General features: G+C 33.7%; 2 long non-coding RNA genes across 3 annotated transcripts; both read right to left on the bottom strand.

Moving 5' to 3' along the window:
- Positions 1 to 35,169: 35,169 nt before the first annotated feature.
- On the bottom strand, positions 35,170 to 59,326 carry LOC124993080 (uncharacterized). Its single transcript, XR_007110244.1, has 4 exons — positions 58,556 to 59,326; positions 55,128 to 55,195; positions 48,900 to 49,019; positions 35,170 to 36,454 (listed from the first exon to the last, which is right to left on the bottom strand). It is a non-coding gene; the product is annotated as an uncharacterized LOC124993080 (long non-coding RNA).
- Positions 59,327 to 60,586: 1,260 nt separating this feature from the next.
- On the bottom strand, positions 60,587 to 133,706 carry LOC124993074 (uncharacterized). 2 transcript variants are annotated; one of them, XR_007110240.1, is made up of 6 exons: positions 133,564 to 133,706; positions 101,901 to 102,031; positions 73,446 to 73,568; positions 70,576 to 70,721; positions 62,954 to 63,016; positions 60,587 to 61,003 (listed from the first exon to the last, which is right to left on the bottom strand). It is a non-coding gene; the product is annotated as an uncharacterized LOC124993074 (long non-coding RNA). The 2 variants fall into 2 exon arrangements; XR_007110241.1 differs by lacking the exon at positions 70,576 to 70,721.
- Between the last annotated feature and the right edge of the window lie 10,473 nt (positions 133,707 to 144,179).

Raw genomic sequence — 144,179 nt, 5'->3', positions numbered from 1 at the left:
AAAGATACTCAAAGGGAATTGCAAAGTTCAAATATATAGGGATTTAATAAAGACCTGACAGTAAGAAAATTCTTTTGAAAAGGGGGTACTGTGTAAGCAGTCCCATGAAATACTGAACATAATTAGTACAATACCAATGGAGGAGAGTTCAATATTATATATAAAAATAAAAGATTCATATGTCCTTTGCCTCTGTAATTCCATTTCTGGAAATATATACTTCAATCATCATAATACTTACATAACATTATGAATGTTGAAGTTTAAAATATATTCATTACATCTCTCTGTAATAACAAAGTATGGACAACATTTTAAATCAATGTTAATAGACAGCTGGGTTAGCTAAGTTACCTAGAAGTAAGAAAAGAATGAGGAAGATCCTTGTATGTAAAAACTTCCAAGGAAATTATTAAGTAGGCAAAACAGTTGCAAAATAGACTTTGTAGCATGCAATTATTTGTGTTAAGAAAGCAGAGAAAAAAATTTGAATTTTCTCACATATATGTTTTTATAACTTTAGAAGAATGCACAGGATATCCAAAAGCTCCTTGTGATTAAGAGGTGATAAAATTGATTGATGGAGCAAAGGTGTAGGGACGATGTGTCTCTAGCTACTCAATTTTTGGACTGCATAAATCTTAACTCCTTGATTATATGAATTTTTCTACTTAAAATCATAGAAGATAAACACAAAATACAGAGCAGTTGTTCTAGTCATATCAAACTGTATGGTATCTCTTAACATTAACTTTTAGCTCTTACTGTATGTCCAAGTAGTTCTAGGATATTCTAGGAATAGTAGCTCAAAAAGATGTTACTCAGAGGTTCTTATGGAAGTATTATCAATTCTCATTTGTATATTTAAAAAGCTCAAATAATTAAAATTTAAATCTCAGAAACCAAGAAAAACTGAAAATAAAATGTCAAAATTGTATGAAAATGTCCAGTAACTTCATTAAAATGGAAGTATATGGAAAAGTATACTCATACTCCACCCAAAAAACCTTATAGATAAGCATTAATAACCTATTTATAACATTATAAAAATTAAAACTTAACATTCCAGAAGAAAAAGAGATACGATGTAGCTCCTTCAGTAACAAAATAGCAGGTTTATGTATGTCGATGGAATTGAGAAAGCTATTAGCACACAGGAGGTATTCAGTTTGCTCACAATGTGAAAACATATCTCCCTTATACATTGCTATGGACAAAATAATAAACGACTTCTCATTTGAACAGCTTTTATCAAAGAATTGTTATGTATTTCAAAAATAAAGTTTTTTTTGTATTTTAGCAAGATCAAACACTATTTTCTAGGTTGTTTAATGTTGATTTGTACAGAAGTACATGTCTTTTAAAACTCTTCATTTCATTTTGTAACATGCTAAAACATTTACATCGTGTGTCATTGGTAAGGAAAAAAATGAAAAGAAACAATTGGACTCATGATGAAGAATGTTGCTTTGGGTAGGAACTTCACAAGGTAGAACAGTTAAATACTGAGTTTATTTAATTAAATTTGAAATCTTTTACAGCTGTCCTCTTGAAAAAGCCCCAAAAAGAAAATTTTAATCAGATGACTCTAAAGCAATTTGAAAGCATAGGAATAAATTTGATATCTATATTACTCAGATATGTTTAAATTAAGGGTAAAATTGAATGACACTTTTTGTGTTGAATTGTAGAAATATCTTTCATTTGAAAATATTTCCAGACATTTAACAATTCAAAAATGTGACAAAATTTGTCTTTTCCCAATTTAGATGTCTGATTTGACTAATGAGGCAGGGCTTTTAATTTGAAAGTGGTTCCATTTTGGATTTGTTTTGGCTTCATCTTCCTTCAGATCAAAGAAAGAACATAAAGCAGCAATCTTGGCAACTGTCTCTTTCTTCCTGTCTGTACTCAGAATTTTGATTTTGACTTTTTTTTTTTTTTTTTTTTTTTTTTTTGCTGGTTAGGGGTACACTAAGACAACAGAAAGTATTCATCATTTACTGAAATGTCTATGTAATTTATTTATTGGATTTATTTATACTCTTGGATTCTTGATATTCAGTCAGCACCAAGAAGTGACACCATGATTCCCCTTTTCCTTTCATTCTCATAAAGAAAGAAATTTTCAGGGATAAAGTCCAAAAGAAACCAGGGAAATAAAAACACAGACTTCAAGTAGTAGACACATTGCTCTGTTATTTGATATAAATTGTATCTCCCCTGAAAGTCCATGTTTAAACTTTCCTGTCTCTGTGTGTGTGTATATGTGCCCATGTGTGTGTGTGTGTGTGTGTGTTATGTGTGTGTAATTTTTTGTTAGAACCAATAAACCATAATGATAGCACAATCTGTTAATAATTCCACTACTCTGATAATCTCAATTTGACACTGCCTGGAGTTGTATTACTTCAACCAACGTAACTTTTGCATGGTGCTACCTCAGGTATAAGTAAATGATTAGAAACAACAGTTCCAGGGTTAGAAGAAGGAGTAATAGAGAAATGCTCACAGCAGGACCTGGAGGGTGAGCAATCAAATCAAGGTCTTCATCAGTCACTTCATAATGTATACAGACACTTCTACTAAACAAAAGAAGGAAAAGGGCCTAAATGTAAATCTTTAGAAAAAAATAAGCAAATTTAAAAGTAGGATACAGAAAGCAGGCATATTCACAAAGGAATTATTATAGGGCCTTTGGTGATTGACTTGCAGTACACAAAGCTAAGTGACCCTACCCAAAATTCTGGTTCCAGGCTTATGCATTTTCTCCAGCATTTTCTCTTTGTCAGTGAGCTGATAGGCAGAAACACTTGGTTCTCAGTTCATTGACAATCTTTCATTAAAACAGACATGAGAAACAACAGCCTACAAGAAAAATTCCCCATAATGTAAGGTAATGATAGGAATGGAGAGAAGTCATTCATGTTGACATTGAAAAGAGGAGGTTATGTACAGAACATGCAAAAGATGCATTAGTGAGTTACAAACACTATTACAAAATCAAGAAATTCCAATATCAATCATCAAGTATGACACTGGAGTATTTAACAACTCTACACCTCTGGAAGTGAGCAGGAGAAAAAAAAGATCAGGTGGTTTTCTTGTAAAATATGTCTCTCTGCCATTATTTAAAATATGTCTGATTATTAGCTTTTCATTGAAAAGTATATAATTCGAAGATAAGACAGTACTCTGACATTCTCTGTTCTGGGATACCTTCCAGCTGCCCTCTTTTTAATTGTCTACTGGTTCATCACATAGCCCAGTGAGGCAGCATGATAAACAGAAAATTCATAAATAGCATGTTATTTAGTGGCAAACAGACACAAAAATCATATATCATAATATTTGTAAAATTAGATCTGTTTTTCAAACAGGAGTCACCTCTAGAATGTTCCTTTGGTGGTACAGTAAAAATAAGAAATGGACTCACTATCACAACTGGGACCCAAGTCTTCACTGTATCTTAAAAACAGCATTGTTATCTTTGCTTAAATTTCATTCTCTTTCCTTATCTATAAGGTAAAGGCATACTTAGGTTTCATTTCAGTGCTAGTATCTAGCAATGTTATGTGACAAATCTACATGTAAATCACATGATGTGATTTATGAAGAAGGTGGTTCTGTAAAGAGGATAAAGGAAAAGGAATGTGTGATTATAATGGCAAGTGACCTTGTGTCTAGTTTTGTCAAAACCTTGAGACTCTAAGCAGAGAACCAAGTGTCTTAAACTCCATAGTCATTAATTTTCTCAATTGTAAAATATGAAATTACTCTGAATAAACGATGGTCTATAGTTCTCAGGAACCCAACAACTTTGCCACTTGTCAGTGAAAGAAAGGAGTGATCTTCCTTCATTCCTGTCTTCCATTCTATTTCCAGTTCCATGAAGCTCTGTAGATAAAGAATTACTATAATTTTACTTATCTCTCACCCTCAAAACCTTCCTAATAGGTCCTCTTAAATCTCAATTGATATGTTGTTCTACCTACCATACACAGTAATTTAGAAAGTATTATCCACATGTCAAACTTTTATCTAAAGTTACATAGGTTGAGAGCAAACCTAGAATCAGCACCCAGTTCGCGTATCATTTGTCCAATATGAGTTGGTAAGGAGGTATGAATAACTACCACATCAATGTCTTAACTATACAGAAAGGAGGGCATGACACATGGCACAATAACACTACACCCTTAAGAAATCTAGAAATATATGTATTCTTAAATTTCTATAATCATAGGAAGTTACTGAACTTGTAGAATTTTAAAGGGAGTTGATGCCATATGGTTTATACATGTTATATAAATATTCTATACAATCTTTAATAAAACATTGTTATGTTTTGGATATGGAATATCTTACCAAAGCTCATGCACTGAAGGCATGGTCCCCAATGCAGCAGCATCCAGAGGTGGAGCTTTTAGGATATGATTGAATCATCAGTGTATTAATCGACTGATGACTGAATGGACTACTGAGCAGTGGTAGAAACTGTAAGCAGATGGGGAATGATTAAAGGAAGTCAGTCACAGGGTATATATGCTTGGGGACTAAAAACCTTAGTGTCTCTCTCACATTTTCCCTCTCACTATCTCTCCCTCTCTTTCCTTCCTAACTTCCATCAGCTGGGCCAATTTTCTGTGCCATGCCCTTTTGCCATGATAGTCCATTCTACCTCCCCTCAGGCCCAGAGAAATGGAGGCAGCCAACAATGAACTGAAACTTTGAAATTGTGAGCCAAAATAAATCTTTCCTCCTCCAAGTTGTTTGTGTCAGGTATTTTGGTCACAGTAATGAAAAGCTGACTACTATAATCATCATCTTCATTTATAATTTGAAAAAAAAATTATCTCCAAATACAAGTTCAGGAGATTTTCAGGATTCCTGCTAAGGAGCTTGGGAAATATGATGACGAACAACAAATGTTTTTTAAGTGTCTATGTTAATTCTTAGGAGACAATGAATCTCAAAAGTTCATCACAAAGACTTCAGATGTGATCAGATCTTTTCTCTATCATTCAAGAGCTACAGATTCTGGGTCAAATTTCTTAACGTTTCTGAACGTTGATATGCCATATGTAAAATGGAATGAAAATGGAGTACCCCTCATAGGATTGTTGTCAGGATCAAATGAGGTAATTGACCTATGACAGTCAGAACGATGCCTGGGAAGCAGTAAGAACTGAATAAATGCTAGCTACTGGTTTATACAATAGCTATGCACCATTCTCTCCATCCTCCATTTAATTTTGTTTGACAAACTTTCCCTGGGCTCAAGCTATCTGGCTCTAGGTTCATGTTGACATCAGTCACCTGAAAAGAATGGTTTACTTATATAATTTGTTATTGTACTAGTTGTACAATAACAATTGTAGTAGTTTCTTTATAAGGCTTTATTGTCCTAGAAACAAAACTGCATTATGAATTCATTCCAAGGGCATAGCAACCACAGCTGTGTGGCAACTGCTGAATTAGCCCCACATTGTTCACAAACACTAAAATCAAATTAAGAGCCTGCACTATTAATAGCAATACTTATTCAGCTCCTTTCCTCTTTAAAACACTTTATAAACATTAACTAATTAGTCCTCACACTCTTTTGAGGTAGGTAAATAATTGTTAGCTCCCAGTTTGAAGAAACCAAGGTTGAGGTTAAGTGGTTTGCTTGCTCAGGGCAATAGAGTAAGGCAATATTTAATTCCCAAATTAGGGCATTTAAATTTATATTAATTTATTTTGGATACTGTATTGAATTTAAATGGTAATTTATGATATTGTATTACCTTACACCACTTGTATCATATAAGAGATGAAAAATTTTAATTCATGGATGAGCAAATGAAAATAGGTAGAAAAAACTCCAGAACTGCTGATCCCAAAAGCTTCTTATGACAACAAGCACTTACAGACCATGTAGCTAAGTAGCAAACAATTGTTAGTCATTTCATTTAATATCCATTTTTCTCTTTCTCTCTCTACACACACACACACACACACACACGGACACACACACACACAAACACCCTGTCTTATTTCCAATAATAGAATAGAGATTCCTTAATGTTGGGAACCAAACTTACCTTGGTGTCTTTCAGAATTATATGGTAGTCAGGTATTATCTTGGGGTGTGCAAAATGTTTAAGAATGAAATCTTTTCTTCCCTAGTGCCACCCAATCCTATTCTGAATTAGGATCCGCTATCAGAAAACACTCAACCTTTGGTTTTTTTGGATTTGGCTTATTTTGTTTAGCATGATATTCTCCAACTCCATCCATTTACCAGCAAATGCCATAATTTCATTCTTCTTTAAAGCTGAGTAATATCCATCATATATAGATATACCACATATATATATATATATTTATATACCACATATATTTCCATATATATATACCACATTTTCTTTATCCATTCATTTGTCAAAGGACATCTAGGTTGGTTCCATATTTTAGCTATTGTGAGTTGAGCTGCTATAAACACTGATGTGGCTGCGTTACTGTAGTATGCTGATTTTAAGGGTTATGGGGGTAGGAAGGAAAACAGAGTGAAACAGACATTATTACCTTATATACATATATAACTACATGACCAATGTGATCCTACAATATGTATAATCAGAAAAATGAGAAATTCTACTCCATTTATGTATGCTTTATCAAAATGCATAAATGCATTCTACAGCCATGTGTAACTAATAAGAACAAATAAAAAATTAAATAAAAATAGAAATAAATATTTGCAGTAACATTCCAATGTTGCTTCTTGTTCTCTCAACCCGCTTCTTATTTATCCTATCACTGTGCAAATTACATGTAATAGACCGTGAAACACTTGATCACATGTCTCCCTCATTCAAAGTAACAAATACCTGCATGCTTTTGCTTTCAATTTCAAGCCATTCTCTGCCATCTCCTAGCAACTGTAATGTGGAATTCATTGACACATACTTTAACCATAGTATTTAAAACCTTATAACAATACTACCATTATGTTTTCTAACTGCTGTGGTAGGACAGTGAAGTATATTGGAAACCAAAGGTTGTCTTTCAGTGCATGACACAACAATAAGTGTCCAGTCAATGTTTGGTAGTAAAGAAACAGGAATAGAAGTAATGATGTTCTGCTGCCTCTTTCCAAGATAATTTTGTCACTTCCTTATTATGAATATAATTGCACATGTTTATTTAGTGTCTACCAAACCAAACCTTTGTTCCTTGTTTATACTTAGACTTTATAATCTTCTTATCATTTATTTTCTATAATCCTTTTATTGTCAGAATCTCAGTGCCCTCCTTTATCTTACTTTAGGCAAACTTCTGAGAGAATGGATACATAGTTGGTCAAGAGTTTAGTAAAAAGATCTGTAGATATAAAAGAATTCTTTTAGTGGAAATTTCAGATGCAGAATCCAGGTGATTAACATCTTACACAACTTCCATATAAAGCCAAATGGGTTTTTACTTATTTTATCCGGTTGCTTTAAAACAATACAACATAAATGATGTAAAATATTTTTAAAGTCATAATCCAAGTGATGGGACACTTTCTTCTGCTCTAGAAATAGATACTTGAATTCAAAGCTGGAAGGAAACTGTTCTCAGTCTTGTCAGGATGTGTTACACCAACTATCACCTCAAACCCTAACTAGCCCATAGACTCCAGCCTGAAGAACAAAATCAGAGGAAATTTTCTGAGCCATTAGTTTCCATTCTCACCAGGACTAACAAACCAAGTAAAGGGAACTCTAAGGGAATTACAGAGACCTGTTGATATGGAGAAGGCAAGACTGGTTACATCACTTTCTAAATTAGGTGTGAGATTATTTAGCATTTTCTCTGATCTTCTTTTTATGCTAATGTAAATAGCATAGAGAATGGAGAATATACTGGTACAGAAAGCCTGGAGTATAACCGTATGTACTCTTAGTCATGCAGGAAATGAATACATGAGTTTTGCATATGACATGTAGACAACAGGCAAGGTAATCAGATTTTACCCATCAGATTTTAGGAGAATATTTAATATCTACTCCTCCTCAAAAAAAAGACACTAAAAGCAAGAATGTAGAATAGACTTAACAAAAGGGAGTTCTCAAAGAATTTGGAAGAATTGAGACATTCTACAATGACGAGGCTCATTATATGCATTCTGAAGAACTCAGATGAATCCTATAAGATTTGGATGCATACTATAGGGAAGCTCAGAGATGTTAGGGCAGTGGCGGGCTTCAATTAATTAAATTGATTAAACTCCAAATTATCGGCAAGGAAAAGAATGAAGAAAAAAGGAGGGGAGAAAGGACAAAATAATAGCCTATGCCCCATCCTCACTGAAGAGAGCAGTACCAGTCCCACCAATTACTATGGTTCAGTGTTCCACAAGGAACTAGTCCAGGTGTTCTTCATGGTAAGGCAGATTCACTCTTGCTAGGGTCCCTGCAAATTTTCTTCACTGAGGCCTTACTAACTGATTTACTATATCCAGTCTCATTCTGAGACCTGAGCAGGGCTGGCACTGGGAAAAGGTAACCACTATGTTGGAAACAATATTGAAGTGTGTGACCAGAGCAGACAGGACTGAAAAAGACTGGAAAGCTATGAGATATGCCAGAGATATCATTAATGGGCTACAACGACAGGTTTGATAGAGCATGGCTCAGAGCAGTAATTGGAGGAAAATAAAACTATTTCACACTTATATCCCCAGTGAATTCAGATTGTTCAATAAAGAGACAGAATGGCATCCAGTAACAACTCAATAAAATTGTCAACTATTTTTAATATTGAATTCTTCTAACATTTTAGATGATAGTAAGTCACCTATAATGTTCTCAAAAATAGCAATACATTTTAGGTTCTTGATTTATAACTGGCATAATACTTTTCCTTATGACTCCTTATCATGAGTGTTTTTGAAAATGTCTGCTGTTTTATTAAGTGTTCTGTTAATAATAAATATCTGAAAATATAATAATAAAAATAAATAAGTAAATAAATAATTTGATAGTTATACACTATAATATTTTAATGGAACACATAATTATTTAGTAAATTTTAAAGCACCTGTTTTGTGGAATCAATAAAAGGGTGTTGTTCCATCACTCAAATCCAACAATATTGCTTTATAACCCTTCCATAATATCCCTATCTGTGAACTTTCAATCTACTGTCCTAAGAATTTCAAGGGCACAATAAAATAAAATCTAATACTAGGTCACATAGAGTGCTCCAAGTTAATGGGTCTGAAAGACAATCTGTGCTTGGTCCCTGTTATACCCACAGATAGGATTATGGTTTTCTAATGCTTCTGACCCTATAATCAGTTCTGTAGTTCCCCTACTAAGCCAAAAATCTGTTTAAAATATCTGCAAGCTATTTTTGTTTGTTGAACATTTTGAAATGACCTTTATGTTTATCAGATACTTGTTACTCAGTGAAAAGGGAGGGTCCAGGTAAGGTAGCCATTTCTCAGGGAAATCCTGTTCTCTCCACAATCAGTGTCCCACTGTGTTAACCTTACAGTGTTGGGACTACCAGAGGGGGTGGGTTTTGATGAAAATAGCAATAATGACTCTTGAATAACTTAAAAACTGTGAGACATGAACAAGAACAGACTTTCTAGTAAGCAAGTACATGCCTTATTATCTCTTAACCTCAGAGTGATACAAGTTTAATGTGTTCAATTTTAGAAATCTAAGTGCAGCAAATTCAAGAAGATACATATTTTTCTTAGCAATAAATATTTTTATTTATTTATCTATTTTTTTGCCTTCTCTGAAGGATAAAAGGATCATGCTAGAAAACAGCTGCAACTCTAAAAGATAGGCTCAGTGTCTCCGAATACAGGGTTTGGGCTTTTCTAAGTGGTCTAAATGAATAGCCAGTTCCATTTCTCTGCCCCCAGGAAAAGGATGTGAATGAAGGGTCTTTTCAGACAGCTGCGAATATGAATGATTAAAGTGGCTCAGACAATGGAAGAATGAAACCTGCATTTGCAGATGTCACCTTTAAAATAAGTGTGGAGTTGACAGCTTTGTTTTTATCTGCTCCACCACCTAAGAACAAGCAAATTGATTTTAAAATGAGGAACCAATATGTTCATTTCCATGCAAAATGCCAGCCAAGTCTGGACTCTGTTTTTGTTGTTTATCCAGGGGCTGATGCACTATAACAGTATTTTTTTTCATAACCATGGAGTTCATTGTATCTTTAGCAGTCAATTGAATGCAGATACGTAAACAAAGAGAGTTCTTAGTAATTTTGATTCACTTTTAACTTCATAGTTTTAGTATCTAAGATTATTATTTTAGGTTCATTTTTTTTTAACCTTCCATTTGATTTGGTATCTTTCTCTTTTTAGACTGCCCTGTGTCATCTAGGCAAACATAGCAGTTATCATCAATGAGTGCAAAGGGATGCTCTGTTTTTTTGAAGCTTTAATTCTTACTTTGTACCACAAAGGCATTTTGTGGGGTGGAAAATAGGATGGCAAAGCAGAGCGTGCTTTAACTCTGCTTCTTAAGGCATTGGTAAGATTGTCTGGAAGTAAGATTTTTATAAATGTCTAGTGTCTCACTATTTTCCCTACCTTTCATTTCTGAATCCTATGAAATTCTTAGTTTCTGTTTTATACCTTACAGCTGTTTTCCTTATCTCCATGCCATACTCCATCAAAACAGTATACAATGCAGGCAGCTGTATGTAATACAATTTTAATGGAAACTAAGGTACAATGGATATATGGCAGCAAATAGAAAAGAAAGTTAAAAATTAAACATTAAATCTCCCAGTTTCTGTAAAGACTCCATATTTGTTTTCATCAACTTGCTCCCCAACATTCCAAAATGCCTCTTGGTTCTACTTCCTCCTCCTTTTTCTGTTTTTCTGCATTATTCTCCCAAATTCATGTTTATTCCATACATAGAAATGTTCAGCTGTTTCTTCTTTACATTTCTCCAAAACATACTCTTAAATTATCACTTTATTCTGTAAAATATAATCTCAGTTTTTCACTAAGGAAACTGATGGACTGGTGGCAAGAAAAAGAGTTCGTCTTTCTTTAGGAGCAATTCTGACTACAGCTATTAATACAGTAATTTCCCCCACAGCACACAACATATAAACCTCATCCCACACCATTCTGATTCACTCTTGCTGTGTTTTGGCCATTTTTCCTTTCCCTGGATCATGCCAATCACATTTCCTTCTTAGGTTCTTTGCATTTATCATGTCTTCCACTGATCCATGTGGCTTAAATTATACTCACAGTTTATATCATGTTGCAATTCAGATTGCACCTCAGAGGCATTCTTTGACCCATTCCATCTAAATCACTGCCATAACACACCCATATTGGCTTTTTATCATTTCATGTTGTGCTCACTGCACTTATTCTTACGTAAACTTATTTTGCATCTATATTTTCTCATTTATTTTCTGAAAGCATGGCAGCTGAAACAATGCCCCTGCCACACCTACTGTATACCAGTCTCTGCTGTAGCAAAGTGCCTCTGGCAGGCCTCTATCACAACACTCGTCCACAGAAGATCCCAACCAGTCCTCACCCACTTCAATTACTCCAGACCCAACCCTGTGCAGAACCTGCAGATTGTCTTAACTCTAGGCTGTGGGCCTTCTCCTTAGCTACACAGGCAGTGGGATTGTTTAGAGTTCTAACCAAGTATGTCTCCCTGCTTCAATTTTATTAGAAGGAAATGATACCGCCATTTACCGGTGACAAGTTCTGCTCCCTCTAATGTTGAAGTTTGAGCACTAGAGAAGCACGCCAAGGCAAGCATATTAAGCAGGTTTTATTTAAAAGTAATAATAATACAGACTTCTCCCGGGAGGGGGAAGGGGGCTATGGCTGATGTTCTAAAGTCCCAAGAAGTGAGCACACCCTACTTCTTTTATAGGTTAAGATCTCTTGTTCTCCAGTTCTCTACCCCCTTATCTTTCCTTCTGCCTACTTGACTAGGCCTGGATTTGCAGGTGATATGTAAAAAGTGAGAAGCGGATGGGTCAGGGGGAGGGCCAAAGTGATTCAGTCAGGCAAGGGCCCAGGGGGTATTAATTAGCAGCTCCTTGCTTGCAGTACTTGATAAAGGGCAGGTAAACTTGGTAATCAATGAGCTCCAGAGATCCTTAACATTCCATTCTCCCAGGGGCAGTCTCCAACTTCCAGAGGCAGATGGCTTTCATGGCCTCCATTTCCTCAATTTGCTCTGATCTCCTATTTCTACACTAACTGCCTGTCCCCAGTTCTGGCTTCAGAAACAGAGTACTAAGTCCCTTAACAAGAAACTTCCCCACAAAATAGCTGTGATAGTTTGATGTTGGAAAGTAAGGAAAAGCAAAAGTATAAATATCAACAAGAGGGGTGCCATGATTCTATAGAAAATATAAAATATTGGGCCCCAAACTCAAATAATCAATATATATGTGAAATAGACTGATTTGTCTCTAGAATTTACCTCTAGAATTTTCTCTGGAATTAGAAAAGTTAACATAGCAAATTTTGTTTTATCTTTACACTTTAAAGAAAATTATTTTTTCTAACCTTAAATTATTTTTAGTTAAAAATTTGCCTGTCATAAATCAAAAGACAAGTTTATTATATTTTTGTGGCTGGGGCAAAATACGTAGTTAGATACTAGTTACTTTTCTGCTAAGAAATATTTACATGATCTCTACCCTCATAGCAGTGCCACATTTAAGCATAAGATTAATTTTCTCACATATGAAATTAAAAAGTAGAGGGTATTTTTCATTTAACAATTTTATTCTGAAGACTCAAAAAAGAAAAAAATGAAAAAAGTCATGTACTTTAGGACTTCAACACAGTTTTTAGGTGAAATTAGGCAAAAACTGTTTCAAAAATCTAAATTACAAAATCCACCAATTCTTATGCATTTTGCACTGATGGAATTGGAGGATTGTAGCTATGCAAAAGTGTTTAGCTCATGATAAGATCTTGAAGGTACCTATTATTGAAATTCCACCTGAATAGTTCATTTGTATTCATAGAAGTTATGGAAGGGAAAGGGATACACAATTACTAGGTCATTTAATCTATCCCCTGAGCAAGAGGAGGCTATTCCATGCACTGCATTTTCTAGAAGTTTATGATCAGTATGTGATTGGGCCTAATTCTTGCCATTTTTTTCACAAATCCCTGAAGTTGTCTCTCCTAAACTTTGGAAAGGTAAAAGCAATGCTTTGGCATGCACAAAAGAAATGATTCTCATTTGAGTTATCTAGCTTTGTGATTTAATGTATCTAGGCTGTCCAAAAGACACCTGCTGTTTCATTATCACTCCTAGTTAGAGTAAACTTTCTCTGCCTTTAGTAGAGGAAACACTTCCTTATTAAAAGTCCCTGTTTATGTATCCTGTAACTACAGTTCTTTATTGAGCCATTTTCTGTGGAACATACTTTTGTGATAGTTGATATTTATAGTTTATTTAATCCTCAAAATAAACCTAAGAGGTTGGTCTTTTTCTTCCCAACATAACACTGATTCCAGAGTGCATGTTAATAGTAGTCTATTTAATTGATTTGTTTTTCAATAATATAATAAACTTCTGGTCTGTTTGGAGTTTCCATTCATTTGATGCCAAACCTTCAAGTCTGTCATTAAAAATATTCAATTCATCATAAGATCGCTGGATTTATCAGACATTAGAGAAATCATAAAGGTAATCAAATATAGGCAGCTCCTTGTTTTTGTACTAAACGTTCTCTAAATCACCAATGTTTTCCTGATGATCCTAATTAGTGTTCCTGCAGTACAGCCTCTGATAGCTGCTTCAAACCAGACAGAAGGTAAAGCAAGGGACCCTATACCACATGTTGTTCAAATTCCAATCATTTTACAAGTAGACTCCACCTTACCAACCAGAAAAGGAAGTCTTCTTAGATAATCCATTATATTAAGCAAAATGATCATTTCTGAACCATCAGTGTCTTAAGAATTAAGGAAAACAACAAAGGAGAAATAGGGAATAAGTGGAACAGTTTCAAAAACATCTCTGCCAAAAATCCACAGCAAAATTATTTAATGATGACTTCAGGAACTTAGATGTTACAAGAGGATTACCTAAGTAGATACTTAGATTTCAATCAGACATACAATAAAACTAACATATCCAAAAATCCCTGATGATGCTCCTCTGCCTCCACATTTCCATTCTTGACCTTCTTCTGTTTCATCAGATGATCACTCCATCCTGCTCATTACGCTGACCAAAACCTTGGGCTCACCCAGGACTACCCACTTTTCTCCCATCCTTACATCCTTACATCCAGTTCATCTTAGCCCTAAATCTTTGTCTTCAAAATAGACTTCCTTCAAAATAACCCAGAAACTGGGGAACAGATGGTAGATTAGAAGGGGATAGACACAAAAGTTCATCTATGAGCTGATAATTGGGCTAAGTGATAGCTACCTATCACTATATATTTATTGTCTTGGAAATTTTTTTAATAGTGCGCATGTATGTATAATTCTCTCTCTCAAAGAAACAGAAACCAAAAAGTTAGAGAGTTTAATCTACTTTCAGTCATAAATGGTAATTTATTTATTTGCAACAGCCCTTTAGATAGTCTCCTTGTTCCCTAGGGTTAATATTTAATGAAATATTCAGATTATATTTTTAAGACAACATTTTGCTTAAAATTCTGCAATTGTTCTCCTTTTTATTCAAAGTCCATCTTTAGTCCATTCTTCTTATTCTCACACATTCCTCTGCCTTTCCGTATTTCCATCTACGTGGAACTCCTTACTCTTGCTTCATCACACCAGGTCCCTAACTTAGAGCCTCTGATTGACAGTTCTTAGCACCAGGGAAGTTTAACCTGTGTACCTTTATGACTCACTCTCTCACTTCCTCCAGTGAGATCTCCCCTGATCACTGTATTACATGGCATCCTGTGTTAGTCAGTTTTCCATCATTGTGACAAAATATCTGCAATGCTTATAAAGAGGAAAATTCATTTTGGCTCATGGTTTTACAGGTTTTAATCCTTGGCTGGTAGGTCTTGAGCCTTTAGACCTGTGTTGGCACATAATGCTGGGAGCACATGGTGTAGGAACTTCTTACCTCATGGAAGCAGTCATCTCCACACCAGACTTGGCACCTTTGACTGTACTTAAGATGAAAAAAATTTATATTGGAGAATAAAGTATTAGAAACCTATGCTTCTAATGATCATTTTCATTTATTTTTAAACTTTTCTTGGTATACCTTTCTAATGTAAATCATACATTAGGAAATGTAAGTAGCTTATAATAAATTATAATATATTAAAAAATATAAAATATAAATATTACTTAGAAAAAATAGTATGAGTAGAGAAATGCAGACATTTTGATCATGATGGACTATTTTGACTGCATAAGACCTCTGGTTTGGGGCTGGGGATATAGCTCAGTTGGTAGAGTGCTTGCCTTGCCTGTACAAGATCAGGGTTCAATACCTATCACTACAAAAAAAAAAAAAGACTTCTGGTTTAAAACACTTCAGACTGTATCAGAAACTGAGGTTCCTTGTATCTGCCATGAAGTAGCAAATCAATACAGAACTGAGCAACTTAAAACCATTTATCTCTCACAGTCTGGGCTCATCTGTGTGGTTCTTGTTTGGGTCTCTTAAAGGACTGTAGTTGGATTGAAGCTGGACAGGACTGAATTCATCTAGAGGGCATGACTAAAAAGGACTCCAGGTTGACCCTCTCCTTACCCGTGTGGTTCCACACTGCCCCTGTTGTGACAGCAAAGTAGCCTACAGCCTACACTTACTTTGGGTGTCCTAGAGACAGGTCACAGAAACTTACAGGTCATGGAAGTTATACTCAGAACTGGCCTTGCATTCACAGGTCAAGGTTTGGGAGTTACTCAACATGATGGCAATCCTCAATGTAAATAAAATTTGTAAATACCTTACACAATGTATGCTTTAAAAATTTGCCATTTTCCTAATTCTGTTTTCTCATTTGTAGAATGGTAATAACAATAATGCCTAATTACTAAGAGGACTGACTGTGGTAACACATGTAAAATTCCTAGCACTTTGCCTGGCATATATGATCTAAGAAAATTTTAGCTAATATTAACTTATGCCTATTGTCCTGGGCCTTCCTTAAAGACAGATACTGTGTGTTTTCATCTATATATCTTAGCATAGTATAGACCCTGAAAAATTGCAACCACTAATATCAACTTACTTAATTAGCATATGAATAAATAAAAGTTCTCCTAAGTATTTTTGTACTTAGAATTCTACCAAGTCTGCCTAATGGGATCAAGTAGAGAATCCTTAGGCAACCTGTTCTCAAAAATTGTATGTTTGGTATGGTCTTTCCTGAATTAATCAATCTTTATTAGAACTGGTTTACTCTTGTTGCCTTGTTTCATATAGACACAGCCTCAGGGTGAAAGGTAAACAGTGTCTTCCCTGCACAGTGGAAAACATCTAAAAATGGAAAACAAATATGGGCAAGTCCTAGACTCACTAACATTAACTGTATTAAAACTAGTTGTCTTTCTTGGTAAGCTTGGTAAAAGAGGAGTTCTGTGGTGAATAATTCTTTCATGTAAGTGAAAACAAGCTGTGTAGTGATTGGGGAGAACAGAGGAAGAGAATAACAGAAGCAGCAAGCAAGAAAATCTTATTATTTACTTCTTATTAACTGATGAAATATGAATAATATACCACAGCCAGTGAACAACAGCATCTAAGATAGACATAGACAAACTCACTTTAACAATATCAGCTTACAAATGAGAGGAACACACTGAGAGGAACTTACAACACCATCTTCTCTGCCCATAGAATGTCCTCCCACCTGAAAGAGCAAACTTGAGTGTCTCACTATAATCATCTGGTTTCCATGCTATCTGGCACCTGCAACACTTGCTAGACATTCAGCCCCTTATTAGTTCAACTTTTCTTTTCCAAAATACATTAAATGTTTTGAAACTTGGGACAGGGTCGCTCTGCTCCAGCTAAGATCTAGTAGTCATTGTTGAAAAAATACCATTATATATGTAAACTGGGAATTATTTTACATTCTTTAGTTTTTTGTCTGTATTTATATATCTATAACAAATGCATTTTTATTAATTTGTACAACATATGCATACAAAAATCACATTAGAATAAATATATTTTAATAAGTTGTCAAAATGTATCTAAGTAGAGATTTAATTAAATGAGAGTGTAGTAGATACTAAATTCAAGGGAGTAGAAGTGTAGTTGGATCAGGTCACAATTTTTAGAAACTTAATCTTTTCAAATGGACAGTTATAATTCTCTCAAAATTTCAGTTAAAGTGCAAAATAACCTTAAAAAATATGTATATGTAGTTTTTATCTGTTAAGTAATGATAATGAAAATATTTTCCCCCTAAATAAAAAGACTTTAATTAAAGTTCAGAGGCACTGCATCCTGGGGAATTTCCAGCTCTGGAATGTTTGTACTTAGTGTAGCAGAGTCTCACAGAATAAAAAAGAAGTATGTGAAAGGCCAAGTATATGATGGAAGTATTATTTAGAAGCTCAAGTCATTATACCCACAAACCTATGAACCAATACTATTTTGAGTATATTGACAGTCTATACTTCATTTAAAAATTATGTTCTTTCACTTCATTTAATTTTTGAAGCTTTGAATGTTATGCTTTTCTATAATAAAATGGGCTGTCAAGGGAACCTTCATATCTCCTGTCTTAATGAGCAACTCTTCTCATTTATACTTGTCATTAAGGGTCAGAGAATCTTCTCAACATAGACTAACCCACCAGGACACATAATTAGAGCCATAACATGGTTTGTGTCAAAATTAATCATAGTTTGTGTTTAAAACAATCTTTCCTGAAGCAGTAGATTATATCTGCTTATTTTGTGATAATTTTGATGGTGCACTGTATGAATACTAATAACTTCCTCTTCAGGGAAAGATCTAAACACAATTGCACTTGACCAAAGAAGGTCTGAGATATGCATGCCAAAAAGCTGGCCTAACCTTAAAGAACAATGAATTATAGCCATCGTGGTTAGCTTTGAGCAAATGTCCAGTTCAAAACGATTTTTTTTTTCCTACTAAGAACAGATTTTTTTCTGTAGGAAGTAACAGTTTCTAGAAATATTATGAATAATTCTGTTGTATAATCTTAGGAGTTGAAAATGTTTTTATCGTAGGAAAACCACATTGCCAGTCCCACCAAACACTAAGCAATTATAACTGTAATTGAATGAAGATGACTGTGATAAGTGAAGTATAAACTCGTTGTTTAAATACAGACACAGACACACACACACAGACATTTCATTTTCCATTTGAAATGATTGTGATTTTTCTTGTAGTCTAAAGGAGTAGCTTGTCCCAGATTTGGTTTCCAGTAGAGTCAATAAAGCACTCTTTTTTTTTTAATTCATTTTTATTGTAAACAAATGGGATACATCTTGTTTGTACATGAAGTAGAGGCATACCATTTGTGTAATCATACATTTACCTAGGGTAATAGTTTTTGATTCATTCTGTTATATATTTTTCCTCCCCCCCACCCACCCACCACTCTTATCCCTCTATGGAGTCCCTCCTTCCTCCATTCTTGCCCCCTTCCCACCCCGTATATGTGTCATCATTTGCTTATCAGTGAGATCATTTGTCCTTTGGTTTTTTGAGATTGGTTTATCTCACTTAGCATGATATTCTCCAACTGCATCCATTTGCCTGCAAATGCCATGATTTTATCATTCTTTATGGCTGAGTAATATTTCATGTATATATATACCACAGTTTCTTTATCCATTCATCAATTGAGAGGCATTTAGGTTGGTTCCACAATCTGGATATTGTGAATTGAGCAGCTATGAACATTGATGTGGCTGTATCTCTGTAGTATGCTGATTTTAAGTCCTTTGGGTATCGTCCGAGGAGTGGGATAACTGGGTCAAATGGTGGTGCCATTCCAAGTTTTCCAAGGAATCTCCACACTGCTTTCCAGAGTGGCTGCCCTAATTTGCAACCCCACCAGCAATGTATGAGTGTACCTTTTTCCCCACATCCTCGCCAACACTTATTGTTACTTGTATTCTTGATAATCACCATTCTAATTGGGGTGAGATGGAATCTTAGGGTAGTTTTGATTTGCATTTCTCTTATTACTAGAGATGTTGAACATTTTTTCATATATCTGTTGATTGCTTGTACATCTTCTTCTGTGAAGTGTCTGATCATATCCTTAGCCCATTTGTTGATTGGGTTATTTGTAGTCTTCGTGTAGAGTTTTTTGAGTTCTTTATATATTCTGGAAATTAGTGCTCTATCTGAAGTATGAATGGCAAAAATTTTCTCCCATTCTGTAGGCTCTCTCTTCGCATTGCTGATAGTTTCCTTTGCTGAGAGAAAGCTATTTAGTTTGAATCTGTCCCAGTCATTGATTCTTGCTTTCATTTCTTGAGCTATTGGAGTCCTGTTAAGGAAGTCTGATCCTAAGCCAACAAGTTGAAGATTTGGACCTACTTTTTCTTCTATAAGATGCAGGGTCTCTGGTCTGATTTCAAGGTCCTTGATCCATTGTGAATTGATTTTTGTGCAGGGTGAGAGATAGGGGTTTAGTTTCATTCTGTTGCATATGGATTTCCAATTTTCCCAGCACCATTTGTTGAAGAGGCTATCTTTTCTCCATTGCATATTTTTGGTACCTTTGTCTAGTACGAGAAAATTGTATTTATTTGGGTTTGTGTCCGTGTCCTCTATTCTGTACCATTGATCTACCTGTTTATTTTGGTGCCAATACCATGCTGTTTTTGTTACTATTGCTTTGTAGGATAGTTGAAAGTCTGGTATTGGGATACCCCCTGCTTCACTCTTCCTGCTAAAGATTGCTTTAGCTATTCTAGGTCTCTTATTTTTCCAAATGAATTTCATGATTGCTTGCTCTATTTCTCTGAGGTATGTCATTGGGATTTTAATTGGAATTGCATTGAATCTGTATAGCACTTTTGGTAGTATGGCCATTTTGACAATATTAGTTCTGCCTATCCAAGAATATGGGAGATCTTTCCACCTTCTAAGGTTTTCTTTAACTTCTTTCTTTAGTGTTCTGTAGGTCTCATTGTAGAGGTCTTTCACCTCTTTTGTTAGATTGATTCCCAAGTATTTTATTTTATTTTTTTGAGGCTATTGTGAATGGGGTAGTTTTCCTAACTTCTCTTTCTGAAGATTCATCACTTATATATAACAATGCATTGGATTTATGAATATTAATCTTACATCCTGCTACTTTACTGAATTCACTTATGAGTTCTAAAAGTTTTCTGGTGGAATTCCGGGTTCCTCTAAATATATAACCATGTCATCAGCGAGCAGGGATAGTTTGAGTTCTTCTTTTCCTATTCATATCCCTTTGATTTCCTTGGTCTGTCTAATTGCACTGGCTAGAGTTTCAAGAACAATGTTGAATAGAAGTGGTGAAAGAGGGCATCCCTGCCTTGTTCCAGTTTTTAGGGGCAATGCTTTCAGTTTTTCACCATTTAGAATGATATTGGTCATGGGCTTAGCATAGATGGCCTTTACAATGTTAAGGAATGTTCCCACTATCCCTATTTTTTCTAGTGTTTTGAGCATGAAGGGATGCTGTATTTTATCAAATGCTTTTTCTGCATTATTGAAATAATCATGTGATTCTTGACTTTAAGTCTATTGATATGGTGAATGACATTTATTGATTTCCAGACATTGAACCAATCTTGCATCTCTGGGATAAAACCCACTTGATCATGGTGCACTATCTTTTTAATATATTTTTGTATGCGATTTGCTAAAATTTTGTTGAGAATTTTTGCTTCGATGTTCATTAAGGATATTGGTCTGAAATTTTCTTTCTTCAATGTGTCTCTGTCTGGTTTAGGTATCAGGGTAATATTGGCTTCATAGAAAGAGTTTGGGAGGGTTCCTTCCTCTTCTATTTCATGAAATATTTTGAGAAGTATTGGAATGAGCTCTTCTTTAAAGGTTTTGTAGAACTTGACTGAGAACCGATCTGGTCCTGGACTTTTCTTTGTTGGTAGGCTTTTGATGACTTCTATTTCATTACTTGAAATTGATCTATTTAAATTGTGTATGTCCTCCTTGTTCAATTTAGGTAATTCATAACACTCTTATTTCACTAAATATACAAAGGGGAAAAGGCACAATTCACAGCCACAAAGTTCAGAGCATCTTTGTTGAGGAGTTCACACCAAGTATTGCAAACCTCAACTCTGTTTATACTTCTGTAGTTCAAACTTAGATAAATGACTCCATATAGCTTCAAGAGAGACTAGGAGAGAGAGTCTGTGTACACTATGTGGGTGGTGAACACTCAAAGGGTTCTTTACCAAAGGAGAGAAGGGATTTGGATACTGGGACACTGAGTGTAGTTTATTCCTCATAGGGGATTGAATGTTTTGGTTGCAGGCCTCCATCTTTTCTGCAGTTTCCAGAATTCCCCATGTGAATTCACCCCACTCATACTTTCTCTGTAGAAGATACATTTTGGTTTCCATTTCCCAACTCCAGAATTGAGGCATTTCACCCAGGTCACATTCAATTTAGAATAATTTTTTCTTGTTGCCCATGATTGTTTCTGGGTAGGGGTTAAGCTTAATGAGGTTCAAATAAATAATTTTTGGTCCTGGACAGGACCTGTATTCTTTTTTATTTAATTTGAATATGAAATAATTTCATCACTGACGTGGAACCTGAGAATAAAGTCAATACAGAAGAAAGCCAAATCAAAGAATGGAGAGAATTTTAATGACCATCCATGAGCCCTGTACCCAGCCCTTTTTAAATTCACATTTATATCCAGAATTTTTAGTTCTGTAAGCCAGTACATATCCTTAAGACTTAATTGGCATAAAAAGAAAAAAAAAAAAATATATATATATATATATATATGGAAGCACATCAGTGAGAAAATATAATTTTGGGTAATTTTTAGATGATAATACTAAAATAGAAAATACTGAACATTTAGGCTATAAGTATTTATTTCAAATATGCAGAAATTTTGAAAATATTTTCATGAGTTATTCAGTTCATTTAGGCTCGCTTTAACAAAATATCATTAGTAACATAAATGACATAGATTAAGTTTCTCACAGTTCTAGAATCTGGGGTTCTTAAGATCCAGAATCAGCAGATTCAGTATATTTGGTGAAGGTCTATTTTGTGTTCCATAGATGATGCTTTCTCCCTATGCCACACATGGCAGAAGGGGCAAGGGAACACTCTGGGGCCTCTTTAAGGGCACCAATTCCATTAATGAGAGCTCTACTATCTTGACTTAGTCATCTAGCAAAGTCCTCACCACTTAATACCACCACCCTGGAAGTTAGAATTTCAACATACGATTTTTGGGGACACAGACCATAACCTAGGATATTTAAAAAAAAAAAAGAAAAAAAAAACTACTTATATAATTATTTTGTAGTCCATCTCATATAAATTTGCCATGTTGAAATAAAATTTTTGCTGATGTATTAAAGTGTTTCAAATTTTTAAAATATTGATCACAATTCTATACTATTTTGAACATATAACATTATAATGTAATATTTTAAGACTACTCAAGCAGAAAGCAAGATTTCTTCCAGTAAGTTTTCTCTGACATTTTTTCTTGCGTGTGTATCTTTTTCCTGTGCTCTACATAGAGCACTATCTTATCATTTATTTATATTAAAATTATTTGTCTAATTGTCTATCTCTGTCACTACCACGTATTTAAACCATCTTTATATCCTCAAGACCAGTAAAGGTGCTTGGCACATAGCAGGAGTTCAATTGCTTTTTAACACAGACTTTATTTTTTGAGGAGTTTTAGTTTCACATCAAAATTAAGCAAAATATAGAGAGAGTTTCTATATACTCTACTTTCTTACATCCAACACCTCACACACTGTCAATTCCTTGACATTTCCAGAGGGAGACATGTGTTACAATTAATGCACCTACATTAAAACCTCATTATCACTCTAGCAAAAAACTATATATTAATTACAGTTCAATCTTGGTTTTTTGCATTCTATGGTTTTGGCAAATGTATAGTGGTGTACTTGTATCTAACATTATAATATTACGTATAACAGTCTCACTGCTCTGCTTAATCTTCCTTCTCTCCCAACACATGGTAATTGCTGATGTTTCAGTGTTTCCCTAGTTTTCCCTTTTTCTGAATGCCATATAATTACACTCATACAATAGGGAACTATTTCAGATTGACTTCTGATATGATTTGAACATGATTTGAATGTGTTCCCTAAAGGTTCATGTGCTAGAAACTTGGTCCTTAGTGTGGTGATTGAGGTGGTGGAACCTTTAAGACATTGGGCTTAGTGTAAGATAATTAGGTCATGGGGTACCACCCTTGGAAGGATTAGCCCTGGTCTTTCAGAATGAGTTAGTTACTGCAAGACCAGATGATTATAAAGCAAGGCCACTTCATGTGCTTGACATCTTCTGCACAATGAAAGTACCCTTTCCATTTCTTTGCCATGTTATGACTCAGTCAATGTGTTCCTTATCATATTTTGAACAGATAGGGCCACTGGATTGTACTCTCAGTCTCCAAGTTATATTTATAATATATATATATTTATGTAATATATATTTAATTATATATATATATTTAACTTTTTTCCTGATGAGTTACCCATCTATAGGTATTTTACTATAGTAACAGAAAGCAGAATATGATAGTTCTTTAACTAAGTAATATGATTTAATGTTCCTCTGTGTCTTCTTAAGTTCTGATAGTTCATTTTTAAAATTGTTGATTAATATTCTATTGTCTAAATGTAACTACAGTTTGTTTTCTCTTTTACTATCCTACTAAAGGATATCTTGATTTCTCAAATTTTTTGACAATTAATAATAAAACTGCTATAAACATTGATGTGCCAGTGTTGGTGAAGTTATAAATTTTTAACTCTTTTTGGTAAATATCAAGGAGTGTGATTGCTGGATCATATGGAAAGAATATATTTTATTTTGTAAAAATTGTAAAACTGCCTTCCAGAGTGACTATTTCAATCTCCACTAACAGTAGGAAGGAGTTCCTATTGTTCCACATCCTCACCAGCATTTAGTATTGTTAGTATTTTGAATTTTGGTCATTTTAATGGATACTGATTTATCTCATTTTAATTTGCACTTTCCTAATAACATGATATTGAGCATTTTTTCATGTTTATTTGTTATCTGTTCATGTTTCTTGGTGATCTGCCTATCACATCTATTGTCTTATTTTTATTCAGCATGTTTTTCTTGTTGTTTTAAGTGTCCTTTATACATTTTGGATAACAGTCCTTTGTCAGGTACATCTTTTACATATCTGACATTCTTATGACTCCATCTTCCCATTCTTCTGATATTTACTTTCATGGAGCAGGAATTTTTAATTTTAGTGAAGTTCAGATTTTCTCTCATGGACTGTGCTTTTGGTGTTGCATCTAAAAAGTCATCAGTATGCACAGGTCACCTAATCTTCCTCAAACTGTATCTCCTAGGAGTTTTATGGTTTTGTAATAGGTAATGCATGTGTGATTGCTCCTCAGGTACAGAATGCTGTACAGAAGCAGTAAATTCTCAACTGACTGTCAGCATAGTGGGACTCCTCAGACCTCTTTGTTTTTAAGTAGCACTGCTTCCCTGATGGGATAATTTACCTCCTCCATCAACAATAAACTCCGATGCCACATGTTCACAACTCTTCCATGTATATGAGGGATGGTGAGAGAAGATATCTTAAAACACTGATGGTTTTCTGTTTCTACCGTAGTTCAGAACACTAAATTCTTGAAGAAACCAAAATGTATACAATAAGTTTCAGCAACATTTTGAAATAAGCTATTCTGCTCTAGAGAATTTAACTTTGAACCTCTTGAGGAATTTTTTAAAATGGTTTTTATATGTTTTTAATAGGCTTTGTACAGTTTTTTGATGTAAGATATTAAGAATTACATGTATAAAAATAATGGATTTTGCACCTTGCCTTTATCTTATTGTATTATTTAATCATTAATTATTTGAAGTCATATGTTGTTTATATTAGGTGTCATTTTATTTAGTGGCATGAACACTATGAGACAGAGATAAAAAAATAAATCAAAAATTGAGGATTGTTGACTACTGTGTCAATTTGAGAATTGACAATGCAAGCTTTCTCTGAAATTAATATGAAATGATAAATTTTTAAGTTTTACTCATGGAAAGAGAAGTCATGAATTAAACTTTAACTCAGAATAAAAGGTAGAGGAAATACTTTCTTTTTCCACACTGTTATTATATGTTTAATGCTTTGATATATTTTATTATTTAGAAAATTTCTCCCATTCTTCTTACTCAAACAGAAGGTCAGAATATGAGAATATTATTCTGAAATAATATGAAAATAATTATATGAAAAAATAATGATTTTTTTAGAATATGAGAATAGTGATTTGGAAATAATCTTCCAACAGTAGATACTTATTCATTAAAAATTTAAAAATATGGAAGTTTTTACACTCATAAAATTTCAGATGCTGTTCCGAACAGTCCATAGTTGAATCTTCAAAAAAAAAATTAGATCTAAAAGTATGAAAAAGTGTCTTCGCCTGGGAAATAAAATAATAATAATTAAAATTTTAAAATAAAAATAAAAATAAAAATAAAAAATTTTGGAGGAAAATTTTTATCTGACCAGTGACAAGAAACAGGAAATTCAAGTGTAATAGAGAAAATATATAGGCGCCCATGAAAAGCAGAGGGTTAGGGATTCAAATTAAATCTTAAATGAAACAGAGAAAGTGCAACTTTGCACATGTGTGCATACAGTCAAATGTGGATTTGAGCACTTGCAACTTACTGTGTTGCAACAAGGCAGGTATGCAGTACCCTGTACCTGAACCGAAACACCAACCCTAATAAATCGAATCACAGGATATATTTTTAAAATCTTCAAAGTAGAAGTAAAAAAATTTGGTGACAGAATGGTTGTGAATGATAAGGTAAGGTAAAATGAGACCACTTTGGGGATCTTAATTTGTCAGACCAGAATTTGTTGCTATTGAAAAAGCATTTAAATCAAATATTTTGACAACACAACACAATTTCTTTTGAGGCTTAAAACCTCCCAAATGTTAGTGGTTTTTTTTGTTTTTGTTTTTGTTTTTTTAAGACTAGATCAAAGCCAGAAGTAAATAGCAATGTCAGAAAAGCATAAATTCTTCCTCTGATACCTTTTTCAATTCATATACTAGTTCTCAGAATATAACTTTATTCCTAACTACAAAATGAGATTGTGAGAATATGTTGATAGAGATTTGTAAAAAACCGCATGATGAAGTTTTTCAAAAAGTACATATGCCAAGTCATGCACAAATTCTGTTATACCCTCAGGGGTCCAGGAATGGGAAAGAATGAATGGTGAAATTTACCTGTATTTTTCTCCTTTTCCCAGTTGGGAATCATTGAGTTATAGTCATAGTAAACAAAACAGGAAGGATATGTATTCATCATGCCAAGTGCAGACTTGAAAGTGTGTTTTAATAATCTAGTTAACTTCTCAATTAAAAACATAAAGATTGAAAAGATCATGGATTTGCAGACTACAAATATATTACTATTACAAATATATTGCTTTGAGATATAAGATAAATACTAATCCTGAACCCTTGAGAAATGTATGTTTAAAAATAAAATAACCTGTTATTTAAAAATGCTCCTTTACCATATTATTTGGTCATAGAACATTCATAATTATAATTGCAAGTAAATTTAATAGTGAGAGGAAAATGAAGTATTGAAAAGATCATAAGCTTGAATTCTGATAGTTCTGAATTCCGGTCCTGATTCTTTCATCAGAATTATGCAACCCTGAAAAATAAGTACTAAAAGTCATTTTCTTCATGAAAATTGTTATAATAACACTACACAACTAAATAGCTTGTTAGAAAAATTTAAGTAGATGACACAGTTGAAAAGAGAAAAAAATCTGGACCTAATAAGTACTCTTTAAATGTCTCCTCCATTATCCTTCAAATTAAAACAAAACATTATAAAAACATAGCTCAGAATTAACTTGTCAATAATGTAGCCATGGATACTGAATATCCATATTTTCTATTAACAATCTATTAACATAACAAGAATAATTGCATGGTTTTAAGACAAATATGGACATGCCAAGCAAAAGCAAAACAAACTGAAACAAAAAGATGCACCAAAAATCACCTCAGTTAACAACCTCAAAAGGATATTTTTATGATTTTATAACTTTAATAACCTCAAAAGAATATTTTTTTATGATTTTATAATAAACCTACAAATAACATTAGAATTTGTTATGTATTATGTCCAAAATGCCAGTCATAATCATGGTTTTCTTGCTCTTTTTCAAAGTTTGAAATTATGTTGCATTGTTTGAAAAGTTGTAAACATAGTACAGAGATTTTCTCTACATCATGGGTCCAGATTCACCAATTTTTTTGTACCACATTTGCTTTATAATTTACAAATACATACACATAGCTCACAAACACACACATACACATCTGTGTATGACAATTTCATGTAATTGGACTTAAGTATATTTAATTTTAATTATTTTTTCTTAACCACTTGAGGGTAGACTACACACCCTATGCAATATTGACTATTCATATTCTACATTTTCAAGGAAGAAAGTTATTGTTGTTGTTTTGGTACTGGGATTTGAACTCAGGAGCTCTTGACCACTGAACCACATTCCCAGCCCTATTTTGTATTTTATTTAGAGACAGAGTCTCACTGAGTTGCTTAGCACCTTGCTTTTGCTGAGGCTGACTTTGAACTCACAATCTTCCTGCCTTAGCCTCTGAGCCACTGGGGTTACAGGCATGTGCCACTGCATCTGGCAAAGAAGATCTTTTTCACATATCAAAATTTAAAAATCTAATGTTCACAAATTTATCTTATCTGCAACTTAAATTCCAAATTTATCAATGATTTTCTTATATCAATATCAATTAAATATATATGTCACTTGTATTCTTATTGAACACCTGCCTAGCCATCAAAAGACTGAAAACTGCACTGGGTATAAATACTTAAACCAATGATTGGTTTAAATATTGTTATATTATTTTTTATAATTATTGCTATTTATACTGTTATAAATATTGTTTTAGCAATATTTATATATTGGTTATTTAAGTACCATGTGATAACAGATAAATGAATACATAACTAATTAATTTAGTAAAACTAATTTAGTAAATTAATTATGAGGAAAAAAAGAATGAAAAAATTGTGACGTTAAAAAAGCAACTTTTTGCAACTAATATACTAAATGTTGGTTTGGGTGAGATTCATCAGTGTACACTAAATCTGTAGGGAAACTTGATTATATTGGGAAGCAGTCAAGCCAACTTTTTCACCTGACGATCACAAGTAAAATTCCTAGCCGTGGACCTCCATAAATGGTGCCCTAAAAAAAAAAAAGAAAGAAAGAAAGAAAAAAGAAAAAAACAGCAAAACTTTAACAGCATTTCTAAGGAAGAATAACTCAAGTCTAATCATGAAAAAAATTAGTTCATTTATCTTTCAACTCTTGTCATCTTACTTTTCACTCCTACCCAGAAAGACATTTCCCGGAGGAGAATCTGACTTTTCACTGTCCCACACAGTCAAGCATTTGCATCTTATTGGATGCAGATTACAACTGGTAAAAAGAAGAAAGTATAATTTTTCCCCTCAATTTTCAGACATTCCCAATTGGTGTATACTCCTGTAACAAAAGACAGACTCATGAGTGGAAAACAAGTTTATTAATATGTGTACAGCACATTCACATCTTGCAAAAGAAAACTCAGTGTAAAGTAACTTAAATGCATTAGCAGAAGAACAATCCATTATATGAACTTATAAGGAGAACCACAAGGTGTGGTCAACTATATTCTGAACTTTAGGTATATCATAGTCTTATAGTGATATTCTTATATTCACTGGAAAGAAGAATATTACTAAAATTAGCTCAAAATTATAAATACATCTTTCCAAATCAACACTTGTATACTTATAAAACACCTGCTTAATCATCAAAGGACTGAAATCTGCACTGGACATAAATACTTAAATCAATTATTGGTTGAACCAATTGACTTAACAATATTTAAACCAACAATTGTTATAAATATTGCTATTTATATTATTATAAATATTGGCTTAACAATATTTATGCATTGGTTATTCTCATCTCCCCAGTAGGAGTGATGTTAGAGTCTCCCCTCCTACCAGTACCTACCAATCACTGACCACTTGGTAGAAAAAATATTGGATCCAGGATCCTTGTCCTTTCTGCCTCACTTATTTATCATGGCTTTGTAAAGTATAAAAGCAAAATATGGTGCAAAGGACTCTTTGTCCTATGTTAATGGTGAAAACTACATTGAGAGTCTGTTAAAAAAATGATCAGTTTTAGGACATTGGTTTGCTACATTATTGTGGGAATGTAAGTGCTGATCATGGCCTTTTTACAAGGATCTGTGGTTTATTTTCTTCTGCTTTGACTCCGTTAGGGTCTATTATGACATGCTTGTTCTCCATCATTTTCCTATCACTTAAGGTGTAAATGACACCTCGTATGCTACACTGATAACACCTGACCTGAGCTTACAGGTAGACCAACTCCTAGCTGTCTCATTTCTGATAGATAAAAATTACTTACCTGATTTAAGCTTCAGTCAACTTTAAATACAGACCATGTCCTCCTGCCCATTTACACAACTGAAAACAGGAACAACATTGTAAAACCAACATGGTGATGGCTACTTCTTAGGTGCAAACTTTATAGCTTGTAGGTTAGTAACTGTGGGAAGACTACATCCTTATCTGTTTAATTAATAATGTAGGCTTTTAAATGTGGTTTTCATATGAAATCAGTTGTTGCTTGGTAACAGATCAGCCTGTGGGCTCCCAGAAGAAACTGGGCTTTCTAAGCACAGCACCCTGTTGTCTTATGAATAGGGCAGTAAAGCTTGCTCAGACATGCCTTAGGCATTCAGTAGCTCTTCTCCTGTACACTATCTGATTCTGGCTGGGAAGTTTTCTTCACCAGATACATACACAAGTGGACAAAGAGGAAGAAAAAAAAAAAATTGGCCCTGATTTCCATTTTAACCTAATAATATGAAGAAGACAAGAAAACAGTGAGATATTTGCTCTCATTTCCCAAACTGGGAAAATAAACTACTTTAGGGAAGTATTAATTAGCTGAAAATAAAAATCAATTATAATTCATGGACGATTTAGCTTCAGGACAAAACAAAAGCACAGCAGGATAGTAGCAAACAGTGTAACCAAAACAGACATTGAAAAATTCCTACCTACGAAAATCAACTCTGTAAATTATGTATCTCTGAGCATGAGGAAAGGTTTTGTTCAGTTAGGGTAACTGTTCTCTGTGCTACCTTCTGTTGCCTGCATAAAATTCACTTGTATTCATTCCATATAACTGTCTGTTTTCCATGTCACTAAAAGCTCCAAGAAGGTCAGTTGCTTTTCTTCTTCCAAGCCTGTATTTACAACACTGAGAACAGAGGACGGTATAGGGTATGTTACTGGTAAATGTTTGCTGAATAAAAGTTAAAAGCACAAGTAATCTATAAGTTCTTTAAGGACATGGACAGTGTAAAATTCTGTTTTGTTTTGTTTTTTAAATTTTAAAGTTTTATTTTGTTTTGCTTTAATTGCTATTGCTCAGAACATAGTTATATTGAAATAAGTTATATTAAGTGATGGTATGAGGGAATGCATTGCTGAATGAATGAACAAGTTAATGAAGAAGGCAAAGCAGGAAAGAAGAAAGAAGTCTCTTTTTGGTAAAAGACCTAGTTAAAAGCTACTAACATCAAAGAACACCATCTAGTGGTGGTGACAAAGCGACTGTATATAAAACTGTTCAAAATAGACAACTGAAAAAATGCTTGAGAAAGCAATATTGATGCAACCATTGAAGGTGTATATAGGTAGGTCAATATACATTCTAAAAATCCATATGAACACTCACTAAAATATATCTCACATAAAGAAATTTTATCATTTTCAATTTAGCTACCTTTTATTGAGCGCCTACTGTATTCCAGATACGGTTTTCAAATTATTTATAGTTTTAACATACATTAAGTTAAGCATTATCTTAACTTTCCATACTTAGAAAACTAAGACCAAAAGAGGACAAGAGACTTGCTAAGTCTTTATATAAACTCTGCAGAATACAAACATGAGGTGCAAAATAAATTGAAAGTTTCAAAATTATTAAAATGATATCAACAGTATGGATATTTAAAATTTAGTCAGTTTAATATTCAGAATTTATCTACAAGGGGAAATTAAATATTGGCTAGAAATGTCAAATCTTCTCTTATCTTTGTAGGCTGGTATATTGAGTCAAGAGAAAGAAGAAAATTTGGTAAATAGTGTACACTAAGTAAGCATACCTTCTGTTGTTATTATTGCTGTTATTCTTGCTTTTTGCTATAAACGATGAAGATGAGAAAATTTAGTACATTGACATTCTACTCGATGTAAATGAAAATAGCTTAGTCAACTTTTTGGCAAAAACAGAACTCTGAATAGGAAAAGTTAAAATATCGATTTCAGAGTTGCAAATTTTGTGTGCAGGAGGTGCTATACCCAACACTATTTCAACCCTATCTTTGATTCCTTCAATTATTGCTTTGAATTTCACAAGTAGTTAGCTGTGAAAAATGGGGAGCTTTAAAAGAAAAAAACAAACATAAATCAAACTTTGGTTTCCCATGCTATTAATACCATAGTGATGTATTAATATTATTTGAGTGTCAATGTAAATAATAAATTTATTTTCTTCTGTATTACTTTTTATTTGTTCTAATTGATTATACATGACAGTGGAATGCTTTTTGACACATTGTACACAAATAGAGCATAACTTCTCATTCCTCTGACTGTACATGGTGCTGAGTCACACCAATAATGTGATAATACATATATAGAGAGTAATGATGTCTGTCTCATTCTACTATCTTTCCTATCCCCACCACCCTACCCCTCCCCTCACTCCCCTCTGCACAATCCAAAGTTCCTTCATTCTACTTTACCAACGTCTGCCCCCCCACTATGGATTAGCATCCCCTTATCAGCGAAAACATTTGACCTGTGGATTTTTGGGATTGGCTTATTTTACTTAGCATGATAGTCTCCAATCCCATCAATTTACCTGCAAATGCCATAATTTTATTTTTCTTTAAGGTTGAGTAATATTCCATTGTGTATACATACCACATTTTCTTTATCCATTCATCTGTTGAAGGGCATCTAGTTTGGTTCCACAGTTTAGCTATTGTGAATAGAGCTGCTATAAACATAGATATGGCTGCATTTCTATAATATACTGAGTGCAAGTCCCTTGGGTGTAAACCAAGGAGTGGGATGACTGGGTCAAGTGGTGGTTCCATTCAAGTTTTCTAAGGAATCTCCATTCTGCTTTCCACAGTGATTGCACCAATTTGCTGTCCCACCAACAATGTATGAGTGTACCTTTTTTCCCCCCATTCTTGCCAAGACTGATTATTGCTTGTATTCTTGATAATTGCCATTCTGACTAGAGTGAGATGAAATCTTAGAGTTTTGATTTGCATTTCTCTAGTTGCTAAAGATGATGAACATATTATCATGTTTGTTTATAGATTATATTTCTTCTTCTGTAATAAGTGTGTTCAGTTCCTTAGCCCATTTATTGATTGGGTTATTTGTTTTTTGGTGTTAAGTTTTTTAGTTTCTTTATATATCCTGGAAATTAGTGCTCTATCTGAGGTCTGTGTGGTAAAGATTTCCTCCCATTCTGTAGGCTCTCTCTCCACAGTGTTCATGATTTCATATGCTGAGAAGAAGCTTTTAGTTAGTTTGAATCCATCCCATTCATTGATTCTTTTTTAATATATATATATATATATATATATATTCATATATATATATATATTTAATTGTTGATGGTCCTTTATTTTTATCCATTTTTATATGCAGTGCTGACAATTGAACCCAGCACCTCACACATGCTAGTTTAGTACTGTATCACTGAGTCACCACCTCAGTAACCCTATTTGTTGATTCTTCATTTTAATTCTTGCACTTTTAGATTCATTTTGTTAATGCAAGAATTACAAATTAAATATATTGTATTTTTAAAGATGTACTATTGGTGTTTACTAAAATAATGAAATTGAAAGAAGTGAAAAAAATCATACCCATTAAACAGAATATTTTCTCATACTTTGATAACCAGTTGTACTATATACAGTACTGCAACCTGTATGAAGCAGCAAGCAAAATACAAAACGAAATGCTCATCTTTCTATACATTTATAATAGATTTCTCTTGAAATAGCCATTTTGCTGCATCTGTCAGATTGGACACAGATCAACTTACTAGCAACTCTAGGAGGGGATAGTAAAAAGTGATGGCAAAGCAATTGTTCTGAAAATACAGTTTTGCAGTTTGAGCCAAGTGGAACAGAGCAACTCAACATATCTAATGGAGTACAATTAAAACTATGTTATGTGAATTGATTTATTGAAATTTACACACTCAACTTTGAATCAAATCCCATAAAGCCTAAAATTCAGTACCCTCCAAAACTTTACTTTTCTTGTCTATTGAGTGATCCTTCCCAAATAGTAGTTTTGTCTTAATTACTTAGATTCACAAATGTGTTCCCTTAAATAAATGTCACCTTCAATAAGTACTATGTACACATTCACCAAATCAACTGAAAGTCTTCAGCCGCTTTCATTAAGCCCTTGGTGAGGCATCATTGTAACCACACATAAACTGCTGCAGTACTGATGGGTAGTGATAGTAGTGTGTCATGGTGGTCAAGCATGCAAGCTTGAGAGTTTGACTGCCTGAGTTCTAGCATTTGGTAATTCTGTGACCTTGGGTTTACTATTTTGCATTTTAACAGACTCATAAAATTGAGATAATAAAAGTACTTCTTTCATATAATTACTGTAAAGATAAGATAGATCAGTGATAGTAGATATTATTAGCTAATTCTGATGGAATCAACCTAAATTCCACAAAGTGTAGACTTATGTATATTTTTGTTCATCATTGACCTCTAATATCTAGTGCAGTATTCAGGAAACAATAAAAATTTAACAAATATTTGCTAAATAAGCAAATAAATGCATAAAAAAGAGGACAGAAAATTGGATAGATGGATATAAGGAAAATAACTGACCATGAATTCAGCAGCTTCTCCATTTTAAAAATGAAAAATTGAATATGCAATGAATAATTTTATTCCCAGAAAATTGCTCTGTTGTTGCTGCTAAATGGATAGAATATTCCGTGTGGTCTTGGAGCAGAATTATTCCACCGTTGCAAGAAAGGAGCAATTTTTTTCCAAAAGTATCCATTTCAATGGATATTTCCCTCAATAAGCATTTGGAATAATGAGTGAGTATAATGAAAATACGTTAGCAAATTTGGAAATTTCCCTTCTTACAGTTCATTTTATGATATTTGAAGTGTATACATTGATATTTTCCAAGTAATCTCTTATTTCTACTCAGTTTTTAGTATCTTGATAGATGAAGAGGTTGACACCATAGACTAGGAACTTTAAAACTTTCTCAGTTTGATTTGAAAACAAGGAAGTTGAATTAAGAATAGTCAAAAATAACAGTCACAGAAGAAATAACTGTGCTTCATGTGTTGCAAAAAAAATTACCATATATTCTCTAATCATAATTTTAATTCACAGGTAAGGAATAAGAAGTTCACCAAATAGAAAATTTACTTTAAATTAGATATAAACTGGCAAGAAAGACTCTATACTCAGTTGCAAAACATTCTGAAACCCATTCTTATCCTGTTAAGTAATTTTTCCTTTAATGATATCTGTTGTGTTATCTAAAAACATAATGTTTCCTAAACTATGTTTCAAGGAATACTGGAGTTCCTTGGAGTGACAGTAAATTAGAACACATTTTTTTACAAAAGGGGATCCACTTCAGTGCATTTGGATAAACACTGCATTTTGAGATTTACAGTGAGCTTTATTAACCTTAGCATTTTTCATATCAAGGACTGAAATTAGCACATGGACAAACACACAATAAACATTTGTCAAGGGAACAGAAAAAAATGTAATTCAAACTTACACTGTAGTGATAGGAGTAATGAAAGATCAATGATAGGTACGAGGTTTTTTTTTTATTTTGTAAAGGAAATAATACTATTTAATTTAATCAGAGATTTTTCAAATGACCAGAGCTTTCTAATATTCTTGGCATATATACAACAACTGATATACAATTTGGCCAGAAAATAGCATGAGCTAATTGTCTTAGGCTTTAAACACTATCTAGATGCATTATGAATTCAATAGCAAAACACTCATAGTCAATGTTTTAAATTATAATTGAACTAGACTTGTGAGCTCTTTTGTCACTGATAAGACATAATGAGATAGGAGGATTAACTGCACATGAACTCAGCACATCTCTTAGATAAATGGTATAACAAAAGTTCAATTCCATGGTACCAAGCTTCTAAATTTTAAATAAAATCTATATATTTTATGCTTACTCATATATATTTCTTCCAAGTATATTTTCTCCAAATCAACAATAAAACATAGGGAACCAAACATAGCTGTATATGTTCTAGAATTATGAAACTAGTACTTTAAAAGCTGCTCCAAATTAAACAACATTTCAGAAAGAATATTTTATTCCTTCACAGGTAAGCCTATGCTCCAGTCACCTACAGATGTATATTTTAGAAGATTTAATTATCAGATCCTAGCTTCTAGAGAACAGCTACTATTTGCAGTGTTTATTTATTTATTTATTTATTCTTTAGCATCTAGGTCACTCTACCACTCTGCCACTAAGCTGCATAAGTTAGTTACATCCCAAGCCCTCCAGCATTCTTTTTTTTTTCTTTTTACTTCAAGACAAGATCTTTCTAAGTTATGCAGGCTGCCTCAAACTTGCAATCCTCCTACTTCAGCCTCCTGAGTTGTGGGGATAATAGTCATGTACCACCATGTCCTATTTGTAGTTACCTGAGTCAGTGCACTTGCATGACATCAGGGACCTAATAGGTCACTGATATTCATGGTCCTTTATAGTGTAAAACTGAACTTGAGAACATTGGCTTGCCCTCTGTATACAAGTGATGCTATTTGATTAATTTTAGCCAATGAAATATAATCAGAAGTGGAAAGCATCAATTCCAGGTTGACATAAATGCTCTTCTTCCATTTCATCAAGTTAGGAAACCTTGTTTTACAGATGGCAGATTCACAAGCTGGATCAAGCCTGCATCTTTGAGAGTCACCACATGGAAAGGAGCCACCCTGTAGAGATACTTGACAGGAACATCAGCACTGGAATTTGCAAAAACAAAAATAAAAATTATTGTGGTTAGTACTCTAGTTTGAAGCTTACTTAATAAAGAAATTAGTGTATCTCACTAATAAAGATGTCTAGACCATTCAGAGGACACAGAGGTAATTTTCATTATGCTTCAAAATTAGTCAATTATTAACAAGGAAGTTATTCTAAGGAACATCAAAGGAATAAAAAGACCTGTTCTTTGATTTCAATTTCTCTAGCATCTTTCCTCTTTTGTATGTCAAACTTCATTTCATAAAACTTTTGAGCACTTATTATGTCCTAGTCATTAGGTATGTACATTCAGTCTCTATCTTCTAGGAGCTCAGAGGCATGTTAAAGAGATGACACTTTAAAATTATTATAGAATATGATGACAGATCGAAGAAGTACACACAAAGGGCATAGAAGAACAGAAGAGTTGGTATTTCAACCTTTGCAGTATCAGAGACATTTTCATCTGATAGTTAATTTTTAAGCTGAAAAGTATGAACAAGAGTTTGACAGATGGCCAAGAGGAGGGCTAGATACTTCAGACAGATGGATTTGTATGAAAAATAGCACCAAATTTCAAAAGACGTGGTATGGAGAGAAGTTCCATAAGGACAAGTTTGGAAGATATGATGGGTAATAAGAGAATTGGGAGTTATTGAGGGGTAGAAAGTAGAGATGGGGACTAGACTGGACTCAAGACTGTGAAATCACATGTCTTACTATAGAATTTCTCACCACAGCTCTTTAAACAAGTTTCTTTTATATTCGTAAAAGATTATTCTGTGACTATTTGGTCCAATTTATCTGTCTTCTAATGTGAGCTTCTTCATGCTATTGTCTGAAGTAACCACACTTTTATCTATAATGACAAACAGAATGCTCAGTCCATTGAAAATATGTTTGATACATATTTGTTTAAAAATTGATGTAATGCATCAAAAAATTGAATTTTGCATTTATTCAAGATGATTGGAAGGGTTGGAGTAGAGAGAAAATAGATGAAATCTGTGCTGAAATCCTCAACAGAAGGAGGTGGAGACATTTAGAACCTGTGCACTTGAGCTAGGAGGATAGAAAGTGGGAGGGAGACCCATCCCATGAAATACATTACTGTGAACTAGTTATTTTATAAAAATTAGAAATGACCTCAAAATGTCAATTGATTGCCAGAAGGAAAGTAATTTTTTTGAAAAATGAACCAAGTAATGTCAGTAAAAGAGAGTCTAGATTAAAAGGAAGAAAAAGGTGGTCAACTTCTATTTAAGAAAGTTAAAAGTGAAGAGGGGTCAAATTAAGATCACAGAGTAGATGAAATATTATAGTAAAAGTGTGGTATATAAAAGAAATTTTTGTAAACAGAATTTCAGAGGATCTAGTGGAAAATATGAGAAGCTAAAAGAAAGTATAGAGTGAGATTGTTTGATTTAATAGTAATGAATCTATGCTAGTGGTATTTCTTAATTTTCAAGGAATGTGTCTATTAGTCAGTTTTGTGTCACTGTGATCAAAAGACCTGGCAACAATGTAGAGAAGGAAAAGTTCATTTTGACTCATGGTTTCAGAGGCTCAGACCATGTTTGGTCAACTCCATAGCTCTATGCCCAAGTGAGGCAGAACATGCAGAGGGTCATGGCAGAGGAATGCAGATCAGGACATGGCAAACAGGAAGCAAAGAGAGCTCTGCTCACCAAAGACAAAATGTAAACACCAAAGGCACATCCCCAGTGACCTGCCTCCTTCATACCTAACCTACCTACCTATAGATACTACCCAGTTAATTCATATCAGTGTATTAATCCATTGATTAGGTCACTCCTCTCATAATCATTGCATTTAATCTCTGAAAATTCTTGCATTGTCTCACCCATGAACTTTTGGGGAACACTACCTATCTAAGCCATAACAGTATAATTTTCAGAATAACTGCATGGCATATTGCATCAAATGCCAGGCTTGATCAATGTTGGAACTGGGAGAACTTAATTAAAGATAAGTCGGTGCATGCTTCTCCATTACATTTATTGTTTTGTGTAACAGGTGGAAGATAAAAAAAAAAACTCACTTTATCACAGTGGTTATGCCAACACATTATCACACTGCAGCATGACCATTTGTGTTCACCATGAAACTTGAAGTCCTTTGAAGGCAAGGTATGTACTTTGCTTGTTATTACCTACTTTGCAGATGAATAATGAAAGTTGATACTCTACAATTACTGGCACATAAAATATATGATTAAAAATTAAAGAAGCTCATTTATACTTATTTCAAGTTACTACGTCACTATATAATGGAAAAATAGACACATTTCAATTAATTTTATTGAAACATGGAAAGGACACGAATAGCTTCTTTTAAACACCTTGTTCATCCATCTATGAATGTATTGTCATTTTCTTCACAGTGGATGAAAATTTAGCCATGTTTATGAAATAATCACCATGAAATAGAACACCTGCTGCATTTTTTTCTAAAGTACAGGGGAATGAAAAGTCAACCAGATAATTCAATTGAGCACGTTTTCTTGACACCAGAAATGATGGATTAATTTTTTTCTAGATGTTAGAATGATGCTGATGAAGTGTATACTTCTTTTGAAACACTAAGATATGAAATTTTTATCATTAGTTAATGTATTAAAGACTGAATTTTCTTTTATTTCATGAGCTTCTAAATTCAAATTTGTTAATAACGTCATTAACAAAAGAAATATGTTTGAACATAATCATGTCTTTTTAGAGTTGATAATTTTGTCTCATCCAGTCACAGTTCCCTTGATTTCATTGCACTGCCCATCAAACTAAAGCAAGCAAAAAACAAATGAAAAATACAGTGTCCAACTCTCTTATTGTTCATGTATAAGACCTGGCTAAAAGTTTTATATGAGAATTTGATACAAAGACAAAATTGTAAGTAGATCAGAAACAATGATAGATTAGAATGAAGTTGTATGATAATAGTTTACAATATTAAGGAATGGATGCTGTTTTAAGTGAAAACAGGCACACAGACTTATTTCCACCACCTCTGCCTCCTTTCTGAGATCATTTTGACTTAAACTGTAATTTGGCAAACCTAATCCATGAGATTATAATTCCATCTGAGTATGTAGTAATATGTATCCCTAGGTAGTCATCGAACGGAAAAACTTATTTTTTCTCAAATATAAGGATTATGTTAGCTCCTGTGATATATTACCATCAAGTGCAAGTATCTTTTAACTCAATAATTTTAAAAATGAATGACATTTTGTTACTCTACTCTTGTTTTTCATTAACTTCTGTAGTTAAGCAATTATGTAGGAAGAATCATTTTTGTTCCTAAAAACAACAATTACAATGTAACTTCCTAACTAAATGTTGATTCTCAGGTTTTAGGCTTGATAAATTATTATTAATATTGATAGGCTACATCATTTTGAAAGTCAGTTTTATTCACGAACTTTTATTAAATTAATATTCACTTAGTATCTACTATGTGTGTTAGGAAATTATGTGAGAATGAAAAAATTATCTGCCAAAATATTAAAATATGGTGAGGTTCACTATATTTAATTGCCTTATAGAAATGAAGTTTTTTTAAAAAGTTTAGTAGTACATAACACTTATACAGAGAAGTGTGTCTCATTGTGCGATATTGTTATGGACATGACAATTTGAATCAATTTCACTTCTCGATACCATCCCAGGCCCTTCCTTCCTCCCTACTCTACCTTATGGGTCTTCTTTCTATTTTCATTATTCTTTTTCCCACTTTTTTCTCTCTAGTTTCCAAATGTGAAATAAAGCACATGACCCTTAACTTTCTGTACCTGGCTTATTTTGCTTAACATAATACTCTCCAGCTTCATCTTTTTCATGCAAATGACATAATTTTGGTTTTTTCTGACTTAATAAAATTCCATTGTGTATACATACCACATTTTTTCTATCCATTCTTCTGTTAACAGACACCAAGACTGATCCCCTAACTTGGCTACTGTGAACTGTGCTACTGTAAACATGGAAATGTATGAAACTCTAAAGCATGCTGTCTTTAATTCATTTTGGATAAATCCAAGGAGTAGTATAGCTGGATCATACTGTGGTTATATTCCTAGTCTTTTGAAGAATCTTCATATTGATTTTCTTAGTGGATGTAGTAATTTACATTCTTACCAATAGCTTATTATTTCCTTTTCCCCTGCATACTTGCCAGATTTATTGCTATTTGTATTTTTGTTAATTGCCATTCTAACTGAAGTGAGATGAAGACCCAGCATAGTTTTGATTCACATTTACCTTATGGCTAAATATGTTAAATATTTTTCATATTACTATTAGACTTCACAACTCCGAGAAGAAAACATAGGGGAAGCACTCCAACATAGAGGCACAGGAAATGACTTCCTTACTAGGATCCCTATAGCTCAGAAAATAATACCAAGAATCAAAAAAAAAAAAAAAAATTGGATGGCATCAAATTTAAAAGCTTCTGTACATCAAAGGGAAAAATTAAAAGTGTAAAGAGAGAGCCTACAGAATGGGAGAAAATCTTTGCCAGTTACTTTTCTAGTGGAGGATTAATAACCAGAATATATAGAGAACTCCAAAAACTTATCACTAGGAAAACAACCCAATCAATAATAGGAAAATAGTCAAAACAGACATTTCTCAAAAGAGGTATAAATCAAGTTTTTAAGAACAATGTTAATGTAGAAAAGCAAAGAAAAAAGCAACTGGCAATTTTAAAATCATTTTTAAAGATTTAGCATATACTCATGTAATCATTGTTTAAGTCAAGATTTAGAACATTTCCAGGACACCTCAAAATATTTCCTCTTATCTTCTGTGTCCACTGAATTAGTTACCCACCTGCAAAGGTAGCTAATATGCTGATTTATTTTATAATAGATCAGTTTTGCTTATTCCTGAACTATATGCAATTGGAGTTTTGTGATATACACTCTTTTCTATCTGGTTTCTTTGTTCAACACAAAGTCTGTGAGATTTCTCTTCTCTCATATGGTGGTAATTTACTCATTTTATAGCTATAGTATTCAATTTTATTCATTTTGGTGCTCTATAGTGTTGTATTTTATTAACATTGCACACATTTATTTGTCAGTTGACTGATATTGGGCATTTGTTATTTGCAATTTTTTTTCTGGTTACTTATGAAAAAACTAGTCTTGCATGTGTTTGTTTGTTTGTTTGTTTTGAGTACAGGGGATTTTACCCAGTCACAATTTGCCACTGAGCTATAGTCCCCGTCCTTTTTTATTGTGAGACAGTTTCTGGTTAAGTTGCTTAGGGCCTCAATAAGTTGCTGAGGCTGGCTTTGAACTTGGGATCCTCCTGTCTCAGCCTACTTAGCCACTGGGATTACAGGTATGCACCACCATGGCCCATTCTTTCACATGTTTTGGATGGACATATACACTTTTTTCTCATGAAAATATACTTAGCAATATAGTTGCTTGGACAAATAATAAACTTGTGATTAATTTTATTAGGTGACATAAAGTGATATTTCTAAAGTATTTTTGCCAATTTACACTCCCACCACCAATATGTAAAACTTCCACTTATTCCATTCTTTTGTCATTTAGTCTTTATAATTTTAGTAACTCTGCTAAGTGTATGATTAGCATTGAAATGATTTTTATACAGGTAGTACATTCAATTGAGATAAACTCCAGAAAAATGACAATTTGTGTTTTGATGACATGATAATTCTTTTTAAAAAAATCACAATGAGAAAAAACAAAAAAATCACAAACTCTAGATATTTACATTTTGAATACAATAAAAGCATTTCTGTTGATATATTAAGAGGAAAGTATACAGTATCTCCTTTTGACTCATTAATTCAAACTGCTGAGAAATGAAATTCAAGATACAGACAAATGAAGAAATCATCTTTATTATAAGACTTGTTGTTTGGATACTACCACTCTAAGTTTGAAGTCACTTGCACCCACCTTAATTAGTCAGTTGTACCCACTGGCAGATCACAGATTACTCTAAGAGTCAGGATTTGCTCACTTATGGGCAAAACAAATAAATACATTTCTATTGCATATTAAACAGGTTCTAAAAGAAAAAGAACAGAAAAAAAAGCTGAAGAAATAAACTATACATGGCCTTTGATTCTTCCAATATTAAGTTAGATAATTCTTGATAAGTAGAGAGAATAAAGAACAGAGAAAGTTTATAGAAGTACTGGAATTATTCCTGTATTTGAAGTCTCTTTACACAGAATTATAAAGCAAGAGAAATTTTTTTCTTTCACCTTTTCCTAAAAGGTCCTCTTCCTCATTCTACCACATTATTAAGACCACTATTGTATTACTCAAATATGTCCTATGTGAACATCTAGAAAAAATAAAAGCCTTTTTTAAGGTAATGTATCATTTTTTTTAAAAACAGGCAGACTAAACATTATTTCTGCACCTGTTTTTTTTTGAATATAAAAGGTTGACTATTTGAAGAGAATCAATCAAGACAGAACTTTAAATCAAGGGCACTAGACTCAGCAGAGGTAGAGATACAACACTGAAAACATCAGAATTAAGGAAAAACTACATATTGAATGAAGAGACTTCAGGCCTTTATTAGTCTCACACAACATACAGCAAGCCAGTCTTCTATTTTTAATAAAGGAGAACTATGGTTCCTATCTAGGAAAATGAATACTTTCATTCTGCCCTGTAATGAATCCCATGGATTGACAAGTACAACCCGTATACACTGAGACACTTACTAAATTTTTATTCATTCTAACAATCTTTTTATACTGTTCATGTGTAATGAAATTACTAATACGATTGGATTTAGGCTTATTATTTCCAGTTGTTTCCAATTTGCAGGAATTTTTCTTTACCTTTTCCTGTAGGACTGCAATACAGATTTCCATACTTCACACTGTGTTGATATTACTCTATTTAATGTAAATGGCAACAAATGCACAAACTTACAGGTTCATTTACAACCACCACCATCATTTATGCTATAGTTTCATATATAATACATGTTTGATATTAACCTCATAATATTAGCATTTTTAAAAAAATAATAAATGCATTTTAAAGAAATTAAGATAAAGTTTATTTTATATTTATCTGCATAAGTACAATTCCTGATAGTCTTCATTATTTCCTGAAAATGTTTCCTTGTGATATCATACCTATTCAGATCGAAGAATCTAATTTTAGTGTGTGTCTGCTGCAAAGAATTTTCTTAGTTTTGGTTTACCTAAGTATGTTATTCACTTTTACATTTAAAGAATATTTTCCACAGATACCTAGTTATTTGTAAAGACATAATTTAACTATATTAAAAATTCCCTTGTTTCTGATGAAAAATACACAGTATTTGACATTGTTCCTCTGTTTAATTGTATATTTTTCTCATCATTTTTAAGACTTCTGTGTTTATCTTTGTTCATCTCAGAATAACTGTGATGTAATTTCCTTGATATTTATTCTGTTTTTTGGCTTAATGACCTTTAAATTTAAAAATTAATGATTGGGGATAATTTTTGCAATTATTTTTTCAAATTATTTTATTAATTCTTTTCTTCCCCCTCTGCTTCAGGATCTTCAATTGCTTGTGTATTAGAACTTTCATATCTCAAATACTTTAGACCCTGTTCTTCAATTTGGAATCTATTTTTTCTGTGACTATTTCAGATTAGACAATATTGTTTATCTTCAAGTCTACTAAACCTTTTTATATATCATTTGTGCTTTTTTGCTTAGCCTTTCCAGGTATATTTATTTATTACATTTTACTTTTTAATTGTATAATTTCTACTTGATTTCTTTATAGTTTCTGTTCTGCTAGGATTTCCCATTTGTTCCTTTATTTCAAGTATATTTTCCTTTATATCATTGAAAAGAGCTATAATAGCTGTTTTAAAGAGTTTTTTCTTTTGAATTTTGCACCTAGGGTTTGGTTTCTACTGATTACCTTCTGTTTGGGGATACTATTCTAACTCAATGAACAAAACAAACCAATATTCTTCCCTCGTGAATTCTATGTTATAATGGGAGAAGGCTGATAATATGCTAGTTACGTAAATTATGTTACGCCATAAAAAATGATTACTACAGAGAAAAATTATTTTAGCAAGAAGCTAAAATAATTGTGCAACACTAAACAGGGTCATTAGAGAAGACATTACTAAAAATGATATTTGAGCAAAGACTTGAAGATGAGCAATGAGACATGTGAGAACTACAAGCAGAATGAACAAAAAGTGAAACTGCCATTGAGTAGGAGACTTCCTTTTGTCTTCAGTGAGATCCATATGCCTGGAGCAGAATGAAGGAGGAAGTACAGTAGGGGAGGAAGTCAGGTAAGTAATGGGAGGCCAAATCCTTTACTGAATTGAAGTCCTTAATTATGGAGGTTGGATTTTACCTTTAAAAAGGCAGGAACTCATTATTGAGATTTTAGCAGAGAAATATTATCTGACTTTTTCAAAAAAGATTATTTCTGTTGATATATTGAAAAACACTGTAGAAGATCAGGGTTAGGAGAAAGGGACAAGGTCAGGGACCGATAAAATAATTTAGGAAAGGAAGGTAGTGATTGAGACCACAAGCCCATAGTATGTGATTTATAAGTAGTGAGTTCTAGACACTTTGAGGGTAAAGTGAAACATACTGTGTGATTATATTATGATTTGTGTGAAAAAGAAAAGAATGAAAATTGACTTCCAAGATTTTGGTTTGATCATCTGGAAGAAAAACATTATCAATATTCAAAATGGGAAAGGCTCAGGTAGAACTTGTTTGAGAGTAGAATAAACAGAAATTTATGTTATGTTTGAGATATTTCATAGGAATTCTGGTGGAAATACAAAGAAGGCAGAGATACATAGGAAGGTTGGAGTTCAAGTGATCAAGTGATAGGTCCAGGTTAGACATCTGTGATCCAAAAGCAACAAAGTACAGAGTGTTGAAAGTGACACAGCTGAATGGGATGACCTGTGACAGAGTACAAACAGAGGAAAAAGCTAAGGGTTGAGCCCTGAGACAGCACTTTAGTAAGAGTCATAGGAAGATGAGGCAAACTTATTAAAGAAGACTGAGGAAAATCTGCCAGTGACTTAGCAGCAAACACTAGAAAAACTAAAAGCCAAGTAAAGAAAGTTAATCCAAGAGAACAGAATAAGCTTTTGTCAAATACTAATAGCATATCAATTAACTTGAGAACTGACCACTGATCATCAGAATCAACAAAAATCAGGCCATGGATTGCTTAACAAATATGGTCCCAACAAAAACATAAATGTGACCTCCTAGGAGCAAAGATATGTTTTATGTTAGTTTCAGAGAGAATAAAATAAGAAAAAAAAAATTGAAAAATTCAGTATAAATAAATATTTTTCAAAATAAATTGTGAAGACAGAAAATGAGTGATTACCTACCGGTAAATAGGGTATAGAGTATATATGATGAGATAATTACAGTGTGATGATATGCTGATAAGAATAATCTCCTTGAGAATTAACAATTGATACAGGTAAAAGATTTGAAAATTGCTGGACTGATGTCCTTAAGTTAGGGAGAGGATCGAAGTCTTTGATAGAAGCATGTATAATTCACCACGACAACATGTGAGAGACTGCACAGGTGGGTCTAGACGGTGTTATGTAGAAACGGTGCTAAGAACTTGTAGAAATACTTTTTGCACATATGATATTTTCCTCAATAAAATAGAAAGCATTATCTTCAGCTGAATATGAGTATGGAAAGACATAAATCTGTGTGCAGGGATTAAAGAAGAAACTCACCATCTACAAGAAAAAGAGAACAGATTAGTGTGATTCCATAGCTGCACTGAGGGCCTGATAATAAGTAGAACACATAAGAAACAGAATATTTAGAAAACAAAAGGGAATTCATAGGAATTAGTACATGATACCAAAAAAGAAAAATTCATTGGAAAACTGGACAGAAACTTGAAGAAATTACCTAGAAAATGAGGTGGAAAGATAAATAGCTATAAAATAAGAAGAAAACTGCAAGTGTAGATGAGATCTAATATTTAAGTAATAATAGTTCCATAAAAAATAATAAAAATAGAGAAAGGATTTATTAAAGAATTAAGGATACAAAAATATTATTGAAATAATTTTGAATGTCAATTTTGAAAAAGAGATGTGAACATTTGCTTCCAGAAAAAAAGAGTGAAAATAATAAGACCAAGGCCCCATTGAGATGATATGAAAATTCAATACTAGAAACCAGATGTCAAAGAAACAATGTCTTTGAACTTCTACGTGGATTTACTTCTCAATGTAAAATTATTTGCTGAGCCAACATATCTCTCAAATATGAGGATGCCAAAAATACATTTTCAGACTTGCAAGTCCTTGAAAAATATTTTTATGCCCTTTCTCAAGAATCTACTAAATATTTGCTCCATCATAAGGACAATTGTGAGGAAAATGAAAGACTTTGAATAGTAAACAAGATATACATCACAAGCAAAGGGCATCTTGCAGCTGATGGTAAAGAAAGATTCCAGCATGAGCACATTTTTATTGTTTTTATTTTATTTTTTGCAGTGCTTGGGATTGAACCCAGGACCTTGTGCATGCAAGGCAAGCACTCTACTGACTGAGCTATCTCCCCAGCCCCATGAGCACATTTTTAGTCAATCTGTGAAGACTGCTGGATGAGAATGGGGCACCCGAAGAACAACAATTAGAAGGAAAATACAAAAACTCTAAAGTTCCTAATGAGTGTGAAAATACAGTCACCAAATATTTCACTTGATTTCCTATAATTGCCTACTCTTCTTTCTGTTCTGCCCTTAGCATTTCTCCACCTGCAATTTTCAGGACAGAACAAGCAGCACCTCTTAAAACATAGGTCAGATCCTATCATTTCCTTCTGCTCAAGCTCTAATAAAAGTCAAACCCAGAACAGTAACCTCCAAAACCCCATATTATGTAGATGCTATTTCCCAACACCATCCTCTACCCGTCACCTCCTGGCTCCATCAGTTCTTTACACACACACTTCTCCAACATGCCAGACATGTTTCCATTTTGGGTCCTTCAACTTCTTCCAAAGATTTTTCCTCCTTTCCATCTCTTCTCAAAAATTGCCTTTTAAGAGACCTACCTCTGTTCCCCATTTAATAATAAGTTCTGCATTCTACCTATACCTACCCTACCTTCTTGGCCCCCGTTTTTAATCTTTCTAATATTACAAATAGTATATTTATTTATTATAATATTTTGTATTATCTGCCTCACTAGCTAGACTTTGAGCTCCAAGTGGTCAGAAAACTTTCTATAGGATTCTGTTATGTCCCAGATTCTCCAAACAATTTAAAGGCACTCAGTGAATCTTTATTGGAGATTTATATTTGTGCCAAATTTTGAGGATATTTTTAGTAAATTCACATGATATTAAGCAAATGAAAAATATTTTATTAATCAATTTTAAGGAAAATTAAAATTTGTAAAAGAAATAAAACCATAGTTCATTATCTGACTCAACTTTGAAAATATTTATATAGCATTAGAAATGTAAAGTTTTATATAAACTCAAAGGAAAAAGGGTGAAAGAATAGTGTGCATGTGGGTATTCATATAATAAGAACTAAATCTTTCTATTCATTATAAGATGTCAAACCATGGTAAAAATCTAACTGAAAAATTAAGAGATTCAAACACTGCAAAAAGCATCTTAATAAAGAATAGTGGCAAAGGTTTTTTTCTGGGAAGTGAGAATTGAAGAATTTATGTCAGCAAAGCATTTTTTTCACAATGAGGTTCATAAAAATAATTTAAAAAATATATACATGAATATGAATGATTTTTTAAATAAATTAATAAATATTTTAAAATGCAATTGTTTATTTTGTTAACTATTCTTTCCAGTTATGGCCATAATTTGTTTTTAATTAATAGCATGGTTCATAATCATTATATAACTTAGGTTCTTTATTATTTAAAGATCCACAGCACCAACAAATTAATTTAGCAGTTTATATATAAAACTGTTCCATTTGTTTAAACATAACCTATCTCTCAAGTTATATTACAAAGAACCACAATCAACCAATTTAGTGTTTATTAAAATGTAAATAAAATCTTAAACTTCTAATCCATGTACAATATGCTATGATTATAATACATTTAATTCATACAGTTCTGATATGGAATAAGCAGGTTTGTCATTCTTTGTTTAAGGGCATGATTTACATGTAGGTTCTACATGTTCATAACTTAGATTTGACTTAGAATGAGTTGCAAATTTCATCTCCTCAACCAAAGGACAAGAGAAAAAAACATGAGAACTCCAGGAAGACTATAAGATTCTAGGATATTAAAAATATGTGACAGAATTAATGTCTGAGAGATAAAGGAGATGAGAAAAATCCAAAGACAAATAGATATTTGAAATCTTTCCACAAAAATTTTTTGGGTGCTACTTACCTTCAAAAATCACATTTATTAGGTGAATTGGAATAAATGAAGTGCATAATTCAAATTACCAATACTAGATTACAAGTTCATCATCTCAGCATTCAAAATGTTTATATTTTTTCAATTGAACTGTGGATAGAGATGAAGGTATTAGGTTAGCTAAAGACTCTTTAAAAACTCATTTAATTTTATTTTCTCTAATTTGAGTTCACAGACGGAAGTATTCTTTTTCAGTAAACTTTAATTATAAACCAAGACACCAATAAGAAGAAATAGATCTCTTTATCTTCTTTTTGAAAGGTCAGCTCTCTCTCATATATCATTCTCAGTTCCTAAGGTCTTACGAAAAGACTTGCTCCTAATATATCACTTCTTTATTTTTCAGTGGAACACCATGCACAGCATGTTGTTCACATAAGCTGTTATATACATCTTCCAGGAAAATAGTCTCATTTCTTTTAAGATTTCTCTCTCTCTCTCTCTCTCTCTCTCTCTCTCTCTCTCTCTCTCTCTCTCTCTCTCTTTGCTATTACCTTTTTATTGATATATTACAATACAAAGGTTACCAATACTTTTACAGAAATAGTAGTTTTAAAGTAGCATTTATTCTGATTCCATGAGCATCTTCACACTGAAGTCTGCTTTCTGAGCATCCTTCATCCTAAAAATCCTTCTTTTCATTCCATGTCCAGTAAATGTAGAAATTCATCAATAAATTTATTTTTGTCTTATTTGATTGACTTTCCTCGCATTGCATAGACATGCTTCATCTTGATGATTCTTCAAATGGGGGATTCATTAAACTCACACCTGATTGTATCCATATATGGAAAATCATATGACTCCCATATTTTACCACTATACTGTTCAATATGGTAGCCACTAAACATGTTTTTTTTAAACTTATATTTTAAAGCAATTAAAGTTCCTCCATTGCACTAGCCACTTTTTAAGTGTTCAGTAGATACATGTGTCTACCATATTGGACAGTGCAAATATTGAATAATTCCAAAATAAAGTCATCGACATATTTCTGGAGACATATGACCTACCCAAACTGAATCAGGAGGACATACATAATTTAAACAGATCAATTTAAAGCAATGAAATAGAAGACACCATCAAAAGCCTACTAATTAAGAAAAGACCAGGACTGGACAGATTCTCAAGTGAGGTCTACAAAACCTTCAAAGAAGAATCAGCATCAATACTCCTCAAATTATTCCATGAAATAAAAAAGGAGGGAAACCTTCCATACTCATTCCATGAGGCTAGTATAACCCTGATACTAAAACCAGACAAAGACACATAAAATTCTGGCAAATTGAATATAAAAACATATTTAAAAGATAAGTGCACTACAATCAAGTGGGAATCATCCCAGGGATGCAAGGTTGGTTCAACATATAGAAATCAATAAATGTAATTCATCACATCAATAGACTTAAAGACAAGAATCATATTATTATCTCAATAGATGCAGAAAAAGCATTTGACAAAATACAGCACCCTTTGTGATCATGCAATTTAGGTTGGGCTGACTATTGTCTTGATTTGTGGTGAATTTTCTCATAAATACCCTACACTGCGGTCACTTGGATGAATCTGGGTAACAGAGACTGGAACTCACACTATTATATTTTTCCCACTGAGAATTTAATAAAGGTCACCCTAAATAAAGATCCAAGCATCAGAATGAGACCATCCTGTGGTACTGACCTCATGCTTACCTCCCAAATCCCAAGATCTCATTATATTAACAAATTCTGCAAATCATCAGTGTGTAACTTAGAAATGTAGGTGGGTTTTACTCTGTTTGTGTATTGACCTTTTGCATTTACCTCTTCTCTTTGTCCTAAACTTAAATTCAAGTACAGCAGAATGTGTGAACAATTGCACAGACGCTGTGTTGACTAGCCAGGGAGATACCTAGTGCAAGTCTATTAACCATGATAAACCTGGCCAGTGCTTTGATGCTGATTTGAGTTTCACATAGGGCTGCAAATTGAGTACCACAGCTGAAGTGGTGGGAGCATTTCCAATGTGTGGGTAACAGAGTATATCATGTATGGAAATAATTAGCTACTTATTTCTTCAGAAAGCTCTCTAAACAAGAACAGCTACATTTTAGAGAGATCTCCATAATCATCTAGAACTACATCTACGTTCAACTTGTCTTTGTCATCAGCTGGATGGTATGTATTTGACCTAAGGAGAAAGCAGAATACACTGTGGTGGAAGTGGGACTTCTTAGGAGGTGCGGAATCCAGGATTCAATTCTGCTGCTTCCAGTAAAATTAATGGGAATGTCAATCAAATCATGATTATGTCGAAGACATCTGGGAGAGATGTATGGCCAAACCAGCTGTCAGTTGAATTTAAGGAGTTTGCAATACTTTGGGAGAGACAAACAAGGCATTTTCCTTTTCATAAAAAGGTTTAAGGTAAAGGAATGGAAATAAAAATGATCATGAATGTTCCTTCTCTGTCATACCTACCAGTACCTAAGGCATTTCTCTTTAGGAATCAATGTGTTCCCTTAAAGTAGTTCTACCTCCACTGTTTTTCCTATAATTCCTTATTTACACCAAGGACTTTTGTCCAGAAAAATCAAGTGCAAAAGAGGTAACAGCACTTCCATAAAACAACCAGGATTAAATTTGGGTCCCCTCTTTCCCCTTTGGCTGTGCTGCTACCTGGAGGGTTCACCAACTATGCTGGCCTAGGGTTCTTAGACACATCTTGCCTAGGAATGATATGGATACTCTAAATTTTCATTACTTCCGTATATGCATTTTACTCTTTTTTAGATTATTTTCTTCCAACCCAACCTCACTTGGATAACACCCAATAATTCTAATTATAAATATCTCCATTAAAAATTCTTTCATCCCTCTAGATTAAGTTGTTCTTCTATTTTCTTCCACAAACTATTTCCATAAAGTGTACAATTGCCTTCTTAGACTCCCTAATTCTCTACTCTAGTCTCTACTTCTTTAGATTACATTCTATTCAATAGTCTATTTGTATATTTAACACAGGACCCAACATATAACTAGTTCTAATAAAATATATATATAAAATAAATATTGTATATATGAATATATATGTCTTAATAAGCGAAGAAAATAAATAATTATAGGACAATTTCAAATTTTTATAAAAACTCTTAAAGGGGACAAGCTGTCTCAGCAGTCTGACTGCAAAATTCAGAAAAAAAGCCCTTAAAATTTTATATGCATTTGTGTACTTATTAAACTACTCTTTATAATAACAAAAAGGGCAACTAAATGTTTATCAGTGGGAAAACTATTGAATAAATGTGAGGCATTCATGTCTTAGAATACCATGCAACTCTGGCAAAGTAAAAATGCATACAGATAACATATCCAACATATAGTTATTAAAAGATAAAATTATAGATTATTATATAGAACATGATCCCATTGCTCCTTTTTTAGAAATAAAGTGTCTAAATGCAGATATGTAAAAAGATGACAGAAAAAAAAGAGGGAGACAAGATAAAGATTAACAAAATCCAGCGAAAAGAGAGAAGTCTGTTTCCACTCTAGAAAAGAGTTACTTCTGGAAATGAACTGAAGTTGATGGGAATGTCTTTGTTTATTTCTTTATATCTTACCTCCTGTCCCCACCAAAAAATAAAAAGTTTTGGAAACAGAATAGTATCTTCTATTTTCTTATTCTTATTTTTAAAATAAGATAAGTAACAATTTAAGAGGAAACTACATAGAAAACATTAACGACTTTTTGTGAAGTTGAGTTAAAGATACTTATTTTATTACTTACATGCTTTTTCTTTTTCACTTTTCCTTCAATAAGTTTACTTATTAAATAAAAGTTATCTCAGAAGCTTTCTTTGCAAAACTTGGGAAGGCAGTGAAGATGATTGCTAGCTCTGACTATGGGATTTTTAAAAAAAAAATTTTATCCATTCATCTTTTAAGTAAATTGTGATGCAAGTCGTAATTTTGTGTTTGACTGTCATCTGTGTATGTTTATGGCAGCAGGATCAAAATACAAATAATAAAAAAACTAATGTTTATACTCTCCATACAAATCATTAAAGAGTGTTTCCCTGGGTTTCTTTGCCATCAAAAATAGATGTGGCTCCTATATTTTAAGTATCCATTATAATAGCGTGAATACTTATCTTGCCTATTCCCACAGTGCCTGGGCTTGATAGGCACAGGTAGGTTTAATAAAGATTTATTGAGCAAAATCACCAAATAACTATAAAACTAAAAAAAAAAAAAAAAAAATCATTTTAAAAGAAAAAAAAAACTAATTTCTCTAGGGATTTTTTTTCAGAAACAAAATTTTATAGCCCAGGGGAAATACCCATTTTGGAGTTGAACTCCATGGCTGAAGCTGCATGGGGTGTTGTGATAAATGTTTCTTTAAGGTTGCTTTTGTCTAACTGTTAGCAACACACCAGGTGGCTGCAACAGTGGAAAAATATTTAGTTCTTAAGCATTTCAGTCAGTGCAGTAGTTCTTTAAACAGTGACAAATAGCAAACATTTCTCCATAGTTTATAGCCTTTTTCTTAATAGGTTTTCCAGTGGGAGTGAGATCTCCTATTTAGTCAACATTTAGTTAATGTTATTTTTCTAATTATCCAATATAAGTAATTTAAAATGTCTTAATTTTTAATCAAATTATCTTTTCACCTCAGCATGACTACTTTTTCAAATGCATTGTTTCATATTTCTCAGCTACTCAACTATTCAAAAATTGCATTTCTTTTAAATTGTGAATTTAGCCAACATTATTGATTCTGGTCTTAATCTACACTAAAACAACCCTTCCTTTCAAAGCTACCAACTTTATAGTATTAATCCATGCAGAACATCAGGATATGCATGTTTGCCAACCCTTTCTGACTCTTGATTTTGTTATGGTTTTGATGTGGTATACCCCCAAAACTCATGTGTGCAAGAAGGCTTGGAGGAAAAATGATCTGGTTCTAGCCTTAACCTAATCAAGTAAATTATTACCTGGTGGGATTAACTGAGTGGTAACTGGAGGAAGGTGGGGTGTGTCTGGAGGAAGTAGATCATTGGGGGCATGGTTATGGGGCGTGTATTTTGTATCTGGAGAATGGAGTCTATCTCTCTCTGATTTCTGATCATCATGTAAGCTGGTTCCCTCTGCCACACTCTTCCACCATGATGTCCTGCCTTACTGGAGCCCCAAGGAATGGAGCCAACCAGTTATGAACTGATACCTCTGCACCTGTGAACCCCTTAATAAACCTTTCTTCCTTGTATTAGTCAGGGTTCTATAGAAGAACAGAATCAACAGGGAGAATAATTATAGAAAGGAATTTATTAGATTGGTTTACATGATCAGAAGCTGGATAGTCCATAAAGGCTGTCCTCGGCTGGAGAGCTGGAGGGATTAGTAGCTGTGCAGTCCAAGAGGCTGAGACCTCAGAACAAGAGGGATCGACAGCGCTACCTTAGTCCCAAACAAAGGCTTCTGGAAACTCCTTGGAGAATCTATGACAGAATCCTCTTTTGAAGAGTGAAGAAGGGAGGGTCTGATATCCTCAGGCTATCTCAGCAACAACCAAGAATCTTTTGGAGAAGGATCATGCCTGCATTTGCTGCTGCTGCTTCCTTGTTCTTCCAAATTTTATTCCATCCAAGCCACCATTCTATTAGATGGTGCTGCCCATGCTTAAGGAGGGTCCCCAGTTAGCTATCCCACATGCCAATCATTCCTAGACACAACCTCATTGACACACCCAGAAGCCTTTAATCATCAGCATCTCTCTTAATCCAATGGACAACTCAAATTAACCATTACATTCCTCTATAGTTGTTCTGGTTGGGTCTTTCAGTCGTGGCAGCTGAGAAGCTGACTAAAACAGCTTTCATCTCTCTCCATCTTAAGAAATATCTTAATATCCACTTGTTAATCTCTATCAATTATATAAAGTCCAGTAAAATGCCACTTCTCCTTGAAACTTAATTGATTCTTTTTATTCAAAAGTGATTTCCTTCCTTTGAAAATTCATAACGTAGTTTTATTTACATTTTAATGTGATTTATACTTTGAAATCTGTTTTCACCTTATTTCTTTTTATACCTCCATTATGTATTTGAAGCTCATTAAAATACTTATCAAGCATTAACTAAGTGCATTCTATATGATGCTATTTCTGGGCATTGAGGAAATCATACCATCATGAGAGTGTCTTCGAGGAGCTTACCATTTGAGTTTTGCATGTAGTTCTTTTCAAATTTAGCTAAAGTTACTCTGGTCTAGATGAAAGCAACTCTGAGGAAAGAGATTTAGTCACATTTATTCTTGGATACCCCTTTGCTTGGCATGTAATAAACATCACAATATTATTTATCAAATAGATAATTTACTTTTACATAATGTCTTATCATTTGCCAAAAGCATTGTAGTAAGATTCTTTTAATCTTTATTGCAACTAAGATATACACAATTAATTCAATTTTTAAAATACAACTCAAATTTCAGTGCTCAATTGTTTATATCAAAAAGCATAAAGAAAATTTCCAAAGATTTTTTTCAAAGAAAAACTGTAGAAATCTACAATTATATGTCAAGACATCAGAAGTTGTGTAGATCAAATACCATAATCATTTTCAACCAGAATAGCCCATGTAATAATGCTAAAATAATCACAATTATTTGAAAATAGGCATCAATGTCATATAACTGCATATGTTCAAATCATTTCTCACAAAAATGGTGATGAAAAAGCAGAGAAATAAAAAGTTCTGAAACAGATGTCCAATGTGATAAGACACTAATAATAACAATTATTATAATAATATTATATAACTACAGAACATGTATTAATATTCTAACTTTTAAAAGTATATTTTAAAACTCCAAATATGAATTCAGTCATTGAAACAATTCACAGATATATATCTAAAAAATACTAGCCTTTTTGTTTAGAGAATGTTGTTCATTCTTCCCAAAGACCTATAACTTTCATGACACTATACTCTCTTGATCCCTCTCCTTCATCTTCTGAGTGAATCCTTACACCTTGCACATGACAATCACCAGTTTAAGTTCCTTAGTATTCTGCACTAGACCTCTGATCTTCTGACTTGATTTTCTACAAAGATAGATATATAGACTCCCACAACTTTAAGTACAAGCCCATATTTCAACCCTTGCCAAATGTCTAGTTCTAACACTGATTCACTTTCTGAGCTCCAACCTGTACTGCAAAATGACCTAGGGAGTAAAAAAAAAAAAAGTTCTGATTATTATGGTCTAAAGAACTGTCTGTGGCTCATGTTGGTAGATGTTCTAGTTGCATAAAGTTATGGAGTATCATGTAGGCTGTTGCAAGATTTTGTTTTTCCTTCAAGTGAAATAGGGCAGAAGACTGGTGTGAAATCTTGAACCACTCATTTTGTCTGCTTTAGTAGGGAAGACGGTATGTATTGGGGGCAAGGGGAGATTTCAAAAAAAGTAGACAGAGACCATTTAGGACAGAAGGTTGAATTGACGTGCTTTGCTGATGTATTAGATAAAAAGAGAGTAATCAAGGATGAATCTAATATTTTTGTTCTGTGTATCTAGACACATAGAGTTGTCATTTACTGAGATGCAGAAAACTACAGAAAAAAGAAACTTTGAAGAACAAAATTAGGATTTCACTTTGCAATTTAGTTTTAAATGTCTAATATCCTGTTTTGATCCTGCAACACTATCTTGATCTTCTCTTTCTCTCATAGAGTGTGGTTCAATAGCCTCTGTCTGTCCACATGTATATAATATGACATATGCCTCACACTATTTGCAGTGTCACCAAAATATTGGTCCCAGGTCCCTGTTTTGGGGCAGAGAGAGAAGAAAGAAGTGAGAGGGAGATGATGCAGGGGAACCACAATTATATAAAGGAAGGAGGATGGCTGAGAAAAAAAGACATCTGGAAAGTTGACATGTGAAGAAACTGAGGTACATCATCTAACTGATGAACTATAGAATTTTTTTTTCCTTGATCCAGGGAGTTCCTATTCAGTAAGGAGAACTGTAAGAACTAGGGGCTATCTCGCTTAAAAATATTCATTTACTATTTCCTAACTTACATGAAAGAAAACTAAGAGAGAGCCCACAAGAGAGAAAACTTAGAGTGGACATGGCAATGAGAAGATGCTAAAAGTGAGATGCAAGAAAGACCAGGCTGTCAAGTATAACCCTGCAGACAGCTTCTCTAGCTCTGCTCCTTGCCTCATAGTGCTGTGGCTAGTTAGAGCTGGCAGCTTCTCATCATTAGTTGTTCTTAGTTTCTGCTTCAAAAATGTAAAGGGAAATCTATTTTTATCTTCATAGCTGTATCTATTGATATTGACTCATATAAATCTCACCTTTCAGGATAACTAAAGATATTACACCTGTCGGAATTATTGGTTTTCTTTTTTTGTCTAATCTTCACTGAACAGAGATAATCGCAATAATTATATGTTATTTTAATGACGGTGTAAATTTATTGGTATTTTCCCCTCAGTTGGGTGAACTCAAAGTGAAGCTCTCAGATTTCTGGAGAGAAACACTGTGGCTTCTTCATAGACCAGCCTGTTACACCCCACAGTCACCTGCCCATTATTCATTCTCTCTGTTCAGGAGATGAAATAATGAGCTTTTAACTCTATTGCTATTCATGTTTATATGCGTAAGGTGGCCTATTGAGAGAACCTGCCTTTTCCTAAGGTAGGTGTCAGAGTTTCAGGGGAAGGTCTCAGGCCCTTCAGATGTTCACCTTCCTTAATGAGGGAGGTAAGGGGTAGGAAGAAAAGGCCACCAACATCCAACTGGGAATAACTTGTTTCCTTACAAAGAACAAATGACTTGCACCTGGATCCCTATCTTCTTTTAATACTTACGACATAGGTATCTGAGAAATACAACATCTGTCATTATACATGGTGAAAATTATTTCTACATATTTCTGTACTATAAACAACTCTAGGGATCTGTGATGACAATCTAGAATGAGAATCCTTTTTTCTCCATTAATTCAGATGCTGGCCTAACTAGTCAATAAAACAAAAGGTATTATTGAATTCTCTTAATCCTGTAAGATAAATAGGTTAACTACATTAACTTGGGGTAAATGGATGTATTAACCTTAGAATACATGGGCATTTGCTAAACTCCTGCTTGTGCCCCGAGTAGTTTTGCAGTTCTATTGTTTCATTAATTATTTTTTTCCCTTGGACTTCTACTTAAACATTATTTCCTTTGAGACATATTCCTTAACCCTCTAAATCAAAAACAGAAAGTTTTCCTCTGCATTCCCTAGTATCCTATACTTCCATAGTACTTGGCCCTTGGTATTTAGATTCACTGACTACTGATATGTAACCTGCATTATATCACAAATTCTTTGGGAGCAAGTTGAATGTCATATCAACCTTTATCTTTTGAGTACTTAACCTAGTACCAGATCCAGAGAGTGAATATTTTTTTAAACGTGTTGAATACTGAGTTAATCCTTCCACCTTTCTACTGGTAGTTGAGAACAGATATCAGTTGAAATAGTTATAAGAGTAGGTATAACCTAACCTATAATTGACCACACTGACAATGTTATTACACTTAAATTGGGACTCAAATAATTTGTATATTTCATTACTGTTTTACCTGTTTTGTCATATTTTAGGGTCTTCTTGCTCTTGATATATCATCTTCTGAAAGCAATCCTTAATGCAGTCTAGTGCTCTCTCTGAAGAACATGAGAAAAATTAAGTGGGGAAATAAGATGGTGAGTCAGGACAAACCCCATGTTATTTCTCCAAAGAACATTCCTCCACTTCTATCATGCATCTTAAACTACATAATCTCTTCCCAGTTTATGCTTATTTCTCCTATAATGCACTTAGAGTATTCTATAAATTTGTAGCACTTGCTTACTTATTACAGAATTAAACTTGATTGTTACTCTTTTGCTTTTGACATTGTTGTATTGTTTTCTGGACTGGAACTTGCTACTAGAATTCAGAGAGAGAACATAGGTCATCAGGGTAATTCTCACAGATCCACCTCCTGGAGCACAAATCAAGTCAGAGAAGGTTGGAGAGTAGATTTGGAGGGAGAGACAAGAATTTTCCAGTATAGTGTAGTTCCAGTAGTCCCTCCCAATCTACAATTGTCAAGTAACCTTCAAGTTCATTGGAAACAATTATAATTACCTTAGTCTACATGTTCATGCACCCAGTTCCAGGCCCTTTTGCTGAAGTCAATGACTGTACCACCTCTAAATCAAAGGACAGATAATCTCGCTAATAAGCAGATGACAATACTTAAAGAGTGGTGGGAGGGAGGCAAGAATTGAGGAAAGATGGACTATATAGATGATAAAGAGGGGTGGGAGGGGAGGGGGGAAGGAAAAATAACAGAATGAATTAAACATCATTACCCTATGTAAATGAATGATTACACAAATGGTACAACTCTATTCATGTACAACCAGAGAAACAAGTTGTATCCCATTTGTTTACAATAAAAAAAAAAAAGAAAGAAAGAAAGAAAGAAAAGGGAGACAGTAAAATATCAAGTTCCTGAATTCCTCCTTTCTGTTTCCAAAACCTATCCAGGTTGAGGGAATACTGAGAGCAAACTTGGGCTGAGAAGTCCATAGTGTCTTGAAAGACAATGGCTTATTCTTCTGCTCAGTAGGAACTAGGGTAAGTTAGCGTTACCTGTAGAAAGTTACCTTCTTGCATGCATGCTCTAACCATTCCTTGGGATGCTGATCCTACAAGCCAATGATGTCACTGCTTCTGCAGCCTAAAATATAAAACTCCTCTCTGAGTTGGGGCAGCATGAAACTGAGGGCACTGTGAAAAGGAGAAGTGTCACCTGTTCAGTCAGCCCCCAGGGACAGAAGATGATAGGGGAGAGGAAGTGCTGCTTGGGAACACACCGTGAGGGATGGAGATGCTCTCAGCTTCTTGCTACTGAACAATTCTTGGATCAGTCCCTGATCCCTTGTAAGCTTTCCCCAATAAACCATATGTCTCCCGTGCTGCTTCTCGGCACTTTTCTTGCCTATCTGCAATCTACCCCACTGCCCTAGTACAACTGGACTATGGATAAGACAAGGACTCTGCTTCTGTGCTAAAAGAACTCACTCTACAAGTTCTTGGTTGACAGTTTTCATATGTGTATTTTCAAAGGCTTCACACTGCCACTACTTCATTACTTTCTACTTATAACACAGATTTTTATAGTTGGAGAAGGCATGTTGTCTCATTTCCTTTTCCTATCATCTAGAAAGTTTATGTCATTGCTGCCATAACTCCTCATCCTGCTATATTGTCCCTTCAATATGTGGTTTCTCTGGGGCAAGGGATTATCTTCAAATAGACCCTAGCTTTAACCTCTGGTTACTAGATTGAAATTTCCATAAACAAAGACTCTATTTTTGGATGTATTTTTGCATATTTAACCTCCTAGCTCAGTAAGAGATCAATAAATCTTTTTTTTTTTTTTTAACTGAGGATTGAACTCAGGGGCAATAAACCACTAAACTACATTCCCAACCTTTTTTTTTTTTATTTAATTTTTATTTAGAGACAGGGTCTCACTGAATTGCTTAGCACCTTTCTGTTCTGAGACTGGCTTTGAACTAAAAATCCTCTTGCCTCAGTCTCCTGAGTCACTTGCATTACAGGCATGTGCCACCACACCCAGTAATAAATCTTTAATAAAACTATTTTTCTCCAGTTTGATAATTAGAAAAATTTATTCTAATGTAGTTTTTGAACTTTTCAAAGGGTGACCAAACCATTTTCACCTCTTTATCAAAGTCTTTGTCTTAATATATTTTTCTTATGAAGTATAGGTCAAAACAAGGAATTCATATAGAACTTGAGACTTCTTGGGAAATGCATTATCAAACAGCAAAAGCAAATGAGGAAAGGAAGTACATAAAATATAGGATGCATAATAAAAATAAAATAAAATGCAGGAGGTACATTTCCAACCTATCGAAAACTCCACAAAAAAAGAAAACATAGTCATAACTCAGTCACATGAGAGAGGCACTTGGACATGATGTTCAGAGTCAGGTGGTCTTGCAACAGCTACCTGAAGAAAGACAGGAAAATCATTTATGTGCAGGCTTCTTGATTTTGTATTCTCTTTTCTTACCAACCAACAATTGGACACAGCATTTGCTCCCTTAGACTTTTAAGCTTTTTCCACCAGACACAGGAGTTAGCTCTTCCAGAAGTCATATCGAATGCCCTAAAGGGTGAGGCTTTATCTAAATTCCAGACAGCAAAAGAAGCCAAAGCCTCTTTAGAGATTTATGTCTGGCCTGGACAACTAAATAGTTGAAGCTCTCATTATGTTGGGGCCAACAGTAAAGCCAGAGTCAGACTTTGACTTCGGTCTTAAGCATGGCAAAGACAGGTATCAGTATTAGAGAGGGTAACATGATAAATGGCTTAGGGTAGGGAGATTATCTATCAACTGTGGAACAAAGTGAACCATGGGAATAAAAAATGAGTCATTCATATTCATGTATGTACTTCCATGACTGCTTTGGTGATATCATGAAAAACTAAAAATCGTGTCATCACTTCTTCCTTGAAACAAGAGGGAAAGTCCAATCTTTCAAGATACTGGAGGAGTAAACCAACACCTTAAAGCTGTTTGGAGTCACAAATTTAAACCACTCTCCACTTTTCCAAGTCAGGCAGCCCTTCTAGAAATGTTCACCTAAAATCTATGCCCTTTTTTTGGTCTATTGAGAACTAGAGTAGGAGTAATGAACAAAATCAGTTTTGTTTTCAAAAGTAAGCTCTAAAGACTTAACACTTATTTTAAAGTATATATTCTTGTCCTGCCCAGAGTAAAATAACAAATGAAACACATCTCTGACACACTCTCCAATTCAAAATATTCTCAACAGGAAAAGCACTAACTGAAGCAGTCTTTGTTAATTTCCCTACAGAATTCTTCTATAATTACAGGAAACCCCACTCATAGGTCAATCACAATTATACTAGCATATTTATGAACATGTAACTTTCTGAATAATAGCATCATTAAGGAAACAAAAAGCAGTTTTGACAATGGCTATTTCCTGAGAAATAGGAATATTCTTGATTGCATAAACAGTTTTTAAAGAATTCCTGTGTATAAACACCTCAATATGTTTTATTTATAAATTTCTCTTTTTTATCTTTTGCATTAATATAGTGGTTCTATTTTTTCAGCACATGTAATTTACTACAACAAATCACTAGAAATAGAAGTGCCCCATTCATTCTCTGCCTTGTGTTCTTTCTCGAAACAAATGAAATTCAAGCCACATGGATCTGATTCCATTAAAATATTGTTGCAGAAATTCCCAGGTCTTTCACAATACTCCATGGAAGAACCGACATCTTAACCTTGAAAACCAGACAAAGGTGATAGAATCGCTCATTCTGCCCTTCTGAAAATATTTTCTTCACTTGACTTCTAAGATACTACACACTGCAATGGTTTTTACTTCAAGAGTCATTGAAATTTTCTGCTCCTCTTACAACCTTCCAAGAAGTGTTTCAGTTTGCTAAGTTCTTCTCTACCCTATTTGCATTCGTACACCTAGGTAAAAGCTTTCCATTCCATTTGTAAAATACTATTCATAACCTGAAGATACTTAAATGTCATTGACCAGTCTAGATCTTTATCCTAAATTGCATACTTATATACCCAATCACCTTTTAACCTCTTTCATATCCTAAAAGGCATCTGAGAGTTTGTCTAGCCAGAATAGAATTATTTTCCTCCATGTAAATATTTCCTCCCTCAGTTTCCTGAATAAGTTGACCATTCTTCAAAGTAGTCAAGCAAAATGCCTCCAAGACTATTCCTTGACACCTCCTTTCCTTTCAAACTTTTATTTTGGTACCAGGAATTGAACCCAGGGATGCTTAATCACTAAGCCACATCCCCAGTTCTTTTTAAATTATTTTATTTAGAGACAGGGTCTCCATGAGTTGCTTTAGGACTTCACTAAGTTGCTGAGGCTGACTTTGAACTCACGATTCTCCTGCCTCGGTCTCCAGAGCCGAGTGCGCCACCGCATCCAGCATCAAACTTCTTAATCTGTAAGTAAATATTAATGTATTAGTCTTCAAAAATATGTAATCAGTCATCATTTCTTAATGTTACCACTTTCTTGGTCCATGGCACCATCCTATCTTCCATGAACTACTACCTCAAGCTCCTATTTTTAACCCACATATAAAAACATCAAAAAAATTTTTTTCACTCCAACATTTTCCTCATGCACATCACTCCTTATCAGAACAGAACAGAGGAACAAGAATCATGCCACCTGCATCTCTCCTAAGACTCGGCAATGAGTACCTGTTGATTTTTTTTTCCTACTGCTCATGCCCTCCTAAAATTTTAGGTCATCCTTCCTTTACTATAATTTTTAATTACCATGGAAGGAATTTGAATTTTAAAAGCATTACAAGACTATAGGATCAATTCTAAAGCAGCTTCCAAATAGAAATTTACTTAAAGGTGTCCAACTGTTTTCTTACTGAACATTTTAAGCACATAACTAAACACATTTTGAACCTAGTGTTTTGGTCACACTTTATTCACACTCTGTGTGAGTTCCAGAAAATTTGCATTTTAGTCAAATATGTGTAAATCAATTCAAATCAATGCAGTAGAGAGAATCATTTGAAGAAATTGTGCAGTGAATCCTTTCTAAAATCAAGTAGTAAGTGAATCATCACTCCCTAAAACATCTTATTTTACATTCCAAATTTTCATTTATTAGGTTTATTTATCATAGACCCTCACTCCCTTGCCCCACCTGCTGTATCTCCAAACTTCTCTAGCTTAAAATATATTTGCTTGATTTTTCTCTTAGGAATAAAGAGTTTGATTTGAATATCATCTTATTTTGGTTTTATAATTGACAGATGTCTATGGCTAAATCCTCTTAAGGAGTAATCCAACTGGTCATATTCAAAAATCTCCCCAACCATCATTACCTGGTGTAATTAAACTCAAAATTTGCCTCTTTTTAATTTTTATTTATTTTTACACTTTTTTATGGAATAGTTCACTGTATAAAAATTTAATAAAATAGTGTTTATACATAACCTATTGTTATGTACAAATAATTATTTATGTGTGGATGTGTATGTTTGTGCTCAAATGCATGTTTGTCCTGTGCATTTTGTGATACTTAGCAGTATCTCCAGCCTCTACTCCTAAATGCTAATAGAACCTGACTCCCTATTGGGACAAATCTTGCCGTTTTGCCATTTGCCCTCTGGTAGACAAAACCAACATTATTTAAGAACTATTATAAATCTCACTTCCCAAGTATAATATTGTTTAACCCATAAATTCTCTATTCTGTCTATCTATATTTCTATGAACTTATAATTGCATCATAAACACATGGACAAGTAGAGAACAATAATTCCTTAATATCATTAAATAGCCAGCACCTTCTCCAAACTCCAATTGTCTCAAAAATGTTATATTTCTCTTTGAACATCAGTCTGTACTGAAAAAAAGAGTCTGTCTCTATATAGATGTATATGAGATGATAGAGAAATAGAAAGAAGACAGACACAGAGATATCTGTACACATACTTACCTCTGGAGGGATGAGTACACAAACAGGAAAGAATAAACACATATATACATATGAGTGTGCATATAAGTAAGTATGTGCAGATAGTTTGAATTAAATTACAAATAAGGTAAATATAGTTAGTTTTAAGTATTTTTAAATCTATTTGAATTTAAACTTAATTATTCTTTGTTTTTTCTAGTAAGTTATACATTGAATAAATTGCCTCATTTTTTCCACAGAAATGTTTCCGAAGTCTGGATTTGTTCATTGTCCCTCTGTAATGTAGGTGATCCTATTGTCCTCTGTATTTCCTGGTAGTTGAACCTAAAATTTGAGGGTCTTTTTGCCTCCACTTGAGGGACTTAACCCTACATTCCAATGCAAGAAAATATTGAGTCTCCTCAAAGGAACCTCCACCACATCTCTTTGCTTTTGACCTGCAGTTAAGCTCAAGTTCCAATACCATCCTAAAGATGAGGTGTGAAGTGAGGTTCTTGAGAAGGTGTGCACACTCAAGAAGAACTACTTGAGTTTTCTAATTTATAAAGACAGAAATCCAGGGATCACACATACAAAGACTATGAAATAAGGATGGGAGGACTATGAAGTCAGATCAGATCAAATTTATCTATATGGGCTCACTTAGCAATGAGTCTGTACTTAAGGATGCATCTTGGGTTAGAAACTGCTTTAATAGTTTGGCTTGTTGACTGAAACAAGAGACAAAAGATGACAGCCCATGAGCAAATTGGAAATGCCTGAGCTACATTAATTTAATTTTTTTTAAAGTGTTCAAAGATTCAGAAAATTGGATTTTAGAGTCATTTGAGATGTACTTACAAACACTAGAATGGTCCAGGAGACATATTTCTCATTAATATGGTTATCTCTCGATATCCATAGGGGACTAGTTCCAAGACCTGTGTGGATACATAAATCTGTGGAAGCTCAAGTCCCTTATATAAAATGGTATAGTATTTACGTATTACCTAATTTCTAGATTACTTATAATACCTAATACAATGGAAATACTATGTAAATCATTTTAGTGTACTTTTGGGAAAGAATAACAAAAGAATCTCCACCTGCTCAGTATCAACATAATTTGTTTTTTTGAATATTTTCAATCTGGGGTTGATTGAAACTAGGACTGCAAAACCTATAGATATGGAAGGTCCACTGTATTTCAGAAATAAATTTGTGAGAGGAGCCCCAGCATTCTTGAACTGGCCTATTATCTCTTCCTCTCTAGACCAAATGTTACTGTGGGAATTGCAGGCACTCCATTGGGAACCCTACACAGAATGGAATCATTGAATCCCCAGAAGACAGCAGCTCAATGGCAGCACAGAACTGCCAAAAGCAAGGCGGAAGTGGTTACCATAATGAGCAATAAAGTCAAAGAAGGAATGAGTATTCTTTTGCTCACACAGACTAACTGATCATAGTGTTTCTTGAAGTGACATAGATAGGAAGCCTACTAAATTCTTATTTAGCCTATATAAGTAGAAACCTGTAAGCAAATGTTTAATTTGAATCATAAAAGGAGAGTCACAATCCCTCAACAAATTCCAAGACAGGTTGGTTTGTAGACCTAGAAGCACTAGAATAAATAGGACAAATCTTCTCCTTGAAGAAAGACCTGGTACACTATCAAAAATTTACATGACTAATATTTCTCTCAGCCTCTCCCAAAGGACCTCTAGCATTTTATCAGGGGACTTGTACTTTGGAAAACGGAACCAATCAGACCCTTCGAGGTCTACTAGAGATGGCTCTGAACTGGCCTGGAGATCCAAAAGGTCATTTTGGCCTTCCAGTGAGAATTGAACCTAACAGAGCTCAGGTAATCAATAGAATTTCACTTCAAACTTATCTCACAGTGTGCCCTACAGATCTCTGAGCTCATCTTGTGATCACTTCCCCAGTTCCAGAGTGTATACTTAGAAAAAGTGTACTTAGCAACTAATAGAATCTCTGTATTTGTTCTCTGACTTGTGGAATGAAGGTGGTTGTGATGGAAAAATTCAAGACAAGCCACTAGAATGTCTCCACTTGGGAAAATAATAAATCAATGCAATATTTTTAACTTGGATAGATTGCAGACATTAGTGCCACCATCAAGGACTTAAAAGATATAGGGATGGTGATTCCCACGACATCTCCATTCAACTATTCTATTTGGTCCATAGACCAGAAAGTGGATGGGACTTGGAGAATTACAATGGTTTACTGTAAGCTTACCAGGTGATATTTCCAATTGCACCACCTGCTTTCACTGCTTGAGAAAATTAACATATTGCCTGGTATCCAGCATTATGATTTGGATCTAGAAATGTCCCCTCAAAAGCTTATGTTTTCAAAGTATGATCCCTAATGCAATAAGGTTCAGAGGTGGAGTTTTTAGGTTGCAGAGAGTTGTAGACTCTTTAGTGGAATAAATCATTTGACAGATTAAAAATTTAAATGAACTACTTCATTTAAGTATTAGGCAGCTGGAGTATGTTTGGAGAAAGTAGATAATTGAGAGCCCCCATCCTTGGGGACTATATTCTGTTGCTGGTCCCTTGATTTCTCTCTACTTCCCAATTACTAACAACTTTCCTTCACCATACCCTTCTGCTATGATGTTCTGTCTCATGTCAGGCCCAGAGTAATTGAATCAGTCTACTATGAACTAAACCCTCTTAAACCAGGAATCAAAATGAATCTTTACTCTTCTAAATTTTTCTTATCAGATATTTTCATCACAATGGTGAAAAACTAACACACAATACAACTTATACAACTATTATTCTTGCAATTGCTCTTTTTAAAACTTTTTAAAAATTTATTTATTTATTTACTATTTTAAATTTTTTTACAGACTTCATTTTGATTCATTGTACCCAAATGGGGTACATCACTTTGTTTCTATGGTTGTACATGATGTAGATTCATGCCATTTGTGTAATCATACATGTACATAGGGTAATAATGTCTGACTCATTCCACCATTTTTCATAAACTCCCTCTCATTTCCCTCTACATAATCTAAAATTCCTCCATTCTCCTCTCACCCCCCAACACCCCCCCACACCTGCATTATATATAAATCATCCACTTATCAAGAAGAATATTTGGCCTTTGGTTTTTGGGGATTGACTTATTTCACTTAGCATGATATTCTCCAATTCTATCCATTTATCTGCAAATGCCCTAATATTATTATTCTTCATGGCTGAATAGTATTCCATTGTATATACATACCAAAATTTCACGCACACTTCAGATAGAACACTTATCTCCAAAATTTATAAAGAACTTACAAAACTTTACACCAAAAATACAAAGAATCCAATCAAAAATGGGCCAAGGAACTGGACAGACACTTTACAGAAGAAGACATATGGGCAATTAATAAATATATGAAAAAGTGTTCAACATCTTTAGCAATTAGAGAAATGCAAATTAAAACAACTCTAAGATTTCATCTTACTCCAATTAGAATGGCTATTATCAAGAATATGAACAACAGATGTTGGTGTAAATGTGGGGGGAAAGGCACACTTTTACATTGCTGGTAGAGTTGCAAATTGGTGCAGCCACTCTGGAAAGCAGTGTGGAGAATCCTCAGAAAACTTGATATGGATTCACCTTTTGACCCAGTTATCCCACTCCTCAGTTTATACCCAAAGGACTTAAAATTAGCATACTACAGTAACACAGTCACATCAATTTTCATAGCAGCCTAATTCACAATAGCAATTGCTCTTTTTGACCAACAGAAGCAGTTTGTTTTGAGCTAGCAAGTCCAGAAATAATATCTTGTTCTATCACAAGAAAAAAATTACCTCCCTAGCCTCATGCCATAATTTGGTTCATAGGGCTCACCTTTCCTTTTCATAAGATATCACACACTGATTCAAAAAATTGAATAACATGCTGTTTAACTTAGTGAGCAAGAAGAAACCACTTCATATTCATTGGTAAGATATTTTCATGTCAGAGTAGGACATAAATCCAAAAAAAATTCAGGCATCTTCTACCTCACTGAAATTTCTATGGGTTCATTAACACAGGGCATTCTAAGGTAAAGAATAAGTAGTTAACAACTGGTTTCTCCTGTAACTTAAAAAGGAATGTGCCACTTAGTAGGCCTTTCTAGAGATAACGTATTGCCCATGTAGGGATGTCAAACTGGTCAATTTACTAAGTGGCCCAGAGAGCTGCTAGTTTTTCATTTGACCTAGATGGGAAAGGCTCTGAAACAGGTTGGGTTTCTGTGCAAACTGTTCTTACACTTGAGCCATATAATCTAGTAGAACCATGAGGACATGAAGAGTTAGTGGAAGATAGTGATGCTGTTTGGAATATTTTGCAGACTATTATTGGTTAATTGCAGTGCATATCTTTAATTTTAGAGCAAGGACTAATCATTATCTGTAGATAACAACTTTCCCTTTGAGAAACAGCTCTCAGCCAGCTTCTGAACTGTAGTAGAAATTGAATATTTGAATATGGGCTGCCAAGTAACGATTCCAAAATTTTGAACTTCGTGATTTCTGACCAACAAAGACATAAATTTAGGCATTCATAGCAACACTAATTCATAAATACAGGTGGTATTCATGTTATTAGTCCTGATAAGGCTCTTCAGGCACAAGTAATTTACATGAGGCAACCCAAATGTCCATGGTCTGTACTATCACTAACCTGCCTTCTCTCCTATCCTGCACTGATGTCTTCATTGGGGAGTATCTTGTAATTAGTCAACAGAGGAAGAGAAGGCTTAAGGCCTGGCTTAAAGATAGTTCTGCATATTATGTAGATACCACTAAAAAATGGTCAGCTGGAGTACAAAAGTCCATCTCTGGAATATCCCTGAAAGACAGTGATAAACAGAAACTCTCCCAGTAGGCAGAACTTTAAGTGCAACTATTTGTGCACTCTGCTTGAAAAAAGAGGTAAGGTTGGATATATGATTATAATCCAATTCATGAGCTTTAACCATTGACTGGTTTTGTTTCCTATTCCCAAGACTACATGATCTGCTGGCCTCAGGGTCATTGTTCCAAAGGGACAAATGCTTCCACCAGAAGATAAAATAATTGTATTAAACTCTAAGTTAAGACTTCCACACAGCTACTTTGCGTCCTTCATGTCTCTGATTCAATAGGCAAAGAAGGGAGTTGCAGTGTTGTCTGGAATGACTGATTTGAGAAACCAGCAAGGAATTGGGCACATCCTTCACAATGGACATAATAAAGAACATGTCTCTGATATAGGAGATCCCTTAAAATGTCTATTAATATGGCCCTGAATAAGGGCCGTAAAAAACTACAACTCATTCCAGGAAGGACTACTGATTGATCAGACCATTTATGAATGAAGTCTCATATCATTCTGCCTAATAAAGAACCACAGTCAGCTGAGGTGCTTGCTGACACAAAAGGAATACAGGATTGGTAGTAGAAGAAGATAGTTATAAATAGAACCTACCAGTACATCAGGAGTTACAGAAATGAGACCTGCAATTGTCTTTAATAGTTTCTCTTTACATTTTCATAAATGTTTGTGTGTATATATATATATGTTAAGAAAATACTTTGGTTTTTCTTTTGTTCTTCCCTTATCATATAAATGTCTATTGAGTTTATATATTTAAGTAGTGTTAATTTTCATTGCAGTATTTAAATTACAGTATATCAAGAGAAGAGTAAACATTCCTAAAAGACTTTACCTCCTCTTGTAAAGAATGGATTATTGGATTTTGGTTATATGCAGGATATTTATGTCATGTTAGGCAGAATTGCAACTTTGTCTTTATTTGGTGATAAAATATGGTTTAAAGAGATCTACATAAGTATCAAATTGATAAAGGATAGATTTGTGATGATAAATTTTATTTGTAAACTCGACTAAGCTAAGCAATGCCCAGATAACTGGTAAAACATTATTTCTGGAAGTGTCTGTGGTGCTTCCAAAAGAGATCAACTTTTGAATCCCCAGACCAAATAAAGAAGATCATCCTCACCAATGTGAATAGGCATCATCCAATCCACTGGAGACTTACATGGAACAAAAAGGTGGAGGAAGAAAGATTTGCTTCTGTTTGAGTTAGGATATACAATGTCTGCTGCTCTTGTACATCAGTGCTACTGGTTCTCAAAACTTTAGCCTTTGACTGAATTTGACTGCTGACTTTCTTGGTTCTCCAGCCTGCAAAGAGCAGAGCAGAGAGTGGAATTTCTTGGCCTCCATAATCATGTGATTCCAATTCCTATAACACACACACACACACACATACACACACACACACACACACACCCTATTGGTTCTTCTGGAGAACTGAATAATACAGAATAGTGCAGATGAATTCACAAGTTTATTTTTTCTTCCAATACAAGGTACATGATGCTGATTGTCTCTATGGAGTGCTAGGAGTTGTTGATGTTTGATGTCTAGATCCCATAATCAACTAGGGGCTAAAAAACTCTGATATTCTAATTCTACTATTCCTCATTAAAGTATTTATTTACTTTTCTCCATCTGTAAAAATGTATATGATTTATTTTTTTATATGTATCTATGTCATAAGTATTTATGTAACTTTTAATTGAAAATAATCAAAAAGATATATTGATGATACAGTGAGAAAATCATCACTGGAATATATAACTTCAAAGCAGACACTATGGATTTGGATTCAGTTCATCCATTTACTAGCTCTGAGACCTTGAAAGATATTTAATCTCTGAACTGGTTATATCATTTTTAAAATAGAACATGATATTTATTTTTCTTTTATATTTATGGCTAGCTAAACTTATCAGTGTATTTTACTATTCCATGTAAAATTTCTTGTGCCTAGATACAATAGTTTTAGCTATTATTATTGTTATTACTATTTTTTTCTAATTGACCTCCCTCTTTCAGAAAAATTTATTTCCTATCAGAACCTTATAAGTCTAAACTATTTTGTGTGGACATCATATTATTGGTACACACAATGGTGATAAGTTTTTCTATAATACAGAAACCACAAATCTTTAAGATGACTGTGAAAAGAATAGAAAACTGAAGTACAAAGAAATGATAGCTGATCATTCTTTTCTCTCTTGCTGCTCACTTCACCTATTATCTTCTTTACCTTCTTTGCCTTCTGCTGTGCACTGAACTGATAGTTTCATTGTTTCCTTCATAATAACTTCTGGAAGCTTCTTACTGTCAATGTACTGAATAATTCTTTCATTTAGCACCTACTCCCTTGGCTTAAATTCCATCTCCTGGCGAAATGAAGATTCGTGTTGAACTCTAGCAGCCATCTGGATTATAAACCAGATGACTTGTCACAAGAGTCTTTGGGGAGGAAGGGAGTGCTTGTGAATTTTGAGGCTAAGACTATCATGCCAATTTAAATGGGTGAGATGACTTGCCCTGTATTCTTACTTATTCCATCAACAAGAGCACTTTAAATTTTCTTGCAGGACTGAAAAACACTCTCTGGTTGAGTGACACCTTTAAGAAAACCAATATCTCAGTTCAGAGATTTCATTGCCAAGACAGAAAGAAAGAAAGAAAAAGCTTTAAAAAATAAAATAAAACAAATGTAATGCCTGCCTTTATGAGGACTCAGCACATGCCTTGTTCTCAGTCCTGCAAAAGCTAAACAGATTTAATTGCCTTTTCATATGTCAAAACCAGCCTGTCCAGAGGGACACAAGAAGAGAAGCTTGTACAGGAACATTTTATGCTGTATCTGTTCCTGGAGCAATGGTGCTTGTGTTTCCAGGGCTGTCAATTAAGCATATTTTTCCCCAGCACATATTCATTAAGACACAGTTGCCAACTTCATTGCCACTGCATTTTTTATTATATACATTAGTTCTGGTTGAAGGACAATTTAGGAATGTTTTTATGGGGAATAAAGAGGACCTCTGGCTGGATGATTTTTCTATCATTTATTATATTATACTAGCAGAGCAAATGGCTTTGTGCCCCTAATGATACACTCTTATCTGCATTTGACTTAGTCTGATCCTTCAAATATTTTTTTGAGTAATGACCTATCACCACAGAACTTCTTCAAAGACACATCAAATATGTATTTATGGACAATGCATTGAAGATGTATTGCTAAATATTAGTGGAAATGGAAACATGCAGAAAATGACAAAAGAGTTTTATAAAAAAATATGAGCTAGATACAGTAAGAGTCAACCAAACTTCTATGTCTCTGGAACAAAGGGAGGACCCAAGAAACAAAAATGTAACAAAGGAAGAGGGAGAGCAAGTGATGTCTAAGACCAGAACAGATATTGCTGAGATTGTCTTCTAGTAGTGTCTCTATGGACTATGTCCTAGTCCTAAGAAAATAGGGGGGAAAACACTGTTCTTGGGTGGACTGTGACCTAATTTCAAATGCAAACAGTTTCTAATCCTATGACTGGTGAATAAGGATTCTCAGAAAAATACTGAATATGCTCCAGAAATTACAAAGGATATTAAAATTCAGAGAGATATGATTTTCAGAGGTGAATCATATGATGTATTCAAAAATTTTTACTTACTTTGTGGTAGTCACTGGTAACCCCCATGGAGCTACCATTGGAAAGGAAAGGATATCATGGTTTTTGAGGTTATGTGAACATTACTGTACTCCCTAGGAAATATTTTTTCTCACCTCCGTCATGAAAGTCAAAGAAAAGCAGATATCAAGACAGAAAAAAGCATGTGGGAAGCTTATTAATGAATGCTCTTGGTATCATAATCTACAAAAGGGGAAAAAAAAGATACAGGAATGGGTAGGATGGAAGTTAAGGTGTAATACAATATTAGCAGAGCTTCCACTTTCCCTGCAGAGGGTTTTGAATATAAGGTGATACCTTTGAGTTACAGAGTTGGCTTGAGAGGTGAACTTTTAACTCCAATCTAGTCACTTACTGTGAATAGTGAAGAGGTCGGGACCTTGGGTGGTGGTGCTCTGAGAAGGCTGGCAGCTGCTGGATTAATTGCTGGACACTCTCCCAGAAGATGGGGAGACTCTGGGTGCTGTTATCACAGCTTCTACAACAATGGAAATGAGAGTTTTCCTGAACCACTGCTGTAATAGTTAAACTTAATAAAGTTAGTTCTACATATACAGCCAGAGCTCTGTAAATGGTAGTCAAAATTTTCCTACTAAAATTCAAGGAGGGGTTTTGAAAATTTTTGAAATTTATAAAGATTTGTATGAAAGATATTTGGCTATCTTTATGTGTTTCAGAGTTGAGGCAAAAGTTTAAGAATAGTAATTATCTTATGTTTACAGTAACTTTATATTATATGAATTTCATTTTCATAGGATAGGAAACTAAGACTCAGGTTAATTTAGAAATATTTGCACAGTTACAGAGATCAATTTCAAATAACCAAAGAATTTATATGACAGTTTCTATTTTTCTATTCTAGAATGAAAGTAAGACTTCTAATCAGAAGATCTAATCTTAATTAGATCTAATCATGAACCTTCCCTTTATGAGCTTTATGATTCCAGCACACTTGATACCCGTGGATCCCTGTCTCTGTACTTATGCATGTTACTTGCATCTCCAGGCTCTCTAAGCTGTGTTTGCTAGGGATGCTTCCTATTATGACTGACATGTGCAGAGGGTTTTTAAGGGCAAAGTAGATAATATAGAAAGTGTGCTTCAGAGATGAGGAAAATGGCATATTTGGGTATCTGGCAACAGTTTGCTGTGCCTAGAGCACACAAATTGAGTCCTAAGTTTTTAGAAAGAAGTAGAAATGGGTAGGGAGGAAAAAGATCTTCCATAAAATGAAAATTTTCTTGGTCTGGGATTATAAAGAATGTGTTCAAAATTTTCTTGAATAAATTTATGTAGTATTTGGATATATTCATCAATTTCATGAAGATTTATATTTCTTTTTTGCCTTTGCATTTAATTTTAGTGTTTACTTTCATTACCTTTAATTTTACTTGTGACCATATAATACATAGATATGTTTCAAAAATCAATGTCCATTTCTGTATCAAGTCCCTTTCCATGTGACATCAGTTTAAACAATAACCTAGATTCTGTGTGCCTCACAACACACAAATTAAAAGAAAAGCCAAGTTGTTCAATTACTCAGAGAAATAAGTGCTTTGAAATTCTACTTTAAGATTCATGATGTCTGTATTTAAAATACATTAAAAGGACATGCTATAAATCTTTATGTCCATAAATTTCATAACATATGGGAAATATACAAATTCTTTCAAAGACACACACTACAAAAAAATATACACTAGGAGAAATAGTCTGGATGAATGTGTGTGTGTGTGTGTGTATGTATCAATTAAAGTTTGTATCTATTAGGAATAAATTTCTAAAACAGAAACTACCAGGCTTAGATGAATTCTAATTCTGGTGAATTATACAAAGCATTTATGGAAAAAAACATAGAATTTTCAATAATATTTTCCAGAAAATTTAAGTCAGAGAATACTTTCTAATTTAGCCTATGTGACTAATATTATCCTAATACCCAAATGAGACAAACACATTATAAGAAGAAAAATTACAGGTCTGTGTCTTCTTTGAACTAGATATAACAATTGTCAACAAAATATTAGCAAATCAAATTCAATAATTTATAAAAGAATTAGATACCACAATGAAGTGGGATTTCATACCAGGTATACAAGGCTGGTTGAACACTCAAAAATTAATTAATGTTCTCCAACTTGCCAACAGAAAAGGAGAAAAATTATGTAATTTTATAAATATATGAAGACAAACATTTGATAAATTCAACAACCATCATGATAGAAACTCTAAGTAAAATAGGAATGGGGAAAGTTCTTCAACTTGATAAAGAATGTCTACTAAAAACCTTACATCTAACATCATACTTAATGGCGAGAAAGCAGATATTCTCTCATTATGATCAAGAAGGCAAAGATATATGCTGTCACTCCCCTTATTCAACAGGTGCAATAAGATAAAGAAATAAAGCCTATAGATATTACCAAAGAAAAAAATGAAACTATCTTCACATATTTAAATTTTATATATTAGATTATATTTTTATGCATAATTCAGGATACATAACATACTATATATTATATGCTGTGCATATGTGTACTGATAAACAGATAATGATAAAATAACAAAAGAGAAAATCTAGGTGACTCTGGGTATGTTGACTATTTTAGAAACCATACTACAAATCCAACCCACTAAAATAAAAATGAAAGATTAGACATCATTAAAACTGAAACTCCTTTTCTGTGAAAGTTACTGTTAAGAAAATGAAAATGTAAACTTGGAAAATACACACCTGATTTTTAACAATCTCATACTTGAAATATACAGAGATCTATTAATGTTCAACAATAAGAAACTTAACAGTTGGATTAAGAAATTGGCAAAAAAAAAAAAAAAATTCTGAAAATGCTTCACCAAAAAGGGGGAAAACATGAAAACATTTAATATCAAATGGCATTAGAGAATACCACATGAAAACAACAGTATCATTGTACAACTATTAGAATGATCAAAACCCCAAACATCTTAAAATACTGTTTAAGATGTAGAGTCATGAGAACTCTTATTCACTGCTGGTAGAAATGCAAAATGGTGATCTCACTTTGAAAAATCATTTGACTGTTTCTTATATAACTTAATATTCACTTATCATATAATCCAGAAACCATGCTCTGTGATATTTACCCAAATAAATCAGAAAATACATTTCTACATGAAAGCCTATACGTGAATGTTCATAGAAACTTTATTTATAATTATCAAAACTTAAAAGCAATTCACATTGTTTTCAATAGCTGAAAGATAAACTGTAACATATTCTTATGATAATATTCAGAAATACAATGAATTAGGGCACTAAGCCTCTTAAAGACATAGAAAATTCTTAAAAGGTCATTGCTAAGTGCAAGAGATAGAACTAAAAATGTTACATACTATATGATTTGGAATACAAGACATCCTGGCAAAGGCAAACTACTGAGTGGGTAAAATTCAGTTATGGCCCTGGGGTTCAGGGGTGGGAGGTGGTGGGAAGTAGGGAAAATAGAGTAGATAGAGAACAGATTTTTTGTGAGTGAAACTGTTTTGGGTGACACTGTAATGGTGCCTACTCACCATACAAAATTAATAGAATGAACACCAATGAGTGAAACCTAATGTTAACCCTAGGGACTTAGCTAACAATGTACTAATATTGGCTTATTAATTATAACAAATAAACCACACTCATAAAAAATGTTAATAATAGGGTAAAATGGGAGGTGGATGGTGAGGGACTCCTTGAGAACTTTCTGTATATTCTGCTTGATTTTTCTAAAAACCAAAAACTGCCCAAGACAATAATGTCTATTACTTTGAGTCATTGTGTAAAGCAAAATAAACCAGACTCAGAAGGTGAAGGGTAATAGGTTTTCCCTCCTATGCTGAAACTAGAGAGGAAAAAAAAGACAAAAACAGTTGGGGTTGGGGCAGGAGGGGAATCTCATGAAATCAAAGGGAGAACAAAAGAGGAAAGGGACTAAAAGGAGGAAGGAGGGGAGGGAGGGAGGAAGTTCTGGGGAGTGATTTTGCCCAAATTATACTGTTACATTGTGTTCATGTGTGACTATGTAACAACAAATCCCATTATTATATACAACTATAATGCACCAATGAATATGTGGAAAGAGAAAAAATAACATCAATTAATTCACAATAAAGAATTTGTCTGTTTTTAAGTATCTCAGACATATGAGTTTCTGTGATGGATTTTCTAAGTTACCTTTAGTAGAACTGAATAAATGTATGGTTTGCCCTATTTTGCACATATTGATAATGTTTTCTTCTTATTTAATTCTGAGGTCAGTGTTGGAGACAAGCCTTCAGAGAGTTCTATTTTGTACATGTAAGGGTTCATATTGGTGAATTAGGTACTCTGGCTTTCTTTAAATTAGTCCACTGCTTTACTCTATGAAAAGAGGATTACTTTTACTTCCAGGATCTGGTATTATGACCTGTGGATGGTCTGTCTATGTATATTCCCTGTTGTTCTGAAAAGACAATCTCATGAGATGGCTACTTGAAGTTGCATGAATGAGAACAGACTGGAGTACAAATGTGGCAGGCAATTTCTACTCATGTGCCATCACTTTTACAAGAGGACTGTATGGTTTCTTGGGGGAAGGTAGAGAATTCTTTGTCAATCACTCAGAAATATTATAGGACACTCTGGGGCCTTGATCTCTTTCTCCTACTGGGCTTTCACTAAAGTGCTTTTTGTGCTATTTTGCCAAATGTTTTGTTCCTGTTGATTCACTCATACTACAAATACAAGCAAGTTTTTTTTTTTTTTTCTTTTTTTGTGCTTCCTAAAGATATCTGAAAAATAAAGAAAAAGAAATCACAATGTATAGAAAAATAGATAAATCCCCAGAGTCATAACCTTGAAACTGGTGTGTTCCTTTTGAAGGAATTAAATAAAAGTTTTCTTTAGCTACAGGCCTCAAAGAAAAATGTGGAGATGAATAACTCCTCTTCATTTTGAGAGAAGACACATAACAAAAGGAATATAACTATATCTATGTAGTGGGATGCAATTTGTTGAACTATGACAATAATAATATTCTAATTTATAGAACATTTATCATATGACAAATAAGTGTTTTGCAAGTTTTATAGCATTTAAAAATTCACCACATAATCTTGAAGTAATGACCTATAATTTTATGCATCAGATACTTAAGGCTTCATATATTTATGCAACTTTCCTATAATCAAAAAGGATAAAACCAAGATTTGAACTTAAAGTCAAATATGGCCATATTAATGCTATTTTATCTAAAAGCAATATATAAAATAATTAACACAGATAATTCTCTATAAACAATGTTGTTTTAAATTCCCTTCCATACTTGCAAGTATACCTCAGATGCTAGCTTGTGACGGAATAGAAATTTCTCCTATTCCTAGGAAGAAAATTGTGTCAACTTTTTCTGATCCATTGCCTGACAAACTTGTATGCCATTCTATGGGTCATTTGAAAGATGACTATTTTAAGATGATCTCCCCTCTCAGATTTTATGAGTTGCTTTCCCCTTTTCTTGTGTGTTTATTTAAAACAAAAGTAAATCATTTTTGCTTTTAAATAAAACAACATGTATTTTGATTTATTAGAACAGGGTGTGATCAAAGTGAGGATAGCTTGTGAAATTTGTAGCCAGGGTTTCTGATTGGTGTCCTTAGTATCTCCATGAATTCTTTAATCATCAAGAATTGTACATTTGGAACTGAAGAAAATGACTAATTTTGGAGAGTGCTTGCCTAGCATGCCTAATCCTCAGCACCTCAAAGGGAAAAAAAAAAGAATTGTACATTTATCTCAAGTTCATATCATTCCTTCTTTGGAGTCCCAGGTAAGAAATCAGGAACCATAACTCTGCTGACTTGAAAACACAAGGAATTTAGTACTCTGAATATATTATTTTAGAATAAATTTGCCTAGTTCTTTTAAAATGTGGAGCTATATCTTCAAAATGGAAATTTCATCTTTACCTTTTTCAGTTTGAGCATGTGACACAACCAGTCCTCTAAGAAAGGACAGGAAGAGAAAGGGAGGTGAAGTCAGCTGTAGGCTGGACTTCAGGTTATGAAGGATTTGCCTGACACTGGTTTCTGACTCACTAAAAAATACAACAAAGACTTCCCGCTCAGATGATGGATTAACCACACATAGTTATCATCTGTTTCAAGACTCCAGTGGAATGATGTAGGGAAAAAAAGTAATAACAATACCAAGAAAAGGAGGGTGGTACTGATTCAAACAATTGTTAGAAAATAGAACAAAAAGAATTTCTGACTTAAGAAACAGAGGAAAAACAATGTACCCAAGGATATACGCAAGGAAGCTGCTGCCAAGAAAGGAATCTATTTGCCCTCTAGCACCCTAAAGAGACTCAGAAACAAGCATTTCAAGTATTTCAGAGAAAAGGAAGGAGAACAGGGCTCTTATGATTGATCCAAGTAGATGGAAGAGTTTTCTCTTCCAAATTCTGTCAACTTCTATCTACCTAATAGAGCCAGAGGCATTTATCTGTCAGCAAATGAAAAGGAAGTTTCTTCTGTAAAGAAAACTTTGTCTAGACACTGAGAAGAGCAAGTCTTAGCATACCAGAGCAAAGCCCAGAAGACACTGGTTCCTCAAGTCCACAGGGTATCGTGGACAGTGTCCTGCCCACCCACAAGGCCAAACCTTCAGGTTCATAACTATGTACAGACATGTGCAACAATAGAGGTATTTGAATGCTTTCTTCTGAGCTATGGAAGTTGAGCCAGGTATTTTAATATATCCTGAAACATAAATTTTTCATTCAAAAATAATACTTAAATCTTAATAACCTGCCTGGCAATATTCTAGGCACTAGAGAAAAAGCAGTGAACAAAAGCAGTCAAAAATTGTGCTTTCACAAAGCCTGGTGAGAGACAAATTTGAACATTTGGAAAGTGGCAGAATATTATAAGCAGAGGAAAATAAAGAGTAAAATCATGGGGAGCGACAAAGGAGAGACACAGCAATCTTTAAGGATGTTGCCAAAGAAGTCCTCACTGAAAAGCAATATCTGTGCAAAAATCTGAAGATGTGACAGCTGTCCCAATGGATACCTTAAAAAAAAAGTGGAAGTTGTTTAAATTCCCATCTGTACCTGTAGGCAAACCTCAGATACTAGCATACGATGGGGTAGAAATCTCTCCTATTCCTATACAAAGAAAAAAACACTGAGGTCACACAATGCTTGAACATTCAAAACAAGTGTTCCAGTGTAGAGGTATATATGTTTGGATTGCAATAAAGGTATTAAGAGATGAGGCTTAAGGAATTAATGTGAGGCTAGATTGTATACGGACATGTAAGTCTTTACAAAAACTTTGGATTTTTTACATTCAATAAAGAACACAAGTCTTAAGTATGCCACTCAATGAATATTGACAAATACATGGTCCAGTGTAACCATAGGCTGAATCAAGATAAAGCAACTTGCCCATCACTCCAGAAAGGTTTTTGGGCCTCTTTTCCCACTCAGTGCCCTCAACCAGGTATTCAAGAACTCAATTTCTATTACCATGGAGTAGTCATGTATATTCTTGAACATTATGTAGATGTTTTTCATCCAGCATGTACTTTCTGCTGTCTGGCTTCTTAAACTAACATAAAATGCAAGGCATATGAAGGATTATATCAGTAGCCCATTTCCTTTTATTGCTGAATAGGATTCAATTATATAAATATCCATAGTTCGATTATTGTGGAATTATAAACATTTGGGGCTATCCGCATTCTGGTTCACAAATCACTACTTGCATATCTTTCTCTTAGGTGTACACTTAGAAGTAGGATTACTTGGTCATAGTGTGGGTGTAGATTTAACTATACAGGATGTTATTCAACTGTTTTACCATTTTAAACTACTGCCAACTCTGTATGAAAGTTCTAGTTGTTCTGCTCCCTTCCCAGCACGCTTATTTTTGACCTCAATTTTAATCACTCACTTACCTAATGACTAGTAATGTCAAATATATTTACAAAGAGTGAGCTTTTAGGTATCTTCTTTGCCATTTGCATCATTGGCATGCTTTTCTCCCTTGTTTTATTGGGGTGATTGATCTTAATTATTGATTTGTGAAGATTATTGTTATATTTTGATACCACATTTTTATATATGTGTTTCATATATTTCTTCCCAATGTGACATTGTTTTAACTTTCTTAATAAGCTCTTCAGATTTTTTATGTTTCTTAGAGATTTATTATAAATGTTTTGGATTTTTGTCAGTTTTTCTGCATCTACGAAAATACACTTGTATTGATTTCCTTATTTTCCAAATGTTATTTCTAGTTTGATTACATTTTGGTAAGAAAACATATTCTTCATAAGTTTAATATTTTGAAATATATTGAGATTAGTGGTTTTGTCCCCAAATTTTTCAACTACAATTGAAAATAATGTGAATTCAGTCATTATTGGGTGTTTTACTTCAAGAATATCAATTTTTTCAAATATGTTGGTAGCAGTGTTCAATTATGTCTGAGGTCAGTAACAAGGCAAAGATTTTCACTCTTATTACATCTATTCAATATTGTACTAGAAGCTCTAGGCAGTGTAACAAGACATGAATGAGGAATAAAAAAAACCTTGCTTGCAAATAAGAGGTAAAACTTTCTCTCACTTCAAATGACATGTTTATGTACATAGAAAACATTTCAGGATCTACAAAACAAATTTGCTAATACTAAACTATTCATTAGCATATAACTGTACATCGACTGTACATGTATGCACCAGCAATAAATGACTTGGAAACGAAAGTTTTAAAAATGTCACTCAAAGTTAACACCAAAATGAAATATTAGTTATAAATTAGTAAAATATACACAATGAAAACCACAAAATATAGATGAGATAAATTAAAGATAATCTTAATAAATGAAGAGTGAGATCATGTTTATGATTAGGAAGACAATTCTTCACTCTTTCCTAAACAGATGTATAGGTCAAACACAATTCCCATCAAGATCTCAGTAGATGTTTTTATGGAAGTTGATTAATTTTGCGATTTATATGTGAATAAAGTGTAAAAGGGTTGAACACATTTTGAAGGCAAGGAAAAGTGAAATAAAATCGTCATTTAATTTCACAATTTAAGTTCACTGAAATCAAGGCAGTGACGTGTTGGCCTAAGGATATACATAAAGTAGTGGAAAGACCAGAACCAAAAATTAGATGTACGTATTCGTGGTCCATAGATTTTCCATAAAGAAGCACAGATAATTCAAATAGTCCTGGAAAAATTAGGTTATGCTTGAAAAAACAAAATAAAATTAATCTTTATTGTACTCCTGTGCCATCACCAAAATAATTCAAAGTGAATTATAAATCATAATATAAAAGATAAAACTGTAAAACTTCTAGCAGGTAACAGAAAATAATCTTTAGAACTGCTAGGCAAAACTTTTGTGTGTTAAATCACCATAATAAATTTTAAAAATGATAAATTGAACTTTATAAAAATTGAAACTTCTGATTTTCCAAAATCTCCTTATAAATTAAAAATCGAGTCATATACTGAGAGAAAATATTTGCAATATAACAAAGGATTTGTATACAGGATGTGTAAAGAACTATCATTAAAAGGATGAAATAAGTAAAAATAGAACAGTATATGAACACTAAATGAATGAAAGCATCTGATGACTGAAGATATGAATACATTATTAACATCACCAGTATTCAGGGAAATGCAAATTAAATACACAATGAGATAGTAACACCTATCAACTAAGTGACTAAAATTTTAAAAATTTGTCATAAAAAGTACTTGGTGAGTATATGGATTGAATATATTCAGTAGTGAGTGAAGGAAACATAAAATAGTAAAAGCACTTTGGAAAATTTTGTATGATATTGGAAGATGTGCTGACAATTTCTTGTAAATATAAGCATATACTTTATATAAGCAAGAAATTTGACCTCTAAGATTTAACATGAGAGATAAAAATACATGCCCACAAAAAACTTTTAAGTAAATGTTTATGAAACCTTCAAATTGGAATCAATAAAAGTGCCTTTCAAAAAGTGAATGGATAAATTAACTGTGGTCTATAAATATGATTGAACAGCACTCAAGATTAATAAAGAGAATGAAACTACTGCTACATTCAAGAACATGGATGATGCTCAAAAATATATGGCTCAAAAAAGTCCAATGCAAAAGTGTCCTACTGTATAATTACAATTGTATGAATTAAAAAGGCATAAAAATTAATCTATGTGAAGCAGGGTAGAGAAATGGAAGCTTTGAGCCAGTGGTGGGAGAGTGATTAACTATAAAAAATATGAAAAAACTTTTAAGAGTGTTGGAAATGTGCTATATCTTGACTATGATGCTACTTTCAAGGGTGTGTGCATTTAATTAGACTGAACAAATGGTACCCTTAAAATGATACACTTTATTGTATATAAAATTAGCTTAACAAAGTTTTATAAGAAAATTTAAAGTCAAATAGTTTCCAACACTGATCATATCCTAGACCAGTTTGGACATCAGAATAATCTTTTGGTGGTCCATTTATCTAAATATGCCAATAGCTCTGTTCCCACAGTACACCATCAACTTAATATATAGGTATTTACTAGGAATTACTTCAAGTACTATGGAATATAAGGCATCAGATGTCTTTACAAAGGATGAACTTGAGATCAAAAGAACTACTGACAATATATTTTTGACAGAAATCTCTAGACTTCCAAGAAAATGGATGGTCTATATGTTTTCTGATAGTTAAGCCTACACAAATAGAATAATTTTCTGTTCTTGTGCAAGCCTGTTCTGAAAGTAATTGTTAGTAGAATCACATTAAGGGTCTAGTTTGCTTCAGATATAAGTATAACTATAAGGAAATGTCCAAAGGAACATAGAAAAAATTCATGAAATTGAATATAATCCATTCTAATGCTTTCAGAAGGCAGTATAGTGACTATATATTCTATTCTGTTTCTATCAACAGGACTTCAGATATGTGGAAGGGTGGAAAATATGGAATCTTAGGGCAGATTCTGAAATAACTGTCTTTATTGTTGCAAAGAAACAAATAGAAATCATGACTTTGAAAAAGAATTGCATGTATTTTACCATAAGTTTGATAATTTTGTTTATTGTTCAAAATAAGCACTATAGGCACACATATGACTGATTTAAGGCAAAGAAGAGAACCGGAAGTTTTGTGAGGTGCTAGTAAAGCTTGTTATGGTTTAGATATTAGGTGTCCCCCAAAAGCTCATTTCTGAGACAAGGCAAGAAAATTTAGAGGTGAAATGATTGGGTTACAAGAGGTTTAACCTAATTAGTGCATTAATACCCTGACAAAATTAACCTTCAAGCCAAAACTAGTCAGAAGGGATAAAGAAGGATATTACATACTGCTTAAGGGAAGCATAAATCAGCAAGACATAAGAATCATAAATATCTATGCTCCAAACATTGGCTCATCCATGTACGTCAAACAAATCCTTCTCAATTCCAGAAATCAAATAGACCACAAAACAATAATACTAGGTGACTTTACCATACCTCTCTCACCACTGGATAGATCTTCCAAACAAAAATTGAAAAAAGAAACCATAGATTACAATAACACAATCAACAATTTAGACTTAATGGACATATGTAGAATGTACGATCCAAAAAGAATGAATACACTTTCTTCTCAGCAGCACATGGATCCTTCCTAAAATAGACCATATTTTATGCCACAATGCTACTGTTAGCAAATACAAGAAGATAGAGATACTACCTTGTATTCTATCAGATCATAATGGATTGAATTAGAAATAAATGACAGAATAAAAAACAGAAACTTCTCCAATACCTGAAGATTAAATAATTCCCTATTATATGATGAATGGATAACAGAAGACATTAGGAGGGAAATAAAAAAATTCATAGAAGTAAACGAGAACAAAGACACATCATATCAAAATCTCTGGGACACTATGAAAGCAGTACTTAGAGGAAGATTTATTTCATGGGGCGCATTCAACAAAAGAAGTAAAAATCAACAAATAAACAACTTAACACTATAGCTCAAAACCCTAGAAAAAGAAGAGCAGACCAACACCAAAAATAGTAGAAGACAGGAAATAGTTAAAATCAGAGCCGAAATCAATGAAATTGAAACAAAAGAAACAATCAGAAAAATTAACAAAATAAATAGTTGGTTCTTTGAAAAAATAAACAAAATTGATAAACTCTTACCCACACTAACAAAGAGAAAGAAGGAGAAAACTCAAATTACTAAAATTCGGAATGAACAAGGAAATATCACAACAGACACGACTGAAATACAAAACTTAATTAGAAGCTATTTTGAAAACCTATATTCCAACAAAACAGAAAACCTCGAAGACATCAACAAGTTTCTAGAGACATATGAATTACCTAAACTGAATGAGGAGGACATACAAAACTTAAATAAATCAATTTCAAGCAATGAAATAGAAGAGGTCATCAAAAGCCTACCAACAAAGAAAAGTCCGGAACCAGATGGGTTCTCAGCCTAGTTCTACAAAACCTTTAAAGAAGCGCTCATTCCAATACTCCTCAAAGTATTCCATGAAATAGAAGAGGAGGGAACCCTCCCAAATTCATTCTATGAAGCCAGTATCACCCTGATACCTAAACCAGACAGAGACACATTGAGGAAAGAAAATTTCAGACCAATATCCTTAATGAACATCAACACAAAAATTCTCAACAAAATTTTAGAAAATCGCATACAAAAATATATAAAAAAGATAGAGCACCACGATCAACTGGGTTTTATCCCAGGGATGCAAGGTTGGTTCAACATCTGGAAATCAATAAATGTCATCCACCATATCAACAGACTTAAAGTTAAGAATCATATGATTATTTCAATAGATGCAGAAAAAGCATTTGATAAAATACAGCATCCCTTCATGCTCAAAACACTAGAAAAAGTAGGGATAGTGGGAACATTCCTTAACATTGTAAAGGCCATCTACGCTAAGCCCATGGCCAATATCATTCTAAATGGTGAAAAACTGAAAGCATTACCCCTAAAAACTGGAACAAGGCAGGAATGCCTTCATTCACCACTTCTATTCAACATTGTCCTTGAAACTCTAGCCAGAGCAATTAGACAAACCAAAGAAATTAAAGGGATACGAATAGGAAAAGAAGAACTCAAACTATCCCTGTTCACTGATGACATGATTATATATTTACAGGAACCCAGAAATTCCACCAGAAAACTTTTAGAACTCATAAGTGAATTCAGTAAAGTAGCAGGTTACAAGATCAATGCTCATAAATCCAATGCATTTTTATACATAAGTGATGACTCTTCAGAAAGAGAAGTTAGGAAAACTACCCCATTCACAATAGCCTCAAAAAAAATAAAATACTTGGGAATCAATCTCACAAAAGAGGTGAAAGACCTCTACAATGAGAACTACATAACACTAAAGAAAGAAAATCTTAGAAGGTGGAAAGATCTCCCATGTTCTTGGATAGGCAGAACTAATATTGTCAAAATGACCATATTACCAAAAGTGCTATACAGATTCAATGCAATTCCAATTAAAATCCCAATGAAGTACTTTACAGAAATACAGCAAGCAATTATGAAATTCATCTGGAAGAATAAGAAACCCAGAATAGCTAAAGCACTCCTTAGCAGAAAGAGCGAAGCAGGGGGTATCGCAATACCAGACTTTCAACTATACTACAAAGCAATAGTAACAAAAACAGCATGGTATTGGCACCAAAATAGACAGGTAGATCAATGGTACAGAATAGAGGACATGGATCCAAACCCAAATAAATACAATTTTCTCATATTAGACAAAGGGGCCAAAAATATGCAATGGAGAAAAGATAGCCTCTTCAACAAATGGTGCTGGGAAAACTGGAAATCCATATGCAACAGAATGAAATTGAACCCCTATCTCTCACCCTGCACAAAACTCAACTCAAAATGGATCAAGGACCTTGGAATCAGACCAGAGACCCTGCATCTTAGAGAAGAAAAAGTAGGTCCAAATCTTCAACATGTTGGCTTAGGATCAGACTTCCTTAACAGGACTCCCATAGCCCAAGAAATAAAAGCAAGAATCAACAACTGGGATAGATTCAAACTAAAAAGCTTTCTCTCAGCAAAGGAAACAATCAGTAATGTGAAGAAAGAGCCTACAGAGTTAGAGAAAATGTTTGCCACTCATACTTCAGATAGAGCACTAATTTCCAGAATCTATAAAGAACTCAAAAAACTCTACACCAAGAATACAAATAATCCAATCAACAAATGGACTAAGGAAATGAACAGACACTTCACAGAAGAAGATGTACAAGCAATCAACAGATATATGAAAAAATGTTCAACATCTCTAGTAATAAGAGAAATGCAAATCAAAGCTACCCTAAGATTCCATCTCACCCCAATTAGAATGGCGATTATCAAGAACACAAGCAACAATAGGTGTTGGCGAGGATGTGGGGAAAAAGGTACATTCATACATTGCTGGTTGGGTTGCAAATTAGTGCAGCCACTCTGGAAAGCAGTATGGAGATTCCTCAGAAAGCTTGGAATGGAACCACCATTTGACCCAGCTATCCCACTCCTTGGCCTATACCCAAAAGGACTTAAAATCAGCATACTACAGAGATACAGCCACATCAATGTTCATAGCTGCTCAATTCACAATAGCCAGATTGTGGAACCAACCTAGATGTCCTTCAATTGATGAATGGATAAAGAAACTGTGGCATATATATATATATATATGTATATACAGTGGAATATTACTCAGCCATAAAGAATGATAAAATTACGGCATTTGCAGGCAAATGGATGAAATTGGAGAATATCATGCTAAGTGATATAAGTCAATCTCAAAAAACCAAAGGACGAATGATCTCACTGATAAGCGGATGATGACACATAATGGGGGGTGGGAGGGGTTAGTGTTAGGGTTAGGGTTAGGTTTAGGGTTAGGGTTAAGGAGGGTCTCAAAAATGGAGGAAGGAAGGACTGTACAGAGGGAAAAGAGGGGTGGGAGGGGTAGGGGGAAGGGAAAAAATTACAGAATGAATCAAACAACATTACCCTATGTAAATTTATGATTACACAAATGGTAAGCCTTTACTCCATGAAGAAACAGAGAAACAACATGTATCCCATTTGTTTACAATAAAAAAAAACTTTTTAAAAATTTGCTTTTTAAAAAAGATATGCATGACAGTAGAATATATTTTGACATATTATACATGCATGAAGTATAACTTCCCATTTTTGTGGTTGCACATTACGTGGAGTTACACTGACTATGTGTTCATATATGAACATAGGAAAGTTATGTCCAATTCATTATACTATCTTTTTTATTACAATCCCCCCTTCATTACCTTCATTACTCTTTGTCTAATCCAATGAACTTCTATTCTCCCCGCTCCACCCTTATAGCATGTTAGCATCCACATATCAGAAAGAACATTCGGACTTTGGTTTTTTGGCATTGACTTATTTCACTTTGCATGATAATCTCCAATTCCATCCATATAGGCAAATGCCATAATTTCATTCTTCTTTAAAACTGATTAATATTCCATTGTGTATATATACCACATTTTCCTTATCCATTTATCTGTTGAAGGGCACTTAAGTTGGTTTCATAGCTTAGCTATTGTGAATTGAGCTGCTATAATCATTGATGTGGCTACATCACTATAGTATGCTGATTTCAATTCCTTTGGGTATATGCCAAGCAGTAGGATAACTGAGTCGAATGGTGGTTCCATTCCACGTTTTCTGAGGAGATTTTAAATCCGTGTACCTCCAAATTTCCTCTGGGTTGCACTCATGTGGTGGAGGAGCCAATTCTTGGTCCACTACCTCTCCTGCAGACCCCATATCTCAGTTTCCAAACTTAATCTCTCCCACCTCAACTCTTTCAAATTCCCAGCCAAGAGTGTCTCTCTGAGCTATCCAGATTGGAGGGGGTGGGAAAAAGGGGGTGGGGGAAAGGGAGTGGGTTTTTACAACCAGTAGTCCCCTTTGAAAACCTCTCTAAACCTGACTAAAACAATGCTCAAAGAACAAATGCGAGACTGTGTTGGAAATCACTTTAAATGAAGAATACAGGCCATATTTCTGTGGTCTGCAGCAAGCAAGAAAAACTTCCACGGTAACTTGTTTGAACTTTAGAATGTAGAGCAGGACTGAGAAGTATAATTGCCCAAGAATATTTCTCAATACAAGCAAGCATACTTAGAGGAGAAAGAATTAAATATTCTATGTCTGGATTCTTCAGTACTAAACCAGTTTTGTTTAAACTTTTAAAACTGCAACTCACAGTACAGACTGTATTTTAGCTAACAACTTTGTGTCATACACATCACACACACACAAACACACATACCTCTCTCAAATATTTCACAAATCCTTAGTCATTCTTAATTCACTTTTCTCTATCACTCTAGCACATGTCATTTTTGTATTAGTTTCCTTCTTCTTAGTAAATAGAATTCACATTCTACAAGAATTTATCGATCTGACTTTAATGTGATTAGAAAAGCAGAGGGCTTAATATATAATAACCTCAATGATTTCTGTGATTTAGGCAATCCTGACTGATTATGAAATTATTCATAATTATTGTCAAGTAAAATAAATGAATCAATCCTTTGTTCCTGTTATTTTCAGGCATTATAATTAAGTAAAATCTGGTATTATAAATTTTAATAAAATACAATGCATCATCTTAGGAAACAATAGGAAATGGAGAATTACAAAATCTTGCTTTTCTATTATTACATGAAGTTTTTTAAAATTTGTAATTATTTTAAAATAATGAATTAAATCAAAATTTTGTGCAAAATCAAATGACATTTTAATCTGTCAAAAATATGTCTTGACTGATGTAGATCTACATATTTTTAAAATTTTTAAATTTGTTATTCTGTTTTAATTAGATGTACATGACAGTAGAATGCATTTATACATTTTGATAGATTATACATAATTAAAGTATAATCTCTCATTTTTCTGATTGCATAAATTGTAGGAGCATATCAGTCAAGCAGTCATATATGTACATGTGGTAATAATACATATTTCAAATATTTAAACTAAGTCTTCAAAGTTTACTTTCCTTTGTAATAGAGAATGATGATTTTAGAATGGGATATGTTCTGCCTATTATAAAATAGTAGCTGGAAATAACTTCCTTAAAAGAGCAGCTAAACATTAAAAATTAAAATATAATGGGTGACTCATCTTTCACCTACTTTCAAAGGAAAGTATAAGCAAATACTTTTTAGAGAAATGTACTCAGTTCATTATATTCCAACTATGGCCCTGAAACTAAATTTGCAGCCTTAAAAAAACAACTATTCTTAGGTAATTTATAGTTTATTGGTGGAGTTAGTTCTTAAAAAGAAGAAAACCTAAGTAAATTAGTGAAATTTACAGTAACTTAAATAAGGATAAATACTTTGGATAAAAATAAAACAGAAAAGTGAGAAAAATAGGTCTTAGGTCTTCTTTATAAAGAAGTTTCTCAAGACCTTATTAAGGAGGTAATTCTTGAATAAATTAATGAAGGTGCCTTATGGAGGAAGGACAGTCTAGGCACAAATGTCTTCTAAGGGTTTCCAGCATATGTTGGAAATTTAGATCACAATATCCATAAGTACAAACTATTTGAGAAATAGGAAACTAATTTCAAAGGATCTAACATTTAGACTTCCTATTCCCTTTAGCAGTGAAATACCCTCAACACTAAGAAAAAAAAGCAGATTATTTGATTTATTTATTTTTCTTAATATGACTGTACCTCTAGGTAGATAGGCTAATCATATGTACTAGGAAGAAGGTATTTATATAAAAAATGTTCTTAATAGTAAATCTCCCAGTTTTGCTTTGCTTATAAGAAGTGAATTCAGAATCATCTATTTATAAAGTGTGCCTCCTTGAACAATGCTATTTAAGTTATGTTATGAAAGACTGAACACTTGCTGCTGTGTGAGTTCCTTACTTGAGGTCATAATTACTCTGAGCCAAAGTGTGGACATTATGGACAAAGGGAAGACCTGGGAGTAGGCCTCAAGCTCTAAGATCATTCAATACTTCTTCTAGCATCTTGATTTATCATACACTTGAAAATATTACTACAGAGTGCTATTTAGTAGACCACTCACTAATCATTGTGAATGTGACTTCAGAAGACAATCTTTGGATTAGTTCAAGAAGGGATGCAACCCACAGTATAAGCTTAAATTAGCAGGTTTACTCAATGCTAAGTTATATATTACTGAAGTATTGATTTTACTTAATAGTAAATCACCAGAGTGCATGCTATTTGTTAAGTCTGATCAACATTTCTTTCCTTTCCAGTAATAATATCCTGCTGCTTCACTGGAGAACTCTTCTTTGATTTTGTGGTTGCTAAATTTTGTTCAGCTATTCCCCACTGCCTTCTATTTCATGGACAGGTGCAAAAATCAAGATTAACCAATTAAGTTTTTTTAAATTTTGGGTGTATTTAAATATTAAACATATAATATAGGGAGGGAAAATATTAACACCAAGGACAGTATCCTGAAGGTATTGGTCATTTATTCCTTTTTTTAGATTCTTTCAATTGCCTTGGGTCAAGTAGTGAATAAAGTGTAAATAATCTGTGCTTTTGAATGAAAGTGCATGTGAAGGTTTTAGATCACAAATAGATGGCAGGCAATGTTTAAAGTCAAATTTAAAAATTCTATTATCTAAAATATATTATTAATATGTAATCCTCTATATAGAATGTCAATTCATTGCTGCACAGAGTATACCATTTTAAGTATCTTGACATAAAAATTTCTAAATAGTTGGACATGGTGGTCCATGCCTGTAATTCCAGTGATTTGGGAACCTAAGTCAGGAGGATCACTAGTTTCAGGCTGGCCACAGCAATTTAGTTAGATCCTATCTGAAAATAAAACATAAAAAAAAACTGGTGATATAGCTCAGTGGTAGAGCACACCTGAGTTCAATTCCCAATACTACATTACACAAAAAAGGTCAAACTTTAGTAAAATTGCTTGGGAGTTTACTAAAATTCAAAATCATGGATCCTATTGGATTCAATTCACCTGTCTATTAAACAATCAGGTGTTTCCTGAGGAATGGGAACAATGAGAGCAAATTGAACTAGAGAGACCACACTTTTAAAAACTTACAGTACAGTATAGCATGACTTTCACATAACCTATACATACAATTCCCACTATCTCTAGAAATGGAGGATATGTTTTTGTGTGGGCCAGGGTGGGTGGGCTTACTTAAGAGATTCCATGTAAAATAGCAGAAAGGAATTAAAAATTAAATGAGTTATAGAGTAAATTATCCCCTGAAAGAGAAATTAAAATGAATGCCAAAATATTGAATGTGGTGAAGTTTTGGCAATAGGGAAAGGAATTCAAGTATGTGAAACAAGTTATGGTAGTTTAAGGAAGAGATACTTCTCAGGTGAAAAGAATATAGATGTATAGAAAAAAGATACTGACAATGAAGGAAAAATAGGAATAAGGAGACTATAGAGAAATGAAATGTAAATTGGCCCATCTTCATTTGACTTCAACAACCACCCTGGTACCATTATTGTCCATGAAATAAAGTGCACTTTGTGGACCCTAAAACTAATTGTTCTTTATAGGAAATTAATTGGAAAAGAAAAGTAGAATACATCCATACAGAACTAATGAAAAAAATAGAAAATACATGTAAAAGTATTAATAGTTGCTTTCCAAAAACCACAAGGTTGAAGAAAACTGCAAAAAATATCCCAATCTGATTCAAGTGTCCTCAAATATGCACTTATGTTTGAAGAAACACTTTGAATCTGAAAATTAAAACTCACAGAACAAAAATAAACTAGAAAAGCTGTAAGAAATGAAACAAGAAATAAATCCAACAAAGAAGTAGAAGAGAAACATAAAAACATATTAGAAATTGGAAAATAAATTATAAAGCATCAAAGAGAAAATAGATTTAAAGGTTAAGGCCTAAGAAGAAAAGGAAGGGGTCAAGAGAATTAAGAGATGGAAGAAATTTTAAAATAAAATATTAGAAATAAAAACAACAGGGAAAGATAGGCAAAAGAAGCAAATCATATATACAACTAGCATCACTAAAGAAAAAAGAAACAATGTAATAGTAAAAAATATATATATAATTTTTAAAACTACTTTTTAAGAAAACTTCCAAGAAATATAAGACCTGAACTTAAACATCAAAAGATTCTAGTGGTTATTGGTAAAAAGTGACCCAGAAAATTGAACTCTATTATATATCCTAGTTAAGTGATTAGAATTTATTGATTAAAACAAAATTCTCCCAGAAAGAGATGAGATTTATAAAGGCAAAATAATAATATTGAAATTAGATTGCTCAAAAGCAATGTACAAGGCAACAATGGAGAAGAACAATGGATTTTAAAAAGTTAACTAAACCAATGCCGAACATTAATGCTAGTCCTTGTGAGTTAAGGTGATAAGAAAAACAGGGTGCCATAACTCAGTGAATACTGTAGATATGTGTCTTTACTAAAGAGTCTACTATGGCATAAATTAGATTTCTTCATGAAATGCTTAAGTATTTTAAACTTTGAGGTTTATTTGCTCTCTATCAAAACTACAAAATTCTATCATTGCAACACAAAACCATCCATAGACAAAACAAAAAATCCAAAATGAAATCAATATTAATATATTATAAGAAAATTTTATTTATAAAAATAGGAAGCAGACAAAACTTGGTCTGTGACACTTAGTTTGTTCCCATGTATTAGAGAATGAACTTCAAGGTTTATCCAATGAAATGGTGCTTAGGAAAACATTTTTCAAAAGTACTAATGGAGAATACTTCACTTAGTGGATTAGAGAACTCAGACTAAAACAATCTTAGGTCATGGAATAAAATATAACTTGTAATTCCAACATGTTTTGACAAAAGGAGAAAGATTTCAAATATTTTAAAAGGAAGAAGGATATAATAGGGGAAAGTAAAATAAAATAAAAAATTCTTGTTTAGGAAATGGATGAGAATCAAAAAATGCAATTTACTAGTGATACATAGTTGAGGCTATATAAAGAGAGAGGGGATTCATGTTCCAGAGTTACTTTTTGTACTGCTAGAATAAAAAACACTAATCTTACTAAATTCTAAAAACTAATTTAGGAAAAAAAGTAGACAGACAAATGTAGACATATACACATAAATATAACACACATAGCATATACTCAGTAAGATTATATGATAGACTTTGGACCAAATATGATTTAAATTTTCTAAATAGCATTTTATGTTCTATATGAGACCAATTTAAAAGGTACTTATTCAAAAAGTTTAAAAATAAAGTGGGGCCAAAGATTCACCAGGCAAATGGAAACAATATGAATGCAGAGGTTAAAATTCTGATACCTAACAGGACAAAATCCAGCCTAAAACATTAAATAATCAGAAGAAGGCTATTTTATAAGAATAAAAACCATGGTTCACTATGAAAATATAATATTTAGGAAAATTTGTTCACTAAATAACACAACAATAAGGTATATTAAAGAAAACTTAAGAAAAATAGGAAAAATAAATAGAATAAACTACTAACAGAGTTTAACACAACACTATCAGTATGAGATACTTAATAGACAAGGAATAAATAGAACAACATATATACTATCCCAGATATCATGTAACTTTTTTAAGTTCAGAAAGAGACTTCACAAATAAGTGAAGAACTATAAAAATATTATAACATTTGTGATTATAATGAATAAAATTGAAAATGAAAACTACTTACTCTTCTTGGTTAGATAAATAGGTTCATTCCCAAACTGTTTTTTTTTTTTTTTTTAGATTGTCATGAATGAGATAGTTTTCCTGATTGTTTGCATAATCACTGTTGAAATACAGGAAAGTTATTGATTTATGAATCTTGATCTGATAGCATGCTACTTTGCTGAACATATTTATCAACTTTATAAATCTTCAGGTGGAATTCTTTTTGGGTCTTCTGGATATACAAACAGCAAACAGAGATCATTTGACTTCTTTTCCTATTGTTATTCCTTTAATTTCCTTCTATTGCCTGATTGTTCTTGCCATTGTTTCAAGAACTATATTAAATAGGATACTGAAGGTCGACATCTTTGTCATGCTCCAGAATTTAGAGGAAATACTTTCAGTTTTTCTTTGTTTAATATGATGTGGACTTTGGGTTTGTCATATATAGCCTTTATTATATTAAGGTAAGTTCCCTCTATCCCTAGTTTCTCCAAAGTTTTTAACATGAATGGGTGCTTCATTTTATCAAAGGCTTTTTTCTGCATCTACTGAGATTATCGTATGTTAATTGTCCTTAATTCTATTTGTATAGTGAATTTTTTTTGGGGGGGGTACCAGGGAGTGGACACGGGTACATAACTACTAAGCCACATCCTTAGCCCCCCCCCCTTTTTTTTTTGAGACAAAGTCTTTTTAAGTTGCTTAGGGTCTCACTAAATTGCTGAGATTGACTTTGAACTCATGATTCTCATATGTCAGCCTACAAAGCAGCTGGTATTATAGGTGTGCACCACTGCACTCAGCTTTATTAAGGGTTTCTGCATTATGTTCATCAGGGATATTGCTCCATAGTTTTCTTTCTTTCGTATGTCTTTATCTGGTTTTGGTATCAGGGTTATACTGACTTCATAGAATATATTTTGGAGTCTTCCCTTCCTTTAATTTGAGGAAGACTGGTATTAATTCTTCCTTAAAGGTCTGACAGATCTCAGATGAGAATTCATCTAGTCTAGTACATTTCTTTGTTGGAAGATTTTTGATTGCAGATTTAATTCCTTAGGACACTGAACAAATAAATTGAAGAAAACCTTAGAAGATGGAAATATCTCCCATAATCTTAGATAGGCAAAATCAATATTGTCAATATGGCCACATTACAAAAAGTATCATACAGATTCAGTGTCATCTCTGTCAAAATACCAGTGGCATTCTTCAAAAAACTAGAAAAACGTCCTAAAATTTATTGGAAGAAACAAAGACCTATAATAGCCAAAGAAATCTTGAGCAAAAGAATAATGCTACAGATATTATAACACCTGATCTCAAATTATACTGCAGAGATATAGTAACAAAAACATAATGGTTTTGGCATCAAATTGGACATAAAGATCAATGGAAAGAATAGAAGACACAGAGACAAAGCTGTGTTCTCATAGTAATATGATACCAGTCAGATGCAAAAAATACACGTTGGAGAAAAGATAACCTTTTTAACAAATGGTGCTGGGTAAACTGGATATTCATATGTAGAAGAATAGAACTAGATCCCTCTCACCCCACACAAAACTCAAACCAAAGTGGATCAAAGACTTAGGAAGAGACTTCCCTGCAGGGGAGGCAGGCCTGACCAGCGCAGAGTCACCAGGTGAGACATTCCTGCCAGGGAAGTATCCCAGAGAGCTGGGACCAGACCAGCCAGGCCCCAGCCCAGAGTCTAGTGCACTGTGGCTGACCATCTGTCAACACTTGGAGGTGCCTCTGCCCACTAGTAGGGAATATAGCCCACCTGGAGTCCACCATTCCTAGAGGGAGAGCATACTTTTTGGGTCACTGCACTATCAAGTTTCTCTAAGACTTCAGGCCACTGAAGACTAGGAGAGGAGAAGATACATGAGCAATATGAGAAAATGAGGGAAGAAAAAGTCCCAAAAAAACCTAGATGCTACTTCAATAAAATCCAGTGACAGCATGGCAGAAGAAATGTCTAAAAGGTAATTCAGAATTTACACAGTTAAAATGATCAGAGAAGCAAATGAAGAGATAAGAGAGCAAATGCAGGCATTGAATAAGTACACCAATCAACAGTTAAAAAAGCAAATGCAGGAAGCAAAGGATCATTTCAATAAAGAGATAGAGATTCTGAAAAAAAAAAAAAAACAAATTCTTCAAATGAATGAAACAATAAACCAAATTAAAAAGTCCATAGAAAGCATAACAATAGGATAGAACACCTAGAAGACAGAACCTCAGCCATTGAAAACAAAATATTTAATCTTGAAAACAAGTTGATCAAACAGAGAAGATGGAAAGAAGTCAAGAACAGAATCTACAAGAATTATGACATATTATGAAAAAACCAAATTTAAGAATTATTGGGACTGAGGAAGGCACAGGGAAACAAACCAAAGGAATGAACAATCTATTCAATGAAATAATATCAGAAAATTTCCCAGGTCTGAAGAATGAAATGGAAAATCAAGTATAAGAGGCATATAGGACAACAAATGTACAAAATTACAACAGACCCACAACAAGGCACATTATAATGAAAATGCCTAACATACAAAATAAAGACAGAATTTTAAAGGCTTGGAGAGAAAAAAATCAAATTACATTCAGGGGGAAACCAATACGGATATCAGCAGATTTTTCAACCCAGACCCTAAAAGCTAGAAGGGCTGGAAGAGCATTTTTCAAGCTCTGAAAGAAAATGGATGCCTACTGACAATCTTACACCAAGCAAAACTTACCTTCAGATTTGATGATGAAATAAAATCCTTACGTGATAAACAAAAGCTAAAAGAATTTACAAATAGAAAGCCTGCATTCCAGAACATTCTCAGGACAATATTCCATGAGGAAGAAATGAAAAACAATGATGTAAGTCAGCAAAGGGAGAAACTACCCCAAAGGAATAGCCAAACAATGGAGAAACCAAGTCAAGTTAAACACCAAAAATAAGCCAAAATAATGGAATACAAATCATATCTCAATAATAACCCTGAATATTAATGGCCTGAACTCATCAATCAAAAGACACAGACTGGCAGAATGGATTCAAAAGATGGATCCAACAATATGCTGCCTTCAAGGGACTCATCTCATAGAAAAAGTTACCCAAAGACTAACGGTGAAAGAATGGAGAAAAACATACCATGCACATGAACTCAGCAAAAATACCAAAGTATCCATCCTCATATCAGATAACGTGGACTTCAAGTCAAAGTTAGTCAGAAGGGATAAAGAAGGACATTTCATAATGCTTAAGGGAAGCATTATGCCCCAGATAATGACTCATGCATATATGTCAAACAAATCCTTCTCAATTCCAGAAACCAAATAGACCACAACACAATAATACTAGGTGAGTTTAACATACCTCTCTCACCACTGGACAGATGTTCCAAACAAAAATTGAACAAAGAAACCATAGATCTGAATAACGCAATCAATAATTTAGACTTAACAGACATATATAGAATATTCCATCCATCAATGAGCAAATACACTTTCTTCTCAGAAGCACAGGGATACTTCTTAAAATAGACCATACGTTATGCCACAAAACTACTCTAAGCAAATACAGAAAGATACAGATACTCCTTGTATTCTATCACATCATAATGGATTGAAATTAGAAATAAATGACAGAATAAAAAAATAGAAACTACTCCAACACTGGAGATTAAATAATACAATATTGAATGATACACGGATAACAGAAGACATTAGGGCAGAAATTTAAAAAATTCTTAGCGGTAAAGGAGAACAAAGATACAACATATCAAAATCTCTGGGACTCTATGAAAGCAGTACTAAGAGGAAAATGCATTTCATGGAGTGCATTAATAAAAGAAGAAAAAATAAACAAAAACGCCCTAACACTATAGCTCAAAACCCTAGAAAAAGAACAACAGAACAACACCAAAAGGAGTAGAATATAGGAAATAGTTAAAATCAGAACTGAAATCAATGAAATTGAAACAAAAGAAACAATTGAAAATATAGACAAAATAAAAAGTTGTTTCTTTGAAAAAATAAACAAGATTTATGAATCCTTAGCCATTCTAACAAAGAGAAGAGGAAAGAAAACTCAAATTACTTAAATTCAGGATGAAAAAGGAAATATCATGACAGATACCATTGAAATATAAAACATAATTAGAAGCTATTTTGAAAATCTATAATCCAACAAAATAGAAAATCTCGAAGACATCAACAGGTTTCTAGGGACATATGAATTACCTAAACTGAACCAGGAGGACATACACAATGTAAATAGATCGATTTCCAAGTGATGAAATAGAAGAAGCCATCAAAAGCCCACCAACAAAGAAAAGTCCGGAACCAGATGGATTCTCAGCTGAGTTCTACAAGACCTTTAAAGAAGATCTCATTCCAATACCCCTCAAAGTATTCCATGAAATAGAAGAGGAGGGAACCCTTCCAAACTCATTATATAAAGCTAATATCACCCTGATACCAAAACCAGACACAGACACATGGAGGAAAGAAAATTTCAGACCAATATCCCTAATGAACATAGATGTAATAATTCTTACCAAATTTTAGCAAGTCACATACAAAAACATATTAAAAAGATAGTGCACCATGATCAAGTGGGTTTTATCCCAGGGAAGCAAGGTTGGTTCAACGTCCGGAAATCAATAAATGTAATTCACCATATCAACAAACTCAAAGTTAAGAATCACATGATTATTTCAAAAGGTGCAGAAAAATCACTTGATAAAATACAGCACTCTTTCATGCTCAAAAATCTAGAGAAAAAATAGGAATAGTAGGAACATTCCTCAACATTATAAAAGCTATCTATGGTTAGCCTATGGCCAATATCATTCTAGATGGAGAAAAAGTGAAAGCATTTCCCCTAAAAACTGGAACCAGGCAGGGATGCCCTCTTTCACCACTTCTATTCAACATTGTTCTTGAAATTCTAGCCAGAGCAATTAGGCAGACCAAAGAAATTAAAGGGATACGAATAGGAAAAGAAGAACTCAAACTATCCCTGTTTGCCAATGACATGATTCTATATTTAGAGGAGCCGAAAAATTCCACCAGAAAACTTCTAGAACTCATAAATGAATTCAGTAAAGTAGCAGGATATAAGATCAATTCTCATAAATCTAATTCATTTTTATACATAAGTGATGAATCCTCAGAAAGAGAGTTAGGAAAACTATCCCATTCACAATAACCTCAGGAAAAAAAAAATATACTTGGGAATCAATCTAACAAAAGAGGTGAAAGACCTCTACAATGAGAACTACAGAACACTAAAGAAAGAAATTAAAGAAAACCTTAGAAGATGGAAAGATCTCCCATGTTCTTGGATAGGCAGAATTAATATTGTCAAAATGGCCATACCACCAAAAGTGTTACACAGATTCAATGCAATTCCAATTAAAATCCCAATGACATACCTCATAGAAATAGAGCAAGCAATCATGAAATTCATTTGGAAAAATAAGACACCCTAAAGCTCAAAAAAGAAAACCAAGAATCAGTAAGTGGATGACATCAAATTTAAAACTTCTGCATAGCAAAGAAAAGAATTAAGAACGTGAACAAAGGGCCTACAGAATAGGAGAAACTCTTTGCCAGCTACACTTCTAATAGGGAATTATTACCCAGAATACACAAAGAATTTATAAAGAGGATGTGCAGTGAGACTACAAATTAGCACAAGTATTCTGGAAAACTGTATGGAGATTCCACAAAAAACTAGGAATGGAACCACAGTATGACCTGGATAATCCACTCCTCGGTATTTATTAAAAATAACTAATATTAGCATATTATAGTCATACAAGTACATCAATATTTATAGCAGCACAACTCACAATAGTCAAGTTATAGAACAAGCCCAGGTGCCAATCAATAGATAAATGGATTAAGAAAATGTGGTATGTGTAAACATTGGAATTTTACTCAGCCATTAAAAAGAATAATAATATGGTATTTACCAGTAAATGATTGGAACTAGACAGCATCATGTTAAGTGAAATAAGTCAGAATAAGAAAATCAAGGGGGATTTTTTTTTTCTTATATGTGGAAGCTAGAACAAAGTAGGGAGAAAAAGGGGGCAGATATTATAAGGATAGAGGGAATATCAGTGGAGTAGAAAAGGATTGAACGGGAGGGAGGAGAGAAAGGAAACAGGAGGAAACACAGGATGAATTTGGCAAAATCATACTATGTGCATGTATAAATACACCACAGTGAATTATACCTTTATGTACATCTATAAAGCACTAATTAAAAATTAATAAATTAATAGAAGGAAGATGAACAGAATCAAGGAAGGACAAATAATGGAGGTGGGGGAGGGAAAGAGAAATAACAGGTATGTAAATGGAGGAAATTAAAATCCACTGTTTATAAGTATGTCAAAATGAACCTAAATATTATGTATAAATAATGCACTAAAAATACTCTTTGTCCACAAAGAGAAAAAAAATGCTTCCACCTATGTATTTAAAGACATTGCATTAAACTACTCTGGTGAAAAGTGATATGTAAGGAAATTATACAATATCTAAAAATGATAATAAGTGAATCATTATGTATTAGAATCATACAAATGCATTAAAAATGATCAGGGGAAAGTTTATGGTCCTTAACATCTGCACTATTAAAAACTAAACAACAATAAATAAAATCTCAAATTACTCAGTCATGAAACTTGCAAATAAAGACTAATATAAAGCCAAAGTAAATACACAAAAGATATAATAAGGATAAAGCATAAAATAAAGAGAAAAAGGACAGAGATCAAATACTGCATCTTGTAAAAAATCAACAAAAGAAGCCAACAAGAAATAAGAAAATACAACCATTGATATGGTTGTTATGTAAGACAGAAAAAGCAATAAGACAATAATGTTTTTTTCTTAAAAAGTAGCCCAATTTTATCCACTTGCTATTCCTGAGATTTGAAGTGTATTAGTCAGCTTTTCATCATTAACATACCTGGCAAGATCAACTTAGAGAAGAAAATATTTATTTTCACTCATGTTTGCAGAGGATTCGGTCCAGATTGGCTGACTCTAAACATCAATGCAGAAGGGTGTGGTGGAGGAAAGCTGCTTGACTCATGGTATCTGGGAAACAGAAAGAGAGGAATGGGCTGGGGATAAGATAAAGCCCTTTCCACACCGCCAGTAACCTACTTCTACCAACTAAGTCCTAACTCCCAATTAGTCCATTCAGTTATCAGTGGACAAATACACCGATGTCATTACCTTCATGACACAATCATAACCCAAAGTTTCCACCACTGAAACTTACCGTACTGGGGACCATAGTTTCAACACATGTGCCTTTGAGGGACATTTCATATTCAAACCATTACAGAGAGATTCCAGGTTATATGGCCCTATACGCTCCCTGAGAATCTCATTTGACATTGCACAAAGTGTGGCTACATTTGTCAGATAATACGATTAAAATTGTCTAAGCTTGCCGTGAAGCCAGTATTTCTTAAAATCATCATTCTTTCACATCCATTAGAAATAACATGGGACTTCTCTATTGCTTTGAAAATAAAATTATTTAATAAATTGTCTCTTTGAACTTTAAGTTACCTTTTACAAGATTTTTCCACTTTGTGCTCATCATGCTATATTTGTATCTTATACTCTAATTCTTTTTTTTTTTTTTTCAATTCTTTAAATTAGGTCTCCTCTTGTTTTTTTCCATTGGTTCAGTCTTCCTTCTTACTCTCTGCACTTTGATCTTCATGATCTTTTAGTTTAGGATACTCCTTAATAGCTCTGTTCTCTTTATGTTCTATTAAGTTGCTAAGAATGAGAATTTTCCCTGGCTATTCCCTCTTCACCAGTCACTGCATTGTATCCATTCACCACTTGTGGCACTGGCCATGCTGGAGAAATGAAGTATACTCATTAATTCATGAACATCAGCTGTGACGAAACAGGTTTCAGTAAAAATTCCCACCAAGTCCTGCACTAGCTGAACACCTTGAAACTTTCTAAACCCAATTTATTTATTTATAAAACGGGCATGAGAACATCATGACCTAACAATGTTGTAAAAATCAAATGAGATCTAGAACACATTTTGCATGTGGTGACTTATTGTAGTGTTTAGCATTGTCGTCATGATAGAGTAACTATGTTGGTACAAAGCACACCCAGGTAAAATAAGATTCCTGGAGTTGTCCAAGAAAGATTATAAAGGAGTAATAACTTTAAAAAGGTCTATGGTCTTCTCTGGATCTGTATTCAGTATGTAGAGGTCAAAATGAACAGCAATAATGAGATAGAATATTATATTACATTTTACAAGAATTTACAATTTTATCATTCTAGATATGTTGATAATTGCACCATTGTCAAAGGTTTTTTTTTTTTTTTTACTATTGTTGATTTTTGTTTTTATTTTTGTTTTGAATTTTAACAATACGTATTCTTTAACTCCATTTTATTTAGTGTTTTTTATAGTTGAATGATGCAGAACACAACAAAACATACTTTAAAGAGTAAAGTTTTCATAAATTAGTCTCAAGTTATTTTTCTTCTCTGTAGTTACAGGAAATATAACTTGGAATCTAAATATATAGGAGAATCTTTTCCTAAAAATGTGATTATTTATTAGAATAAATTTCTTTTAATATGTTTTAAAAAACATTTGTTGAGCCCTAAGGTACTATTATCTAGTTACTTAATGAGGTACTTACATGATTAAAAAAATCAACTATTTAAATAAAGGATACATTACATAATTTAACTATTTACCTTAATATTAACACTTTTTAAAGTAAAAAATTTTTGCAACTCATTGAGTCAGTAGTGTGGTTCAGGATCACACTACTTTTGTGATCCTATTTTCCTACTTAAATATTAAGGATGGACTAGTTACACAAATTTATTAATGATCATAATATGATATTGTCTCCTATCCATCCTGCCAAAATTCATAAATATTTTTGGAATTTCTATCAGTACTTAAAACTTTTAAGATATTGGTACTAATCAGCAACAGAGAAAACACCAAAGTTAGGAAAAAATTTAAAAACACCATTCTAGTACAATGAAGAGCAGCTTATTTTTTAGGCAGCATCTTTTCTTAAAAATGTCAAAATGATAAAAAAAAGGGATATAAAATAAATGATCATAGATAAGTCTTATGTTATAACTTCATTAAATGGAAACAAGTTGAAAAATCATCTAAGAGAAAACAAAGAGAAAAACATATGAATAAAATTTTATAGCAAAGTAAATTCACATGGCCAAGGGAAATACAAATAGATGTTCAAATTCACTAGTAGTCATGGAAATTAAATTTTAATTAAACATTGTGAGACTATTTCACTCCAAGTAGGCTCACAAAAAGAATTTGAAAAGAGTTTTAAGATTTACTGCAGGCAAATATATGAACAAAAATAGATTTTTCCATAAATCAAGGGGGGAAATGAATTGTTTAGTCTTTTAGGGAAGCAGTCTTTCCATTTCCAATAAGTTATAACTAGATATACCATTCAATTACCAATTCTATTTCTGGGACTATATCTCATAGAAATAAGAAGTCATGTAAGAATATGCATAGTAATACATATGTGGAAACTTTGTGGGGGTAAAATCTAGAAATTAAGTAAACAATCATCAACTTCTGAAGAGATTACAACACAGTTACATTGTGTCATCCTTGGAGAAAAGGAGAATAATAAAACACCATGTGTCTGAAATACCCACTCTGTTCTCAGAAGTTAGGCAAATTAAGAGAACAATGAGCGCAAGTGTGGGTCAGAATACCCAGCTAATATCACTGCTAAGGACACTTGCTTTCTCTCCTGTGTTAGGAATTAGGGAAAGCTAGTATAGATCTGCTTTCTTGTATGCACATCAAGAGTCTTGGGCTACTGTTTATACAGTAGGACACAGCAAGCTAAGCCAATGATGTCACTGCTTCTGTAACCTCGTGACCTATAACTCATCCTTCCTGTGGTAACTGGTAGAGGACAGAGCACTTCAGAAAGGCTAAGTACCTGCCCAGCCAGCTGCCACTGGACAAAGACCCATTAGGGACAGAGACACTATTTTCTCTGCAAAATGTCAGAGACATCCCAAGTAACAGTGGTGCTACTTGTCCAGCCTGTGTCTCAAATCCCATTTGCAGCTGTTTTGGTCTCTCAGCAACCCATCTCAATGCCTTAGCATGAATGGGCTGTGGACAGAACACACACCATAAACCATTATGAAGCTATTTAAAATTGGCTTAGAGGTATAGAAGATGACTGCCTTATTTCCATTAGTTTTGAGGAGAAAAGTAAATTTAAGAAGGTAGACAATAGCATTATTATTTCATAAACAAAATCTAATTTCAAAAACTATGTATATTTCAGCAAATAGACTCACTATTATGAATTCTGAAAAGTGTGTGTAAAGAGTACATAGACCACATGTGAAAAGAGAGAAAAAGGGGGAAGAAAAGGGATGAAAAAGCTCAATACTTATCCCATCCCAGAGATCTCCATTCATATCCAAAATTAATATAAATAGCATCCCTGGAGTTGAGAGTGGAGCAGCTTGTACAGTCTTACCTGGAGACAATGCACTGACTTAAGTTCTGTGTAGTAAAAACAATCCCCCTTGGTTTAACCAGAAAAATTCCTAGAACATCCAACAGTCTGCCATAATGCTATACACTGAATGATACTGTCCTCCTAAAATTCACATGCTCAAATCCTGCTCTCCAAAGTGACAATGTATAGACATGTGGCCTTTAGGAGGTAATTGGATCAAGAGCATGGCACATTCCAGATGTGTTTAATGCCCTTATAAGAGACAACAGAGAACTTGCTCTCTCTGCCTCATGAGGACATGTCAACAGATCCTCTCTTTTCTAAAAGCAAGGAAGAGAGCCCTCACCAAAATCTGACCATGCTGTCATAGTAATCTTGGATATCTACCTCCAGAACTGTAAAAAAAAAAAAATGTTTATTGTTTTCTTTTAAGCAACTCAATCTATGGCATTTTGTTATGGCAACCTCAGCTGTCTAATAATACCCATGGGCTTTAAAAAGTAGAAGGTGGTAACAAGCATGTTTCAGTCAGCTCTTTCACTCCTGTGACTGAAAGACCTGACCAGAACAATTTTAAAGGAGGAAGTTTATTTGAGGGTTTGTGGTTTCAGAGGTTTTAGTCCAGAGAAGGCTGGCTCCATTCCTCAAGGATTAGTTAATCCCACGAGGGATTAGTTCATGATTAGGTTAAGACTCTCAAAAATATTTCTCCTCTGAATCTTCTTGCATTGTCTCACATGTGAGTTTTTGGGGGACACCTCACATCCAAATCACAATAAAGCATATCCCATTGTTTTCAATTTTTGCTTCAAAATTTAATAATTTTTTGTCATAATGCCTTGTGGTAAAATAAGTGTGTAATTTCAATTTATCACAATTTACCTATGTCATAATGTGATTACTAAGGAAATTATAATGATTTAATATGAATGAAGGAGATAAACAATGGTTTCGAGTGGGGATTTAGAAAAGATTTCTAAGAAAGGGATACCTTATTAATACGCATTGAAACATGATATATGTTCTTTGAGACTGACGAGTGAATGATTGGAAGTATAAATAGATGTGCAGATTGGCAGTTTGTTCACTTTGAGAAAGAGCCATAATTTGTTTTTATTTTTGTTTTTGAGACATAGTTTTAATTCAACTAGATTGTAGGGATACGGATGAAAGTGGCCTCGACGATGTGGGAATGCTCACCATAAAGGAACATTTTTTCTAAATTTGTTTTCCCAGAAGCAGATCCTGATACATAGATGTAATTGAAGTAATTTACTTGTGGGGAGAGAGAAGCATCAGAAGAGTTGTGTGGAGGTTATCTAGGGAAGGAAAAGTGGTCAGTGGGTTTTCATTTTTAAGCTAGCTACCACAGAGAGCCACAGGGTGTCTGGAGCTTAATCTCATGGGGAAACTGTGGGAAATGGCATAAAGCACTCACTTTCCAATTACCTCACCCTATGTGTGAGAGTGTGAGTGAGATTTGCAGTTTGGTTTTGTCAGTTCTCAAGAGGTATTATTTGAGGACTGTTTCTGGAGAGTGCTAATTCTCCAGAAGTACTAATTTTCTGTGTATTCAGGAAGGTTACCTTCCACTGTACCAGGAGGAATTTTATTAACTGTAGAAAAACCAATATTAACAGACAAAGCATCCTAACATAATTGATTTCTGATAGATACAAGAGAAGACTAACAGCATCTGATAACATCTTGAATACTCTGTAAGAGTTGGAACTTTATTCTAGATGTTATGAGGAATGAGCTAGTCTTTTTCTTTAAAATAAAGGAAACTCTGACAGAAGTATTGAGGTTAAACTTATGAGGAGAGAGAATGATGATGGATGTCCAGGTGAAAGATGAACTATTGTTTGAATTATGACAATAGGAAAAGGGAGAGGAGCAGGTGGGTTAGTAGTTCCGTCCCTTTAGTGAATACTGTATAGACTAAAAAAGTGATTGCATGTGAACCTACGGACAAAGAATACTCTAGAAGATTAGTAAATGATACGATTTAATTGGATAGTTGGTGATAGGATTCATCCAACTAGGGAAGTTGGAACAAAAGCCTTGTTGGCACTAAATATTTTAAGTGTGGATTCAGGTACATCTACTGCCTTGTAAATTCCTGAGGATTATTCTGGTCTAAATTTCCAATAGATAATTAAGATGGAACTAGGGTTTTGAAAATAAGTAGGACCTCCAACAAAAAGGACATGTGTAAGTCCTAGTGTTGTTTGAGTGAACATATGCCTACCTCTCCATTGCATTGTACTTTGACTCAAAAATCTAGATTCTTATTTCCATGAAATTAAAACTGATGTGACACAAAGAAAACTAGCCATGACATAACAAAATTTGGATTTGATATTTGAATGGAGGAAATTCTAGCAAAAGATACTAGGATTTGATAATAAAGGCCTGTGCTAGCAAGTTTTCTATGAGAGGGTGAGGTTATAGATATAACTGTGTTATATTTGTTTAAACAGATTCTATAGAGATGTAGGGAAAAAAGCCAAAATGCTTTTTCCTACTCCATATGCTCCACTTTAAGACAACATTTCTGACATTAATTTTGTTCAGGTTTGTCCCCACACACCATCTAAGTAATTATCCAGCAGATCCCAGCTGGTGTCCTCTAATTCAATTCAATACTGATACTATCTACCTGGGTTCAGTATCAGATCTCACAGGCTTGAGGACTCTGTCCCGTAAGACTGCCTCCCACTTCAGATGACAGCTGAAGTCATAGCTTGTCACCTATACTTCCAACCCCCTGGTTATAAATCAGGGACTTCCACAACACCCTTCTTGGGTTTGATTAATTTACTAGAGCAGCTCAGAGAGCTTAGGGAAACACTTTACTTACATTAATTCATTTATTATAAAGTAAATTGCAAAGGATACAGATGAACAGCCAGATGGAAGAGATGCATAGGACCAGGTATAGGAGAAGGGTAAGAGGCACACCACCCGCCAGAGATTTCCACATGTTCAGCTATGTGAACACTCTCCAAACCAGGTCATTTTGCATTTGCACAGAAGCTTCATTCATAGGCATGTTTGATTAAATCACTTTTATTGGTGATCAACTCAGTCTTCAATCCCTGTCTTTCTAAGGATTGAGGATGGTGTTGAAGCCCCAATTCTGAACTCATATCCTGGTCTTTTCAGTGAGCAGCCTCTGCCATCTTGACATTATATAGAGGTCCTAGTCACCAACCATCTCATTACCATACAAAAACACTCTTATCATTCAAGAGATTCCAGGGGTCTTAGGAGTTTACGTTTGAAAACTGAGTCAAAGACTAAATATCTATTTTACAGTATCACACAAGTCATATGGCTAAATAAACAAATGTGCCAAGCATCACCTTGGCAAATTTACATAAGCAGGAAAAACTAATTCTTAGTGTCAGATTTGATGTCCTAACTTTGCCAAAGTAGTTTAAATCTCCAAATGTAAATTGCAAAAGCTAATAAAATGTCACATAACTTTGAAATTGCAGTTCCAAAATTTAGCAAATTTAGGTGATAGAAAACTATCTTCTACCTTATGGTTTGCTGTACATACATTTTTGAGTGATATGGATTAGGTTTGTATGTTTTACTTCTCAAAGGGAAATTATTCCTAAGAAATGTAGAGACAGTTTGCAAGGATTTGACATAGATGGAGAGCCCCGTACACTACAAATGAAAGAGTTCAGAGCTTTTAAATTGCACTATGTAAACCGTGGAGCCTGGTTAAATAACAGATCCATCCTTCTTTCTCTTTTCAAATAAATTGGATTTTTAAAAAATGCTGACTTAGTAAAAATGTTTTAAAAACCATGTTTTCTGAAGAAACATGAAATTTAATTATTATCATATGAAACTTCCAGAGAAAATGTGACTATTAATGTTTTACATGAGTGAACAAGATGATAATTTTGAGAGATAGTAAAAAATATTCAGAATTCAAAAGAGTAGGTAGCAATGCTACAATAGATGACTTCCCTTTGGGACTATTTATCCATGTCTGTTTGATATGTAATAAGATAGGCACAGAGGAAGCACAAATCCACTTAAACCATAGGTTGTCTTAAACCACAAAAAAGGATTTATTTAAGAAAAATATGCATTAAAAATGTAAGTTCACTTCCCCCTTTTTACATTAACTAGCATTCATCTCCTCTAAGATATAATCTGCTCAACAGACTTCAACCATGTTTTTACATGGCAACAATAAAGGACTGCAATTAAAAACATCTTAAATTTGACTTTGCAAACTGTTTAAAGCTTTTCCAGAGGAAATAATGTGTGTCTTTTACAACAGTCCATTCTTCATTCTCTCCTAAATTAGCTGCATAATATGTGAGCAAATTTCCATGCCTAGTTAGAGCTCATTATTCAGTGAAGTCTCTGGGAATTAGGATTTTTTAATCAATTTTTTCCTTTGCCCTTTAAGCATCTTTCCAATTTAAACAGTCCCTAAAACACTGATATTATTGTACCCATTAATTCCTACTTGTTTTTGATGAAATGGTAAGAAGCATGAATTTTTCACATTGACCATTTATGTGTGGACTCATTTAAAATATGTTTATTATTGTAAAAATATTTGCATCATGGCAATTGCAAACTTGTGAATATAATATGTGAAGATTATGATTCAGAGAAGATTAAATATAATATAAAGAGCAAAGAAGGCAGAAAAGAAAAATACTGTACAAAATAAAACCTTAAATGACTAGTCTTTTATTTAAATATTTTAAAATTCTTTCTCTTGGATGATCATTTTCTAGATTTGATTTAAAGATGTTTCAAGCATTGTTTGCTGCTGCTACTTTGATGCTGTTTGCAACCTCAATCTGTGTCCATGTCAAATAATAATAGGATACTGTCAAATTCATAAATAGAAGCCTTTTCTCTTGCTCATTTTTATGTCCAAGATTTCCAGATGCAACCTTGACAATTAAGGAATTCATATGGAGCATATCAGCTTGATGTAAATCTGAGTGCCCACATACGATTTTATGTTTTCTATTTGTTTGCAAGGTGACTTATGGCAGGTCAACAGTCAGAATTAAAATAATTGTGTTTCCAGAAAACTTACGGCTCTTTTAACCAGATCCAACAGGAATAATGAGATATTTTCCATCAGGAAACAATATTTAGAGAGAAATATCTAAAAAGCTAAGGAATCCAATATAGCAAAACAATGTAGAACTGGTCCTAAAACAAAAAGAACAAATTGTTTTATGTATATGTGTGTGTGTGTTTATATATATGTAAATATATTTTAATATATAATGAATAATTTTGATTCAGCACTATGTGAAAAAATTGTTGTCTAAGATTGTAATTGGTGTAGAAAATATGTTTACTGACATTTACTGATTTGTACTACTTAATGATTAGAAACTTTAGTTCTTTCACTGGAAAAGTGGTAGTTTTACCTAACATGCTAGATTAATGAAGGATTTAAAGCATAACTATATTTGAAAAAAAATTTAGTGTAGTTAATACCTTTCTTTTCCTAAAGGCTTTGAGTATTTAAATTAATTCATCGATCCTTGTTATATTGATAAAATTCAAAATGCAATAAACTGAATAAACTGCTAAGCCTCTAAGAGTGCCCTATCATGTGAACATGTGGTCTTTACTATTGTAATGGTAGCAGTTTAGGTTTTCAAATCCAACCCCTAAGATATTTATTGACTTCTTAAAAAAGAATAATCTGATCATTGGGATACACTGCAACCATATGACAATGGCTCTTTAATGTTACTGTCAAAATGCCAGAATCTAACTTTAAGATTATTGTGGTGAGTTTCTAATTCCTTCAATTTTAAAATCAGAAACTAATGGTGAGAAATCAAGGCAATGGTATTGAAAGAGATTAAAGAGTGTTCTGGTTTCCATTGATCTGCATCCTGATGAATGTCATCATTCCTTCTGCTAATTCAAGAAATAAGCTGCCCATGACCAGGATTCTTTCCCCCCAATTGGGGGTTTGTTCAGCTACATTTCTCCTCTGAATTTTGAAAAGCATTGTTCCTCAAATTGCCTTTTCTTTTCTATCACTACATTATTATCAAGCAATGGTTGCCTTAGCAACTATTTAATAGGCTGCAACTCTCAAAACTTGCTTTTTCTGGAGCGAGACTTCAGACAGACTTTATAATGGAGCCAATAGCTCTTCCTAATAAATATGCAAAACAGCATTTCTGATTAGAAAACTAATTGTGTAGCTAAAGCACTTAAAATATTTTGCTGTACATTTAAGAGTTCACTAAATGTATTTATCAAAAAACTAAATTTTTGTTTTACAAATAAAAGGGATGATAGCACCTACCCTTTACTAAATGATGTGTAATTATAAATTTTCAATCTAAGAAGTATGCATAGGCAGTATTATTTTTTACAGTTATCAAATGAGAAACCTAAAGTTTAGAGTGGTTAGCTCAGTAGCACACTAGTAAATATTTAACAGTTAACAACCAAATCTCTAAAAAATAAAACCATATATAGATGTACATATTTTGTATGTATTATAAATATAACCAAAATAAAACATGTATCACAAAACTTAAAAAACAATTATGATTGCTTTTAATTATTGAATTTTAAGTTTATAAATTTAATTTTTAATGATGGCTGGCTGTTTTTCATAACTGACTTGCAAAATTTCTGAATTTTTTTTTTTTTTAAATCAGCACTTGTGATCTAATCTGCAGCTTATGGGTATGATAGTTACTTATTCGATCACACTGTTGTGAAGGGCTGTAATATTTTGATGTAACAGAGCTACTTAAGGGGGTGATTCAAAGAAATATGACTACAAAGCTACTTTAGAAGTTCAAAGAAAGAGTTTCTAGTTAACACTGCCTGCTTAACTTTAACTCAACACTACTTTAGCATATTTCTCTCTGCTTGTGATCTCCCTGATGACTTACTGCTGAAGACCTAGCACCTATTGTCACTGTAATTCTCGGGTATAAACACAGCCATAACTAACTCCATCTCAACTCATGAGATGGCCTCCACTTCCATAGTTGGCCTCAGTTTTCCCCCTCAGTTTTGACACTGTCTACTACCTCTCTCCTGGAACTGGCTCTCTGCTCAGTTTTTCCTGCTCTTCCAGTTTTGTTTGTAGTATTTCCACCACTGTTCCTTCCTTCAGTTGCCACCCCTCACAGGGTGCCCTTTGGGAGGACACTGACAAAAGAAAGATCACAGGACACCTGTATCTCAGACAGGTACCGGCACACTGGAGCTCCCTGAAGAACAACCTCCTCACCAGGGCTCACCACCCGCAAAGCTGTAATGGAAGTGAAATCTGGTTTTGACAACCTTATCACCTTTTCATTACCCTCCCCTGAAGTATTCTTAGGTGTGCCCTTTCCCCTTTCCCATTTAATTTCCTAACCCTACACTACCCTCCCCATCAACTAGGTCCTCAAGACTCAGGTTGAATGAACAAGTTCCACGAAATGTTCTCCTTTCCCTACCACCTTAGTTAATATCAATAGATTATGTCTTTGTCCTCTCACAACATTTTGCTCAGTCCTGCATTAATCAACAATATTAATCCCTTTCCAGAGACATTTGTGGAATGATTTGTCTGTGCTAGCAATACAGAGATAAATATAACTGGAAAATACTGCTTGGCCTAGACGATACATTTTGAGAAGACAAAGACTATTGACAAAGTGGAAGAAACTATTTTTAAAGGAAAGTGAATAAATTTGTTTGTTTTTTTGCTGATTTTTAAATACCATAATCCACATATATAAGTTTATTTCTATTCAGGATAAACTTACTATCAGATAAAGTACAAACAAAATTTTATTCTATCACCAGAAGTGTTATTTTTAGCCACTTCATTTCTCTCATTAATGTATCAGTAGCATTACTGCCAAGTGCTAAAATCAGAGATGAGGTAAGAGATCCTTTCTAGATTGAAAATATCCCAAAGGGAATTATGTTTGGATTCAACAAACATTTATGGAGCATTTACTATGTGACAGGTACTAGACCAGAGATTTTCAAAATGACATTTAATCCTTGCTACAACCTCCTATTTTATGGGTGAGAGAACAAAGTTATCCTAAAAATTAATCCCATACCTCCTAAGAACCTGACCATGAGAACTGAAAAAAGTAACACAAACATCAGTGTCCTTTTCATATTAGAGAACACAGACCATGATGCCAATAATTCATTGCTACCTTAGTCAAATATACAAGGTCATGCATATTTGTTAATAATAATACATTGTTTATACAGAATTATTTCATAGTTGATTCTACATGAACAGCATATATTTGTTGTTGTTAGTGTGACTTTCCAAGAGAGAGAATAAGTATTTTCCTTTATTGTTATTTTCATTCATTTGTTGATTTGTTTTTATAGAAGCAGTGTGCCACAGGTTGATGCAGGTGAAGTCAAATAATTGCCTTGAAACTTTCATGGCATCCCATTTTACCCTTAAATGCTCATGAAATTCAAAGCAGTAGAATCTAGCAAGCGGCAATACTAAGGTTTTAGCCCTCTCTGGTTTTGTAATTGTTTGCTTTTCTTTGCCCTATGAATTCTTTATGACTCAGAATATCAAAAATGTATCAACAGTTGCAGTAGATAAAAGACCCTCCACCATGTGCAATCCACCAGGACAACACCACTGGAGACCAAAAGGGCTGTGTGACCTTCCCAGCGCATTCACTCCACATAGGATGTAAGGATTTTATAGTAGTGGTTTCAGTATCATCATAAAGCACCTCTCTCTGAAATATTTGGCACTCTCTAGGTAAAATTTTTAATGCAGTTGTCACATATCCATCTATAATATTTATCTTTTCAATTGTATCTGACTGTGATTTTTGTTACTTATAAAATATGAACCTTATAATTGAAGTCGTCATATATTCTTGGACTTTGCCCCAGTCACTCATGGGGTATAGCATAGAATACCCATATCTCAAGAGATGTTTGACATCTGTTATACTTGAAAAGAACATTAAATGGATAGAAGTTTATATTTTGAAAATATATGTGTGTATAAAAATTATCCATTATTTATAGAATATCTTCATATAATCTTTTGATATGCTGTGAATATTTTAAGGAATTTAAGTAAACTTAAAACCAATGAACCTGTAAAACAAATCTCTATCACACAGAGTATCAACAGAGAAAGATCTCTAGAATTGCACCTACCCAGAATAGTCTTATAGAGATTTAAAAACATCTAATTATATATGGAATCCTTTCGGAGAATCTTGAATGGTAACTTATATTGGATTTGCAACAGGAAACGAATACATAAATGTGTGATGCATAGGAAATAAGTTATTTTCTCGTTATTTTAAGTCATCAGAATAAGACAGGGCACATTTTTAAAGAATCTTCATATCTTATTTTCTCTGATTCCATGGTGTTCTTTTAAAGAGATTGAAAAAGACTAGAATTCATTACAAGTCCTTAATTGCTAGTTTCTCTACAAAATAGATGTTTATGTGCAGGCTTCAGAATAGCTACCATTCATTTGAGGGAGATCTTGTACAGTCGAAGTTTAAATAAACAGCAATGTTTTACTAAGTTTGCAAAAGCATAATTAGTCCTAGAGGCACAATATTTTTAAGCATCAAATACTTGTTCTCCAGCTGTACTATTTGGTTCTGTAGTTTCAAAGCAGCTTATCACCATCTCCTTGAAGTCCAAGTCTTTTCATAACTGACAAGAACTTTCACTGTATGCTCAGAGACAGAACAATACATTGCCAGGACTTCATTGATAGAGGAATCTGCTCTTTTTTTTTTTTTTTTTTTTTTTTTTTTTTTTGGTTCAGTAGTGCATAAAAACACTTCAAAATGAATTCCTTGGTTCCTTGGAGGGCCTGGTAGCATTAATTTGTCTTTGTTCTGCCATGCAACTATATTAGGAAATAAAGTAACTAATAGGGAGATTTCACAGGTTTGGAGAAATGATAGTTAACAAATTCCCTATAAAACTGTATTAGGGTCGGTAGGGGATAATATTATTCAATTCTTCTTTCTTCTAACAATACCCAAATAGAAGTAATTTTAAAGTATTTGAAGGTTTAAGTAGCAAATACTTCCTAAATATAATAAATAACAAAACCAGCATTTATAAAATATCTTCACTTTAAGAACTTTGTAAGTAATGCAAAATTCTTATTATAACTAGTTGAAGTGGTAAGTTGATGGAGTTAATGGAACTGAAGTCACTGCTATGGCACTCAAAATTGACCACACAGGAACCAGCAGACTATTCTCTGCACCGGAGAAAGTGCATCCCTATAGCCATATTCACTTGAAGCCATGAAGTCTATGATTATTCATGTAAGGAATTCAAATATGTGCCATATCAATAACTCAAACCAAATCCACTTAAGGAATAAACAAAATCAGGATAGATAAATGATTGATGGATGATTGATAGATAGTGTCTCTTTGTCAATGGCAGCAGAAGCATTTGTGCAGTTGTTGGCACTGCTTCATTTTGGAACGCTCCTCTCTTCTGTTACCACCACTCAAATCATATTCAAATCATATTAAATATAAACTAAACACTATTTCCTACATGAGCCTTCCCTGTTTTACCAAAATGGAGACAACTTACTTCGTCTTTGATATTGAACTTTTAAAAACAAGAATTATAAATTTTCTATTTTTAAGTCCCTTTTCAAATTGTAAATATTCAAAGACCATGGGTAGTACAAATAACTTGATCCCATTCTATAAGAAGAAAAGAAATAGAGGAAGATATTCCAAAATAACACAGCCAAAAGTCACAATTATCTTATCATGTCTGTATTAGAACACTTCTCAAAATATATTATAGGATCCCGACTCTAAAGAACAAAATGATCTCCTCTACTATTCATGACAATTCTTACTCTGACAATAAGAGAATAATAAATATCGATCTACAACAACAGAGAAGACAAAATCAAAAAGAAATCTTATGGTGGGTTGTGACTGGTTAGGCTAAACCAAAGCTCAAGCTAGGAATACTGAAGACTAAAATACCTGCCATGGGACCGACAGCCACCAAGATGGCTGTGAGCTGAGAATGAAAGTGCATGCCACAGGAATGAGAATCTGTTAAAAACTTCATCTGGAGAGGATCAACATACTCACATCGATATTTTATAAAGACAAATGAGGCCTGGGGAAGTATTTGGAATAAATGTAAAAGACAGGCATAGTAAACTCAGTATATCAGAAGTTCTTATGCATCCATTTTAAAAAGGTGAAAATATCAAGTAAAAAAATGTCAAAAAATTATATATATCTAGTAAGTATGAAAATTACATTTTGAATATCAACAGAATGTTTTAGCTCCCAACTTCATAATTAAAATTTTCTAATACTCACACTATAATATTCTTAAGCTACTAAAAATAATTTACTATATATTGATAAAGATGCCAATCATGTGTGTGTGAGGGGTGTGTGTGTGTGTGTGTGTGTGTGTGTGTGTGTGTTTATGTGTGTGTGGAGGCTCCTAAAAGTAGGAGCAGAGCAAAATGCTCCTAAGAAGTTCAGAGTGGGCTAAGCTGAGCATTCACTCTGTATAGTTCATCTGATCAGATAAGTTACTCTGGAGCTTATTTGTATCATCATCTGCATTTTGATCTATTGTCCTTTGTATACCCCTCCATCTTCCTTTTGAGATTCTTGAGCTCAGGGATGCCATTTTTACATTTCTTTCTTCTAGTAACAACTAATAGAGGCTGGAAACTAAGCAATTTTCAGTAAAATAATTAATGTTGAGAACGCTACTTGAAAAATCAGCAGTCATCTTGCCTATGAGTTCAGGGAACACAATATCATTTGTATTTTTCCTCATGTTTTTGTCAGTGGTTTGTGTTGGTTTAGTTTTAAATATATTGATCTTTCTCTCTTGACTAGAGTTGCTCCTCTTCACTGACAGAAAGCATGTCAGACCTTGCTTACCCCCACTGCTTTTGGCACAGTGCTGAGTACTGGATGGAGCCCAAAGCATTTAACGTTTTGATTGAAAATAAATGTTCATTTTTAAAAAAATGAGAACAGATTTATAATTTTCTGATTTTAGAAGTAGTCTTCTCATGAAGCAATGATATCATACAATAATTTCTTCTAGCCTTTTATTCTGTGCAAGACACACACATATTCCCACCACATAATAAAGATCTGTGACAGGTGTGATTCCCTGATTTCTCATGGTAGGCTATGTACCTCAGTTCACTCTATATCAGTAGTAAGAGAAATAAGTTGCCCTTCATCAGGATCATGTTTCATTTTAATTCTCAATTGGTTCAGTAGTCTCCAAGAGAAAATGAAAGTTATTATATCCATTCAAACAACCCAGGCTTGTTGAAAAAGGGAGAAAACAATCTCAAAATGAAGTAGAATTGAGTTAAGCATTTTTCAGTAAAATAAACTATTTACTTTCTAAATCAGAGGTATAATTTTATAATAATATTTAATAGTAACTTTGATGTGCTAGGAAATGAGCTAGGGATCTTTCTATATATTATTTAATAAAATCTTTATAAATATCCCAATAGAGAACTGCCTCATTTTACAAATAGGTAAAATATATATGAAAAAGTTTAGATGAGACAAACAAGACACAGTAAGCAGTCAGATTAAGGTTCAAACCCAGTTCTGTCTAGCATCAAAATGCCTGTTCTTTAATATCGGACTACATTAAGTTTTCTAATAGCTATTTTCCAAAGTGGCTTCTATAACAACTTATGTACTCTTAAGCATTTACTATATGCTAGACACTTTTTGAGATGTTGTGAACCATAAACAGGTCAAATTTTCTTTGTTTTATAATTTCACTTTGTAACCAGTTCTTCATAGTTTTTACCCTTTTATTACCTTTCCTATTGCTAGGATAATATCACCAAATAAATGTTTGCACAGAAATGATGGAATAGATGTAGGGCACTCTGAGTTCACCAGAAAAAAAAGTATTCTATGAGTTTAAGGTATTGTAATTACTGTGAATTGCTGCAAAAACACCACGGCTCATTTTGTCATGTACTTTGACTTTACTTTTTGTGTGTAAGCTTCAATTCCTCAGTTTTGCTCTTTTGATTTGTTCATTTTTTAAAGAGGAATTAAATACATAGATTACCAGTTCACATAGATTTAAATTCGCATAAGATCATGCATAAAGGCTGGTGAGACCTGGAAGGAACACATGAGCCATACTACAAAAGGTCTCATACACAAAGAGAGCTTTGCAATGCTGATCTGCACAGCTGCAATGCTGGGCATATTCTCATCATGGCAGAGGGCACATTTTGTCTAAGAGACACAGCACTGAGAAGCAAGGAATCCTCATGTGGATTAACTGCAATTTACTATGTTATGATTTAATCTACAATATTTTGCACTGGGGGAAAGTTTATGAAAACACCAAATGGCAGCAATGCACACGATTTTATAAAAAAAGCATTTAAAGATGATAAAAGCAAAGGCAAACTACTTTTGCTCATATACTGTTTATATTTACTCTTTATTAGCTCTTATCTAGAAAGATAAAAGCATGGTAATTATTCTGTTTTATATAAGAAATGTCCAAATCTTTGCATGTCTTCCTGTTTGTTCCCCATTTCCTTGATGTATGTACATGTACTCTAAACTTTCTTAAGATATTTTAATTTATATTTTGCATGAATACATTATGCTGACATGATAAATTTTCAGTTACATTGTAAACTTCTGATTGAAAGGAACCATTACAGTTTATCCATGGTCATTGAACTCAAAATTGAAAAGTTATAATCAAGTTAAAATGTTAATGATTTTAGAATGAGTTTATAAATAAAAGAGAATAATAGAGGGCATGACTGTCAGGTCAAGTAGTTTCCCCAAAGGTAGGAATTTTAACTAAAACCACAAAAACCATTTGACACTTATCTTTAAATAGAACAATAGGAATGGGAAGAAAATCCTAAACTGGCATACCAGACAAAAATTCTGATTAGGCTGGATAGGGAAAAAAAAAATGAAAACAACCCAAATGCAGTGAAGATAATAGTAATAGAATCAGAGCCGAAAAAGTCAGGGAATGCCATGGGAATGTTTTTGTTTACTTATTTTCATTTGTCTGCGTTTCTTGGAATTGAACCCAAGGACACTGTACCACTAAACTACATCCGCAATACTTTTTTTTTATTTTTTCATTTTGAGACAGCATCTGTGGGACTTGACAAGACTGGTTTTGTTCTTGAGATCTTCCTACCTCAGCCTTCTGAGTGAATAGAATTACTTTAGTGCACCACTAGACTTAGCTAGGAATAAGTTCTTAAAAGAGAAAGATATTTAAATAATTAGATTTAGTTTCCTTTTGGCTTAGTTTAACCAAGTATGTTGACATACTCTGGCTGTTATTAATGTGGGATTAGTACTCAAAATAGTATAGGTCCATTCAGTACCCTTATATTAAGGACTGTAGAAAAGCTTATACTTTGGAAACTGTTTGAGTTGCATTTGGTCCAGTGTTTTCCCCAGATTTAGATGCACACAATTTGTTTGCCATTTATAACTAATGTAGGTAAATAAATACCATCCCATCATAAATCACTTGATGAAGTAGCTGCCCACACATGACTGGCATATAAAAATATGAGCAGTAAATATTTTTTAAATTAATGAATGCAGAAAAGATAGAAAAAAAGGAAATAAAGAAATAGGAAAGTGCAAACATTAATTATTTTAAACTTGCTACCAATGAAAATTATATCATAATTCCTTTGGGTAGAATTAAATGAGTTAATATATGTAACATGCAAGAATATTATTTAGAAACTTATAAGTGCTCTATTAGTTTTCCATAATTATGATTTATTCAGAAAGAAAGTAGACATTATGGCAAAGTGGATTGGGAAACAGATTTTTAAAGTTCTTAAGCTGAGGTAAGAAAATAAAGATATTTTTCTCAAAAGGGTAGGAAAAGTTCATATGGATTCTAGAAGGCATCAGTGTCTGAGGTGTGAGAATTCACCAGCTACTGTATGCCTGGGTATGAAGAGTACTTGTCACAAATCTCCATGATTATAAATGATGAGTTGAGTTTCAATAAGGACTTTATTTAGTATTTTAGTCAGCTTTTTCATTGCTGTAACCAAAAGACCTGAAAAGAACAATTAGAGGAGGAAAAGTTTATTTTGGGGATCATGGTTCAGAGGTCTCAGTCTGTAGATGGCTGATTCCATTCCTCAGGGTCTCGGATGAGGTAGAACATCAAGGTGGAAGAATATGGTGAGGAACGTGCTCAGGACATGGTCACAGGGAGTAGACAGAGCTCCACTCCCCCTGGGACAGAATGCATACCTCAAAGGCATACCCGCAGTGGCCCACCTCCTCCAGCCACACCCCAGCGTTACCACCCAGTTATTCCCTATCAGGGGATAATGCCCTGAAAAGATTAAGGCTCTCACTACCCAACCATTTCCCCTCTAAATTTTCTTGCATTGTCTCACACATAAGCTTTTGGGGAGACCTAATATTTAAACCATAGGACTCAGCATCTGGGAAAATACAAAGTGAACCGAGTTCATAATGGACAGCACTCACAAGAGCATGTGCTGACCTCAAAGGACCTAGAATTAGAACAGATTACTCTGAAAAATTAGTAGGGACTGCGTTGACACACAGCTTTGTGCAGTGCCACTGCACATCTCTGCTGACTTGCTGCTCATTTCACTCATCCAATGAAAGGATCCCTGGCCATCAACTACCTCACAGCAGTAGATGAGGCTTAGGTTCAGCCTGACTTATTTCTATGAACATTTTGTGAGATACTTGCAGAATATCTGGGTGTGCTGAATTATAGAAGCAGAGCAACTGTGTGCACAAACGTTTGTACAGTCTTTTGGTGTGGGTTTGTTCAACTTATTGGGAAGTAGGTCTGCCATTTACTGACATGTTCTTGTAAGTCTTAGGTTATATTGTTACACTGAAGTCCTGAGTTTTTGTTTACCTATCTAGTTTGCCATGGTCACTTCTGGTCAATGTAATTGCTCAGAGGAGATTATGTCTATCTACCATCTTGCTGTAGGCTGAAAAAAGCAATGGCATTATAGGACATCTCTTCCAGTTCTAGCCAGGAGGGTGCTATTTGTCATCAGAGGAGGTAATGAACACAGCTCTTAAAGAGCGTATTCATCATCTTTCAATGGTCCTGTGCTCTTTACTTTTCCCAGCCCTTCAATTCAGGGACAGTATTATAAGCTGATTTTTGCAGCAATTTCTAGTCTTTTCCACAACACTTGAAAGTATTTCTCTTAAAGAGGTACACATATCTCTGACATCTAGGGTTTCTATTCATCCACCAACCAATATCTGACCTCTGATGTAATGGGAACACAACAAAAAAGAGAGAAAGAGGCTTATTTACTCTTGACATAATCTTTTAGAGTATCTTCTAAAAAATATTTCTTGCCCTATTTTATTCAATGACAATGATTTTTTATACTTTTTGTGAAATATACAGGACTTTAGTCCATTTGTGGAGTATTTCTCAGAGTAACTATTTTTGCTGTATCACACAAGGTGATAAAGTAACTTATTGTTGCTGCTTTTACCCTCTGAATATCAACTACAGACATGTCTACTTCTACAGAAAAGAGGTACTGTTTTTATTCTAAGAATATCTGGAAATGGTTTGATAGAAGTGGCAAATTATCTAAACAAGCTAGTGATAAGCATTTATTTTCTATTTATTTTAATGGATCTATGAACAAAAACATATTTCTTCCAAACCGCTATAACCAAAAATATTTATCCATAATTCCAAAGAAAAAATAAAGAACCCTAGATCCGCTTTGATGATTGTCTTTTGTTTTTGTTAAATATTAAATCTAATATTTAATTATATTGCTCATGTGTTTTCATAAACAATTTACTCCAAATATAGGTAGCCAATAATTAAAATTAAAAAGATAAAGCATAATAGTATATATCAAATAAAGATGTCTACTGAAACTTTAGAAAAGATGATATGTTCTAAAGGAACAGCACTTATTTTTTAAAGGTAACTATTAATATTTGTTTATAAAAAAAATAAGCCAAAGATTGGGAAGAAATATTTGCAGTATGTAAAATTTGAAAAAGTATTGGTATCCAAGGTACACAAAGGACTAAGGAAAAGAAAAAAGCATACACAATAAAAGTAAATAAAAGACCTCAGTGATATCTAGTATAAAAGAAAATATTAATAAACAAAAAAATTTAAAAGAGGCTCTACACTCCAAGAAACAGAAAAACAAAAGTTAGGACTACAGTGAGATAGATAACTTTCACACCTTCTAGATTGAAAAACAATTTTGAAAAAAAATCAAATATTATTAAGACTGGAGGAAGAATATTATAGGTAAGAATATAGTTTGTTTAGATAACTTTTGAAAACAGTGGCACAATTTATTACTATGACATAGTTAGAACCAGTAACTCTAGATACATAATCTGGAGAAATTTTTGAATTTTGAATTAATAGGCAATCACCAGAATGTTTTCAACAGCATTATTCAAAACAGAAAAATCTTAGAATCAACACACATATTCATCAAAAAGAAATTGGATAGTTAAGTTGGGATAGTGGCATACAATAAAATAATCCATAGAAATGAAAAATTAATGAACTATAGTTTTATGCATCAACATGAATAAATTTTGGCAGGTGATCTTGTTGAGTTAATCAAAAGCAAGTCACAAAAGACTATACTTGTGATATCATTTTGATGAAGTTCAAGGCAATATTGACAAATATATCATTTCAATGTTGCTGAAATAAAAATATATGCAGTTGATGCAAAATATATATCACTTAGCTATATCTACAAATGAGATTAAAATATGTAAGCAAGGATATGACAAACTAAAAATTCAGAATAATTCTGTGATGGAGATAGATGCATTAAAGAAAGACTAGGGAGCTTAAATAATATCAGTTTGACCTATTTCTTAAGTAGAAAGTTACAAACATATCTATTTTATTTTATAACTTATATAATGTTATATGTTTATATATGCATAAATGATCATACTCATTCTTATAGTTATATGGATATATCAAATTCCTATAGCTATGAGTATATATCAAATATTGTACAATACAGTGTTTATTGTTTTTGAAAAAGATGTATGGCAGCTCACAAAATAAACAGAAGATTGTTTATGTATGTTCTGAATATCAGAAAAATTACCATTCAAATGCACACAACGAATAGTCAAAATATGAAATATTAAGAGCTAATAAACTCTGAATCTTAAGGCAATCACCAAAGCCTTTAAAGTTTGGAAAAAGTTTGTTCTTCCATTATTCACTTTGTATTGTTAGACCACAGATTTTGCCAAGCCTACAAACATTTCTAGAGAGGCTCTTTTAGTGCACGTCACCATACTGGTCTGTGTCACATGATCTTTGGACCACAGGAGTTGAGGTGAGAAGAGAGGTCAAATGATGTCTTCTATAGAGGTCTATGGGATGATTTCTAATAGTACAATTAATGAAACTAATCACATCTTCTCTGTGATGGAGCAAGCAGATAAGTCTCAAAGAAAGGTCAATAGAAATTATTACACTATGGTCCCCTGTGGAATATTTCAGATCACCCAATCGCTAGAGTTGCTTAGAATCTACAGCAGCATGTCCACAGGTAAATATACTTCTAGTTGCAGAAAGTTCCAGATATACAGGTTTTTTTGTTTGTTTGTTTTGTTTCTATGGTGCTTGACTACTCAATCTAACTAACTTTCACATTTATACCTAAAAAGAAACACTTATTAATTGAAATTAAAATATTCTGATAGAATATTTCTGTAATTTTATCAATATACACAATAATGCTTCACAATATATAGGATACCTCATCCAGTTTCTGTCTCCATTATGTGCATTTATATTACCATTAACTTTCTGTCCATGCTATGGGCTCAATTATTCATTTAAATCATATGAAGCTGCCATATTTGTCATTACATTATTGGATATATTGATGAGATTAGAGAAAGATCATATCAGAATATTTCAACTTCAAATAGCATTTCTTTTTAATATAAATATGAAAGTTAAGTAAGTTAGGTAGCCAAACCCCACAGAAACAAAGAAATAACTATCTATCTAGAACTTTCTGAGACTAGAAGTATATTTAGCTAACCTTATTCCCAGCCTAATCCCTCAGCCTAACTCAAATGTGCTTCATTCTACAAATAAATTTAAAATTAAAATTTCTGTATTGACATTCTTGCTATAACATTTTATTTCAGAAATTTCATATCTTTTCTAAGAAATAACTAAAATAAATAATGAACAAAGAAAATATTCAAAACTGATTATAGATAATCTAGTGTAAATTCCCTCAGGGTTAATATCCACAAAATTAATGAAATTGTTGAAATTGTTTTTCAAAAAGTTATGAATCTATATATCTTGGTTGATTTGAAAATGATTTATATTATGAATTTCATATATGTAGAATAGCTAACATTAGGCCAAGAGCCTTTTTTTTTTTTAAGGAAATGTTGTTTTGGTCAGTTTTTTCACCACTGTGACCAAAAGTCCCAGCAAGAACAATTAGAGTGGGAAAAGTTTGTCTGGGAGTTCGCAGTTTCAGAGGACTTAATTTATAGGCAGTCAAGTACATTCTTTGTGGCATGAGGTGAGGCAGGACATCATGGTGGAGGAGTGTGGTGGAGGAAAACAGCTCAAGACTTTGCATTAACATACTGCTTAGGTTAAGACTCACCTATAAACCCAATCACCTATAAACTCTCTTTACTTCTGACCTGAGCTTTTGTCCCCATGACCTCTTAACTCTAGCATTCTGCATTCCTGCAAAACCAGTACCATGTGGTAGACGCCAAGGTCTGCTGCCATCTTGAGCGATAGCCTAGCCTCCAGGGGCTTGACTGCAGCAGCCTCTTAGTTCCTGGGTGGCTGAGCATGTTGCAAAACTTCCTAGACACTCTGATGCAAGCAGGGTGTCCCTTGATCTCTGCTCAAAGAAAGGTTTTTTTTTTTTTTTGTACCCTTAAGCCTGAGATGGGTATGGTCTTACCAACTCCTGATATGCCCTCAAATCTTCTTTCCTATTGTTTTCTGGGAAAAGTCTTTAGTGTTTATTTAATGGCTGTAACATTTTTAACAATTGCACATTGCTTAGCCCCAGTTTTACTCATGGTGTTCTGGTCAAACTGCAATATTTTCAAATTTTTCTGCTTACTTTCTGCTCCCAATTATCACAATAAACTTGCCTTAAATCTTCCAGCAATATCCATGCCACTGCCTGAATACTTTGTTGCCTAGCAATTTCTTCTGCCAGATTAAGAAGTCCATCACTTTTAAATTGACCTTGCAGAAAGTCTCAGAACACAGGCAGAATGCAGACAACTTCTTAGCCCAAATGTAATGCGAATGGCCTCTGGTCCAATTTCCAATATAACACTCCTTCTCTTCTGCAACCTTATGGGCCCTGTCTTTACCATCCACAGCATTCTGGTCTTCTGACCTCTCACCTGAATTGCTCATTGTTGGAAGCCATGTATAAATTATGGGTTTGTTTGAGCTACCACAAAGCAGGGAAGCTGCTTTTCTGGGAACTCCTGGTAAATTCTCTGGTTTGAGAAAGCCCAGATCATGCTGGTGCCCTGCCTTAGCTTACAGCTCTAGGATCAAACATAGCCACTGGGAGATGGGTATAACCTGACAAATACCAAATATTCTGTTTTTCCTAAAGAAGTGACATACTGACCCACAGTGGAGTATACTGCTATAAATAAAGCATTTGAGGGCTTTTCTCTTTGTTAGGATCAGACCCTGCTTTGAAAATACATATAATTCTCCTCTTTTCTCTTTATTATCTTAATTTTATTTTCATAGTTTTAATTTCCACCAGGTCCGCACCTCCAACGGTTACCCACTCGCTCCCTATGCAGGTCTGATGCAAAAGTTCACTAACATGTATTTACAAAATACTAAAGCTTCTCCAGTTTGCATCATTAAACTTTCCAAAATTAATCTCACAAATTCCAAAAAGCTCCCAAAGTTCCTGACCCACACGATCAGTTTAGTCACAGCAATGTCCCCACTCTTGGTACCAATTTCTGTTTTATTCAGCTTTTTTGCTGCTGTGATCAAAAGACCTGACAAGAACAATCAGATGAGGAATAGTTTATTTTGGTGCTCATGGTACCAGAGGTCTTAGTTCATACACAGCTGACTTTATTTGGGGCTTTAGGTAAGGTAGAACTTCATGGTGAAAGAGTGTGGTGGAGGAAAGTAGCTCAAGACATAGCTGCAGAAAACAGAGAGACTAAACTCAACTCACAAAATAGAATCCCCAAAGGCCACCCCTAGTGATCTACCTCCTCCAATCACAACCTCCTTACACTCACCACTTAATTAATCTCTAAAAAGAGATTAACACACTGCTTAGGTAAAGGTTTTCATAACCCAATCTTTTCACCTCTAAACCCTTTTGCATTGTCTTACAGATGAACTTCTGTAGGACACCTAATGTTTACTTCATAACAAATACATTGAAAAGAATTAGATAAGAGTAACTTTGAAAATACCAAACTTGAAAGCTTATTTTTTGATTACATGATTTTTTTCTTTAAAAAATTATTTTGTGATCCCAGAATAAAAAGTGGTATATATATTTTTTCAGTTTTATTGGGTCACAATTGACAAAAACATATATTAAGGTATGCAGTGTGTATATGTATACACACACAAACATAAATATACACATATATATATACATATACATATATACATATATACACACATTAACTCACATAGTTATCTTTGTGTGATTGATAAGAGTAGTCACTATATTCCATCTTAGCACATTTCAAGTATACAATATAATATTATTAACTATGGTCACCACATTCAATCCCTAGAACTTAGTCATTACACAATTGAAAATTTGGATACTTTGACAAATATCTCCCGTTTTTCCAACACCCCAGACCCTGGCAGACACCATTATAACCTCTTTCTGTGAGTCTGACATGTTTGGATTCCCATATAAGTGAAATCGCAATGTATTTCTCTTCCTGTATCTGCTTTATTTCACTTGGCATAATTTTTCCAGGTTCATCCATGCTGTCACAAATGGCAGGTTTCCTTTCATGGTCAAATAATATTCTATCATATATTATTATACATCTATATAATTTTTAATTCAATCATTTGTTTGCAGATACTGGCTACTATGAAAACATGAAAATCTCTGGAGTATAAAACCAATGTGTCATTGTCCATGGCAAAATATATCTTCTATCATTGTCTTTTGTTTAATGCACAGTTTTTTGCTTTACAAATGTAAATGCCCAGTATCTAATTAAATGTGTACAAACTCAAAAATGGAGATAATCAGTATATAGTATAATGCATTTGAAGAAAAGTAAAAGAATTGTAATTATTACAGAATATTTACAATTGAAATAGAAGCAGAAGACTGGATACGAAATGTCATCAGAGGAAACAAGACACCTGCAAATATTAATAAGTGAAATATTAATAAATATTAATAAATTAATAAATAAGTGAAATATTAATAAGTGAACTTACAAACTGATTTACCTTTCTGTCACGTTTCTTAGTCCTTAACTTCATCTGTATTATATATTTAATTTATCAATAAATATATGTAGTAAATATATTTGTACACATATACGTACACAGATAGGAATAGGTACGTAAATGTATGTAGTTCATACACACACACACACACACACACACACACACACACACGTACATCAGCTTTTCTTCTAGCTTATTGGGCAGCATAGTACATGATGTGTAAGGTAATAAAACAAATGGCAGAATCTGATCACTTTAAGAATCCAAGTGGGAACACAAAGTATCATGAGGTCTACTGGCAAGTAACCTTCTATTTATGAATTAAGGTTATCAATTCCCACTAGAAGTAAGTAAAGGCATCTGTTACCATATTCTGTTCAAGTGAATGCATGTGTTCTACAAAGAACTCCAAAATCAAGTGCAGTTTTTCGACCTTATGCTTTGGAAGCTAATATTTCCCTAGATTTATTTTGTAATTGTGCTAAAGTGTATATGCTACATGTGATGTCAACTATTAATCAAACATAGCCTAATTCAACTTATTAATGATGGAGTGAATCAACTTGCTAGGACCATTTGCTTTTACTATATCATTTGTTTAATAGATAACTATATTAGGTTTTTCATCAGGGTTTTTGGTTGTTGTTTTGTTTTTTAATATGAGAAAAATGACCCATTTTGTTGAATGTTATCCCCATTCATGCCAGCAACAACAGGATGGTTGATTCATTATTTCAGGAAGATTCATGATGTAGGGTATGGGGAAAGGTTGCAGTTCTTCAGAATTTTAGGAACTTAGAAAGTAGAAAGGGGAGAAAAGAAAAGTTGACAAAGGATTAACCAGAGAAAAGCTTTCTCCCAACTAACAATAACATGCTCTCCCTGGGCAGCAAGTGGAGAGGGAGATCTGTGAATACTAGATGAACCTCAAGAATTTGTAATACCCTGTGGTATACTTCAGGGGGGGGAAGAAACCTTCATATAGGGGTACCAACTATCCAAAAAATTTCTGTCTTAATAGTTTCAGAAAAGTGGCAGAAAGTTTCTAAGTAAGAAAGGGTCATGTGATCAGAAACAATGACTATCTCAATAGGAATCTGCAAGACATAGAATTGATGACCAAAGGCCTCCCTTTTCCCCAATGTGCAAGATTCCAGAATTTTTACACAATTTTTGGAGAATAAGAAAATGTAAATTATAGTCTTAGAATTCCATGCCAGGTCAATTTAATGGAGTCTGAGGAGCAACATAATTGTGGGAGCTAAAGACATGCTTCTTGCATACCTGATATTATGTCAGAAGTTCAAACTTGTCCTAAGTGCCTACATAGTCCTTAGCACTTAGTAAGTGCACAATAAAGATTCACTATTATTGTTATTTTTGGTTAAAATTAAAATGAAAATACAAGAAACTATGGTACTCTGACAGGAACTCAGATTCATACATATTAGAGAACATAGAAAATTCATATTCAAATGAATAAGTAAAAATTTCTTTACTATTTAAGTTTCAACACTTTATTCTACAAGGAACCTAATCAAATAAACTAAGAAATGTAATTATGATGTACTGGTAACCAATCTCTCTTCTACATATTTCCCAGTACTCAGTAATTCTGAAGTCATAATATCCCTAATGGGCTTGCTATGTTGCCTTCTACTTAAATAGAAATCCAAAAGTCAAAATTATTCTGCACCCAACCTTGGGGTGGGGAGCAGTAATAGAAAAGTTGGTGAAATCTAAATAAACCTGAAGTTTAATTTGCAATAATATAAAAACTTTGGGTTCTTAGTTTTGATAAATACAGTAACATAAACTGAAACAGGGTGAAAAAAATATACAACAATTCTACATGCAATATTAGCAACTTAAAGATTAAAGCAGAATTAAAAGTTCTTCATTTAAAATGACAAATTATTTGATGCAAACACCTTTTTTACTTGAAGTGGATCAAGACAAAAGACTAGGTTGAGCCTGACATAGGCTCAATAAAGTTAATTTTGAAAGCATGCTGGATAGTTAATTCAGTTTAAAAGTAAACTGGGAAAATATATACAGTCAGTAAATGTTTATTAAATACCAATTTGTACAGTGAACTCAGGATAAATTAATGAATTAGGTATAGATCAATTTCTAGTAAGAGATTCAAATACATAAATACAGAATTATGATTCAACAGTTATGTTTCCTGCAAGAGAATTTTAGAATGATACTAGGATTTATAAGAGAGAAAATATCTTCTCAAATATTGGATCAAGAAAAATTTTGAAAATGAAGTGTCATTTGAATTGGCTTTGAATGATCACTTGTTTCAGGGAATGTGTTGACTAGGAAAATGACATAAAGAAAGACTATGTTACATAAAGTCAATAGCACATAAAAGTTTAGAGAAAATAAACATTATAGTAGAAAACAAAGAGAAAAAGGCAAATGTCCTGAATTTAGCAGAGTACCTTGGAGACTAAGTCATTGTGTTGTATTCACTTTTGCAGGGTTTTGACTTAGGAAGTAATGTCATGACACTATCTTCAAACCACTGCATTCTTCTAGAAACAGTGTTTTTTTAGTACAGAATCAGAAAAGGTTAGATAACTTTTTCCCTTAGTAGGATGAATGAGAATGCCCCCAGGAGACAGATCCTGGGGAAGAGAGCAAGCCAACAGCTGGGAAAGTTCAGTGTGAAAACAGATAGTTCATCAAGAGGAAATGTTGACATATGCCAAGCGGTGACATGGGAAATTAGTTATTTCCAAGGACAGAAATTAACAGATTTCCCTGTAGGACCACAGAGTGTGAGGTTATAAAAGTCAGGACAGGAAAATTGTATAGAAAAACATATGGTCAGCACAAGGGACACAGACTCCAGAGGTCAAGCTGTCGTACTCATGCTGAGGACAGGAATCCAACCACCTTGCAGAGAAGAGGGGTCGACAGAACCAGCGCTTGGCCTGCCTATGAAGGATAAAGTGGAAAGTCAGTTATAATAACCAAATCACTGTCCAAGTACATGCACAGCTTCATTTGCCCCTGCCAGTATTAAAGGAGTCTCTAACCTGCCCTGACTTTGTAAGAGATTCATGAGTTGACAGAATAGTTTTATGCTGTAGAAAAGGCACATGGAAGGCCGAGAAATCCTTGACCAAGAAATTTATACCTGCTAGAGTATCAAAAGAGCCAGAGCCTTGGCCTAAGAAATGTTGGATGGCACCAAAAATAAAACTAGTTAACTAAACCACACAGAGAAAACTTTATGCATAAGGAAGTATTCTAGAGGGAACAGAATTAAGTAAGTCCTGCCTTTTCCTCTTCTGTCCTCCTAGACTTGAACAAGTTAAACATTTCCTTAGGTTAAGTGAATGCTCCTCTTCTGACAAGAGATGGTTCAAATGGAAAGGCCATCATAAACCCTGACCAGTCAGGTTTTGAATTTTATCAAATCCACACTTGGGGATGGCCACACATGCCACCTTGGATAGTTACCAAAACAGAGATTGGGACATTGGGGCTAGCATACATCCTTATTAAAACCAAGTATACACCCAGCACTGAGTACTTAGAACTAGACAGTATACTTGTTTTCCAAATTGGAGAATACTTTTCCTCCATTCAGACTGTTTTCCAAGGCTAATTTGAGAATACTGCATAATCTAAATAGAAAGTCAAATATAATTTATTTAGAATGACTGACCATAGCAGTAATATTTCCATACCTTGTTCTCTGAGACAGAGTCATTCATATGTGGGAGACTTTAAAAGTGAAGTCTGTACTCATAAAGTTAATGGAACTCAGATAGATTGAACCCCAAAAATGAGGGAAAGCAAACCTAAGAAATGTTAAATGGTAGATCTATAGCAAATAATGTGGTCACTATTAAATATAAATCAATTTTTAAACATTACCAAACTTATTTATACTTTACATCATGTATATGAATATTTAAATTTACATTACCTATTAGAGAGACCAAGATGAATATAAATAAATAAATGACCTTATAGGCAAATGATATTTATTTTTGAACAGAGCAATCTTTTCTAGAACTAAAACCAGATAAATAAAAAGATGAATTTTGATGATAAAAGAAACCATATTTTAGGTGTATATTTTGTAAGGATATAACATATATACTAGTAACATATATACTAGTTATCTGAGCAGAATGTGATTTAATCATTTCTTTAAAAATCATCTATTATCTTCCTACATATTGAACATCCTCTCTCTGATGTTACAGTACAGTCAATTCTCCAGCCTCTTTGAGCATTCCACATCTGTTTCTAGGGCAGGTGCTTTCCATCTTCAAAGCATTTATTCTGTCATCATTAAATATGGAATTAAAAGAGGTTTGAGATACTTATCTTCAATAATTTTCAAACTGATCATTTACAGTTAAAATGCAGCTTAGAATTTATAGACAATTTAGTAAATTAGAATGAATAAAAAGACAAAGTTGGGATGATTAACATTTTTGCTTTAATTTTTCAGCAAGTCACAAAACAAAAAAAAAAATTATTCTGACAAAGTCATAATATGAGCCATTCTGGTATAATCTGAGACTATAGAAATAAAAATGAATATGATTTTTTACTTAGAAAATTAAGAAGTAGCTGATATTTTTCTGAATGATCTATGATAAGAAAAAGTTGGTTATTTATAACAATCGTGCACTTATTATTTTTTTAGCTCCATTCTTGTGGCAGCCTCTTGCAGGTCATGGAAATTTCTGAGAGCCTATTACTACTATTTTGGTATGAAAAGTTCTTTCTGAGAAGTAACGAAAGAAAAAACTCTTTGTTTAGAAAAAATAAATGGATTCTTTCATTATAAGATGATTCTAAATTAACTCAACATGCAATCTTTAAAAACTATATGTAGGTGTTAAAAAATGGAATAAAGTTCTTGTTTGTTTTATATACTAAGAGATATGTGCTTTCTAAGTACTGGCATTTCAAATGTGTATCACATTAGGTAAAAATGATCCCCCATAACACAATCAATATGGGGCAAAAATCAATGAAGTAGGAAACTGGTTAGGATCTGGTGGATTGACTTCATAAAATGTCCATTTTGCTTTCTTATTTCAAATTTAATTTGAAATAATCACATGTGACTATGGCTATCATATTAAACAATGTAGTGCTACATAAATAATTATTTTGATAGTTTTCCTTAGTTGAATTCAGTTGTCATTACTGAATCCCATCATTATCAACCACTGCAATCTTCCATATATCAATGTTATGCACCCAATTTGACCATCATTTTTTCTATTACTTCTGCCTTTGAATTGATTACTCCTGTAACTTTTTTCACAGTCTCTATTCTACATTTCATGGTCAGTATGATGACTAGTTTTGCATGACAATCTGATTGGGCCCTACACGGGGTGCCCAAGTTCTATGAGGGTGTTTTTGGATAAGATTAACATTTAAACTGGTAAACTGAGTATGATGGGATACACAACACAAGGTTCATTGGAAAATGCTTACAGGGAAGGCCCAGTGGGCTGGACTGGTGTGCTCTACGCAGTGCCTCCAAGTGTCTTGCCAGTGAGTGGTATCTCCTATTCCTCATGATGTTTTATCCAGGGGTATCTGTCTAGATGAACACTTCTCTCTTCATTGTGCTCTGAGCTGAAAGGAGAGAGGTTTTATAAATTAGGCTACAGAAGGAGCGACATGGTTAACTTGCTGACTTTTCTTTGTTCCTTGAATGATCAGCATCCCAAGGAGCAACTGTCCTAGTGCACATTGGAGAAAGAAACTTTTACAGATAACACTAACTTGCCCTAATTCCCAGCATGCATGAGAGGAATCCAATGTCCCTAAAGATGATGTGTCTGCACATTTTGACCCAGACTTGCTCTCGTTGTTCCCTGAACTTGGCTAGGTTTTTGAGAACAGAAAGGGGGCATTCAGGGACATAGTGTTTTTTTTTCCCCCTTGTCCTTGAGGATGATGCACTGGTAAAGCCAGCTGCCCTTCCTGATGTGGGTGGATCTCAACCCAATTTAGTCAAAGCCTGAATAGAAAGAATTCTTCCTGTCCAAAAGCCTTCCTGTTCCAAAACTGGGACATCAGTCTTTTCACTGTCTTCAGACTCAAAATGAAAAATTAGCTTTCCTGGATCTCCTTCTTGCTGAATCATCCTGCAGATCTTGGGATTTTCCAGTCTCTGATAATCATATAAGCCAACATTTTACAAGTCTCTTTCTCTCTTCTTTCCTTTCTTAGTTCCTTCATTCATCTCTTTTCTCTCTCTCTCTCTCTCTCTCTCTCTCTCTCTCTCTCTCTCTCTCTTTCTCTCTCTCCCCCCTCTCTACACACACACACACACACACACACACACACACACACATACACACACACTATTGGTTCTATTTCTCTGGAGACTCCTAGCATTATAATTACTGTAATCACATTTTTGAGTCCCTTGCTTCTCTCTTCATCATGCTCTGAGCCCTGTATCTCTCTCCACATTCTCAGTACCTCTTCTTTGAAACTGAATGTTGATGGTAAAAAGTTACAATTACAATAACTGGACTCACTTTGAATCCACAGCACCACACCTTAGTGATACCAGGAAAACCTTCTGTACTGCTTGTTCAGGTACTTTAGCTTCTTCTAGGTGAGTGTTTATAACCTTCTTTTCTATCACCACATCAGAATGTGTCTTCTTCCAAATCTCAGCAATAGCTTTTGCTTTCAATTCCACTGAGAAACTTCACTGAAGCACTTACGCACACAATGTCACACCACCCTTCTACCACCATTCTCACCCCCTATACGCTGCCTTTGCACCTGAGATCACATATAAGACCAGACACCTAAAAAAAGCAAATCCCTCCTTTCTGTGCCTTATCCCATCACCTGTTAACTCTTTTGACCTCTCTCGCATTAGGGAGAGAGAAGATAAAGGGAAGACCTTGAACAGATAAGGGCAGAGGACACTGAGGCTACAGAGGATCCTCTTCATCTTAAAGATTTCTTCAAACCAGAAAGAAAACATGTTTTTTGAGGGTTAGAATTTCTAATAAAGCATACCACCTTCATTCCTTGTAGAACCAGGATCACTTAGCCAGGGAGAAATTTCTGTTAGTTGACTGTACCAAGCCTTCAGACTTAATCGAGAATATCCATGCCCAAGATTGGCATGGACATTTTGAAGCTTTCTCTGTGAAATGTATTGCATGGTCTTAAAAAATAAGCATCTCATTTATGAGGAGCTAAAAATTAAAATTTTTTGTCACCTTGTTAGTCTTTTGAATTTCTATATAAACCTAGGAAGGAGAGACCACTCCAAGTTCAAGTTTGAAATTCTTACCATACTGATAAGTGTAATTTCACAGTCAGATTTAATTTGATTTTGGGAAAAAAATAAACCAATGTGACATTTCTGAACTCAGATATGATGACTGAAAATTCAAACCTGGCATATATATGGGACAATTTCCAGGATTATTAAAATTTTCATGCATCAGATAATGACAACTCAGACAGATTAAGAACCCTATAATTGGAGCTAACTAATTTTTTAAAAAATAGCCATGACCTGAGAGAGATCTAATACATAAAAATGAGTGTGAACCCTCAAAAGTCACTGGTAACTTGGTGAATACCAGTAGACCATAATGAGTCTGGGTTTGCAAGAATATGTCAAAATGTTTTAAAACCCTTGAGAAGACATGGGATGACAAGGGAAAAGAATTTTCGAAAAGGAAAAGAGTTTTAATGTTTCTTTGTTACAGTCTTTTTGGAAGATTAATTTCTGTGCAGTTCCTAAAAAGCAAAGAACTTAAAAGTGATCTTTTACCCTCCAAGTTCAGACTACAGATCTAAATGATTCAAACCCTCTCCTAATCGCACACAATACTTAGTCTTGATTCATTCTAGTCTAAAAAGTGTTAATTTTTTGTAAGTTTGAATTAACCTACAAATTTTGTATAAGGGTAGTACAAGTTGTTTCATCTATTAAAAAATAAAAGACTAATTACCTTCAAATAAGGATAAGTTTCAGAAATAAAGTGACTTCCCAAGCAGAAGAGTAAATTAAAGGATCAAGTAGCACATACAATGGTATTGGTGCAGAAGTGGTGGTTCTTTGGACTGGGATATGCTGACAATTGATAGAGTATCTGATTTCCCATACTTGGGGGACATTCATGCAGACTTAACAGCATTTCTTTGTCAGTGGCTGAACAGCTGAGTATATTGGAATAGAATCCAAGGATTTCTAGAAGCAGGTAATACTTGAGGTCAAATATATGCCTCAGTGTGTGCTGCCCTGGAGAACTTCTCAGGACCTGAGCTATTAGTGAATTACAAACAGGATGCAGATGGGGTCAGTTGAGAGGCATGCTGTGCTCCAAGTTCACTCAGACACCAGACAGTATATGTTTCTCCTGAATTCTTTACACCACCAAAGCAGTTTTTTTTTTTTTTTTAAAAGGAGAAAGAGAAGAGAAAGTGATTGATTGCCTCCACAACGAGAGCAATCATCCACAGATAGATTAATTTCACTGGTATCAGCCCAAGCTTTGCCACCTGATGTCTCATTATAGTTCTGTTCAAAATCTTTACTACTTGTCAAGCTTTTGAGGGACCACCCAAGAACATCTTTCTATATATCTTCTAAGAACATTTTTCCAAGTGTTACCCATTGACCAGTAATATTAGCATTGCTGGGAGATTGCTAGAAATGAATGATCTCTAAGCTTACCAAGATTTATTGAAGCAGAATCTGAGTTTTAATAAAATCCCTAGATAATTCATATGTACTTTAAGGTTTGAGAAGCAGTGCCCTGAAACTTGTCTTCTAGAGTAGGAAATTTGTAATATATTCTAAAGTTGCTTAATCATTTATGTAGGTTGTTACCTCGTATTCAAGTGACTTGAAGTAAAAGTAGTAACACTGATACTAAACTTTCAACATCTGCCTACTAGCTCTAGGTACATTACATTATGATAATAGACAAACTCAAGAATCTTGATAACTTATTACATTAGAAATTTTCAATTTTTGATTTCTCTTTTATTCTTGCATGTGTTGCAAGTCAGTATAGGTCAGGTGATCTTCCTATACATTGTAGCTTAATTGTCAGGAATAAGTGGCATCATTTAAAGTCACTGTGAGGGGAAAAGAAGATGGAAATAGCTTATTACCTTCTCTTTGCCTGAGCCTAGAACTGATAAAGATCACTCATTTATAATCCACTGCCTAGAATGGGTTAAATAATGGAGTACCTTATCAGCAATGCTAAGAAAGAGCCTACAGAGTGGGAGAAAAATCTTTGCCAATCATACTTCAGATAGAGCACTAATCTCCAGAATCTATAAAGAATTCAAAAAAAAACTCTACACCAAGAATGCAAATAACCCAATCGACAAATGGGCTAAGGAAATGAACAGACACTTCACAGAAGATCTACAAGCAATCAACATATGAAAAAATGTTCAACATCTCTAGTAATAGAGAAATGCAAATCAAAACCACCCTAAGATTCCATCTCACCCCAATTAGAATGGCGATTATCAAGAATACAAGCAACAACAGGTGTTGGAGAGGATGTGGGGAGAAAGCTACACTCATACATTGCTGGTTGGGTTGCAAATTAGTGCAGCCACTCTGGAAAGCAGTGTGGAGACTCCTTAGAAAACTTGGAATGGAACCACCATTTGACCCAGCTATCCCACTCCTCGGACTATACCCAAAGGACTTAAAATCAGCACACTACAGAGATACAGCCACATCAATGTTCATTGCTGCTCAATTCACAATAGCCAGATTGTGGAACCAACCTAGATGCTCTTCAGTTGATGAATGGATAAAGAAACTGTGGCATATATATACACTGGAATATTACTCAGCCATAAAGAATGATAAAATTATGGCATTTGCAGGCAAATGGATGAAATTGGAGAATATCATGCTAAGTGAGATAAGCCAATCTCAAAAAACCAAAGGACGAATGATCTCGCTGATAAATGGATGATGACACATAATGGGGGGTGGGAGGGGTTAGTGTTAGGGTTAGAGTTAGGGTTAGGGATGGGGGCAAGAATGGAGGAAGGACTGTATAGAGGGAAAAGAGGGGTGGGAGGGGTTGGGGGAAGGGAAAAATAACAGAATGAATCAAACAACATTACCTTATGTAAATTTATGATTACACAAATGGTATACCTTTACTCCATGTACAAACAGAGAAATAACATGTATCCCATTTGTTTACAATAAAAAATAAAAAGATAAAAAATAATAATAATAATGGAGTACCTGAATATATAATGAGTTCTGCTCCCATCTCCTGAGTGCCTTCGTAAGTATCAAATTTTTATTTGATTCAAGTATTCTTATTTCTCCCATACCAGGGTCAGGGTCAATATAGGCCACCTCCCTGAGGTGTTCTATTCATTGTTTCTCTCACTAGCTACTGAATCTCTGGTTAAGTGGATTTTTATTTTCTTTTTTCCACTTTTGAGGGGCGCTCCTGATCAGCTTGTAGGGAGCCTCAAGTAGTTTGTGTATGTACAAATGTCTTTAACCCTGTGAGTTGGCAAGTGTAAGCCATCAAAATGTCATTCTCCAATTATCACCACCAGAAACCTTAGTTGCCCCCAACACCCACTAACTTAGCACGTATTTTCAGCTTCTCTTTAGTTCTTCATATACAATAAGGATGAAAAACACAAAGACATTAATGTCAAACTCCCATCACTATTCCATCTAATTTAGATCTTTATAGGCCAGGCTATCTATAGAATCTTCCATATTTGTTTGTTCACTCCCTGCATTCTTGAATGCTATCCTCCAAGGTCTTTACTCCTTGCAGTTCAAGAGAGAGACAGAGACTAGTCCTACTTTCATTACCTTCTTGCTAGCAAATACTCAGCAACATCAAAAGACATCCAGGAATACAGGATACCTAGGAGACATCAAACTATGATTTAACCATAAATTCTATTCTCCCCACTTAACAGAAGAAAAAACAGCATATTTTTCTTTACATTAAGTCAAAGTGCAAAGAAGTATTTTACTTAGATAGTAAAATACAATGTAGAAGTTAGAACCAAGGTTGTTTCCCTCTAGCTTCTAAACTGTGTCTAACTGATTTCAATGACTCACATCAGCTTTAGTACCAAGGGCTAGTTGTTGGGAAAAGGTAGATGTTAGCATTGCTGAAGTAAGTGTGTCACCTCCATATATATGGTTACCAGAGGGTCAAGATAGAAAGCGGGATTTTAAGAAGGTTGGAGGAAGGATCACCCATGCCAATAACCTGAAGCATGCTGTGATTTACATTTGTATGGACTTATTTCCTGCCCCAAACCTTAGGTCACAGGGTCAGATGAACAAAGGTCAGATTTATTCCTCTTGCATTGCTGAAAGGGTCAAGTGGTTTTGTAGGATGGATAGGTCAGAAGATCCAGAAGAAATCATTTCAAGCTGGAAGCCTGCCTGAGTCTCCTCTCATACATAAACAACTCTATCTCTTCCCAAGTCCAAATGATTTTACAATTTCATTTTGACAAGAAGGGCAGTATTTCAGCCAGCTATCAAGAAAAATGTAAAAGAAACTTTTGTATGATCAGTACTCCAACCAATCCAATAAGACTGGCCAGAATAAAAACATTTACAGATATAGTTAGTAAATTCAGTCATACTCTGGGTCTACACACATAGCCTAGAAAAGACACGATGATGTGTCTAGATGTATTGAAGACCCTAAAGACCAGGCATTGTGGTTACAGTGATGGTCTAGATATTTAGTCTTTTCCACAATATTGACCAACTCAATAAATCTTACTGCTCACACGTAAGGCAGTTCTTTGTCATTGATTACCTCAGACTCCATAATTACCTAAGATCAGGACTTGAGGCAGATTGGTAAGCCACATTATATCACCATTTTTGACCCACTGACCCTATTCCTTTCCCCAACCTGTCCTCTGGCACCCAAGAAATCATCTGCTCCTGCTGTCCGGTTGCCTATGCCTGTAAATTAAAGGCAGGGAAAACAGATTACTCAGAGATTTTAGTTTAACAACATATTTTCCCTAGCTTTTAGCTTAGAATGGTTTTCCTCTAAATTTCTCAGGCTGCAACACAAATACATCTTGTTAGTACCACTCTAAATCTCAACAAAGAGTGAGATAAGAAGGTAGTAATTATTTCTGAGATTCTATTGAATACTGAGGATTGTGCACCCTTCTGGATCTATCTCAGAGGAAGATATTGGACTAAATCTTCTTAGAAACTTTCTAACCTGTCTTTATCTATGTCAAATATATGCTGCTCTCTCAAGAACATTATCATTACATTGATTCAATATTGTCTTTGAATTTTTTTAAATGCAGAAAATGAACAAAATGTACTAATATATTGGTGGTGACTATTAACTATGATCAATTCACATGTATTGTACTTCACAAAGATTGTTCAAACTATAATCTGAAGGGAGAGATAGGAAGGAGATGGGAAAAGAATAAGAAGCTTCTATTATGAAAGTAACTTCAATAAACAAAAAGGAAAAAGTGTTTCTAATACCCTTTCCCAAAACAGTAAGGCCAATAATTTGGTTTTGTATTTATTAATTAATATCCTATAAACATATTATTCTTTGTTAAATAATCACTTAATAAATTTCCTTTTGCTTTCTTCGTTAAGTTTGCACTGAGAAGATAATGATGGACCAGGAAGTATGAAGACTTATTCTGAAAAAAGATAGAAAAAGAAATGGGTGAGGAAGGGTAGAACAGGGATGGAAAGTGTGGCAAATGCCAGACTGAGGGTTCAGCCACTGTGATGAGCTTTTAATTGGTCTTCAATAGATAATTTTCATTTGAGTATATTTCCTGCAGAGTGGAAAATCATGTGAAGACATTGATAAAGAAGGATATGAGGAGGACAGAAAAGTAGGAAGTAAGTCCATTTTGTCAATGTTTAATTGCAGAGGATATTATAAAAATGGCAGAATAGAATCCTAAACAGGGAAGAATATAATAAACTCTTAATAGTTATTTCAGTTAAAAATATATTCCTAACATTATATTTTCTTGGGAACTTATTATAAATAGGCAACTAAGTAAATCATCTCATGTTTAACAAATAAGTATCTTGCAAAATACAGATTTCATTTTTAACTTGGCAAAGCAGTTTCACAGCTGTCAGTGAATAACGCAGGAAAATCTCACCAACAAAAGAGCCATTACATGGAAAAGAGAAATTCCAGAGGAATAATGGAAGGCTTACTTAGGGAAAAAAAATAATAATTTTCAGTACATTTAAATACAGATTTAGATTTCTCAGCTGCATTTTTGTCTGCATAAATGAAATGACTTGTTTGAAGATTCCCACAAAGAGTTTATATAGATAGTATTAAAAAAATAAGTGAAGATAAACTGCTTTGCTACTATTCATGATGAACAAAGTAAGCCAAGGAAGCCAATTGATGATCTTTTCTAATGATCTAAAATTCACAGGAAATAAAATTTTCCAAGGTTGTGCTCATATCTGACCTTATGATCACTAAATTGCAAGATCTATGGAAAGAGCAACTGTAGTATTCCTTAGTTGGTGAAAAAATTCAACATAGCCATTAGTATCATAGACTTTGCAGCCACATTGCCAAAATTGGAAATCTGATTCTATCACTAGCTGTATGACCTAGTTCTCTGTGCTTCATTTTATCATTTATGAAGTGGGGCTAATCATCAATCTCACATTCTATGGTTGAGTAAAGTGGATACACTATGTACTGGTTACAAACTTTTCTGAGTCTGGTAACAATACCCACACATACAACAAATTACATATAGCAGGTTTGATACTTACAGATAAGTAGCAAGGGACAGCAAAAGTCTAGGGTTGATTATGAGTTGATCTCCCAAAGCTCAAGAAAGCTGCTCAGAGTGGATGGAGCTGCACAGGCTCATGCCCTGCATGAACCACAACTGAACAACACAGAAACCCTGGGTTTTAGACCCAGGTGTCACATTACTTGGGCTGAAGCACTGAGCCACATCTTTTCTCCAGTGGGGGTGCCTAGAACAAAGCCAGGGCTATTCCAGAAAGTCCCTCTGTATGTCAGGATGTTGCATTTCCAGCATATTCCACAGTTTTTCTTGAAAAATACAGGCAAGAAAAGGGTGAGAACTGGAATGGTCCCAGGTCACCTGGAGAACAGTGATTTATTGGAAGGAGAAAATGTAAACTCATTTAGCAGAGAACTTGACAATGTTAGACCTCACTACAAGTGCTCAGCTCTACATGGCTTTACTCTGGGAGAGTATTGATGATTATTACAAGTGAAGAATGAGAATTCAAATGTGAAGGAGAGGAAGATAAGGGAAAGAGATAGTAATTCAGAAAGAAGAAAGGAAAAGAAAGAAGAGGGTGTTAAGTGGGTGAAATAAAGAAAAGAGATTAAAGATAATGTTCTTTCTAGGAAAGAATAGTGATGGCTACAACAAAGATATATCACACTCATTGTATTCTCTAGTCTTCTCTGTTGGAATTTATATAGGCAAATTATCACAACCTTGCACTTTAAATACAATGCTCTAATTAAGCCAAAATTCCAATAGTTATTGAACTAAATGTAGAACACAATTTACTGTGTAACTGACCACTGACATTCAAAGTATGAGATAAATCATTCCCTTCCTCTAGCAGTCAAGGAAACTATTTAATGGTGATTACTAGACATAGGATTTGCCAACAATCGATATAATGGAAAGCTATTGTTTGCGAGCCATGTCACACATTTTGAAAGCTTGCTCACTTATTTTGTTCTTTCATCCTACTCAAGATAGTGGTTAAAAATCAATCCTTGCCATAGAAGTCCACAGGGTAAAAGTCAGATCATGAAGTTCCATAGCCAGAGGTCTTCAGTGGCAGCTGAGGCACCCAAAAGGAGAAAAAAATACATTAAATAAGATATACTACTGGAGTTGGGAGCAGAAATTAGGAAGGATTTAACTATTTCAATTTTCAGTTCTGTAGTCTGGTAAGAATGTTCTAGATATTTGTATTTTTATTAATATTGAGATTTATCAAGGATGACAAAGAATGACTGAAAGTTTCAGTTTCAAATCTCTTATTTCCTTTGACCAATTTTCAAATATCAATCAACAATTCAAAGTAATTCAAAATTAAGTCCTGAGTGGCATTCAGTGTGGAGCACTGAACAATGTTGGGTCTTTGCAGTTTCTGGTTCCCTTAGGAAAAAAAAGCATTCACACATTCTTCCCTTTTAATACTAATGCAAACCCTGTTCTTCATGCAAATATTGTCATATCTTTCCTTGTAAAACCCAGAAAATATATAAACATATGACAAAAATATGCAAATTTTAAATATTGCCAAAAGAAAAAAAATCATGGAGTTGGTATAAATGGTCTTGAAACAACTATTAAAATCATAGGAAAAAACATCAAACTATGAACATCAGCCTGATTTAAACTTTTAACAATTGAAAAGAAGAAAATCAACAAAGCATTCCAGATGATAATGCTCTGAATGTTAAAGCATATGAAATACCTCTGGGAAAAACTGATGAAATTATAGTATAATTATAAAATTGACCCTTTTCATGATGTTGTTACAAAAGTCTAAGGTGAATTTAGAATATCATGTGGTGGTGCTATCATACTAGTATATATATATATATATATATATATACATATATCATACTACATATATCACATATGACATATACACATATCATACTTTTGTATATATACATATACATGTATCATAGTACTTACTACGTATATACACATACCTATTTGTATATAATGCTTAATGCATTCTACTCAAGAATTAGTATAAATTGTAACAGATTTTTGAAATGTAAGATAAAATTACTTTTATAATTAGTTCATTTTTGAAGATAAAAAATAAAACCTTTCCTAAGCCTTTACTATGAAATTTTGTCCTTATTTTGAAAAAAATTCACTATTGTCTATATTTTATGCTAGATTATCTTGTATAACAAGGACCTTATGTGTACATATGCATATATACATTATAATATGCCATGTGAAAAATTCTTATTATAGCCTTCATGATAGTGAATTATATTTCAATGAACACAAGAGATTCTAAA

The sequence above is a fragment of the Sciurus carolinensis genome, chromosome 1 (assembly GCF_902686445.1).
Source record: "Sciurus carolinensis chromosome 1, mSciCar1.2, whole genome shotgun sequence".
NCBI classification, from domain to species: domain Eukaryota; kingdom Metazoa; phylum Chordata; class Mammalia; order Rodentia; family Sciuridae; genus Sciurus; species Sciurus carolinensis.
Note: the sequence above shows the minus strand (reverse complement) of the source record. Positions and strands in the feature narration are given on the sequence as shown.